The sequence below is a fragment of the Cheilinus undulatus genome, linkage group 21 (genome assembly GCF_018320785.1).
Source record: "Cheilinus undulatus linkage group 21, ASM1832078v1, whole genome shotgun sequence".
Lineage (NCBI taxonomy): Eukaryota > Metazoa > Chordata > Actinopteri > Labriformes > Labridae > Cheilinus > Cheilinus undulatus.
The window spans coordinates 35,290,345-35,432,738 of NC_054885.1; the positions used below are offsets into that span (position 1 = coordinate 35,290,345).

The 142,394-nt window shown below is 39.7% G+C and overlaps 3 protein-coding genes across 5 annotated transcripts; 2 read left to right on the top strand and 1 right to left on the bottom strand.

The window, feature by feature from the left end:
- The first annotated feature begins 35,190 nt into the window (after nt 1–35,190).
- Nucleotides 35,191–98,492, top strand: baiap2l1b (BAR/IMD domain containing adaptor protein 2 like 1b). Its single transcript, XM_041817554.1, has 14 exons — nt 35,191–35,573; nt 42,692–42,767; nt 44,102–44,188; nt 60,770–60,831; nt 64,611–64,682; nt 66,723–66,857; nt 74,504–74,656; nt 74,917–75,072; nt 75,390–75,504; nt 75,662–75,878; nt 80,412–80,474; nt 81,384–81,612; nt 95,556–95,602; nt 95,694–98,492. The coding sequence occupies exons 1-14, from the start codon at nt 35,523–35,525 to the stop codon at nt 95,764–95,766; spliced, it is 1,536 nt and encodes a 511-aa protein (XP_041673488.1). The 5' UTR covers nt 35,191–35,522; the 3' UTR covers nt 95,767–98,492.
- Nucleotides 98,493–98,808: 316 nt separating this feature from the next.
- On the bottom strand, nt 98,809–111,217 carry bri3 (brain protein I3). Its single transcript, XM_041817555.1, has 3 exons — nt 110,651–111,217; nt 104,746–104,854; nt 98,809–100,168 (listed from the first exon to the last, which is right to left on the bottom strand). The coding sequence occupies exons 1-3, from the start codon at nt 110,793–110,795 to the stop codon at nt 100,036–100,038; spliced, it is 387 nt and encodes a 128-aa protein (XP_041673489.1). The 5' UTR covers nt 110,796–111,217; the 3' UTR covers nt 98,809–100,035.
- Nucleotides 111,218–117,532: 6,315 nt separating this feature from the next.
- On the top strand, nt 117,533–135,885 carry tecpr1b (tectonin beta-propeller repeat containing 1b). Of its 3 annotated transcripts, none has more exons than XM_041778489.1 (26): nt 117,533–117,667; nt 117,855–117,964; nt 121,272–121,509; nt 121,593–121,775; nt 121,870–121,992; nt 122,105–122,227; nt 123,836–124,010; nt 124,285–124,385; nt 124,477–124,578; nt 127,186–127,313; nt 127,651–128,258; nt 128,421–128,536; nt 128,715–128,870; nt 128,951–129,100; nt 129,191–129,348; nt 129,595–129,722; nt 131,409–131,502; nt 131,641–131,737; nt 131,824–131,903; nt 131,978–132,034; nt 132,116–132,290; nt 132,693–132,828; nt 132,944–133,036; nt 133,577–133,683; nt 133,778–133,897; nt 134,840–135,885. In XM_041778489.1, exons 3-26 carry the CDS (start codon nt 121,285–121,287, stop codon nt 134,978–134,980), a joined length of 3,576 nt encoding a protein of 1,191 aa, XP_041634423.1. In that variant the 5' UTR covers nt 117,533–117,667; nt 117,855–117,964; nt 121,272–121,284; the 3' UTR covers nt 134,981–135,885. The 3 variants fall into 3 exon arrangements, with proteins under 3 accessions (XP_041634423.1, XP_041634420.1, XP_041634421.1); XM_041778486.1 differs by having other exon boundaries at nt 121,277–121,509; XM_041778487.1 differs by lacking the exon at nt 117,533–117,667 and having other exon boundaries at nt 117,683–117,964; nt 121,277–121,509.
- Nucleotides 135,886–142,394: the final 6,509 nt, after the last annotated feature.

Here is a 142,394-nt window from a genome sequence, read left to right on the forward strand (position 1 = left end):
CCAGAAGGATCAAGTACAGATCCATCTGCATTTCGGCTTCTTCAAGTTTCCGTTCATGAGCCCCCGAGGTGACTCAGCCCATCTACCAGTGTCACTGACATTTGTGGTCAATATCCTAATTCTTTCATGCTATTTTGTGTTCCTTTAATGGCTCCAAAATAAACCTCCAACGTCATTATTGACTGAAATGTATTACTTTACAGAGTGAGTCATGGGGACAGCAACAGGTCAAAAACTGTGACATAACCAGCAAGTTCTGTGGGATTTTTTCAAAGCCATGACAAGAGATAAGGTAGGAGAGACCTTAAAAGTTCATAAAGCCTCTCCAAACTTCAGTCTGGTGCATTCCTCCATGCTGCAACCATTAACAGAAAAATATGAACATCAACTCCAGGTATAAGAAGAATAAGAGGTTCTTGGAGGGAAAAAAGGAACAAGATGTGATCTGACAAGTGCAGGTCAGAAATAGAACTCACTGATGACGACACTGATTTTAAGTTTTCCATTAGCAGATCCACTGTTTTAGATGATAATGTCACCAATCACACCATGTCCCATCCCGCCCTGTGGTTGAAGTCGCCCCATTGCAGAGGTTTGCAACAGATTAGCCCAAAACGCCCCACTATAAAGGTCTGCAGCCAGATGCCTCTCGTTATTTGTGGAGTTCTTTATATTTTTAATATTGGTTTAGATTTAAAAGAACTTTTAGTGTGTGCCAGACTCAAGGGCCAGATACACAAAATGATCATACACATCAACTAAACCTGTGCAGATGAAAGAAAAAGATAGTGTGCAATCCACTCACACTACACAAACTGCTCCACCAAGCAGACAGCACATTTGGTGTGCCTGTTGTATTGAAATATTCTGAATTTGGTGTAAAAATTGTTCAATTTCATCTATGGATCAGGTGCTAAAATGGTGGAAATAGAAGGCACTTATGCTGCACTTATCATGCTACTATTAGCGGCACAGACCATTCTTTCTAGATCTGGCCTTAAGGGTGCATCTATTAATTACCAAACAATCACGCCATATTTTTATAAACATTTGCATCTTTTAAAATCCTGCCAATGTTTCTATGAATGAAGATCATTTTTAATACTCAGTGATAAAGTACTGTTAGATCACATGTTGTTTTAACTGAAGATTTCACTAATCTACATCACAGTGATTACTTGAAATTGGCTGTAGATTAACAGCTGGATCAAAAAAAGGATTGTGCTGCTTTTGCACCCACTAAACCTGTGCAAATGTGAGAAGGAAAGGTTGTGTGGGGAGCATGCAAACAGCACTCAGACTGATCTGCCAAGAAAACCATGTCCTTTGTGTGTCTGCCCCATTTGCAGTGATGTGTATTGGCAATTAGTGATGATTAGTGCATCATTAATGCAAATACATATACAAGTCAAGTGCTAAAATGGTGCAATTACCTGGCACTAATTCTGTGCAAATGGGGCAATTTATGGACATCACCTTTTCCTTGTGCATCTGGCATCACTAGCCTCATCTATAGATGCATTATGCTGCTTTTGCACCAACTAAACATGTGCAAATCACAATCGATAGCTTGCAATGCACAAACTGCACACAGATTGCTCTGATAGCATCCTGGTTGCACCATTTGCATGCATGTAATTCAGGTAATATCCAGAAATGTAACACAAAGTCGCTCCTTTGCTATGCAAATAAGCCTTGCTGCACATAGCATTTGATTCATAGAAGTCAGTGATTATTTCCACAGGCAGAAACAGAGGTGCTGTTGAGAGACACAGCATTAAATCTGCACAGTTTCTCTTTCTGTTTCCATATCAGTGTCATTAAAAGTTTATTAGCAGACTCAGCACTTTGATTAAAATCTTGAATGCTCTTGTTAACACTAGGAGTTGAACTGATTCCCTTTCTTATACTTTATAACTTTTGAAGAACTTGCTCGAGGTATTTCACTTTTACCATTTGCAGTAGTGTCACGGTCTTTTGCTTACTTTCTGACTTCATATGAATCATACATAAATTTATTCAGTGACGTGATCGATTATTTGAGTCCTGCAGGTAGGTAAAGAACACTCCTCCTTTCCAGCTCAGTTTTTCAAAATAAAATCCTAAGTGTTCTAAATAAATCAGAGCTTCTTGATGGGAGATTAAACGCAGAAAGTCATCATTTTATTATCTGATGTTGATCCATGGGAGAGACTCTCAAAGTCACCAAGTAATAAAGCAGACATGTGACTCCTCCTGATCCTTTTATCATCATTGAATCTAATCAGACGCTGGTGGCTCGCCTTCTCCCACAGGGGCCATGGATAAGTGCATTATCTGGATCATTCCACCACTGCTAACAAAATCATCACCAGCCAACACTTCCTACTCAGGAGAAGAGCCCGCCCTCCTCTCAACCGGCACATTAAGCCCCCGCTCTCACCGGCCATGTGACTGTTATCAGGAAGGAGAAGCAGAGACATTTATTTATTTGCGGACATAAATCCATGCAGGGTCTATTTATAGAGATGCTTTCTATTTATGAATATGAACTTCCTGTTCCCGGCAGCTCAAAGTAAGCTCATCCTGCTTTGGATCATGCAACAAACTTATTAATTTGCTCTGAACCAATGACAGACAAGAGGCTAAAGGTTGACACAGGGACAGATGGGGGAATATGTCCAGGCTTGTTTCAGTGAATGGTCTGGTGGAAAAAATCTGATACTTTCAGATTGATGTCTGAGATTTGGACGCAAAGGAAGCTAGCAGGATCAGCGGAGAATGTCTGAGAGAATGAAAAATAAACATCTGTGTGTGTGAGATTGGTTATTATATGATGAGAATGAAGCTGCACAGATCAGCAGCCTTGCCACCAAGGTCAGCATCATCGGGCCTCCCATATGCTCCTCCTGCTGGCTCCACCGGGCTGGGAGGATGCTGCATGATGTTAAAGCAGATGTGCAGTGTCTTATGTATGCTTAACAGAGGAAAATGTCATCCATATTTATCATCTTATTAGGGCCTGCATGATTGGAAGTCCTGTAGTTGTCATCTGTGTTGCACCAGCTCTACCACAGCTCAAATTTAGCCAAGTTTGAGCAAAATCTCGAATATAGGACAGAGTTTGCAGTCTGCTAAGATTTTTAAGGTATTGCACTGGCTGAGATAGTTCCAATGTGGGCGGAAGTTAAAACTTCAAACTTACACCTAGCAGGTGTGAAGTCTTCTGGAAAAACACCGTTGTCATAGTGATCGCTGGAAAGGTGGGATAACTTGGAGGATCAGGAGGAGTAGAGGGTTTTACTGTCTTTTTGGAGCCAGCGATGCATTCTCCGTGAGAGATTACATCTCTCAGAAATGTACCATGACTTTGATTTGAACTCCTGCTCACGATTTTTAGAGCAGAACTCATTTCAACTATGCACTACTGAAGTATTGCAGATGATTTTAGATTTAAAATAAAGATTTTACAAAAATATACCACAGTGATTATCTTATACTGGCTGTTGGTTGAAGGCCACATCGGAAAAAGGGTTGCACTGCTTTTGCAACTACTAAACCCGTGAAAATGAGAAAAAAGGAAAGATACGATGTATGCAAACTGCACACCTTTCCTAATTGCATGCATGTTAATTTGGAAATATACCAAAATTAGGCACATTACCCCCTGCATATGGAAATAAGGGCCTGTTTCTACAGTCAGTCCTTGCAGAATTGGTTCAAGTTTATCAGGGTCAGCTTCCTGAGTGACATCAACCCCTCTGCATCAGCTGATTTTGTCGTTGTGCTCTCAGGTTTTCACTTAAAAGAAAGTTCAAACCCATCAAAATCAAGAATGAATTTGACAAAGGTGATAGAGAAACGGATCCAGCTCGTCCTCTCAAGGGCAAACTTTCCAGGTCTGAATCTTGGACCTTGATAAAAAATAAATATTACGCACATAAAGCTACTTAAATACAATTTTACGGATAGGCTACTAATGAGGAAAGCGGTGGTTAATTTTAGTAACCCAGCATCACTAAACACAGGCAGGAAATTTAGGTTGTGAGAGCTGCCAGCACCAAAAGCACCAGGTGTGGGCACAGACCCTAAGCCTGTTAACCTGTGCAAATGACAGACAAAGATAGTCTGGAATCCACACAAAGTATACAAAACTACTCTGTCAAGCAGACAACACCCTTTATGTGCCTGTTCTACTTGCATGGGATAAATCAAAAATTGGTGGAAAATTGCTTTTCTTCCAATGCAAAAAAGGCCAATAGTCATGAATGCGTAATGCATGCATCTGTGGATGAGGTGCTAAAACAGCAGGCACTAATTCTGCACATATCACTGAGTTGTAAAAGGTGCAATCAAATCTTTGTGAATCTAGACATGAATTATCACCAAATCATGATGCTTTGCCACATTTCATTAACATTTATGCCTCTGTTTTCGCCTTAACAACAGTAATGTTGACTCAAAGACAGAGAGCCAACACTTTAACCAGCACTAAATCAACAAACATCCTTGTCATGTGAAGCTAACGTAATTTCTTCAAAGGGTTAGTTTGGATGTTTTGCTCTACTAGTTAAGATGAAACCTGTATCTTTATGATGCAAGCATAAAAACAAAACTTCTTAGCATGCTCTGAGTTTGCAATCTGTGCACATTTGACTCTCAGAGTCCAGTTTGTTTGACGAGTTTGAGTGCTTCACATCATGCGGTGCCTTGTTCCTGGACTGACTTGCATGGTATGATCGCTCATGGACAAGCAGAAGCTCAGGAACCCAACAGGGACAAGTTATATAAAGCCTTTCTCAACCAGGGCACCCCGGGGTGCCTTTTGGCATTGTCAGGGGAGCCTCAAAATGCAAAAAAATGACCAAGAATTATTGTGAATCTGCAGATTATTAAGTACCCCAGTGTCCGTCCATCCATCCATTCATCCATCTTCTCCCACTTATCTGGGGCTGTGTTGCAGTGGTAGCAAGCTGAGCAAGTCACCCCAGAAGACTCTCTCCCCAGCGACACTTTCCAACTCTCTCTGGTGGGGTCCCAAGGTGTTCCCACACCACACAGAACATAATCTCTTGGTTATGCTTTCTGCTCTTGCCGCACAGATAAAAACTAATGCGGAATTGTGATCTGGAAACATCTGGTGCATTTATACCTAGTGCCAGCTTCCTCTTCGCCGCAAACTGATATTCTCCCAAAAGCTAGGGGGCAGTGTCTTCAAGAATCACGTCTGTAGCGTGTTTAACGCCATTTTGACATCTGCCGCATCTGTAAAAATTTCGGGGATGTGCACGTCCAGACGAAAATTGGCCACATGGGACCTGCCGAGAAGGGGGGTGTCTTAATATTTGACATCACGTTCGACACGCGGACACTAATGACCTTGCAGATGCGTCAAACATAAAACAGGCTTTAAATCCCTCTGGATATCTGAACTTCTCATCCTGTCTCTAAGGTAGTCGAGCCAACTTCTGGAGAAAACTAATTTTTGCTGCTTGTAACCACAATCTCATGTTTTCAATAATTACCCAGAATTCATGACTGTAAGGTGAGGGTTAGGACATAGATCAACCGGCAAATCAAAAGCTTGCAAAAATTTGCTTTTTGACTCAGCTTCCTCTTCACCACAGCAGCTTGGCACAACGCCCACAGTCCTGCTGATGCTCAATCTCACGCTCCCTTTAACCTTCACTCGAAAACAAAACCCCGAGATACTTGAACTCCTTCACCCGAGGCAGAGACTCACTTCCCACCTGGAGGGAGCAATCCACAGTTTATTACATTTATCATGTTTTTTTATGATTTATTTTTAAGGTCACTACATATTTTTTTATCATGACTTTATACTTATTTTTTCACACATTTTCATGCATTTTTAATCGTTTCTGGGGTTTTTTCGATTCTCAGGTGGCAGGCGTAAACAAGGAGATGACATTTGATGCTAAAGAAGGCAGAATCAATTTACCTAAATTTTACATGGAGTTTGGTTTGACATTTAGCTTGAAGCTCTGATGCAGAATGACAACTGGACGGGGTGGTGAGGTGTGACACGCAAATTAAAAAAAACAAAAAGGATACCCAGATGCAGACTATAAAAATACATTAATAAAGAAAAAGGGCAGTGGCTTGCTTCAGCAAATAATGTGTGACAAAAAGAAAACAGACAAACAATCCACACAGGTATGAAGGTTATACAAAGAATCGCTACAGAGAGGAAGGAACAAGATGCAAGCAAGGTAATCAGGTACAAAAGAATGACAAAGGCAGGAAGTAAGGTCACATTTACACAACAATATCATGGTTATGGGTGTGTATTTACACAACAATGGCATTTTGGCTGCATGAAAATGAAGACAGTCAATGTTACTGTCATTATGCGAATTGAAATTCCAGTTCTTCTGAAAGCTGAGACGCTATGCTTTGCACAGGTTCTGTTTGTGCTGCTCACTCCGAGTCAATATTACCGTAAATGTTGTCGCTCTAATTAGGAAGCCATGCTTTTATGATTGCAGCTTTCAGCCCTGTGGGAGGAAGCACATGCATATACGTGTTCTCTACAAAGTCACACCTCTAACTACTGGCATGGCATCTCTATAGAAGTGTTTTTAGTCATACCGGCAGATCTGTGCACAAAGGGTTTATCATTGTCTGAATGCATAAATTCAAATAAAATGTTCAGCATTCAGAGGATTTTTCATCCAGTATGGCCAAAAGCACGGCTAACAAGTAGGTACCAAATATTATAGCACTGAGGCAAAAATCCTTATAAGAGACAGTTTGATTTCTGTATTTATGCTGCAGTTCAGAAGAAGTGAAGCAAAGCCAAAGGAGCTGATTTCACTTGCGGAAGTTTCAGCTTTCAGACAAAGAAAGTGCTTAGTGCACAGAAGTGTCAGCATGTCCTGATTTACAATAGTCTTGAAGGTCTTATTTTGCATAAGCCCCTTCCTTTACCGAGCCAAACATTCCCGTGTCCAGGCAGTCTTTTCTGCTGTCTGTTTGACCTTGGGTTCCCCACAGACCTGAAGGGCGCAATCTCGATGAATATTCTCGTATTAATTTTCACAGCTAAAACACAGATTTCAGAAAATACAGAATATGTTTTAGATTCAATGAGACGGAGAGAAATTCACCACAATAACAAACAAAAAATCAAAGTCAGGACTTAGGTGTTACTGTTCATATACCATAAAATAGAGTCTATAACCCCCATCTACGACAACAGTTCCAAAAAAGTTGGAGCGCCATGTGAAATGTAAATAAACACAATGCAATGTTTGTCAAATTCCATAAGCCCAGATTTTATTCACAATAGAACATAAACACCATATCAGACGTTTAAATATTTTACCATTTCATAAAAAATATTGGCTCATTATGAATTTGATGGCAGCTACACATATCAAAAAAGTTAGGACAGAGCCTCGTTTACCATTGTTCAGCATCTCCTCTTCTTTAAACCACAGTCAGTAAACGTCTGGGAAGCGAGAAGACGAGTTGCTGGAGCTTTGGGAAAGGAATGTTGTCCAATTCTTGTCTAATGAAGGATTCTAGCTGCTCAACAGTCCTAGGGTTTTGTTTTATAATGCATCAAATGTTTTCTGTCATTGAAAGGTCTGGTCTGCAGCTAGGCCAGTTCAGCACCCAGACTGTTCTGTGAAGCCATCTTGTTGTGATAGATGTGGTATGTGGTTCAGCATTGTTGCTGAAATAGTCAAGACCTTCCCTTGAAAGAGATGGGGGCATATGCCACTTTAAAACCTAAGAATCTACTGTTCAGCATTGATAGTTCCTTTCCAGATGTGTAAGCTGCCCACGCCATAGGCACTAACGTAACCCCATACCATCAGAGATGCAGGTGTTAGAACTGTGCCAGGATAACAAGCTGGTTGGCCCCTCTCCTCTTTAGTCCTCAGGACCTGGCATTTGTGGTTTCCAAAAAGAATTTCTAATTTTGATTCACTGGCCACAGAACAGTTTTCCGTTTGCCTCAGTCCATTTTAAATGAGTTTTGGTCCAGAGAAGATGGTGGTGGATCCTGTTCACATACGGCTTCTTCTTTGCATGATTCAGCTTTAATTTGTATTTGTGGATGGTACAGTGAGCTGTGTTGACAGACAGTGACTTCTGGAAGTGCTCCTGAGTCCATGCAGTGAGTTTGGGTACAGATTTTTAATGCAGTGCTGCCTGACATTAAGGACTGTAGATGGAGGGTTATTCAAAATCATCACCTTAAGGAACTTTTTTTTCTGAAATTGTTCAACAATTTTTAGAGACAGCTGTTTGCAGATTGATGAACCTCTGCCCATCTTGACTTCTGAGGGACTCTGCCTTCCTAAAATGGTCCATTCATACTCAGTCATGTTTTTTTGCAGAATTCTCCTGAAGCTGTTTTTCCATTAGTACCACTTACTTTTCCAGCTTTTTGCTACTCTGTCCCCACTATTTTTTGAGATGTGTTGCTGCCATCAAATTCAAAATGAGCATATAGTTTTAATGAAATCATAAAAAGTCTTAGTTTCAACATATATGTTGTCCATGTTCTATTGTTAATAAACTATGGGTTTATGAGATTTGGAAAACATTGCATTCTGTTTTATTCACATTTAAAGAAGTGACCCAACTTTTTTGGAACGGGGGTTTGTATCTTTAGGCTGTTTTTTGTTTGTTTGTTTTTGTTTTGTTTGTGTTTTTGTTAGTTTGGCTTGGTTGTGTTTTTTTTTATTTGTTATCCCTTTAAAAAGAAGTTATGCTTGTTTGCAATTCTACACTAGCTTCCTATGAAAAAAATCATTTATAAATTTTTTTTTTTTTTTTTTTTTTTTGAAGAGGCAAAAGTGAAAATGTGTGATTTTATGCTTTCAAAATGATAAAGATGATCTGAGACCTCGGTGTTGCATAGCTAAAAAGTAAAGAAGGAAGTTTTCAGCACTACCAGTTGAATTGAAGGTTAAAAAGCAGATCGCTGAGTGGGATATTTTTCACACAGGTCCATGGGTCATTTTTCTGAATTTAAGGTCAACAAAAACTGCATTTTTTTATGCATTCTAAACCTTTACAGCATTCTATCTTGTATATGCTGGCACCATTTATTCATCTAAAAGTTGTATATTCTGTAAAGAAGTCAGTGGAATGCTTTCCACATAGAGATTTAGATGCAGCAGGCTCTCAGCAGCAGGCTTGAATCGTGCCAAAAAAACAATCGTTCACCTGAGCTACACCGGCTGTGATTGATCGCAGCGAGATTTTGGGCTGACTCATTGTTCTCGTGCCAGATGAGAGTTTCAAGGTTGTTCTCATTAACAGTGGTAAATTCTGCATTATTGATGGCAGGCTTGACTTTAGACCAGTCATCCCTCACAAGGCCGCAGACATCGAAGCCATCTTTTTCCTCTTTAACAGCGATATCAGCACCGGTGAGATTCAGCTGGATAGGATGTGAACATGTGGTTAAGAGCGTAACAAGTTTGCACTGAAATTTGTTTGGGTGTATTTTATGGCTTTCACGTAGCCGCTGAAAGATTTCCATGGTGCATCTGTTTCTAAATATGTCTTTTTCAGCCAGTGGTTACATAAAACAAAGTCTGTGTTACAAAGCGGCGCATCCTGGTGACATCTCTCATATGCTCCAGAGGGATTTATGCAGCACAGCCACATGGCGAGCGGCTCAAAGGGCTGGGTGACATTGTGTTATATCCACAGTGCCCTTTGAGGAGTTTCAAAGCCTGAGTAAATATGTACCCACTCAAGGGTGAGTTACACTCCAGTGTTTGATCTGCTACAGGGAAATGCACAGGCACGCTCTCAAACATGCCTTTAATCATCCCATACCTTCTTTCCTCTCCTTGAATCTTTACTCCGTCTTTAGTATGATGAATCTGAAAAATGACGCACGTCTTTGATGAGATTATGCATGTTATCAGGCAGCAAAGGTTACACAAGACACACAACTTACTCTTTCTTTTATAAGGTGATATAAAAAAGTAAACTACCTTTAATAGTTGTGCTGTGTAATTTACAGAATTCGCCGGGCCAATGAAAAGTAAACAGGCCCTCCCCAGTTGTGATTTATTGATGATATCAGAGCACGTGTGTTGGATCAGTAGCATTGGTGCTAGCATCCTGGCTAACAGTTTCCTCATTTTGGAGCTTAAAAGTGTGTCCAGCTTTCATCAGGTTCTGATGTACATAGTACTCATCGATGCCACTTTTTAACCACTTTTCACTACTGTTTCTATTTTGCCACATTTGTTTCCACATTCAACCCATTTTTGCCACTTTTAGCCTATTTTTGCTACTTCTAACTCTGCACTACTTTAGCTGATTATTTTGCTACTTCTAACCACTTTTAACAATTTATACCACCAATTTTTGCAACTTCTAGAAATTCTTTTTCACTTTGAGTGCATTTTTGCTACCTTCAACCCATTTTTGTCACTATTTAAACTGCTTTTCACCATTTTTACCACCTATTTTTGCCACTTTCATACATTTTTTGCCACCTTAAGTACATTTTTCGTCACCTTAAGTACATTTTTTCCACTTTCAACCAAATTTTGCCACTTTTTAAACTGCTTTTCACAATTTTTATCACCCATTTTTTGCCACTTTTAGACTACACGCTTGCAACTGTCAACCAATTTTTTGCCACCTTTTCCTTTCTTAAACCATATTTTCTGCTTTATCCATTTTTCCAAAACAAATCAATAATCTCTCAAATTACATAATATGAATGTACTTAACAAGTCAGTGGCTGAAAATAGTTGAAAAGAGGTTTTTTCTGAGGGGTTTTGAGACGACTTTATCTGAGCCTCCTTGAGACTGCAAGAATGTAGGCGAGCCTTATTCAATATCCACAAATGTGATTGGTGCCAAACAAAAACTGACATATAATTAAGAAATTGTGTGATTGGACAAAATAATGTATAGCATTAGACAAGCTCCTCTTTATTTATTGACTTCAAAGTTGCAAGTGGGCTTAAATGGTGCCTGGGCTTAATGGGTACACTTACCATAAATGCCATTTAGTTGTTTCTATCCTTTAAAGTTTTTGTTTAATTTTAGTCAGTGAAAACTCAAAAACGTTTTAGTCTAGTTGTAGTTTAAAAAAGTCCTTACAGTCTTTATCGTTAGTCCAAGCATTTATTCTCTAGCCTGAATCTGCAACCAGTAGTTTTCAATGGTGCGTACATTTGAGCCAACATTGTTTTGTGGCTCATTTTTACCAAACACTCGTGAAATTCTCGGGTGAAACTGTACCCATTGGTTACACTGTATAGCTGTAAAGTCAGTCTTAGCTCCTATAGGTCAAAATTTGCTATGACTGACTCAAATGAACCCTTAGTGCACCAAGTGTAACTGAACACTGTAGCTGTACCAGGTCAGGCCAAGTTGAGTTCCCAAGTATCAAACTTCCCTCCCATTCTTACCTTTATCAGACTGTCGGCAGAAGAGTTTGATAACACAAACCAATAGAAAAGAAGCCATCATTTCTCTGTAGAGCCAAAAAAAAACATTCATTATAGCCCAGCGTGATGTTGTTTGATAAATATTACCATGTCTATTGTGCTGTTTAAAATGCATCGCGCAGCTCTCCTGCTCTTGAATTTAGGAGTCTTTTCAATCAAATCAGCACCCCACAAGGTTTCTTAACTAAATAATGTATCATCTTTTTATTAAAATGGATAATGATGGCATACAGAGAGAGAAAAGTCTAAAAAGTGGGCCCACACGCTCAGCAGCCATCACCTGCAGGGTGAGGAAAGAGCCGTGTTTCTGTCAGACACGTCTGATATTGAGAGGAAATTATTCTGATTTATTCTTGTCTGCTTGAGTTAGGCCTTTTGATTGGCTGGTAAAATTCCTAATTTGTCATCAGATCATGGATCATTCTCTGAGATAAATAAATCTGTAAACAAGCTGCACTGTTATTGTTTATCTACATTTTATGACAACTTCCCATTCATTTTACTCTGAATAAGTCCAGTTTTTAAATTCATGAGAACGGTTTTAACTCCTGCTTGGCGTTACTCAGCCCGTTGTCTGTCTAATGCTGAACTTCCTGTCCTTGCATCAAGAAGCATCCCATGTGGATGTGATTATTATTCACTATGACACACCACTCCAGCAACTTGAACCACACATATAAAGGCAAAGACTGTCATCATACACGGCGTTGGACTCGCTTACTTTGTACACGGCTCTGCGTCATTCCCTCTCCATCATATACGGCCTCCAGAGACCCCCTCTTCCTCCCGCCAGACTGGGAAAGTCTCCTGCTTTGATGTGCATGTGTGAACAAGCTCAGATTTCAGGTCTTGTGTACTTTCACGGCTGCCAAATCTCCTGATGTTTGGCTGTAATCCACATCTGCCTTCTTTCTACGTCTTTGTCTCACAATAGAAGGCTGCATTAGCCTCGCCTGTTAGCATACACCACTGCACAGCAGGAGATAACCATGGTTGAATATGAGATTACAGATTACAGAGGGGAATCTGTGGACATGAGTATTTATTTAGCACTGGCATCTTGTAAGCAGCGTGTCCCTTCTGTCGTCTAGTCTGGGACAGGACAGACACTGTGACGTAGGATGTAAAATAATCAATATGGGTCACTTTGGATCAATCTGGATTACGGGTGTAATAGTTCTCAGAGGTCACGGTTCAGTCCATACCTCACTTTTGGAGTCATGGTTCAGTACGTGTTCGGTTCATTGGGATATAAGCAGCATAAAGTCATGGATATATAATTCTAGGATTACCTCACTGATTTATACTTTTAACTGGCAGTAGTTTACAGTTAAATAGTGTTATTTAGAACTATTTGTGAAAGTTGGTGCAGCCTGTGGGCAATTAAACATGAAACAAAGAATGTGCCTTATATAGCAACATGGAAATTGCAAATTGAAATACATGCATTTTAGAGCAGTATATCTATGTTTGGCATATGAAATATTGCTGTTACATTGTCACATTGTTGTTAGTAATAAAGTGGTGCAGTCGTTACTCATGCAAAATCTCTCCTTGTCTACAGCAAGTCCATAGAAGTTCCCAGACTGCTTCAAACACAGCTTAGGATGTTGTAATGGAGCCTGAGCAGCGCACTTAAATACACATTTGCAGCCACTGTTTGCTACTTCTACATATTCACATGGCCTTTAAATGTATGAGCTTCAGGCGTGTCTTCCCCTCTCTCTGCTTTCATACCTAGAAGCTTTAAAAAATCAGTGCATGAAAGATGAGAGGGACAAAAAGACAGTGAATCTGGTAGCATATTCTTTAAGTGACTGTGCACCAAACCACGACCTCCAAACCATCATTAACACAAAAAATGTTACACCTTGTGTCAGTGTTAATTTTAACAGCTATTTCAAATTTACTCTTGGTTTTCAGAATGTAATGTGTTGTAGTTTTGGTCACACTATAGCATGTGATCATCAACTGGAGGCCCGGGGGCCATATCAGGCCCCCCAAAAGATTAAATTCTGAAAATATGAGGAGAAATAGATGTGGTTTTTACATTATCTTCAGTCTTTTAACCCTTACAGCTATAAAAATCAACCCTAAAACAATCAACACTAAAACAGTTTGATAAGGAATGATTTAACATTTTGTTTATTTATTCATCTTTTTAAAGAAATTGACTTATCAGCCATTATTAGTAAAAATGATGCATGATGATCACATACTTTTTTAGTCCAGTCCTGATTAAATCTGAACTTTTCTGTGTCAACTTTCCACTTAACGCTCTTGGAGAGTGCAGTTTTCCCTGCTGGAGAAGCAAAACAACACACCTGTTCCCTACACATGTTTTCACCGGTCAGGATGCACCAAATAAGCCTGAACGCAGTGACGGACAGCATGTCCAAACATTACTTACATTTTGAAAAGAAATACGAAATCTAATACAATAATATGTTAATAAGATCAAAACATCTGTTTTATTTTCATTTAGTTGGAAGTCCGGCCCCCACAGAGTCTGCCAAGAAAAAAGTTAATGACCTCGGCACTGTAGTCATTTCTACACTTTACAGTTTTAGTCTAGTTTCAGTCAATAAAAAGTTCTTATAACATCAGTCAAAACTTTTAGTCAACCATTTATTGTCTTAGTTTGACTCCAGATTGAATATTTCTTGTGTTCTGTGCAATCTGTAAAACCTAGGATCCCTGCTCTCTACAGCTAAGAGCAACAGATTCAACCAGTCTGCGTTTGTAAGGTACTGATTTATAACCAAAGTTATTTCAAGATACTTTACAAAGCGGGCAAATCTAGACCGTACTCTCTGATGTGGCCCATAATAATAGACCAGCGTTAATCAATAATATTACTATATCCTATTACAGGGGTGTCCAAACTATGGCCCAGGGGCCAAATACATACTTCCTGGTTTCAGCACTAGGCAGTACTACCATGCTATTTCTGTAAACAAACAGTTTGACAAGAAGAATTTATTGATTTGAGTGTTTTGGTACTAAATGAAGACAACACTGTAAATTGAAGACATATCTGAAACCAACATAATAACAATATTTTGATTTATAATTCCCTGATGGATTATGAAGGCTTATAGCATTACCAGTGGTGTTTTAAGGCCAGAACCAGTAGCCAGGGCCAACTAGGGCCTACTGAAATCTGACTGGCCTCCCTCGTCTCAAATTTCCCCACATTAAAAAAAAAGAAATATGATCTTATGACGTGCTAATCATGTTTTCACAATGACGAAAAAATGTTCCCTTGTCATTATTTTTTCTGAACAGGTTTGATTTTTTTTTCCAAGTCTTTTCAAGGTGTAGACCTTCTCCCTCACACTGAAACCTCACTTTAAACACTGTGTATTATGTGGTTTTTTCACCATCGTGTCTGGTCTGGACTTTTTTTCTTAAAAAGCTTATAAAACATCAACCCTGTCGTGCACAATCAAGCTCTAAACACCTTCTGTTTCAGGACAACCTGGGCTTTAAGAATATATCTACTACAGTCATTTCACTTGGATATTGAACAACTTATAGGACTCTAAAGACAAGAGAAAAAATAAATTGGAATTTGAAACTCAAAGATTTTTATTGAAAACACACAGTAAACAATAGTCACTTAGCATTTTCTTTGCTCAGACTTGTTCTCCATCTCCTGGGGACAAAACAGTGAAAAATCAACATTCTGTGGCAAACAGTTTTCAAAATATCTACATATATAGAAGAAAAGTCCAAGCGCTTTTTCGCTGTTAGATTCATTTGTGCCATTTCTTTAAGTAGTAGAGATGGAACATCTTACTGCTGGAGGACAGCCCCTCCCACAATGCATTGCATATAAACATTGCCCTCAACAAATATGGCGCTACCATCCGAAGACAGCCAAAACTAATGATCAAAAATGGATTAAAAAATGGACAAAAGGATGCTTATTATCTGATCTAACGCTGTGGATTTAATCCTTAAAGACCCCAAAAAGTCACCAAAGTTTCGGGCTCGCTAGAACGGCGTCCTTAAGGGCTATGGAGACATCGATGGTAGCAAACAAACGGCAAAATGGTCTGCTTTCAGAGGAAAAAAAGAGTGTCTATGACTTGTGGTTCAAAAGCATTCAAAAGCAAGCAAAAACATTTTTCAAAACAGTGCCACTTCTTGTTGTATACAAGAACACTGTCCTCAGAGACCCCGGGAAGTCAGCCAAGTTCCGGGCTCACTAGAAAATGTTCTGTAAGAGCTACAAATGCATGAAAGGCATATTTAGAATGGCACAACACAGAGCTTTCACAGGAAAAAAACAAGTTAGTGTCTACAACCTATGGTTCAAAAGTTACCAAGCACTTTACAAAGGGATGTGCCTGCGGCACGGATCTGTACCGGGTGAGCTCTAAGGGTTAAAGGCCAAAATTTGAACCCAAAGAAAGTGAATTTAAAAGTCCCCTATTTGGCACTGAAAAAGTTCACAATCCTAGCTAGAGTCCATGTCTCATCAGGCATATCCATCTTGCAAAGCTTCAAGCTGATACGCTTGTTCCTGGTTGGAGAATGACTGGACCAATCAGTCATTCAGAGAAAAAGAGGCAGTGATTTAGTTGAAGTGACTGCGAGCGTGTAAGCTATGGCAACTGGTAGAGATTAGTGTGGATGCAGCTACAGCGGCAGTTTGATCAGAACTGGACAACATTTAATCCATAAAAGAAGAGCCAAGAACCACACTATAGCTTTTCTTAGAGAATATGTTTCTGCTCTTCTTCTTAACGGATTTGGCAGGAGTTTGATTTCACAGGCTCCACTGGTAGTGAAGAACGGTGCACTGGCATGACGACTGCCTGCCTGTAAAGCCTGTAAATCCTGCAGCAGTGCATGCCTACTATATCATATGTTTTATGGCTCTGATTGTCCTGTAATGATGCCTGTCCCATTAACCTCCAAGTTTCTGAAAGGTTCTGCCCTTCCTATGAGGTCTATGAGGTGTCGCTACATGGATGTGCAGTATGTCCCATGCACTTAATATGAATCAATCTGGCATGTCAGGTAAGTTAGCTAAAATAGATAAGACTAAGTCTCAATGATTGTCCTTCAGGAAGGAGATACAAGCTAAATGTACTCCTTTCACAGTAAATAGTGGATGTATTATACGTCATATTGTTGTGTAAGCTGCCTCTTATCCATTTATAGGATATTAACAGAGGCAGACGCTCTTCATTTGGCTGTCTGATGTATTTGAAAATAAAAGAGGACACAAATTAATGCCTAGATGGTAATATTACACACGCTGTGCAAAGCTTTTAGTATCTGTCATAAGAAGGATTCAGACGGCACAGCTTAGATACAGTGGGATAAGGAAACGTGTAATTAACCCAGATTCAAACCTTGAATTTTTAGCAAAGGCATAGTGATGACAGAGACAGCAATTAGTGTACGTGCGTGTGCATCTCAGTGTGTATTTGTGCGAGAGCAGCCTTCAAAAGCAGTGAATCAAGGTCCCCGCGCACACGGCTTTGTAGCTAGAAAAAAAAAAAAAAAAGTGACAGCTCTTGTCTCATTCAGAAGGATTCGTGGGCGAGATGTCTCGGTGCAGCGTTTCGGCTGTTTCCAGCTTTGAGGTGTTTTTGGTGTGATCAAAAATGTCTGGAATCTGTAGGGAGTCGAGCCTAAACACAATGATTAGGCGATCAATGCTCGTGTTAATTCCTTCTGCCACGTGGCATGGAGGTGATCTTTAAAATAGCTGTTTTTGACTTTAAATGTGGATCTACACTCTGCATGAAGCCCCAGGCATCTCATTCAAGCTCACTCTTCATTTTTCATTCTTCTTTCCGCTGAAGACACAAGTTCATTTGTGATCTGTGAAACATCCAAAATGAGGCTGATTATCTCAAACAGGGAGCCACAGCTGCAGGTGGAGTAGAGATGCCAAACTGGGTTCTGATTCAAACGTTGAAAGCATCCGTCAGGATTCATGGCTTGTTTTCTGTCACATGATCAAAGATTATATAAATAATTTAAGGCAGCTAGCCTTAATGTAGGCTGATGGTTTGTCAACTGCCATTTGAAGCCTCGATTTTGAAATTTTGGCAGCTGCCATTTTGAATTCATGGGATTTTCTGGACCCTGAAGTGACTGGATTTGGGAGGAGAAGTTTCTCTGGTGAGAGGCGAGGGGATTGGCAAACACTACCATATCAATACTGTGGGTTTTTGGCTTATTTATGAGCTAGCAAATGAGCTAGGTGATCATTGATTCTGCCATGAGAGAGATTCTAATTGCAGTGCTAACTAACTATGGTCCAATAATTATGTGAAAGAAGATAAGATAGCTTTTGGAGCATGGTGGACAAGCTGAGCTGTAAGGAGACCTACACTAAGGACCAAGATCTGCCAATCAATGTGCCATGCCATCCCACCAACCATACAGTGTGATATCATTAGCTAAGTGCACACGATTCAAATAAAGAATGGAATAAATATCAGTTAGATGAAGCTTAGTAACAGTTCATGCAGGACATTGGAGTCATACACTCAGCCATGATCAGCTGATGGCCAGCTATTGCCTCCTAGCTCCTATAGCCAATCACAGCTCTGTGTCTCCACATGGCGGTTCATTTAAATATGACTCCTTCTACCAAATCCCTGTTTCATCAATGCTGATGCAACACACTGCTGTTGCTGGCAAAGCTTCACCTCCTCCACCCCAGCCTCCTCCTTTATAGACTAAAGCTTCACCTCCTCCACCTCAGCCTCCTCCTTTATAGACTAAAGCTTCACCTCCTCCACCCCAGCCTCCTCCTTTGAAGACTAAAGCTTCACCTCCTCCACCCCAGCCTCCTCCTTTGAAGACTAAAGTTTCACCTCCTCCACCCCAGCCTCCTCCTTTATAGACTAAAGCTTCACCTCCTCCACCCCAGCCTCCTCCTTTATAGACTAAAGCTTCACCTCCTCCACCCCAGCCTCCTCCTTTATAGACTAAAGCTTGTTGCACCCTCATATTTAGAATGATACTACTATAAGTTAATTATTTCTAAACTACTATCATTGTCTACAGTATGCATTGTCATAAATGTATCTACCCATATAGAGGTTTCTAGCCATGCGCTCCAGGCTTGACTAACCCAGGAAGCATCTTTTGAGCAGAGTCTTCTCCACCAGGTAAAACTGCCAGCATAGGGCCAAAACCTCAAATCTCCATTTTTGTATGATTTGATTTTTTTCATAAATCAGTGCTAATGGTCAGCCCTGACATCTGTCAGTAGGTGTTAACCAATTTTAAAGCAGTAAAAAGTGTCAAAAAGATGCTAACTATGACTATTCAGTTGTAAATGAATTGAAAAATAAAGCATTTTTTTTGTTTTCTTTTTATTTCCCTGAAAAGTGGTGATTTTGGAGATATAAAGTTTAATCTCAATGCAAGTGATATCCATTTTGCAATGAATGGTTAAAATTACGTCAATAGTGTTCCTGACTGATATACAACATATTATGCAAAATACACTTTTTAAGGCTTTTCCAACAAAAAAGTGCCTCAAGAATCAGACCCCCCCCCCCACCACCACCACCACCACCACCACCACCATTCCCCCTTTCTCCACCATTTAGAAAAAAGTGTGCTGAAACAAGCCATTCTCAGATTTCCCCAAGTTCCACCCTCCTCTCCAAAAAATAATTTTTTAAAGAAAAAGCTCCTAAGAAACAACAATGTGATACAAAGTCACTGCAGCCTCAAAATATGTAAGGTAGCAGTGACCTTTGACCCCCTAAATATTACCAGTTCACCCTCAAGTCCAAGTGAAAGTTTGTGCCAAATCTGACAACAATCCCTCAATGTATTCTTGAAATATTGTGCACAAGATCAGATATCACAGTACTTTTGATCTCATTAATGAAGACACAATAAAGATGTTTCATTTTGGGCATTTAGTCTCTATTTGATAGAACAGCTGAGTAGAGACAGGAAACATGGGGAGAGAGAGTGGGGGAAGACATGCACCAAACATGCGACCCTACAATCCAGTGCATTTAGGACTACAGCCTCTGGAAATGAGCGCCTGCTCCACCAACTGAGATAAACTGGCACCCATATTTGAGCAAAGTTTTGAAGAAAATCATTCAATGCAATCTTGAGGTATCATGTTCACAAGCAAGGGATGAATACTGGGCCCAATGATGTTGACTTTTGATCTAGGAACCCCAATCAGTTCATCCTTGAGTCAGAGTTGACATTTGTGCGAAGCATAAAGAAAATCCCTCCAAGCATTCTTGAGATATCATGTCCTCAAGCATGGGATGGATATGAGCTCCTGTCGCCTTGACCTTTGACCTATGAAGTCTAAAATCTATTTAGTGTATCTTTGCATCAGAGTGAACATTTGTGCAAAGTTTGAAGACAATCTCATAAAATAATATTGAGATATTGCATCTTACTTAAAGCAGCCAACCCCATTTTAAGATTTCGAGGAAGTTACAGAAACCATATCAGTAATATAACACAAGAATGTCACCTGTAATAAAAACTGGAGAATGCTTTTCTCTAGTAACTTGTTGGTACAAAAAGCCACATTGCAAGCATGTTATTTGTATGACATTTGCATTGAAAAAATCTCAAAAGGCACCAACGACACAAACCTCAAAGAGAGGTTAAGTTCAGTGACTGGACTGGCTGAAGGGCACTCAGCAGAAAGCCAGAATATTGCTGCACCAGGTTGTGTCTTACATGCTAAATTCTGCTGTAAAGTCGGGCATTTTAACATGGGGTTTAATAAGGATACACTCACTTTTGTAGCTGGCCCCAAGTGGTCACAAGAGGAACTGCATTTTTTTTCTTTTTTCTTTTGTTTTCAACCCTTGCTTGCATATTACTGCTGTTAATTTAAAATATCCTTATTTATTCAAACATGCTGCATCTATATTTCCATATCTCTGACCAGGATGACCCTCAGATCTGTCCAAATCCCAGCCCTGAGAAAATCAGAAATAAAAATACTCATTATCCTCTAACAGGAGCTCATATAACAAGCCCTCTGCTGGATAAAAACACCAGTTTTTATTGATTCTGGGATCACAGATGCTCTGTTTACTGCTGCTAAATGTTTCATGGTGTCACTGAAGCATGGAGAGCTCATACAGTTCATGGCAAGGGACTTGAGTTTTCTCAGACATCGGCTCACCCGGTGAAATGTGGCTCCTAACATCAAATATGTTATTAAATTTTCACACTCTGCTGACCGCAATATCATCAGGAGCAAACTCCGGCTGCTGTGTGTGCCCACAGGTGCTCCGGCCTGTTTACTTGGTGAGTAGCGAGTGTTTGCATGATTGTCAGGACAGACCCAGGAAACTATTTGGAGCTTTGATGATTTATTTTAGCGACCTGAAGGGACAAGACTGATTTTGCTCCTGGTGCCTGGAAAGATTAGCAGTTAGAAGCGACATATTATCAAAAAAATGAATTTCATGATTTCTGCATATATATTTGAGCATCTGGAGCATCCACTGACCCATAACACAGGAAATTAGTCAACTCAGTCCTTTGTTTGAAGTCTGCAAATTCTGAGAAAATAGTATCTGAAAACCTGCCCAGTTCTTGGCTTCAATGATCTCCATGTGTGTTGACACCACACTCCAGCCTCATAGGACCTGAGAGTGGCATGGTTGGACTTTATTTTCTAATAGAAATGTCCCATTAATAGCTGGGAAATCATGCTCATGTGTGCCAAACTTTTAAACCCAGCTGCTTCATCAGTCTCAGTAATGAGGAAGTCAGTGATGCAGGACTGGCGGACAGATTCTCCAGAAAGATGGATTGGTACCAGCTGTCCATGGCAAATCTACTGATGAGCAAAGTGTAATTGTGGTTGAGGTCAATTTTCCAATTAATCTTTGCAAAGTTGAAGGAGGTCCGTAGAACAGTAGCGTTCAGTAAGGCAAGAGACTCTGGATGGGGAGTGATGCAGGCTGCAGGGAGCCGCTACCCTCAGCTACTCAGAGCAGCAACAGTAGCTCTCCATGTTTGTTGGCTCAGTTCCCTCACCTACAGCCAGTGTTGTACTACTTGAGTCCATGACGCGGACTCGAGTCCGATTCAAGTCCTGATTTGGAGGGCTTGTGACTCAATTTGGACTTGAGCGCTGACATTGTGTAGTTAAAAACATGTCTAATTTTTCCACCCTAAATACACAAATAATCCTGTCAATATAACTAATATCATCGATGACGATTGTAACAGCTCCTCGACCCAGATTTTTCTTCGGTGACTTGGAGTTGACTCGGACCTTGAACACTAGGGACTTGGGACTCAACTCAGACTTGAGGTTTGGTGACTCGACTACAACACTGCCTACAGCACCAGGTAATTTGGATATCTCCTGCTAACAAGTCCACTGAGGTTCCTCTCCTCTGACTTGCTTCCTGCTGAGTCTCCATCTGCAGAAGTTGTTCCTCTGAGTACTCCAGGTCCCCTCGTATCCACAGTAAACGGCACATCATCGTCACTCAAGTTTAAGGTATGTTTAGTTTAGTCTTGATTGACGAAGTCTGTGGATCCAAACTGCTGTCGCGATACGCTGGGGCAGAAGAGCACACAGCGCACATAATGGTCACATTGCAAAATATTTCCAAACACAGAGGCTTTCTGGCAGAAAAAGAAAGTGCTTCAAAAATCTTTGAGATGATATACAATTGTTTTTTTAAGCCCATGTTTTCCTAAAACTTGCCTATCTATACCAAGCGCTTCCTGTTTGAAGGGGCAACCCTCAATGGAATCTCTGGAAGCTAATGGCACTACTGCAGCTACTTTGTACAACCCAACTTCAAAAATACAGAAATATCCCTTTAAAAATATTAAAATAAGTGTGGGGGTGACTATGTCTGAGATGAACCGCTCTCTTCTTATTGTTTATGAGACTTTAAAAGAGATTCATGAAGTCTGACGTGGTAGCCTCAAAACGAATGAGGCATGTCTATTGGTTGTAACCCAAAGTAAATCAATGTTCTCTGTTCTTTGATCGTTAGCTCTAACACATATTCGAGGTTAAGACAATCAAATTATTCGGAATAAATCACTCCTCCTTCCATTACAAACTTAACCCAATAACAGTGGTCTAAAGCTATTTCCTTTTTATAAGTTAAAACTCTGGGTTCTGTGTCCATAGCTGGCTTTTTTTAGCACTTGCAGTGCTTATTTCTAATTCATAACCAATGTAGTCCAGCGTCCTGAGCGCTCAGCGCCCTGAGCTGAAAAATGCCTGATGCCCAGGCATCAGGTGTTTTTCTCGAATTCCTTGTGTCAAGCCACTCCTGAACCCCAGATAACATCAGAGGCGTCTCACCTGGGCTGAGGAGAAAAAGAACTGGACCATCGCTCAGTGGTCCAAAGTTCTGTTTAGTGAAGTTCTGTTGAAAGTAAGTTTAGCATTTCATTCTGAAATAAAGGTCCAAGAGTCTGGGGGAGGATCAGAGAGGAACAGAATCCAAGATACTTGAAGTCCAAGTAAAGTTTCCACAGCCAGTGATGGTTTGGGGTGCTGTGTGATCTGCTGTTGTCGGTCTCACTGTGCTGTCAACACAGCCGTTAACCTGGAAATTCTAGAGCCCTTCATGCTCCCAGAAGCTTTATGGAGATTTCCTTTTCCAGCAGGACTTGGCATCTGCCCACAGTGAAGCCAAAACTACCAGAAACTGCTTAAATGACCCCAAAATATAACTGTGCTTGATGGGCCCGCGAACTCGCCGGCCCTGCACCTCAGCATCTCTTGGGTATTGTCAAGAAGAAGATGAAAAACCAGACCCAACAACACAGAAGGGCTGAAGGCTGCTCTCAAACCAACCTGGAGTTCACAACACCTCAGCAGTGCCACAGGCTGCATGCCACACTGATGCAGTGTGGCAAAAGGAGCCCTAATCAAGTACTAAGTGCATTTAAATTAACATACTTTTCATAGGGCCAACATTTCTGCATTAAAAATCCCTTTTTATTGGTCTTTTGCAATATTCTATTTTTTTAGATGATGAATTTTGGGTTTTCATCAGCTGTAGGCCATTATCATCCAAATTAAAAGAAATAAAGACTTTAAATTGTTCACTCTGTGTAACGAATCTATATAATATATGCATTTTACTTTTGAATCGAACCACTGAAACAAATTAATTTTCCCACCATATTCTAATGCATTGAGATGCATCTGATTATCATTTATATAAAGCATAGATGTTTCATTTAGACCACAGGGTACTTTGTTAAAGCTGTCACCTATGCCACCTTTTGAAGTCCAGCTCACATTTAGAGTCTGTGTAAATGGACGTGAGTTGGAAATTAAACTGCAAAACATGCACGTGCAACCTTTACAGGAACCTTCCTGTAACTCGCTCGCTCTTTGTGAGCATGTTGACTCAGTCTTGTCAGAAATGCATTAAAGGAATACGAAAACAAATGATTCAGCAGCTTCCCCTTGAAACAAAACAAACAAAAAACCACAAGCATCACTGTTCTTTTCATTAAAGAATCAGGATGATTTCAAAGGCATGCATCACCGGTAAGAAATGACTAAATGTACTTTCCTTCTGTCATGCAGCCCCTTTAGAAAATAAACTTTTGAATCAACGTGAAATCGATGTGACCCTGTTCATTTAAAGATCTATTTTCAAATATAAACTTTTCTCTCTCACTCAACTTCTTCCAGCCTCCTCCAGGCGCCAGCACATCATCTATTCAAGTTTTTTTCTGACTGAGATTCATGTCTGCCTCAACTCGGAAAAATGTTTCTGGGAATAATTTGGTGCCGAGCAACCCAAAAGCTGCTGAAATCCTAGTTTCTGTATCAGTCACGATGAGACTGTCAAGGCGGGGTGCCTGTTAACTGATGATTTGAACATGAAAACTGCAACAGTGAAGAGGAAAGCAGTAATGGATGTTTTGTAGCTATTAAGCTCTGCTATATGTTTTACTGATTAATGCACCGCTGCATTCACTTTCTGCCATCTCACGGTTGTTTTATTGAACCACATTACGGCACTACATGAGCCCATTGTGCTTTAACTTTGCGGTCAGGCTCTCACTTCAATAAAATGTTGTCGACAAGAATTAGTTGTTTATCTTGCGGACCTCTGTTTGCCCGGTAGATTAAGGCTGGATTTATGAGAGCTTGCTGAAACTAATGAGCTGCAGCAGCAGTGTGGAAAAAATAGTCCTTTTACCCACTGGACCTTGGTGTGGGTCAAAACTGATGAATGCACGAGGATTTTTGTGTCTTTTTTCTTGGTTTTATTCCATCAGTGCACTATTTTAGTAACAGCAGCATTGACGTCAATAAAGAAATAAATGAAATGAAGAGTTTCAGAAAATCAAGGTTAATGCCAATGGAAGCTTAAATCCACAATAGTCTTTTAAACGTGATTTTAGGGTCTGAAAATGAGTGTGCAGGTTCGGGAAGTGGTTAAAGCCTGTGCCCCCCATGTGCTGTGGCTGCAGTCTTAACAGCCTTGTTAGGTTCAAGTCCGTCTCGCAGCATTTGCTGCAGTTTTCTTCACATTCACTTCTCCCAACTTTCCCAGTCTCACTTCACTGTCCAATTTAATCAAGGGCACAAAAGGGCCAAAAGTGTCTGCTGAAAAGCAACATAAAAAGTTAGTGATAAGACTGCATACAAGAAGTTCAAACTTCATCCTTCAAGTGTCTAAAAGCCCTTCTGACAATGGGTTTAAATATCTAAATAAATTCTGCCACTGTTACGGGTCCCAGGCACGGTGATCACAATAACAAAGAGAACGAAATCTGTAGAATAAAGGTAGAGTCTCAGAGCAAGAAGAACAGGAGCACTCGTATCTTTCTCCAGATTGCATCTCTTTAATTTCTTCAACCTATATACAATTTACATTCAGTGCATTTCCTTGTCCTGTTTAACATAAAGCTCTAAAAGCCTAAATAAATTTCCTTTGCCACAATATGCACCTGTAACTACTCAAAACTGTCTGTCATCAATGCCTAAAACACCTTCAGGGGACTTACAAACTTGACTTACAGACTGCATATGGTACCTTTAAAAAAAAAAGCCTCGGTGATATAGAATGACTGAAATGATGCTGTTTGAATCAAAAGCAGGAAAGTGCATTCTGAAATCAGGCTCTAACTGAAGACATATTGCACATCACAGACTGTAACATTCACCACTGTTGTGCAGAAAGGAAGCTGTCAGTCAAATATGATCAGCCACACCACAGTCTGAAAACTGTTGACAGCAAAACAAGCTGTTTATTGATCTAGTTCCTCATACAGTTGTGAAAGTTTATATTCACTCAGATTTAAGGGAATAATTTATGAGTTTATAAACCCTGATGTATGCATATTTAAGCCACACGTTCTGAGACTTCAATACAAACATATCTGCAGATTATGCTCTCAAACAGCTCCTGCTGATTTAACCTACTCGGTTGTAAACAGCAAAAATGATGTACCTTCTTCAAGGGCGTAAAGCAAATTTTAAGCCATCTCCATTGTCTACCTTAACCGCTTCTGTGAAGCACTGCCAGGAAAAATATGGCTTGTCTGAAAAAGATGTGGCCTTGCTGGCAATAGAACAGAATAAGCAGGCAGTCTTGTGAATGCTTCAGTGGACTTGAGCTCTTTTGTCACTGAGGATGAGAGACCGTCCTTGAGAGAAAATGAACGAGAGGTCCAGCTCGGACAACGCTGTCACAGAGTGCACATCTTCACATGCCACTGTTCCTCGCGTTTACAGTGGGAATGAAACAGGATGGGTGAAATGCACCATTTCACATTCATCATATTAACCTGGAGGGAATAAACACACGTTCATTTTGTGCTAGTAAGATTTTTCTTTTCACTTTTTCTCTCCTTTGCTGCCAATAATACAATAATCTATATTAATGTGAAAAGCTAAATGGTGTACTGTGGCAGTGGTTGGCCTAGCAATAAAGCGGCCCCACATACAGAAGCTGTGGTCCTCAAAGAAGGCAGCCATGGTTCATCCTTGACCCGCAGCCCTTTTCCTGCATGCCATTCTCTACTGTCTTTACTTGATTTAATCGCTCTTCAGTGTCTAACCAACTACATGAGGGGTATCTCTGCACCAATCTTGAATGTTTTGGCTGTAGTTAGGACATAATATCCTGTGGGACTAAGACATTCATAGCTGCATGTGTACAGTGATTAAGGAAATACTGACTGAGATTTTCTTTTCTTGCATTGGCCATTGTTTGACAGCCTTAAGTAGGAAAAGAAAGATTATGATCTCATTGTTAGCTGCACTTTAATGCAGATGCATGCTTATAAAGATGGCCTCAGGAACTGTATTTAATCCTGATTAGTCCCTTCCTTTTGTTCTCCACCCAGATTATTTTCCTTCATACTATCAAAACCCACTCAAACACTACTGGACAGTACCTCTCTGAGTAACCCTGGCATCACAGTGTCTGCATTTTGCACAGAGATATCTTTCTTTTGTGCACAAGATGGAACAGTGATGACAATAAGATGGTATCAGGGCATTGGTACATAGACATAACCTGGCACACCAGATGGAATTGTTTCACATATCCATCTGGAAAACCTTCAATACTAAATGTTTGGGAAAGGGCAGAGGATTTGAAAAAAACTTGGAGTGTGATTGGATGAATGTTCTGTCTGTCACATCTTTACGGGCCAATCAGATCAACAAAACACGTGACGTAACCGCAACCTAGGTGCACGTGCATAGCTGCCAAGAAATAATGTGAATCATGGCGACCATGTCAGCACACGACTTTAGTTGTTTTTGAAAAGAAAATAAGTCACTGCTGTTCTTTGTTCTTCTTTAAACGAAGAAATAGCATCAAGTTCTGATAAAACTGGCACTTTAGCGCCATTCCCACTAAGCTCTTTTGCCATAATTGCACCGGCCTCTTGTTGCTGCTTGCTTACATCACGACTCCCCCGCGCCTGAAAGTACTGCCCCTCGTTGCTGATTGGTCCTGTCACTTTCTAACCTGGTCCAAATGGTTCAGATGGGAGCTTTGCAAGATGGATTCCTCAGTGAGAAATAAGGAAACAGGCGTACATTTATGTAACAACAACATCAAACATTTCTACCACAAGACAATTTTAAAAATGCTTGTTCAAACTCATAAGAACCATTCTGCATTGAAACAACATTAAATAATGCAATTGCAATACCTTTGGGTTGGAGTGTGGCTCCTAAAAATCTCCATTTGGGTAGCCTTTCCACCCTACTCCTCTACTCCAACAACAACCAGCACCCTAATTCTAGAGATGAAAACACAGGTGGTAAGGGCAAGGGGTGGATTGTGTTTGGATCTTTGTCTGTCATGTGTGCACTCCAGCAAATATCAAGAACTTTCTAGCTATTTTTCAAGAGTTATCCAGCCACTTGAAAACAGCTTCACCACACTGAGATACCAATAAGGTCAGGCTTTTACTGAATAATTATCCTTCATAAAATCAAAACAGGTGAGTTATAACTCCCCTCCTTCAAACTTTACTCAGCTCAAACTTATTGCAGTATTGACTAAAAGTTAGTCTGAGACAGAAATTCAAGTCAAACCCAAACATGTCTGTTTCTGTAGTCAGGGCTTCATTTCATGTAACTTTAATGTCATATTGACCTTATCCAAACAGTGTTAGACGGTGTCAGGGCTTCCCTCTGGTAGATGTGAATATCTTCAAGTCTCCACACTCTTCATTGACACATAGATGTATTACAACATATGCTGAAAAAAAACATCTCAAACAGGTAGGATGTGGTAAAAAGAAGTAGTTTGGCTTTCTCAAGAATACAAATAATCATACAGGTGAGGCCATGGGTAAGATATGACTTGTCATATTGTCTTTTCATTGTCTTAGTGGGCATGATATCTGCTGTAGATGTATTTAAGCCCTATTTCACGTGGAAGTCGTCTCACAATTTTCCATGTTTTGTTAGCAGTGCAAATGGTGCAAAATGTGAGTAATGATAACGTGTGACATTCAATTCATCATATCTGCAGAGACTGTGGTGTTGTCTGACCAGGCGATTTAACCGGGCAGTATAAGATGGCAATGACACATCGGACCATGTTGGGATGAGTTTATTTATGTATCATCCTCTGTTGACCGACGTCCTGAATGCCGTTTCGTATTGAAAAAGTTTTTCGTAAAAGACGGAATCGTTTCAGGAAATATCTGTGTAAGCACGGAACCACTGAAATGACTGAAAACACTGTAGTGCATAAGCAAAGCCTGTACATGGCGCTTTATTGCTGCCACAGAAATGCACCAAAAGAGAAAAGAAGATCACAGAAAAATGACACAAACTTTCTTCTAGTTGCCTTTCTGGTTGTTCTTCGCGTTGGATTTAAGAACATCTGGTGTGTGCGTTTCGCGGTGGTGGTAAAGGAGCATCAGATTTAGCTGTAAAAGCCATAACAAGCTCAGTAGCTTCTGCAGCACGAACACAACCCTGTAATCCAACATTGTTGTTTTTTCGCCACACCTGCGCAGGCGTCTTAAGGGAGGTACGTTATGTGTGACGTAATCATTTCAAGACAGATGCGGTTGGCCATCCACACGGAGATGAAACGGTAGTCAAGTATGGATTTGTTCACTCTGGGACCCGTTTTCAAAAAGTATCATTTACAGTCACCCAAAACACTGCTTCCGTGTGGATGAAATGCAGATACGACAAAAAACGTATGCGTATACTCCTGAATTCATCTCAGTGTCGACGGGCCATCAGTGGAGGGCCCTACAGATTGTTAATAGGTTAATAGGTTTAATAGGTTTAATTTATTTAACAGGACAGCGTGCAGTGTCATTCATTATTTACAAAAATAAAAAGATGGCTGCCCCAGATTTAGCGTAACACTAATTTCTATCAGCATCTGAGTTTAACTCTAGAAAGAAGACTGTTAAAGGTACAACTTGGCTTAATTAAAAGCTGCAGTGCTGACCTGACTTTTCCTAAAGGTTTCTGTATTTTGATTAAAAATTTCATTTCACCAAACTGCAAAAAAGTAAGGAATTTTCTCATCTTGGATATTGGCAACATTCATTGTTGATCACAGAGTAAGCTGCCCAGGAATCAATCTTAGATGCTGAAGGAGGTTTTAGGCGGTTCTTAGTCAGGATAAATGTGCTGCTCTATGGTGCTGATCAAGGGTTGGTTTGAATGACAATTTCAGGGGGAGATCCCCTCAATCTAGCTGTTATTCAGACTTATAACAAAAGACTGTTTAGGCTGTCATTAAACCATTTCATCATGGTCTCATTAAACAAATTACCTTAAAACTTTTAATAGAAACCTTTTTATTTAAGTACAATGAACATGCAAAATACATGATATGAACAAACGTATTTGGACACATCTGTTGATTATTGAATTCAGGTGTTTCAATCAGACCTGTTCCCACAGGTGTATAAAACCAAGCACCCACGCAGTCTCAATTTGCAAACATTTGTGATACTAAATCGGTCATTCTGCAGCTCAGTGACTTCAAGCGTGGTACTGTGATGGATGCCGTCTTTGCAATAAAACAGTTTGTGAAATTTCATCCCTGCTGGATATTCCACAGTCAGCTCTAAGTGATATGATTAGAAAGTGGAAGCATTTATGAACAACCATAGCTCAGCCACAAAGCAGCTGACCAACAGAGCAGGGTCAACGACTGCTAAGGTGCATGATGCATAAAAGCCGCCAAGGTTTTGCTGAAGAGTTCCAATCTTCCACTGGCATTAATGCTAGCACAGAGACTGCAGCAGGAGCTTCATGAATGGGTTTCCATGGACAAGCAGCTGCATGCAAACCTCGAAACACCAATCGAATGCCAAGCATCGAATGGAGTGGTGTAAAGCACACCAACACTGGACTGTGGAGCAGTGGAAACATCTTATGTGGAGTGATGAATCACACTTCTCTGTAAAGCAGTCAGATGGGCGAGTCTGAGTTTGGTGGATGTCAGGAGAATGTTACCTGTTTGCATTGTGCCAACTATGAAGTTTGGTGGAGGAGGGATGATGGTATGGGGCTGTTTTCAGGGTTTAGGCTAGGCCTCTTATCTCCAGTGAAGGCCAATCTTAATGCTTCAGCATACCAAGACATTTTGGTCAATGCTATGCTTCCAACTATGCAGCAACAGTTTGGGGAAGGCTCTTTTCTATTCCAACATGACTGTGCCCAAAGCAAGGACTACAAAAGACATGGTTTGATGAGTTTGGTGTGGAAGAACTTGACTGACCTCAACCCCATTGAGCACCTTTGGTGTGAACTGGAGTGAAGATTGTGAGCCAGGCCTGACCTCATAAATGCTCTTCTGAATTCCAACAGAGACACTGCAAAATCTTGTGGAAAGCTTTCCAAGAAGAGTGGAGACTGTTATAGCTGCAAAAGGGAGGAACTCCATATTAAAGTACATGCATTTGAATATATTGTCATTACAGTCCTTTTGGTGTAATGGTTGGGCGTCCAATTACTTATATACTATATAGTGTAAGCATTGACAAAAACAACATATTTGTTTGCTTGCAGGCTTGTACACAAGGTCAGGTATGGAGAGGACAGAGTAGGCCTCTATTCCATCATGGGCTCATAAAGAGGGTGTCTTAGGGGAGAAATCAGATATTAAACCTACACAATCAGATACTACACTTCATCTTCTTCGAAAGGCCTAGAAGTGTTGAAAATAAAAACTGCAACCTTTGAAAACAAGACTTAACTTCTCCAAAGTATGCAAGTCTTTATGTAAGAGCTTCATTCAATAGAAGGAACATTAGAAACCTAATATTAGCTCGCATCCGTCCTTGAGCAAAGAAAAGTTAGTGAAATGAAATGTCTCCTCAGCCTTTCAGAAAAGTGAGTGACTGCTTATAATTGACCCTCTTGCTGCTTTATTTAGCATCATATTCAGTCAGTATTGATTCCAGCCCACAGGAACAGAACTCAGTGGGAGGCTGTCAGAACGGCGTGCAGCAGGAGATAACAACAAGAGAGAGAATATCGCATACCAGTTACACGGCGGCTTTGGGGACTAATTGCTTTGTTTATGTCACCTTTACAGCAGTTTAAAGGCACAAAGCAGTGGTATGTGTACAGAGCCCGAGGGCACCAGCTCATTTTACATTCAGCTGCTTTTGTAGCTCCCTACGGCTGCAGGGAGCTTTCCATACTTTAATATGAAACGACATTTATGAAGCTAAGGTTAGACATATTTGCTCACATTGAATTCTCAGGATGTTTGCAGATGCTTTGTTTCGTTTGTTTGCAAGAAGTTTGACATGAAAGTATAAAGCCCGCAGGTGAGCTTTCAGGGATTGAATAATAAAATAGCATGCCAGATTGCCATAAAATATAAAAAGTAATTAAGAAACAGACTTTACTCAAATTATCATTGGATAATGAAACATAAATATGCCAAAAGAATACAGGGATTCAAATTTATTTAAACCTGCATGACTTTTTTTGGTCTGAAAGCATTTGTCATGTCTCTCTGACTTTAAAAAAAATCAGCTGATCGTGGAGGACATCTAGTGGTGAATCAGGTAATAACCATCCTGCCCTTTGTAAAAAATGGATTTCCCACTTGATTCTGCAAAAATCAGGAGTGCAACAAGTGTCTTTAGTGGGACTAGTGAGAAATACAACTGTAAAATAAATCATTTATCCAAATAATGATGATCTGTTACTTGTTTTATTTACTGCTGAAATGATTTCCTCTACTTTAGGCACTGATTTGATGTAACGTCTATTAATAATGGTTTATCTGGCACCTCATTAATAGTATTTAAGGGACAAAAATCCAGAAAGGTCAGCTGGAGATGACAAAAAAAGTAATGGGATCTAATGGGATCGTGCCAGGTAGTTATAACAATGATTTTTTCAGTATTCAAAGAGAGTCATAAAATTTTAAGAAGGCCTCTTACTCTAAAATGAGATGTTCATCATCTATTATTAGGATCTGTATATGGTAGATGACATGTTGCATATTTTCACTGTGTTGTGGATTACTGTACTTACCTCCAGGGAGCGCCACTCCTCCATATGAAGTCTTTTGTCCACATTTTCTACCTGCCTGCAGCCAGCGTCAAGCCAGACAGAAGATCCAGACGTCAAATACCAACGCCAGTCCTACAAAATAAAAGCACAGAGGACAGCAAAACAGTTTAGTGTCAAAAAAGATGTTAAAAATGTTAATCAAACTACAAATTTTAATACAAAAAAAGGAAATGCATTTAAACAAAATGTGTTTCGAACATGACTGAAAATGTTTTTGGAAAAGACAGAAAAGTCAATGTGTTATGTTGAGTGTATATTTAGGTATATATAGGCATAAACATACAAGTGACAATAAATTAAAAAAAAAAGAAAGAAAGAAAATTAACCAGTGAAAATCAGACATTGCTTTTGAATTGTGGTTTAACAAAATCCTTTTGAAAACTGAAAAAAATAATGAAACTGGCCAGGATTAAAATGATGCCACCCTTAACTGAATATTTTGTTAAACAATGTTTTGAGGCTATCACTGCAATCAAGTGATTTCTGTAACTCTCGGAGAGACTTCTGCACCTGTCCCAGGTATTCTGGCCCATTCCTCATGGGTAAACTGCTCCAACTGCCTCAGGTTTGAAGGGTGCCTTCTCCAGACTGCATGTTTCAGCTCCTTTCACAGATGTTCAGTAGGATTTAGATGAAGGCTCATATAAGGCCACTTCAGAGTAGTCCAGTGTTTTGTTCTTGGCTGTTTTTATGTGTTTGGGCTCATTATCCTGTTGGAGGACCCATAACCTTTGACTGAGAACAAGCTTTCTAACACTTGGTAGCACATTTGGCTCCAGAGTGCATTGACAGTCTTGAGATTTCATTGTAACCCCACTGATTCAAGTCACCCTGTGCCAGATGCAACAAAGCAGCCCCAGAACATAACAGAGCCTCTTTCATGTTTCACAGTAGCTACAGTCTACAGTAGAGCTGGTGTGACTTGCTTAAAAGCTCCTGTTTTGTCTCATCTGTCCTAAGGACATTCCCCCAGAAGCTTTGTGGCTTGTTAATATGCATTTTGGAAAATTCCAGTCTGGCTCTTTTATGATTAGCTTTCAGCAGTGGAATCTTTTTCGGTCGACTTCCATTAAGTCCACTTAGACTCAAACAGCGACGGATGGTGCGTTCTGGCACTGATTGATCTTGTATCAATCCTTGATCTTAGAGTTCACCTCTAATTTCATTGGAAGTTGTTTGGAGCTCTTTCGTTACCATTCGTATTATCCGCCTCTTTAATTTGTCATCAGCTTTCCTCTTGCAGGCGCGTTCAGAGAGGTTGGCTACAGTCCTGTGGACCTTAAACTTCTGAATAATATTGCAAACCGTAGTCACAGGAACATCGAGCTGCTTGGAGAGGGTTTTCTAGTCTTTACCTTTAACATGATTGTCTATCATTGTCTTTCTAATCTCCTGGGACAACTGCCTCCTTAGCTTTCTGTGGTCCATGTTCAGTGTAGTCACAGCACAGTGACTATTTTTCACCCTTTAAATAGGCAGACTTAGTTTAACATGTCTCTGTGGTCACATTATTTTACATCTCTAAGGGTTCCATCATTTTAGTGCAGGCCAGATCATTAGTTTGATTTTTAAATTGATTCTGTTTTAACACAGTTCAACATTAATGTCTGATTTTCATCAGTTAATTTTCAGTAAATTTTTATTTATTATTACTTTTGTCAGTTTAAAAAAAATTGTTGACCATTGAGGGTTTTTCTTTCTTTAACGGAAGGGTACCAAAAATTTTGTCCACGTGTGTATGTGTGCATATGAGAATTGAATGCTTTATGAATTCACAACACAGGAAAAGCATTATGGACAAAAACTCTACAACTTTTAGTGATTGCCTTACCCAATTCCCAACATGAAAGGATGGTTAAATAATGGATAAATAACTTACAGTGAACCTAGAACAGTTGGTAGTGTTAATAATCCTAAATGTAACCTAAAAGAAAAAGTAATATCTTACTTTTCCAAATAAAAAGAGAATTTAAAACATAGATATGGTGGTCCCTTAACTACTAATCTTTGTTTGGGTTTAGAGTGGCAAAAGGTAGTTTTGGGGCAGCATTTTTTTTAATATAGGGGAGTCTGAATTCCTCAGGACCCACCACCACCCCTGAATGAGAGCTCATAACTCAGATTTCATAAAGGCTCAACCATTCAAATGTAATGTAAAAAGTACATTATGAAAGAGGCCCTGGAAGGACATATATTTTAGGCAGTTATTTTTCCCCCATTGATGACATGTAAATTTGAGTTATAATGCTGTGATCTTGAGAAAGCAGCTAATTAGAATGAGAAATGCCGCTTTTGTTACGCAACGATAACTACATAAATAAGTTCAGATCACAGGAAAACAAACAAACTCTGCTTGATATCACATCAAAACAGAGTAAAATGAAATATGTGGATGTATGGCCTTTGAGGCTTCCGTACATCACAGACCTTGCCACTTTTTTCAACATGTTCATAACCAACTGAAAAAGCTTCACCCAGTGAGAATCACTGTAGACCAGTGCTTAGGCTGTTTCCTGCTGTGTTTTTAAGCGATATTTCTGATTTTAGTTTTATTTCTATTCATATTCCCGTATTTTCTGCAGTTACTTCGTGCATAAGAGCAACTTTAACTCCTGAACTCCCCCGTCATGATTACTCAAGTTTTAATTTGAAGGGGCTCAACCGGATGTGGACTCTACGCTCTCATTCCCGTTAGCTCAACACCCGTGTCCACCTTCTCTTACCTCCACAGGCCTCCTCCCTCCTCTGAACTCCAACCACCTACAACAAGTTTGACAGCTCCGCTTTTTCCTCACTCACTGACGGAGCGGCAGCAGCGACACACACAGCCGGACTCTCTTCACTTTCCTCTTCTTCTTTATCACAGTTTTTAACCATTTCTGTAGAAATGTGTGCGTCTTGCGTCTCCTGCTGGCTATGAGGAATTTCTTGTGTCCGTAGCTTTGGTCAACTTTGCCCCTCTGGGATATTTTTCAGTTTTTGGTGTCGGCATTTTTTGTTGCTTTTATTTATTTTTTCTTGGTCGGAAGTCTCGAAGGATATAATTCAACATGTCGAGGAGCACGGAGGAGGTGTACAAGCTCACCGAAAGTACATACAAGGTGGGTGCTGCTGGGAACACAACAGGTGCCACCACGAGAGGAACGCGAACCTCTCTGCATTCATGTGTTTGGTTTTTGGGCTGTGTTTCAACTTTCCGCCGCGAAAAGGGACATTTTTACCTGCGTAGTGTGTTACAGGTGTTCTTAATTAGCCTCATTTTATCATGTAATTTATTTAAATTTGCTTAACCTCTCGAAGACGAAGGCAAGCTTAACCTGACTGATGCATATGTTAATTTTAAGCCTAAACTTCAGATAACAAGTAGCTGTCATTACTTTTAATAGGGCTGGGCGATATATACACAAAAATTAGATTTCGATAAGTCTGTTTTTTAACTGATTGATACATGACACACCTAAATATTTTTTTTACTGTAAAAAGTAGACAAATAGTTGTCACAATATTAGGATTATTAACTTTTATATGATCTGAGTGAAAATTAAAAGATGTTGAAACCTTTCTCATACCACTGCAACAAAATTAGAAGTCCTAAACAACCAGTATTGAACTTTTTTCCATTTTAAATGGGCAAAAATTGCAGAAAAACTGCAAAAACTAAAGTCCAAATTGTTAAAGAAAAATTGCCAAAATTTTTATGGTAAGTCTGCCAAATTTTTCTGCACTGTTAAATTGCTTATGTTTCAAAATGATAAACTCTCCACTATTTTAATGATTACTGGCATTAAAAATTGCATACAAGCTGCCAAAAAAGTCTAATTTATACAAAATTATTGGCAACGTTTTTATATATTAAGGTGGTTAAAACTTTGTTTACACCTGCATACCTTGTGTTTCAAAAATTACAAAAATCTCAATTTTTTTGATGATGATTTGCATCAAAAAGTGCAGAAACACATCAATATTTAGTCATAATTTACCCAAAAGATTGAAAGCACTGTCTAATTGCATTAATATGCTGGAAACATTTGGAAAAGTTGATGGAAGTGGCGAGGAGTGAGGGATCAGCGCCATCAGTCGGATATTAAAACGACATCAATATTGGACCACTATTAGCTCACATCTGTCCCATTTCTACTTTTACTTCTTTTCTGAGCAAAATACCCAAGATATAAACTGACAAAACAGTTAATTATAACAACTTTTTACTTTTAGGATTGTAAGAGCCAGTAGGTGGCTTTGAAGGAGTTTTGGGTGACTTATTTTAAAGATAAAATCCCCACCCTACGGGGTGTCATTTCCCCTGTAAGTGCTGCTTTTGTCACTCGATATAAGCAGGTACTTTGACGTGTTGAGTTTGCGGCGAGTTTTCTTGCATTGTTGGCAGGTGTGAAAAGTTTCCTCAGAAGTTTAAACTTCAATATGTAGAGAACTATGTGGTATCAATGAGAACAGTGTTAGCATTAAAGCAACAACACGCTGGAATTCCATTAACATAAGTAACATAAGTGCTCATTAGGATGCTATCACCATGATCTGCAGCAAAATATCAGTCACATGTACAAATAAGTTTGTGGAGTTTTAGGCAGAAGCAACAGACTTGCATCAACTCAGTGAACCTTAAAGTGTGCTTTACAGGCTGACGTTGTAGATCTGAAATACATCTATTTATCCATACACAGTCATGGACGAAAGTATTGGCACCCCTGGAATTTTTCCAGAAAATACACCATTTCTCCCAGAAATTGTTGCAATTACAAATGATTTTGGTATACACACGTTCATTTCCTTTATGTGCATTGGAACAACACAAAAAAATCTGAAGAAAAAAGACAAAATGGACATAATTTTACACAAAACTCAAAAAAGGGGCCAGACAAAATCATTGGCACCCTCAACTTAATATTTGGTTTCACACCCTTGGAAAAAAAAATAACTGAAACCAATCACTTCCTATAACCATCAACAAGCTTCTTACACCTCTCAACTGGAATTTTAGACCACTCTTCTTTTGCAGACTGCTCCAGGTCTCTCAGATTTGAAGAGTGCTTCTTGCAACAGCAGTTTTAAGATCTCTTCATAGGTGTTCAATGGGATTTAGATCCAGACTCATGACTGGTCACTTTAGAACTCTCCAGCTTTGTCTCAAACCATTTCTTGGTGTTTTTTTGAGGTATGTTTGGGGTCATTGTCCATGACCTCTGATGCAGACCCAGCTTTCTGACACTAGGCCCTACATTGTGGCCCAAAATCTTTTGATAGTCTCCAGATTTCATGATTTCTTTCACACAGTCAAGGCACCCAGTGCCAGAGGCAAAAACCCCAAAACATCCTTGAACCTCCACCATGTTTGACTGTAGGTACTGTGTTCTTTTCTTTGTAGGCCTCATTCTGTTTTCTGTAAACAGTAGAATGTGCTTTTCCAAAAAGCTCTACCTTAGTCTCATCTGTCCACAAAATGTTCTCCCAGAAGGATTGAGTCTTACTCAGGTACATTTTTGTAAACTCCAGTCTGACTTTTTTATGTCTCTTTGTCAGCAGTGGGGTTCTCCTCGGTCTCCTGCCATAGCGCTTCATCTCATTCAGATGACCACGTATGGTCCCAGCTGACACTTTTGCACCCTGAGTCTGCAGGACAGCCTGAATCTGTGTGGAAGTTGACTGAGGATGTTTATCCACCATTCCAACTATCCTGCGTTGCATTCTTTTGTCATTCGTTCTCTTCTGTCCATGTCCAGGGAGATTAGCCACAGTGCCATGGTTGTAAACTTCTTGATTATATTACGCACAGTGGACAAAGGAATTTCAGGATCTCTGGAGATGGTTTTGAAACCTTGAGATTGTTCATATTTTTCCACAATTTTGCTTCTTGAGTCCTCAGACAATTCTGGGCTCTTCTTTCTCTTCTCCATGCTTGGTGTGACACACATAGGCACACAGCACAAAGATTGAAAATGGTGTATTTTCTGGAAAAATTCCAGGGGTGCCAATACTTTCGTCCATGACTGTAGGTATCAGCTCAGACTCAGTTGTAAATATCAGCATAAAGGATAATGAAAAAATCTAATATTGTGTTTAATAGCACATATCAACAGATTTTGTGCAACTCTGACTCTGCTGCATCTACAGCCCATTGCTTGCATGCTTCTAGACTGTTTGCACATGGAGTTAATGCAAATTACTCCCCCATCCAACAGTAACACAACCAGCTAAGCATTGCAGCCTTTTGTTTGCAGAGCTTTCACCAGCGTGTAAAAGCCTGACCATCATTTATTTTCGTCCAGCTTCTTCACTCTCTTTTCCTCTGGTTAAGTCCGTCTGGCATCATCCTATCCTAACTCTTAGGCTTCGCTATTACTAAGCAGCATAAAGACAGGCTAACTGGCTTCTTTTAGCCAAGGGCTGGTGTGTGAAGTGCAGTAAAGCTGCAAGTATGGCTGAACGATTTGCAAAAATAATCTGCATTTTTTTCCCCCAGTATTGTTATTGCGATTTGATATGCAATTGTTACTAGGTATCTCATCTTGTGTATTTTTCAACAATTTCAAGTAATAAATCATTCTATGTTATAACCTACACTTAGTCAAGGAGCATGTTTTGACTTTCCAGAGAATGCATGGCTAGCACATCCCATATGGATGGAAGTATTTATGACAATGTGCATTGAGTACAATGAAATTATTCAGAAGCAATTAATTCATAGTAGCAGAATCTGAATAGGAGGGAGCAACAAGCTTTAAGTTATAAAGGAGGAGCCTGGGGTGGAGGAGGTGAAACTTTGCCAGCAGCAGCATGGTGCATTAATTAAGAAAAACATACATAAAACATGAAATGGAAAAATTTTTCTAACCACTTTATAAAAAATGACAATTGAATGTTTGCAAAATATGCATAAATGTGCAAAATGTGCATCTGCAGCTGCAAAAATTAATGTATTAAACTCGTATTTTGACATATTTTATTGCGATTTGATCTCATTTGCGATTAATCGCCCCGCCCTAGCTGAAAGCCCCTTTTGTGAGAGGGATGCGGCCTTCTGCCCAAGTTACCTTCTTGTAGATACACAGTGCTGAAAGCAGGGACCCGGGGCACTCTGTGGAGATGGAACTGACACCATTCTCCTTGTTTAAAGATATTTCACTATTAAAATGACTTTGAAATCACTATTTTAAGGTGGAAAAGTTACATTTTGTTGCTTTAATAGCAATAAAAGTAGCATAAATGGATATGAGGCACACCTCCCTGGGAGTAATGCAACTTGCCACGCTGTGTGGCCAAATTTGCATGCACTGAAGTGTAAAGAGTTTGCATAATGAGGCTGGAGAGGTCATAAAAAGGTATTTAGTGTTCTTGAACAGCTTTTATACATCCGGCCTCCTCCTGGGGACAGCCCCTGCGGCTCCTTGGTGTGATGAAACGCAGGAAAAAGACTGCAGGTTTAATTATTTAGCTGCCTGTGTGTGCTTTGTGGTAAGATTATACAGCGGGCTCCTCCAGCAGCCATCACCTCACTATAATACAATATGTTTACATGAGTGGGGCAGCAAATTAGGGCCATGCTGAGCCGGCTTTGATGTGTGAAGATTATACTTGATGGGGCGTATTTGATAAATGCTAAGGGCTGTTTTAAGAGCTTTGTTTTTGCAGATGTGTCACAGATTGTTGACTGTGTCAGCAGTTTTTGGGCTGTTTTACTTAGCAGGAATAGCCTGGATGTAATGTTTTCTTGCAGGAGGTCATTTCCTGTCTCTTTTCAGCTGTCCTATCAAATTAAAGCAAAGCCTAAAAATAATCTTTTAAACATTAATAATAGGAATCCCATCCTATCAGGTAGGCAATAAGAGCCAGCTCTGTTGACTCCAAAATGCTCTCCATTTTTTATTTAAAAAGTATTTTATTTAGTAGGCCTGTGATTGATTCATTTGCATGTATTTTCTTTGGATTATGCTTTTTAAATTAATCATAATCTTATTTAATTATTCTGCAAAATGTCCTAGTCCAGCTGAAACTTGCTGACTGGCTTAGCTGCATGACAGCTCTGGTATAAACATTAATGTAACACCATTGAGCATGAGTCCTGAGTGAATGATGTGCCAGTGGTGGAGCAGTGGAGGAATCATCTCTTTATTCTATTTATTTAAATAACATCAAAAATGGACAGAAAATAAGGAAACCAGCTCTCTAACAGGACCTGGCTTCTATCGTTCTCATAAAAAAGCATGCTCTTAGAGAACTCCTAAACATCACTCTACTACTAAACACAGGCTAAGACCCCATTCAGACATTATGTAAAGAAGAACAAGCTCAATAATTTACCTAATTGCAGAGTTAAGCGCTGAGTCAAAGACATGTTAATATATGACAGCCTCACTCAGTTACATCAGTGAAGAGGTGGGAGGGTGCTGTCCCTTTGTCCATTACTTCTTGTTATCTAACAAGCTTTTTTTCCACCTTAGCAGTTTTGCATCACTATTCTACTTCTCTTTTTAATCCATTGACCTCTATAACCAGATATGCCAGATCACAGATTGCATGCATACATTTCACATTCATCTGGGAAAGCTCCCATTGAAAGCGTTTGGGAAGGGCAAGACTTTTGAAAAAATCTCCAAAGGTGATTGGAGGAACGTTCCATCAGTCACACTCATGATGGGCCAATCAGGGCGTAAAGACAAAATGATATTGTATGCATGTGCTACTGTTGAGCTGACAGGCTACTGCTGCTGTAGACTGTTAATGTCGGAGCTTCTCAGTGAATAAAATTGATGCCAAGGCCGGTTGGGGGACGTGCAAAAACATCTCTGCAAAGACAAGCTTTCAGTGTGACTCTATGCTCTTGTTTCAATAACATGGTCTAGTCTGGGTGTCATAAATGATTCCAAGAAATACACTGCTTTGCCAAAAGTATTCACTCACCCATCCGTATAGTTGAAATCAGGTGTTCCAATCACTTCCATGGCCACAGGTGTATAAAATCAAGCACCTAGGCATGCAGACTGTTTCTACAAACATTTGTGAAAGAATGGGTCTCTCTCAGGAGCTCAGTGAATTCCAGTGTGGTATTGTGATAGGATGCCACTGTACAACAAGTCCAGTCGTGAAATTTCCTTGCTGCTAAATATTCCACAGTCAACTGTCAGTGGTATTATAACAAAGTGGAAGCGATTGCTACTCATCCACAAAGTGGTAGGCAGGGAGCAGGGTCAGTGGATGCTGAGGCGCATAGTGCGCAGAGGTCGCTAACTTTCTGCAGAGTCAGTCGCTACAGACCTCCAAACTTCATGGGACCTTCAGATTAACTCAAGAACAGTGCGTAGAGACCTTCATGGAATGGGTTTCCATGGCTGAGCAGCTGCATCCAAGCCACACATCACCAAGTGCAATGCAAAGCGTCAGATGCAGTGGGGTAAAGCTCACCGCCACTGGACTCTAGAGCAGTGGAGACGCGTTCTCTGGAGGGATGAATCGCACTTCTCCATCTGGCAATCTGATGGACAAGTCTAGGTTTGATGGTTGCCAGGGGAACACTACTTGTCTAACTGCATTGTACCAAGTGTAAAGTTTGGTGGAGGGGTTATTATGGTGTGGGGTTGTTCTTCAGGAGCTGGGCTTGGCCCCTTAGGTCCAGTGGGAAGAACTCTGAATGCTTCAGCATACCAAGAGATTTTGGACAATTCCATGCTCTCACCTTTGTTGGAACAGTTCGGGGATGGACCCTTCCTGTTCCAACATGACTGTGCACCAGTGCACAAATCAGGGCATGGATGAGAGAGTTTAGTGTGGATGAACTTCACTGGCCTGCACAGAGTCCTGAACTCAACCCCATAGAACATCTTTGGGATGAATTAGAGTGGAGACTGAGAGCCAAGTCTTCTCGTCCAACGTCAGTGTGTGACCTCACAAATGCGCTTCTGGAAGAATGGTCAAAAGTTCCCATGAACACACTCCTAAACATTGTGGAAAGCCTTCCCAGGAGAGCTGACGCTGTTATGACTACTAGCTCAGCAAACAGGTTCACCTCTCCTGTTAATGAACAGTCCATGACGTTACTGAGTGTCTCTGTCTCCCTCCCTCTTACTCACCTGTGAAGTCACTCAGTCATGTTTGAGTCAGCCACCTGGATACTCACCAGTGTTTCTCACAACATTTCAACTGTTAAAAACATGAATGAGCACTGAATGACTAACTATCCCCTCCTTTTTTGTTTCCACCCACTCAGAGCGTGATGGATCAGTTCAACCCAGGACTGAGGAACCTGGTCAACCTGGGCAAGAACTATGAGAAATCAGTAGCAGGTTTGTATTTTTGCTACAGTTTACAAATTCACAGTAAGACAGTTAGGAACAGCAGGTTCTTTATTGATTCTGGAAGAAAAGTTTCTGTGCATTTTCAACCAGAGCTGATCTTCTTCTAGATACTTCTGATTAGAGAAGAGTATTGTATTTATTACATACTGCCACCTATAAACAACTGATGTCTTGCCAGTATAAGCAATGATATTGATAGTCATTAATTTCCTAAAATAGCACAAAATTTTGGATGCATTTGCACACAAATTTTATACCTAGTGAATCTCCCTTGATGCAAAGGAGTGCCAAGCTGGCAAAAGTTTCCTGTCTTTAAATAACATGCAGAATAAGGCTGTGAAAAAACCTTCCTGTTGATTTTTTTTTTTTTTTTTTTTGATACCACATGCTTCAAATGTTGTAATATCCATATGTTTTGTGTATAATTTGACCAAATGTACCAAAGTCAACTAAGAAAAACAGATAAACATTGTATTTTCAAACAAAGAGAGAGGGAGAAAGGAAGAGATATGCTGATTTAAATGGAGAGAGAGAGCGAGAGCTGGTAAGTTACAAACAAAGCAATGATACAGAGAAATAAGTAGGGATGTGCACCACTGGCAGTCTAAATGGTTGAATTTAAATCCTGTGTTAGTCAGCCCCAGAAATACATTAAAGGGGCTCAGCTAGCCTGCTAGCCTCTGCTTGAAAATAGATGCAAATAGTTTCTAATGTTCAGCTCAATTAAGCTCTGTAAACGTCAGATAAAAGGTGCAAGAAGTCCCCTACATTAGAAGCAATTAGGTTCTGTTAACACCAGGCAATAGGTGCAAAAAGTTCCTAACATTCAGTGCAATTTACCATTGTAAACACCAGGCAATATGTGGAAAAAGTTCTTAAACTTCAGTGCGATTGGCTACTGTAAACACCAGTCAATATCTGGAAAGTGTTCCTAACGCACAGTGCAATTGGTGGCTTTTAACACCAGTCAATATGTGCAAAAAGTTCCTAACATTCAGTGCAATTAACTACTGTAAACACCATGCAATATGTGCAAAAAGTTCCTAACATTCAGCCCAGTAAACTACTATAAACACCAGTCAATATGTGCAAAAAGTTTGTCTTTAGTTAGAGCAAATATTGTTATCAATTTTTTGAATATTACAATAAAATGTATTTGCCCACTCCACTGCAAGACAAATTATCTATGTTTTCCAAGTTAAATTTGCATGAAACTCAATGGTAAATCAGGGTAGTTTGAGTTGGCATCATCAGTCATTACTGAGCCTTTATTTCTCAACAGTGACTCTGACAAACATTAATAATCATTTTCATTTTCCCAGCAATGACCCTGGCGGGAAAGTTGTATTTTGATGCAGTGTCTAAGATTGGGGAGAATGCTGCCGTGTCTCCTGTCTCCAGAGAATTAGGTAAGTCTGACTGTCTGCTGTGCTCTGGTTTTCTTCTGGGAGATCTGCAGACTGTAGAGGTGATTCCTGCAGACTTTCTTTGGTTTCATCTGTTCTTGTTTCCATGGATGCAATGATACAGTTCATCAGTGCTTTTGGATGATTTCTTGTCCAGCCTCTTTATCAGGTAGTCTTTTGTTCTGTAAATAAATGCTGTCTGTTTTTATAGCAGTGCCTCCCAGTCAGTAAAACTGGCAAATTTATTTAAGCAAAAGATCAGGGAGATAAACGGTCATAAAAACAAGATAAAGAAGCATAAACACCCCCAGTTATTGATTTAAATCCCAAGCTCAGGTCGCAAGTAACGCTGTAAAAAGTCCTGTTGGTAAAATGTGGTCATATCTTCCTTCAGCATGCAGAGAAAAAAAAAACAATTTTCTATACAGAGTCATCTAGAACGAAACAAGCTTGTGTTTTCTTCTTGGTGTCACTGCTGCATTTAGAACAAGCTGTCATGCCTCTTTAAACGACAGAAAGTAAACAAGCAGAACAACTGCTCTCCGTCAGATCATCTCATTATCATCGAGGTTTGACAAACAACAGAGTCCTGTAGCTCGATCACAGCGGCAGTTATACTTTGATTAATGTCAGTGTGATGCATGTGATGGATTTACTGCTCTGTGTGCGAGCTCAGAAATACGCTGCCATAGACAGTTTGTTTGCTTCTCTGTTACTTTCTATCCAACTCCCCATACGCCGGCTCCCCCAGGCTCATTTACAGCCTGAAGACGTCTGGCGTCCTCACTCGGCGTCACCAGTGGCACGCTTTGATTTAACCGCTGTACGTCTCTCGGCTCCCCTGCTGATTAGCAGCAAAACTGCTAATTAAATTCAGCAGCACAATGGGAAGAGACACATGGTGTTGTGCTGCAGTCCAATTCCTGGCATGGATAAAATCAAATAAATGAAGTATTGAGCCAGGTAGATGCAGAGTGAAGCCCCATTAACATTGTGAGCTCCCAGATTAATTTTAGCAGCAATAAATCTGATCAATCACAGACTTTTATTGTGCAAATATTGTGATTATAAATCCACATCTCAGTTCTCCATGGCTCCATCTGTTCAGCATGTTGGAAACAGTCTCTGTGTTTGTTGCAAAGACTTGAGTGGTGGCAGCGAATGAGACTGTGAACTACCCAAATGATGCTGCTATGAGACACCATTTTAAGTGTAAGTGGATGTTTTTGCATCCATTTTAATTGGTTTTAATTATAATTGAAGAGGCATGAGGTCAGTTGGTTTGTGGATCCATATGTTAACAAAAAATGTGCATGCATTAATCAGGAAAAAATAAAACAACCAAAAACTTGAAAAAACAAGCCTTTTTTTCCATATCCATCACTTTGGCTTTCCAAACAACCCATCCTGGACCTTGGCAGCTCTATGAAGGATTTGCCTGAAGTATGCTGGCTTCTGTTGTGAATTTCTCAGGTAGAGACAATGAGACAGAAACTCACAGGGAGAGAACTTGTGGATCTGGAAGCCTTTAATGAGCTGAGACATCTGCAGACTTCTGAAACCTCACATGAAACTGTCCCTCCTCCTTAGGGATTTATCTCCAAGGTTAGGTTGATTCAAGTAATTATTTTTCGCTTAGACTGCATCAGGTTTCAGACTTTGGCGAATCATCAGCCCATGTCAAAATAAGATTCAATATAAAAAAACAATGTGTGGGAAAAGTTTTTCTGTCCTTTACGGTGTTGAACAGAACAGTAAGGTTTGTATCAGATGCCTTGTGATTTGCCTCATCAATGGGGTATTTTTTCTTCTCAAAGAATCCTGATTATCCTGCCCTCCTGTGCACAAGACTGTGGCCAGGAAGATTTGTTATATGAGGGAGCAGTCACATTTGGCAATCCATACCATCCTCAAGCACACTTGAGACCCAAAGTCCTGTCCAGAAGCACCCTGGTACAGGTGGATGATCTGGGCTTCAGCATCGTAAGATCCCTCATGTACATGCTCAAGCACAGGTGTGCAACACTCACATGATGTACAATTAATGGCACATGCTAATGGTAATGTTAGAGGGCGGTCCCAGGCTAAAACAACTTAAAATAAACTAGTTCAGTCAGTAATCTCACTTTGTAATTTGTTCAAGCTTTCATTATGGCAACAAAACATGTCTGACATCAGGCACCGACCTCATCACCCCTCACAGATTTATTTTACATCAAGGATTTGAGGAGTGATGAGATAACATCTAAAACCCCCCAGTCGGAGCCTTCAGGTGGATGGGGTGGAGGTGGGTTGAAGTGAGAGCACAGTGCTGATCCAGGGCAGAGCAGAGGAAGAGACCGGAAATCTTGCAGCTTAAGTAGACCACTGAAAGATGCAAGTCATGTAGTTTGATAAAGATGCATGTCAGGTGTGAATCATTAGGCTTGAGATGACAGTCAAAGTTACATGTTGTCTGTGTTTTTATCCATTGTACTGACTCTGGAAGACCACGTGTCTTGTAAACTGCATGTATCATATACCAGCATGATGAGGTATCAATTATCAGGCCTAGTTAGGCTTGGAGCAGTGTGAATGCAGGCCAGTGGGGGACTGGGGAGTTGGAACAAGCATGCTTTGGTATGGTGTGGGACAGCCGGCTCTATAAAGTCGAGTCAAGTTGCAAAATTTGGTGTCTCTGAATGTTTTAAATCTGCAGTGAAAACTTTTGAATCTAAATTGTCTGAATGTCACTTCATTTTTACTGTATTAGTCAGAGTGTTTGATGAAACTGTGTATTGCTGCCATTCTTGGTCAGGTCAAATGAAAAAGTAAAATTTAAAAGAAAAATTAAGTAAATAGAACATAAAAGGAATATGTCATCACTGTCTACAAACACAGAAAGGGTCTTACCAAAAAAAAGAAAGGAAAAAAAGGGAAACTTAAGAGAAATAATTATTCGCCATAACCAAGTGCAGCACAGAATCATGGTCATTTTTTTTTTTTTTTTTTTATATTCAACCTTTTTTTAACCAGGTGTGCTCCCACTGAAATCCAAAAATCTCCTGTACTGGGAGTCCTGTGCAAGACAGCAGTAAGAAAAGTTCAACAAAAAAACAGACCCTAATAAAGGATGCATCAGTGAACACGTCATCTGCTTTCAGCAGACAATCACATCTATCCAAAGGTCACATTTTCCTTAATTGGTTTAATTGGGGAAAATAAGTTATGTCTATGAAGTCCATATGTGGACAGACTGGTACCCAGTGCTCCCCTCAGAATGGTACTATACTTGTGTGTTAGTGGTGTAGGAGGCATCCCACAAACCCATTTTCATCTGTTTAATTCATACATGTTTCTGCCTTTTTTGACAGCAGTATATTTTATAAAAAGGCTCAAAAATAATTTGTCTGCTGTTGAATTTTTTTGCAACCATCATCCTAGGTGATGGAGTACAGGCTAGTGTCAGCAGCTGCAGAAAAATGCTAAAACATCGCTATCAGAAGCTGAATTTCTAACATCAAACAGCACTACTCAGAGAGTACATTGGAATGGACAATTCTCTTGTGCATGGATGCTCACACTATTGTTTTTGTTTATAAAGGAATGAATATTTAGCATACATACTTTAAATTGCTGTAAATAAACCTGGGCTACTATAAGATATGTGTGGGAAACACTGGGCACCAGTAGTGACAGTGGCAAGCCAGGAAATGTCCCTACTTTACAGAGTTTAACATGATATTTGTCTTAAATAGTTAACTTAATTTTTATTGCATTTTCAATCATGGCTTGAAAAATTGCCCATAAAATAGACAGCTCTGATTTAGTCTGCAGGTTAACGATAGTGCCGACAGTGTGCAAATGCAAAATCTTGGATATGAGTGCATCATCATTTCAGCAGAATGAAAACTGATTGATGACTTTATTCCTGCCTGCTGTATTTCAAGAGGGTGACAGATCTTCCATCATACTTTAAACTACACTTTCACATGGAAGTAACTCTCTAGTTTGTCATCTGTGGATTTTGAAACTAAAATTTATTGTGCAAGTGATACTTTTTATGTCTTATCCAAAACAAGTTGGCCTTTCATGAGCTTTAATCCCCTCAAAGATACTTTCAAAAACTTGCTATCCAATCTGCCTAACAAAGCACATTTGTTGAGCTGATTTTCCTCTTTTTTAAAAGTCCACATGCACGTGTCCACATGTGCTTTTTCCTGCTGTGGGAGGGAACATTTGCTGCAGCAGTAAATAAAGTGAGGTCAGCTTGGAATATGCTTCCTGTGATAGGAAATGAAGAGGAAATGAGGGGAGGGATGCAAACAAACTGCTGGTTATCATCATCAAAGTATTTAAAAACCTCAACAAATCATCCTTTGTGTTAAAATTCAAACAGACCTGTAGATAAATCCTCCTCTCTGCAGGAGAAACCAAGAGATGATGAGTTCTGGAGATGATGCTGGAATTACAAAAACGGTTTTTACGTAGGGCGAAGTTAAAATGTCAGAGCTGAGTCACACTCACCTCTGACCTGTGGACAAACTCCAGTTCCCACTAATCCCTGAAAAAGAGAGAGACAGACAGAGACAGATCAGTTCAGTCTGACTCATTATGGGGGATTATGTAAAGCAGGAGGCGATTAAACACCATACTCATAGTCATCTCGTCTAATGAAGCGGGGCTGTTAACCTAAATGCAGTGTAACTGGAGCCTTAACTGCGCATCTGACCTGTGCAGCTAAACTCTTCATGGATCTAAACAGATGTGGATCTTCTTATAGAATGATCCTGAAGCATAACATTTATCCAGAATATTAGGACAATTCTCCATGCGTGCTCTCTCAGCCCGCTTGTGGTCGTAGTGCAGCTTCCCCGTCAGAAACCTGAGCTCCGGTGACGCGTAGCCGACCAGAAACCAGATACTCTCGAGAGGCATTTGAGGACCAGTGCACCTCGTCCTCCTACCTGCTCTCTTTAATTCCTTCAGTCTCCCTCCTCCTCCTCCTCCTCCTCCTCCTCCTCCTCTGCCAGAGGTCAAATATCAACAGTTGTTTCATTCAAGCACTCAGGTTTCTGACCCGCTTCCCTCTCTGGTTGAACTGTCTCAAGAGTGAATGTCTAAAGAGCTAAGATGTGAATAACACTCAGAGTTTAGGCTATGCAGAGGTCAGCTTTTGTCTTTCACGTCATAATATATGGGACTTTTGCCCTAAAATATCTATATTAATTGAAAGATGACCACTCCTACTTTTAGATATTTCCAAAAGTTTTCAAAGCAGAGAAAGGCCACATTTCTCTAACTGTTATGTCTTGTTAAAGTAGCTGTTACAGTGCAACATAAAGACGTGGGAACTGCTACCAAAAGCTGCCGTCCTGGTCAAGTAAAGACTTAATATGCTACTCGGCTCCGCCCACTTCTGCAGCTCACTTTTGTGTGGACTTAAGGAATCTGTCTAGGGTTTATTTACTCAACAGTAAGGAGATGTTTTGGTTTCATTTATTAATTTTCCATAATGAGGGAGAAAATTTGTTAAAATTGCTGCAAGCACTCCAAAAATGCTTTGCGAGTTGCTTGCAGCATTAACCAATAAGGCCACTTTTAACAGCTTTTCTCCCTTTTTATGTGAAATCAACCAGTGAAACTAAAATATAACAAACTGTTTCGTAAAGACAGAATAGAGCGTCATTTAGTTTAGCAGAGTCCTCATTTCAAAATGGGAAGATGGGAGAATTGAGCAGCAATAGTCTCTGAAAGTACAACCCCAATTCCAAAAAAGTTGGGGCATGGAATGATTTGGAAATCTAATAAACTCATAATAGAGCAAAAACAACACATCAGATGTTGAAACTGAGAAATTTTACCATTTCATGAAAAATATTACCTCATTTTGAATTTGATGGCAGCAAAAAATCTCAAAAAAAGTCAGAACAGGGCAACAAAAGGCTGAAAATAAGTGGCACTAATATAATCAGCTTGAAGAGGATTTTGCAACTAATTGGGTTCATTGAAAACTGGTCAGTATCATTCCTGGGTATTAAAGGAGAATTTTTAAAAGGAAGAGTCCCTCAGAGGTAAAGATGCACAAAGGTTCACCAATCTGCAAAAACTGTGCCTTAAAAATAAGGAACAATTTTGGGAAAAAAAGAAAGCCATTTCTTAGCATGAAATTGCAATGACTTTGAATTTCCCAACATCTACAGTCCATAATATCATCAGAAGATTCAGAGAATCTGGAGAAATCTCTTAAACAAGGTTGTAAGTCAATATTGGATACTTTATTTATTTATTTTTTTTACCTTTGGGCCCTCAGCAGGCACTGCTTTTAATGAAGGCATGATTCTGTACTGGAAATCACTGCATGGGCCCAGGAACATTTGCAGACATCACTGAGTGCAAACACAGTTGGCTGTGCCATCCACAAATGCAAGTTAAAGCTGTATCATGCAAAAAAGAATCCATATGTGAACACTCTGGGACAAAGCTCATTTAAAATGGATTTAGGCAAAATGGAAAACTGTTCTGTGGTCAGATTAATCAAAATTGGAAATTCTTTGTGAAAACAACAGGTGCCATGCCCTGCAGACTAAAGAGGAGAGGGACCATCCAGCTTGTTATCCTGGCTCAGTTCTAAAGCCTGCATCTCTGATGGTATGGGGTTGCATTAGTGTCTATGGTGTGGGCAGCTTACACATCTGGGAAGACACTATCAATGCTGAAAAGTAGATAAGAGGTTTTAGAGCGACATGTGCTCCCAAAGAGCGACAAAGCTCCAGCAACTGGTTTCTCACTTACGGGCTGTTGTTAAAAGAAGAAGCGATGCTACACAATAGTAAACATTGTGCTGTCCCTACTTTTTTGAGATGGGTTGCTTCCGTCAAATTTAAAGTGAGCCAATATGTTTAATGAAATTGTAAACTGTCTTAGTTTCAACATCTGATATGTTGTTTATGTTCTATCGTGTATAAAATATGGGTTTATGGGATTTGACAATCATTGCATTCTGTTTCTATTGGCATTTTACACAGTATCCCAACTATTTTGGAATTGTGGTTGTAGTTTGAAACAAGCACAGGGCTTCATTTTTGTCAAAACCTTTATGACACAGCTGTGATTGGGATTTGAAATGTAGTGCCATGGCTCATCTTGCCTTATTGGAAGATTTGGCAAACCATGTCAGGGTGTTTTAACAGCTGATCCAAACACATCACTCCTGCAAGGCTGACATGAAAGCGGTTCTGTTAGCCGGATTATTGTGGCTCCTTGGAGAATTTTAAAAGTGATCCTACAACTTTAGAAGAGTGTGTCAGAGCCTGAGAGAAACCACAAACATGCAGTATGTTGTTTTCTCCGGGGAGCTTCATCTGAATCATGTTTTTTACAGCCGTCAGAGCTACACAGACTCTCCACAGACAGTGTCCTTTGACGGTCCTGCCTCATTCGAATGGCACCAGTCCCACTTTACATAATCCAAACATGTTTGCATGCTGTGTCAGGTGGCTCTCTGTGATGCCAGGATTATTTTGCCCACAGTCAAACACAGAGGAAGAACTGTGGGATGATTTGCGTGCTACCAGCAAAATGTTGTTTTCAAAATCAGCTCAGAGTAGGTTGTTGCTCTTATTTTCTTTTTCTATTTTTTGCACACATTCTGCTGTGTGTCCATTTATTTATTTTCTGGTTTATTTTATCTGTTGGACATCTCTGTTCCACGGTAGCCATGAAGCAGTTCAGGAATGAAGCCTCATAACATTTAGTAACCTCATCAGTTCATTATCAAGAGATTATTATTCCATAGAGCTCATTATTTTCAAGACACTCACATGCAGTGTGACATGTTTTACATGTATCCTATCATCACATCAGGTGATCCACATGTCTGGAGGTTTCTTAATGATGATGCAGATCATGATTATCCAGTGCTATCCAGTGCAGGATGGCCGATGTCTTGTGCTTGCAGTAGCGATTATGTCATTATCACAAAAAAAAAACGTATGACCATGCATATCCAGTGCCTATAAAAAGTATTAGCCCCTCTGGATGTTTTACCCTACTTTTTTGATTTTGTAAGTCAATCATGGTCAATATAAGACACCTGTATCTGAAATGTCCAGTCACTGGTTAATCAGTATCCCTGGCTACCATTGCACCATGAAGACAAAAGGACGCTTCAAGCAACTCAAAACAAAACAACCCAAGGCTCTGATCTTCCTTTGGAGTTCAGTTAAATCTATCATCAAGGAATATGTCACATGCATAAATCTGCCTAGATCAGGCCGTCCTCACAAATGGAGTAAATGAGTTAAAAGCTTCAGCAGCTGAGATGAGAGAGACTCTGCAGACAACTACCGTTGCCCAGTTTCTTCACCAGTCAAAGCTTTATAGAGAGTCAGAAAGAGAAAGACGCTGTTGAAGAAATCTCAGATTAAATCTAGGCTAGAGTTCACCAGAAGGCATGTGGGAGACTCCATGGTCATGTAGAAGAAAGTTCTTTGGTCTGATGAGACCAAAATTGAGCTTTTTGGCCATCAGACAAGACGCCAAACACTGACATCACCACAAACACACCATCCCTGCTGTGAATCACAGTGGTGGCAGCATCATGCTATGGGGATGCTTCTTGGCAGCCAGCCTTGAAAGGCTTGTAAAGGTAGAGGGTAAAATCCTGGAAGACAATCTTGTGCAGTCTGCAAGAGAACTACAGCTTGGTAGAAGATTTATTTTCCAGAAATACAATGACCTGAAGCATACAGAGAAAGCTACACAGAAATGGTTTAAAGACAACAAGGGGAATTTTCTGGAGTGGCCGAGTCAAAACCCAGACCTCAATCCAAGAGAGAATTTGTGGCTGGACTTGAACAGGGCCGTTTTTCAAAGAAAAATGTAGTAAAATTGCAGAGTCCAGATATACAAGCCTTACTGAGACCTATCCACAGAGACTCAGAGCTATGACTGCAGACAAAGGTGCATCTACTAAATACTGACTTGAAGGAGGTGAATATTTATGTAGTCACTTATTTTGCATTAAATATCTTTTATTTCACTTTGAAATTTAAGAATTTTTGGTCATTGTTTTGTCAAAAGCTAAATTATATTGACCATGATTGATTTATAGAACCAATAAAAGGGTTAAACATCCAAGGGGGTAAATATTTTTCATAGGCACTGTTCCTGAGTGGGATGCCCTTATATTTTTGGGAGACATTTGACCCCCAAAGTCCAGTTTGGCTGGGGTTAGTGCTCTATACTGTACCAAACATGGTTACACTTCCTTGGGCATGGAACAACTGCACATGCAAGTCCATAACATGTCATTAATGCAACCACTCCTCTTGATAACCAACCAAAATGATTGAAAATAGCCATAAAGTGAGTGATATCCCTGTCATGTTATCTGTGTTGTTATCCATTTTGCTGACTGTCCATAATATCAAGGTGAGTGCAGGCCAGTGGGGTCAGGGGAGCAGCCCTAGTGTGAGTGCGCCCTTGTCTCCAGAAGTGTGGGATCTTGACTATAAAGGGTAGAGCAGATGCTCTTCATGTGGAAGGTGTAATTTTAACAGACCATTTTGATGATATGTTGCACCCTGCTCTTGTCTCTATTTGTGGGATTACCGCAGTAGATGATAACAGCAAAGCTACAGCAGCCTCAAAATTCTACTCTAACCACTTAACCGTTCACTAAAGCCTGCTGAATTATGAGGTGTTTCCTTTTGTGTTTCAGCAGCAGTCGTGACACATGTACAAGTGTTTTCAGACATGACTCCATCCTGGACAAACAGCAGCCTGTCTCTATTGTGCGGCTTTGTCTCTGTTTCATTTTGTTAGCTAATGGCGGGTGATTGCTTCTGCTGCTCTTATCCACATCATGACACACTTTTGCCCTCACACCTTTCTCGAATGAGCACACCTGTTGCCCGGCAACGTGTCGCAAAGGCCGAGACAACAATAAACAAATGAGTGTGATCTGCTGGAAGGAGACGGCTGATACCTGTGACGCCACTGTAGCTCAGACATGTATGCACATAGGAGGAGGACACGTTTATACTTACTGAGTATTTAGATGTATTATATAATGCTTAACAACTTTTACGTCCTCCACAATCCAAATAAACCAGTCGGTTTGGTGTTAAGCTCTGCAGAATGCCTGCTGACGTTTCCAAGATTACCTTGTTCTTATTGTAGATAAGGAGCCCTTAAGGTCAGACAGTAATCACTGACTTTTTGCTTGTCTGAGTCTTTCCTAGCACTTATTTACCAGCCCTGTTTTCCTCAGTTTTAATTTTCTGATACATCCCTACTCTAATGCCACTATTCCTGAATACTTTTCCTGTTTTTCTCCTCCTCTTTCCCAGCTCTTATTACCCCCTTTATCTCTTCTTCCTCTACTCTTCCTTGGACGGTCATTTGTCCTTTATGTTTGAGCTGTTTGAACTCCTCGCAGTCAAAGAGAGAGTCTCGCCATGAGGGAAGGTGTGGTAGAAAAAGGTGTGGGAGACAGCCGGGAGTGGCTTTGTTTACATACTGATGAATGCACAGCATATTGTCATACATCAGACTGGCTGCCCATTGAACATCTGTCAGGGAGTCATGCAGTGCATTTTTTACAGTGTTTGCAGCAGAGGCGCCAGGCGGCAACCTCTGAGGTTGGAATATGGAGTCAGAGTGGAAAACTGCCGTTCCTCAAATCTCCATTTGAGGTTTGCTACAGAAGCTCTGGAGGTCTCATGCTCATTTTTCTGCAGATAGAGACATGTTTGCAGCCAAAAATTAAGAGTCTGCTTTAGAAACCAATGTGGGTAACAGAAAAACTACATCCATGCTTATGGTATATACAGTCTGTGGTTCTCTAATTTCCGCTCTGTTGCATTTAATCAACACACATCAACGCCATTGACAGAAAAGAAAATCTCAATGCAATGTAGGAAGGCGCTGTCCAAAAGGATGGATCTGCATTCATTCTTTGTAACAATCACTCTCTTTAGGTGCTTACAGACTGTCATTTGAAGATGCAAAACTGATAGATTGACCAGATTCTGTGTCTGCCATCAGGCAGATCCATCCTGCAACGTTTCACCCTGAAACTCTTTCCCCCTGGTCAGAGAACGACCGGAGTAATCTGCATCATTTTAGGAGAACATAGCAGTAGCTACTAGGGATGTTCCAATACCATCTTTTTCCTTCTGGATAAGTTACTGATATCAAGGTGTTGGGTATCGGCCGACACTGAGCACTGATCCGATACCAGTGTGAATTTTCTGGACTGACTGTGCAGACTAGCAAATTATTTTAGACCTATATCTGATTCAGAACATGGCTCAACAAATAGAATCATAATGTGTCGCATCTCTGTGACCCTAAAGTTGTTTTTCTGCTGATTATTGAGTTTGACTCTTTAATATTAAAATAATAATATAGGGGGCTGCATCACAGGCTCTCTCTATCTCTCTACTCTACTCAGGCAGCATGACGTGATTACAGAACAGCCTGCAGCTGGCTGACAGACCCAAACAAAAATGCATTAGCATTCAGGCTAGTGGTAATAAATGATCGTACTTCGATTAAAGTGGATAAAGGACTTTCAATATTAGATTTTCTTGTGTGAATTTAATCATTAAAGTCCCCAAAAGTCTCTTGAGTTCCAGGCTCGCTGAAAGTGCTGCTGCAAGGGATTCAAAGGTATCAGTGGTGTCAGTGGAATGACAGAACGGCTAGCTTCAAGAGGAAAAACAAGTAAGAGGCAGCGCTGTATGGTTCAAAAGTTATTGAACTTTTGATAAACTGTGTCACTTCTTGTTGTGTATGACAGTGCCGGTCTGGAAGGCATTTTAACGATCACGTTCAGAGTAAAACTGTCATGCAGCCATCATTCTTTGCTGCTGCAGTGGCTCCTCTGGTTCTTCTATTCTGCTCTGAAAACGGTAGCCCGTGCATGCAGTGTTTTCAGCAGCAAAGAGCTGATTTCTGGTTTGTAGCGCTAACATTTAGCATGGATAAAAGAAGCTAAATATAAAGCTTAATCAAACGGTATCAGATCCGGCATAAGATTGTGTACTTGCCGATGCCAATACCTGCATTGGGAAGCCCCCCTTAAGTATTTAGCTTAAGTTATCATACACTAAAATGTGCTTCATTTGTTGTTTTACTGCACATTATGGTGCAGAAGTAAAGCGCTTTTCATTAAGTTAAAATTTAATGCTGAAGTCAAAGTGAAGTAAGGACATCTAAACTGATGCCGCAGTTTTTATTTTTCAAGTACAACGATTTCTGAACTATGTATAAACTTTTCGAATTAAAAATCACTCAGCTGCAAGAAACTGACGAGAAAAAAAATTTGAATTCACGTCAACAGCTCGGCTTCACACTTTGTTTGAACTTTTAACTTCATCAGAAACAACTACAGCTTAAGAAGGCAGCTGTTTAAACCAACAAACAATTATCTGCAGTAGCCATATTACTTGAACATATTAGATTATTAAAAACAATGCTCTGCAGCCATGTGTCTGTATATTTCCTCACGCATTGTCGATACTTTCATCCTGTAACGTATCAGCTGCCCTTGTCCAGAACATCTAAACCTCCAAAAGAGAGGAAATATTAAAAGTCTTATGTGTTGTTTATTTACCAAGCTAACGCCTCCTCTCTGCGTTAATCCAGGTCATCTGTGTTTATCAGTCAGATTGAATATCCCTCTCCATCTGTACAGTAGAAAGTCTGTGTTTTCTCAAGGTTGCATCGCTGCCAACACCCCTGTGTACAGTGCAGCTGTACGCGTTGGCTGCTGATGAATATTTTTATTTACTCTCTGTGCATGGAAAATCAATGCCCATGGGGAAAGATCAGTGTGGGAAAAGTCTGGAGTTTAAGCACTGAGTTTCCATCCTGAAGACCTGCATGCATCCCTAAACAGACACATGACTGCATGATCTGTCATGTTTCCTCCAGCTGTGCTGCATGCATAAAGCTTATCTCATGTCTCTTAATTCATCCCTACAAACAGTCTAAACAGTAATAAAATTCATGGAATATTTCTTTATGAACTAGATCACCTTATTGATGAGCCTTAAAATAAATATTTGTTGAATTTTGGGCAAATAAAACTGTCCTAAGCCTGCCCTCTTTGCTCACTTGGACAGATAGATGATGTGTCATCATAGTTACCTTTAAAGGTCTCTAGTTAGATGAGCTTGAACTACAACTTGTGGCTATTTTTACTTGTGCAAGATGTGATCGAATGTCATTTTCCTAGACCTGAATTCACAAAAAACAGCAAACAACAACAAAAGAATGTTTAATTTTCCTGTAGTCAAATACAGCAGCAGTTGTGCCGTCCTGAAAAAGCCAAAGGGATGCATGAATCCATCTAACAACTGACGGCTGTTTCTTTGAGATTCCATGTGAAGTTCTGAATTAAAAACCTGAGCTTGCGTCCACTGCTGAGTTGCTCTAGTTTCACTGTTTTGCCATCATTCCCTCTGTTTTCCTTCTTGCAATAAATCAAGCCTCCATCTGTGCTAAAATAGTTCTCAGCATGCTTTGGCCCACACACATTTTGTTGCATATACACACACATTGTCCTTTCATGTCCACTAGGTGATAAAATGTGTGTTTTTAAGGAAACTCTCCATCCAAACATGGAAGTATAAGACATAAAAGCATGCAGAGGCTTTAACGGTCCGTCTGCAGCACAATCAAGGGGAAATAACTAGGGCTGTCAGCATTAATTGCAATGCAATCAATGTCGATAATTAACACATCAAATGTTTTTTAAAGCCTTAATCAGGTGCTATTTTTGCAGTTCAGTTCAGTGGCTGTGGCCATGCAGCTACTGGATACTACTCACCTTAGTGTCCTCCTGCTCTCACGGTGATGGAAGTAAAGGTCTCTTTTACTTTAAAAACACACAGACAGCTCAGTGGGCGAGTCAAAAGTCACCTACACTTGTGATATCAAACAGTTCATTTTGTTATTGTTCCTTTTTGCTCTTTCCAAATCCTTTTTTTTCCCAGATTAACATGCTTTTTCATGGTAAAGCTTATGTATATCTTTCAGTTTACCATAAGTTGCTTGGCGCTTATACTCAAAGAAAGACCGGGCCTGGAAGGTCGACCTGTAGAGTAAAGTCAAAAAAAGCTGTGTCATTTAAAATCTTCTTCCATTTGACAGCTGTGAAAGCTACTCTGTATTAAATGTACAAAAAATGGCATTCTAACACTTTATAATACCCTGGTCTATAAAGGAGATCTGCCCTTAATTGCTCTTGTGAACCATGACCTCTGCCATAAGATGAGGCCCAAACGCAGTTTGACTCCTCTTAATTGATGGAAATACACTGTTTTATTTAAAGTAAAAGTCATTTTTTTAAATCAAAACTTGAAGTAGACTAAAGTACCCTTATCTAAAGACAATACAAATTATAAAGTACAAGCATAACAATGAGCAGCTTGCTGGGACAATTTCTTAATGAGTACCACAACTCACATTTAGAGAGTAGAGGGTTTGTCTATAGCTGCTCTTGACAAAAATAGACAAGAAAATGACAGCTAGGACATATTTACCTTGCTGTAGAAGATATGTTTGTAAGTATTGGTAAAAATGTTTGCAATGATGACTCTGACGAAAGCCATAGCCTTAAATGTGTATGTTTAATAAAACTGTGCTTTAAGCTTCTACTACTTGTGAGGCTTTTTGTTTCCACACCAGTACTGTGTGTCACAGGCAAGATTAACACAAAATGAATATGCTTGGGCTTTTCAAAGTAAAAGCCCGGTTTTGCATTTCCTTGGAGAAACTAACTTGGTTATATGAAACGCTTTTATTCTGATTTTTCCCAGCTCAGTTCAGCTATGCAAAATATCAAGTCAGTCCTATGAGGATTATTGAGGTGAAACTTGTGAAGAAAGACTGGACTGAGACAGCAGGGAGCTGCAGCCAGCGTGCCGTAGCAGATCAGCAAAACACACTGCCAGTCTGAAACAGGGGCAAGTCATGGTTTCAGACCACAATGATGCTGCAGGACAGCACTCATTTAAATAATCTAAAAGTCAACATCATAAAGTAAATCACTTTGACTGCATTTGAATCACAAATCAAGCAACTAGTTCAATGAGTTGACTACTAAATGTGAAATGGCTTTGGCAGAGGGACTCCATCGTGATGTCTTTTGAACTTGAAGTGGTAGTGAGGCAGACAGCAGGATAGGATCCCCCCAGTGGAGTCTAGACTCTGATGGTGGTGAGGGAAGGAGTAGATTCAGATGAGAAGTGGACTTCTGAGAACCCTGACCAGGTGGAGGAAGGTTGCAGCGTTCTAACTGAAACAACAGACTGTGGAGAAGAGAACAGATATTTAAGTACGACACCCCCAGGAGTACAATCGAGAGAGGTCATGACAGAATGGGACTGGCTCAGGCCTGAGCCAAGATTGAACCCAACACTGTTTTCTCATAAATTGACTTTTCTAATCTAAGTTTTAAACTACAATTCTGAGTTGTTTTAATGCCTGACATCTGTTCGAATGAGATCATAATCGCAGCCCAGTTTCATGCATCACAGATGTCGCCCAATTATATTTATGATAAAGAGAGCAGTGAGGATGAGGAGCAGATGCGCAAATATCAATGTGCACTGAATATTCTGAACTTTCTGGAGAGCATCAGTCTGTGCTGCTTTTCAAGCACTTCTCTGGTGAACTGACTTGCATTAGAACAGACAATCAGTTGACGTTTTTGCTTCTTTTTCTTCTTCATGTGTGTAACTGTGCACTTTGTTCCCTCTTCTTCACTCATTCCCCTTTTCACTATGTCACTGCTGTGTGCCACTTTTTAACAGCTTTTCTTAATGTCTTCAGTGGGTCTAAACCAGATGAAGTTGTTCTAAATCTACTACAAGGAAACAGATGAAAACTCAAGGGTAAAACATAGTTATGCTGCTGTGTCTGGCTGGATTGCTTTGATTCCCCTTGGGCCCGACCAGGCCAGGGCCCAAGAGGAAGGATGGGGAATCCTGGCCCGACACGTTTCTGGATCATGGGTCATGTTGAACTGGTCTCAGGCTTGGGCAGAGAATCTAATCTCTAGTTAAAATACCCAAAGGCCATTGTGAAGGCCGTCTGGAGCAGTTTGAGAATATTTTTTGGCAGTTTTGAAGGTCAACAGGAAGTCTGATTAGTTTTCCTCGTAATAATTGTGCAGCATAATCCTAATTTTATTTGCTTTTCCTGGAAACCACTAGAGACAGAAGGTTATAATTTGTGGCTGTCTGCCATCAGAGTGTTTTTTGATTAGCAGAATGGCAGGTGGTCCAGTTTTTCCAGTCCTGGCACACGTGTTTGTTTCCCTTTCATCCCAGCACAGGAAATCCTTTGTAACATGATCTATAGTTGGTGACATCTGATAAATCTGAGCTCATTCATTTACGCTGCATACCTCAACATGCTCATTGTCATTTTATTGTTGAAACTGTTGCATAATGTCTTTAGATAGCATCATTTATGTGCTCAGGAAAGACTCAAAGAAAAAGTGAACAATAAATCCTTGTTGGCCTGTCGGTCTGATTCTCAGCTGAACGTTTATGTACTCCCTCTCTTCTTCTGTGTCTGTTTCAGGTGTAGTGCTGATGGAAATCTCAGAGGTCCACAGGAGGGTTCATCTGGAGCTAGAAGAAAATGTGAGTGCTACATAGGCTGGGGAATATGATGAGTTTTTAAGATATAGATCTGTTTATTGTCAGTCAAGATAAAGGGTAGGACTTTATCATTTGTATAGGTTTATGATGATTTAAAAAGAAAGGATGACAGGCCTTGAGCTCTGTAAAAAGATTGTGTACAGTTAAAACCCCTTACAGTAATATGTTAAAGATAATGTATTTGAAATGTTCAGTCTATGTAAGGAATTATTATTTAGTTTTTATCATTTATCATTAGCTGAGCTAGAGAAAAAAAAAATTCCTTTTGTTTGCCATCATTAAGATTCTGCATTTAATGCTAACAACTAATCATTAGAATAATTAAGATTTCAAGGCCTATATATACAAAAATGTAGACAATATTTTTGCTCATTTTAGACAGAATGCAGGATTTAGTCTGCAATTTTTGATCATTAACAACAAAAATTACTCCATATTTGGTGTTTTTTACTTGATATTTAAAGTTTATAATTCTGAAATTGTGACACAATTTGTTTTTTGTTTTTTTTTCATAAAAGACAAACTGAGATATGCATCTCATTCATTCATTCAGCTAACAAATATGTGGATATGATATCTGGTCCATGTGTTCTCTCGTGCCGCACGTGTTTTTGTGCTTAGATGACATGCTAGCAGAATATCATCATGTAACCTAACTGCTCTCCTAATTGCGTTGCATCACTCTTCAAACCTGTTGTTCAGTGAATTTCTCCACAACCGCGAGCCAAGCCTCAATTCACTAAACACCTCTTAGTGACACACACAGTCAGCATGCAGCTTTCTCTTTCCTCCTCCCACCTCTGACAGATAATCACTGCCTCCTCTCCCTCGTCCTCCTCACCTGCAGTGACTACAGCGGCTCACCAGATAAAAAACACACAAGGACAAAGGGAAACAACAGGTTGAGGCTGCAGGACTGTAGCTGCACCTGTTGGTTTATTTCCATGATGAGAACAGAAGGCAGGTCTCAACATGCCCAGAAAACACCAGCTGTAGCTGTTACACCTTGCCTTATTAATAAATTCAGAGCAATTAAAGCTGGAGGATGCTAGCAAATATCTTTTTTGTGACCTTAGATTAGTGTAACATGGTTAAAGTATGAACAAAACACAAGGCTTGGCTCATCACAACAAGAACAGTTGGTTATAATGAGCCCTCAAGAAAATTTAATGTTTTGAAGGCAAAATTCAAGTTTTACACTCTTTTATCGAACATGCTTAATAAACTCTGAAATAACATTAAAAAGGACAAAGAGGATCCTGTGGACATGCACCAAAGGAGAAATGTCAGAGTAAAGGCTGCTGCCCACGGAGTGATGGATGATGCCTTGCTTAAGGCCCTCTGCACCCAAGCCAAGCCCTCATGGCAATTAAAGACATGGTGCATGGCGGCTGCCTCTTAGTTGCATTTCCTTTCATGCACAGAGAATCTAGATAATCGATCGCTTTTGACTGGCAATAATGAACACAAATACTCATTGATGTTACAATCTCTGCATCACGGACATTTATCAAACTGAAACACTTTTAAATACATGCAAAATAAGTTAAATAAAAATCATCAGTATTTAAAATTGATTTATGATAAAAAAAAATTTGCATGGATGAAATATTACAACAAACTGTGAAATATTTACCACGTGATAAAACATATTGACAAAGCTTAACACAGCATGTGGCACCATAATTGCTCAATCATGATAAACTTGCAGGAAGCCAAAATTGTTAATGGAATTGAATTTTTAGTTTTTGCCACCAAAGATCTATCCTTAGCTGGTCCTGCGAGTGTTTCGGACTGGCAGCTGTTTGGAGAGTGGAGGTCTATTTTTTTTACCTTTGCATGGTTATCAGCTAAAATAGACAAGAATATGATAAATAGAGTCACATTTTGCTTGTTGTAGCAAATGTGTTCGTCCACATTGGTAGAATATGTTTGCAGTCTGTTCCTTGATGAACCTGATGAGGGCCACAAGCTAAAATGTGTCTGTTTGTAGTTGTTCTCTAAATTTCTGTTTCCACACCAGTATACTATGTCACAGGAAAGAGAAATACAGTATGAGTACACTTTAGGTTTGTGCTTTTAAAAATAAAAAACCTGGATTATCATTTTTTTGGAGTAACTTGGTTCAGTTTGACAGATTGCTTTTATTTTGAATAGTTGCACAGTTCCACGCTGAATAAAGTCACTTGTTGGGAGGTTTACTGAGGTAGAATTTATGAAGAATGACAGCAGGGAGATGCAACCAACATCACACCTGTTATCAAAGCTGTGACAGTGCCAGAGTGGACACGGAGCTAAATACACTTCCAGCTTTAAATGGACATTAGCTTCGTCTTCCTCGTAGAAAAAAAGGAAATAAAAGAATGCTGTATTCACAATTTGAGTTGACAACATTAACTCAGCTTGAGATGCATTTATGACACTGGCAGGAGAAATTCTTGCTGTAGAATTGTTTGTGTTGACATGGCTCAACCAGAAAAAAATTCAGCAAGTTTTCAGGAGTTTGTTAGCATTTGTACAGCATCTGTTCTGTAAAACATGTATGGTGTTTTTGAGCCATGCTGGTTGAAACAAACATGTATGACCTAAAGCTAACCATGCAAAGCAGATAGATGCACCAGATTTTTGTAAAGCTTTGAGCTGATGCCTGTGTTCCTAGTCAGAGAATGCACACACTAATCCAACATGAGAACATGTGGAAGTCTTTACTGTTTAATAAATAATTCATAGGTGCTCCTGCAGATAGTGCAACCAAAAAGTCATTTATTTGCAACGTTTTGTTACTAGACCTTTATCAGGGAAAACATCAAACATTGCAAGTGATGAAGGTCTGTACAGAAGCATTGCAAATAAATAACTTTTTCTGCAAGTTGGACTCTGCAAGAATTTCCCTTGATTTTATTTTTTAGGCATGTTGCACTCTGATGCACCTGTCTTAAGAAAAAGATGTGCCAAGGAAATTTTTCTTGGTTTTTGCTGTTAAAGAGGACGTTTTTATTCAACCAGAAACAAAAATAAAAACTTTGACATGCACAGGACAAGTTTGGCAAACAAACAAGGGTAACAGCTCCTCACCGGAGCTTCTGTTCTTTTTGTCCATTTTTTTGGTATATATTCAGTACACTTAAAATGTTAATGCATCCTAATTCATAAGATTGTAGATAAACCTACAACTCTTGTTATAATGAGATAAACAATGCCAGAGTTTAAAAATAATCTCTACAAGGTGGTTCCCAGGGGTCTCAAAGTTGCCCGGCACTCCTCTGAGACTGTGTTGCTAACAGGATGAGTGAGTGGGAGGACTGTTAATGGACACTGTGTGAGTCACAGCATCACTTCAGGTCAGAGAAAAAAGACTTCTACGAGGGTGTTACATGTTTGGAAAGTCCTCTGCAGTCTGTCTGGGTTCAGTATGAGGGTCTCTCCATTCACTGCTCCACCCCACGTGGGGTCTGAGGCTCCATTGCTAAAACACAGCGTTGACGTGAATGTTCGCCACCCTCGCGCTAATGAGAGAGCACTGCAGAGGAAAGGAGAAAGCCGTGGGCATTCCCACGCTTTGTTTCTGACTCATTCATAAGCACAGCTTCGGCCTTGGCTGTCGCCCCCACACATGCACCCGTACACTCAGAATCATCTCCCTCCATTTCTCTCTTTGAAGCTTACAGTGTTTGCTGACAGTTAACAGACAAACTGTTGCTCTCATCCATCCTCTCATCATGTTTATAATCATGAGTGTGTTTTCTTCTCCTCTCCTGAAGTTTAAGAGGTTCCACAGAGAGATAATAGCAGAGCTGGAGAAGAAGACTGAAATGGACGTCAAATATATGACAGTGAGTATTTTCTCTGTGTTTGAGTCACATATAAACACATGCGCTGCCTTGTATAGTCTTGTCTCCTTTTACAGTGTATTTTGCAGGTTTTTCAACCTAAGAAACCCTGTTACACCTTCATGCTTCTTTTCTGTGATTTGAAAGGTTCCCATATTTTTGTCTGTTCCACTAAGATATTAAAGACTTGGCAAATTATGTGAAAACTTGTGCAATACTGCAAGTCTCATTCCTAAAGTTCCTTTGGTGTCAGATGATCTATTCCTCCATGAATGGCCTTTTCCAATGGAAGTTCTTATGGTCTTATTTAGACCTTCATCTACGCTATGGAGTTGCAATTAGCAGCTTTATGACCTATCATGTGTAAATCTGACATTTCAACTTTTTATGGTGCATTCAGAAAGTATTCAGAGCTGGATCAGCCTGATGCCACAGTAACAATCTATTTTTTGCTCATTTATCTACACTCAGCATCCCATTCTGACACATTTTTTTTTCCAAATTTTTGAGAAATTAAAAACTAAAATATCATATTGACATACATATTCAGACCCTTTGCAACAACACTAGAAAATTATCTCAGGTTCCTCATGTTTGAGATGTTTCTACACCTTGATTGGAGCCCACCTGTGGCACACACCTCTCTATAGAAGACCTGACAGCTGACAATGCATACCAGAGCAAGCCATGAGGTCAAAGGAACAGAGAGAGACAAGATTGATACAAGGCACAGATCTGGGGAAGGCTACAACAACATTTCTGCTTCACTGAAGGTTCCCAAGAGCACAGTGGCCTCCATTATTCTCACATGGAAGAAGATTGGCACAACCAGGACTCTTCCAAGAAGCTGGTTGCCTGGCCAAACTGAGCAAGAGAAGTAGAGAGAGAAGGAGATGGTCACTCTGATTGAGCTCCAAGGATCCTGTGTTGAGATGGGACAAAGTTCCAGAAGGAAAACCATCACTGCAGCCCTCCACCACTGGGTTTTATCTCAGAGAGTCTCTCCTCAGTGCAAAACACATGAAAGCCTGCTTGGAGTTTGCAAAAATCGCAATGCATCCATGTTTTCCTGGGGCTCCTTTAAGGATTCTGTCTCTTTGCTTAGTTTTATTTATTGTTTCATCAGAGGTCTAAACTTGAACAGAGCCACAGGCCCAGAGTGATTAATACAAACAAGCTAAAGAAAATGAGCTGAGCTTATATCAATCTGTGTCATTGTCTGTCCATTTGAAACTGTCAAGTGTCTTTAGAGCTGCCATAACTTGTCTTTCTTTTACTTTAAAGATTTTTCTTGAAGTTAAAATTCATATAAGAGCATTTTCCTTGTGCATCAGATATTTTTATTCTTTTGTAAATGTCTCCATGTGAACACAGACTAAATTTGAGATCATTATGCAGCAATGAAGGCAATTATCCCTCTATTCAGACAAGAAAAAAAAAAAAAATAAAAATATAAAAACACCCTATAACAACTGAATGATAACCTCCTTCTGTGCAGTAATTCACTGCTATAATTTTCTCCTGTAACGTTTTCAATCATGGCAGTTCATTTCCATCCTAATGCAAGCTGTGGCTGCAGCACAGCACAGAGAAAACTATTATCTATAACCAGTATTACCTTGCACAAGATGTCACAGATGGAAAAATCTGCACAAAGGCAGCTGGGAATTCAATTTATTTCTACAAACTTGGATGTTTTATTTGAAAAAAATTACTAGAACAGATAATACATATACCTTTAATAAATTTGCAGACAGTAGATAGAGAAAAGTTTATACTAACATAACATTTTATTGATTAAAAAGGTCAATTAAAGGGGAAAAAGCACTGCTGTTGTTACAATAACTTGCAAAATTGTCTTGCATGAAAGCATATATAATTCATATTTTTTAGGAAACAGTTTTTGTTTTATCCACTGGATATATATCAAACTCGTGCATGAAGTAGATTGGGTTTTTACAGCACTGAGTTGTAACTGGACATGGCTCAAGCAAATGTTAAGTTGACCCTCCAGCACTGACTTGGATCTCTTTCCTGCTGCAGGCCACATTTAAAAGATATCAGATGGAGCACAAGATGAAGCAGGACTCTCTGGAGAGGTCACAGTCAGATCTGAAGAAGCTGAGGAGGAAAAGTCAGGGCAAGAACGCCAACAAGTATGAGAACAAGGAGAGCGAGGTGAGAAGTTTGACACATTTGTAGACACGTGGCGCTCACAGTCAATCATTTATGCACAGGCATGACTACATACATTAAAAAACCCTGAAACCAGATACAGAACATCTCAGAGCCAGTGTAACCATATTCTGCTGAAAGGCATGAAGTGTTAGCTCTGTGCATTCATGCAGATACAGATCTGTGTTGGTTGTTTTTCCCTTTTACAATCACACCTGCAGGCAACCCTCATTTTTACCAGCATTGCTCCAACTGATGGGCAGGAATAAATGCAGACACAATGCAGGATTGGGCGGCATCTAACTTTAAATACCGTCAAACCTTCCCCAACTTTTTCTGCGGTTTACAATAATGAGGAAATAAGTTTATCTAAGGCTGTCACAGTTTCCACCGTTGGTTTACTGAGTGTGCACAGTGAATCACTGTTAAACATTATGTCATTACACTTAGTCTAAGCTGTTCTTACAACACCTGAGCACACATGAACAGTGACTGTACAGGATGAAACTCAAAGAGCTACTGTGAAAGCATGGCATCCAGATAATTACATAACTTTTCTCACATCCATCCAGTCAGACAGCCTGTTCATCGGGGTGTGTTTTGTCTAAAAGTATTTAAAGGTTTGTGTATTCTGTTTTCATGTTAAACTCCAGACATAGGCTGATAGCCTAAGACGCTATAGAAATAAAGAATAAGAAATAAAAAGGAAATATATCAGTAAAGTAGGTTTATTTAGGCTTTTAGACATAATCAATTCTAAACTGAAAAAATAGGTGGCTTAAAGGTCTTGTTCTTAAGTTTTTATAGACTCTATGGGCAGCCACTTTTAGCGATACAAACAGTGGTGTATCAGTGTGTGTAGAAGTGGTTGTACTCGTAATTTACTTGACTAATAAGTGAGTATACTCATACTGGCATGGGGCGATGGGTTTGCTGGGCAAGACAGTGCAGCGTTCCCGGTAACTGAGCATGCGGACGAAAGCCAGAGTCTTTCAGTCCTAGGTCCTCCTGGTCTTGCTATACTCTTGTAAGGTCTGGACTGATGGCCAAATGTGCTGACTGGACTCCTTGGCGATAACTTTGGCACATCTTTGGGTGTCGTTGGCAAGACCATGTGTCAAATGCCAACATGTTCAGGAGAGCAGAGATGGGAAGGGTCAGCGATGACACAGGAGCAGTCACTGCGCTTTTACTGGACCTGGTGTGCTTTCTCAGGCTTGATCAAGCTCATCGCATACTGCAGGACCCAGGACCCAGTGGGCTGGTCAGGGTGGCCACGTCTGTCAGCTTGGAGGATACCTGAAGGTGGGGCCAGACCGGTACAGGACCAAGGTTGATTCGGCAAAGTGCCGAACAGGCATCCTAAATTTAAAATCAGTGTTGATTTTGGCAGCTGTTTTTAATTTTAGTCTTCAGATTAAAAGCTTTTTAGATTTAGTCACATTTCAGTCACTTCTACCCTGTATGGTTTTAGTCAACAAATAGTCCTCACATTTTAGTCTTTACTAACATTTATTCCCTTACCTAAATCTGGCACAAAATCATGGTAGTGTGTTCTCTGCACCCTGTAGAATATGGGATCCCTGCTTTCTACAGCTGAGAGGCAAAATAGCTACGGATTTATCTTGTTTTAATAGACTTACCCACATTGAAGAAATATCATGGATTTCTAATTCCCAACAAACACTAAATTACATTTTGGTCCTGTTTTAGTCGTCTTGACCAAAACTAAACTTACATTTCATTAGAGTTTAGGACATCAAAAATCTATTTTGTGCTAATCTTAGTCTCGTCTTTCTCTTGGAAAAAGGTAGTCGACAAATATTTTTAGTCAATGAAATAAACACTGTTTAAAACAAGATGGAAATGGTGGAGATGAGCAGAGCTGGGCAGCACTGGTCTGTACTCATCATCCTGCCTTATTGTTTTGGTTGAGAGCCCCCTGGTGGTGAAATTTAAAATGCTGTGTATTAGATGGGAAAATAATCTAATTGCTTTTTTATCCCCCAATATTGTAATTGTGATTTGATGTTCAATGATCTCTCCAGTTCCTCAACCCATTGTTTTTATGACTAAAAATGTTCATCTCTATTAGAAAGAGTCGAATAAACTAGCCAAAAAAGATCTTTGGGGACTAAAACTGACAGAAAGTAAGTTTATGTCAAGATTACTATAACTAGACAAAAATGTGAGGACTTGACTAAAGGACTGGACTAAAACTAGGCTAAAATGTTCTTGAGTTTTTATCGACTGAAACTATAAAGTGTAGAAATTACTAAAATGTGACTAAAACCAAAAGACATTTAATCTAAAGACTAATTCTGACACTAAAAAATTAAAAAGCTGCCAAAAAAACACTGACCGCAATATTAGATCAAACTAGGACTGAACAATTTAGAAAAAGTATCTAATTGTGATGATTTTAACGCGTATTGCAAATTGGATATGAATTATTGTATTGAATGGAGTGATAACCTTTATGTCATTCTCATGTTTAACAAAAAAATGTACAAAAATGTAGGATTGTTGTAGACTATTCTAAAACATGGCAATTGGATGATTACGTGATATGTAATGCATAACATCTCTGCTGCAAAAAAAGTTTTAAACTAGTATTTTGACACAAATTTCAGGATAAAGAAATATTGCTCCTTCTGTGATTTGAAAGTGTCAGTGATTTAATCTAGTTTTTGATTAATTACTCAGCCCTACTGTGTATTAGATATTTAGAGACAGTTTATTGACACAACCCAAGTAAGAGAGTTTTCAGCTCCCTTTCAACACCACAAGAAGTTCTTTTGAATTCTTACCCTTACAAAATAAATTTATATCATCTGTAAATTATATTACATATTCTACAAACTCATTAACTTTGCAGAGTATTGTTGATCCCTGGGGTCTCTCCACAGTTTATCTTCCTATATCAATACACAGTATTATGAACTAATGGTACATTTATTCTTTGCCTTCACCTTGATGTTCTGTCGCACACGTTTGTTTTGGCAGCTTCCGTTTGATGTCTTTTTCCTTTTAGGGTTAGGAGTAGAATAGCAGGGACATCATCTTTTGTCGCTGTTTTGTCGCTGTTTTGAGTCTGTGAATTCTTCCTAGCAGAAGAATTCACAGACTCAAATTTGACATTTAAGACAACTTGATAATAGAAAGTTGTTTGCAGCACTAATAAGTTCTTTGCTCTGTCCATATTTCATTGTTTTTTTTACATTAAAGATGGTTAAATCAGCCACTTTCTCAAGACTTTCTTATTACACAATCTCTCTCTCTCTCCTAGATTATATTTTTTAACTTCCCCATTCCTTGCACTCCTTTCCCACTATCTCTCCATCTCTCCTCCACCTTCCTTTGTTTCCTCCTTCCTCCCCTTCTCTGCCCTCCTCTGTCTCACCCTCCATCGAGCCATGAGTCAGAGTTTTTGCTCGCTGCTGCTCTCACTTATCTGATTCGAGGCCAGGTATTTGGAATTAGTCACAGAGACTAAAGAGAGGACAGACGGACAGACAGACGGGGTGTCACGGTGTTTACAGTAACAAATGATTCAGCAACTCAGCTAACTAAAGAGAGAAGGAAAAGAAAGTTAGTCTGTTGACAAAACTGTGAAACAATTGTTTCCAAGACTCTTCAAACAGACTCGGATTGATGGGAAGTTTTGCAGCATTTGCATACAAATGGAAATAAAAAGCATCAAGGCTCTTAAATACCAACAAGGAAGGATTTTGAAGGCGTGCGTCTGTGAAGCCTGTTGCCATCCTTCACTCTTTCTTACCCGTATTCCTTAAGATAAACGCCGTTTGTCTTTAGTTGTCCGTGGCAACAAGCCTGCTGCAGTGTTGACAGATGTACAGTGATTAAGACGGGGTGTGTGGCTGTGTACGTGTGCATGAAAAGATTTTCAAACTCCCTCTTTTTCTCCCTCTTCCACTTGTTAGGTGAAATTATTCCGCCCACATGTGCAGTTCTGGAAAGGTGATTGCTATTTTTCTCTTTCCATCACTCCAGTAATATCATTAGACTAAAATTATCATCATTGCAGTGTTCATGCTTAAAAAGAAGGATGTTATTTATTAAAAAAAGAATATAAAGCACTTTAAAAGTATGTTAGGGTGTTATAAATAATCCTGAGTGCATCTTAGTATAGCTGCTTGAAGCATGTAATAGATAAATTCAAGGCTAACTGAGGTCAGATTCATGAATGAGAGAAGAATCATGACAAACTGTGCAAAACACACATTTTCATCAGTTTATTGAAAGCCGTCTGCTTCTGTTTCATAAACCTTAATCATCCTGTAAGTGGGTGCAAATGCAGAAGCTTCATCTCCATCCCACAGAAATTGATCTCTTTGAAACAGACAATATGAGCAACGTCTCATTAGACCTGTCAATGAGACGAAATTTGTGCAATTTATCTGAGCGCGTGGCATCCGCGAGGTTCTCACACAGCACACGAGAAACTGTTGTTAAGCATGGCTGTGGCTATTTATAGCTGTCATACCGTTAATGCCTCAAATGCAGCTGGAAAGTGTCGCTGCAGAGATCAGCCTTCATGAACACCAGAGGAATCATCGTTGGTTACTGCATGGAGTTCATATGATGCGGACTAGGGCTGAATGATATGTCATTTTTTAGCTATGATGTATGTATGTGCAGTCAGCATGCAAAGTTAGTCATGTGACTTGAAGCATGTCATGTTCCAGCTGATGGAGCCAAAAGTACAAGTGTTTTCATTCCTTTATTTTAAGATTTACTTTTTGGACTTTCTATGCCTTTATTTATGAGGAGGACCTTAAAAATGTTGAAAAATATTTATTCTGGCCTTACACCAAACAAAATTTCAAGTTGTTTCAAAGTCACAGACAGAATTCCAAAGTCGGAGTAAAATCATGAGAGTCTTTCTAAAGTTACAGCGCTCACCTGTGGTCTCAGTTGTCTGGTAAGTTGGTCATAAAACTTGAACAAGCAGTTTTAAGGCTGTCTAAACGTGTTTGATATAGCTGCCTTAGAAAAACTGTAAATCTGCCTTTTAGTGGTAATGGAGAGAACTCTCTGTTGCCTGCAGTCTAATTAGACAATGTGCAAAACTTCCAGGCAGTCTAAACAATGCTTTACTTTAAGGTTTGGTCTTTCTTTATCGTGTCAGCCTCTGCCACAGTATTTTGTAAAAACTATATGCCTCTGAGGACTGTGTGGGGTGCACATTGCTGTTTTATAAATACCAGTTCATGTGGGGTAAATGGTATAAAAATGTCTTTGAATGCATGTATGATTCATCTGCACCCCAGTGTTTCTGCTGCATTTAATAGCAGCTAGTGCTTTTAATATGTGGTTTGACATATTTCTATAAATGCATTTAAAGCATACATCATTTCCTCTCTTAAAGAACCAAGGCAAAGCTTTATAATTTTTTTGATTATGGTACTAAAATTTGTAAGGAAATCCAAAGAAAATCTGCACTTTTCATGTTAATTCAAAATACAATAGCCCTAAACAGCCTTAACTCATAAAGTGACAAAGTTTTACATCTCAATACTGATTGTATACTGTTCATGGATTTGATTTGCATAACATCTTAACATTTTACAGAGTTAAATTTAATATGGATGTCTATAGAACAACAGTATACCACAGATTTGTTCTCAAATTTGAGGCAGAAAGAGGCACCACTGCAGCAGCAAATGAAATTCTGCACCTTCCTGCATGTTTGTGTGGAGGTGTCAGCATGTTTTCAGTTCAACATTCTGAAATTATTACTCACTCCTGCTGCGGTTCAGTACCAATGGACGTAAGAATAGCAAATATTTAAAGCATGTGGTACTGAGAAGCGTCTAAATATTTTGATAACCTTACAGTGCAGGCTGAGATCGTAGGATGTCCCAGGTAAATGCACATACATCATACAGAGGAGTAACTGTTCAATTAGAAGAAATACTAAAGGGAGGTAAGTATGACGGTCATTAAAAGCAGACTATTCCTGCTGTTATTTATCTTAGTGTTCCTGTTTGCTGCAGAATTTTGCATCTGCTTATCTGTTGACAAAGAGCCACAAAGGTGGGTCAGTTATCGAGATCTCATCCTCTTTGAATAGACCGGGTTATGTCAGGACTTCCTAGCATGAGACAGAGAGGCAGACAGATTCTCATTCTGTCTGAGGCAGATGGCACTGTTTGGACAAGATGGTATCACCTGCTTGGAGTCACTTAGCTTTTATTACTGGATTCAGGTGCAATAACACAGGTCTTTTTTTTAATATCTACAAGTATTACAGGAAAAATCTTTTTTAAATGAATTGATTGAAAAATTACAAACTAAGTCAATTATTTCAAACAGTTCTCAAAGCCAGAGAAATACTGAATTTTAGTAGTTTTATTATGACGTACCTTGTCATGACAACTGCCATGACAAACTAACAACAAACATGACGTGTTTATTGTTGACATGGTTACCCGAATGTTAATTTAAAGTCTGTGTCATAAGGAAGTATAAGCTGCTAATAGAATCTGCAATAATATTGCTTGTTTTTTTACATACTTGTGATGGACAACGACTATTCTCTGCCAGCAGCTTTGGAGTCTGTCACCCATGGTCCCTCTGTCATGTGACTCCATCCCCCACTGTCTGCAGCCAATGGCCTGCCTCTTGGACAAGAAACACATTCTCTTTCTCATTTCTCATTTTATTTCTCTTGTAGGTTTTTTCATGATGTCCATGACTATTTGAAGTCAACTGGACTTTTATTACAATTGTTGACTTTAAAAGTTCTCAAGTCATGCAACCCCTACTCCTGATACGTTCCCGGGTTTTGCTCAGGTTTATATGCAACTTCACACTAAACTTTTGCACACATGTGCATGTAACCTGACATAGTTTCCTGGTAGATAAAGCCTGGAGCTATCTCCAGCTTTATCAGAAGAAAACAGTCATAGAAGCTGAATAGAAAGGGTGTGTGTCATTGATTCAACAGCCGTTACAGGTGTGCCAATCCCTGCCAGCTGGATGAAGATGTGGATCTCACGTGACAAAGAACTTTACAAACAAAAGATGTACTATTTTTTGGAAGGGAGTGGCTCTGATTGTTCCCTGTCTCCTTCTTTATAAGAGGTTTTTGAGAGTTCCTGTGGTGAAAACACCTTTGGATTAGAAATAAGAGAAGTTTAAGAAGGAAAAAACATCCTTACTAAAGATAAATTGATCTGACTTAACTTCTACACCCAGACTGACTCAAATCAGTCTGTGATCCACTCAGAAGTCCCCTGACCTTTTTGTAATCCCTTTCTGTCCATGTTGATAAGACCTCCCCTCCCCAGAGCTGCTGTCCCCTCTTCCTTTTGTGGCTCTGTCCTTTAACTGAACTCTAAATCTGTCAATACAGTAAACTCTCCTTTTATTACTGCCACCCCTGCATGAAAGAGATTAGGATATTCAGAAAGAAAAACCCCTTGCCTTTTCTAGAATTCACCCTTGTTGGGTTTGTGTACAGATCTGAAATGAAAAGGATGAGATGTCTGCAAACATGTGGCTGAGCAGATAAGACACAATGAGGAATCTGAGATGCTTAGAAGACAGCAGAAACAGAGATCCAAGTTTTTTGTTAATTTAAAGCTTGAATTCAACGTTTTCTCCTCTGTTTTTGTCTTCAGTGCCTGGAAACCTTGACGAGCCGTCAGATGGACATGCAGCTATTCATCGCCGACGGCTGCAAAGAAGCTCTGCTGGAGGAAAAAAGACGTTTCTGTTTCCTGGTGGACAAACACTGCATGTTCTCCTACCAGTTCGCCTCCTTCCATGACAAGGTACTCTCCTGTCACTCTTTACGTAATAATTAAAAATTATGGCCACTTTCTCCAAGGCTTTTAAGAGCACAGCTCTGACCTGAAATGCATTACTTTATACTTTACAAGGAAAACCTTCAGCAACTTAAACTCTTAACAAAAAACACATCTAGGAGCGTGTATTTCAAACCCATATCTCAGGACATGGCAGCATGCACATGCACTGCCTTTCTACTGTCTATCTTTTAATGCCACTTCCTATGTCCGTTCCCTCTGGACAGGCGAGAGACATCCTGATGGAAAAGCTGGGCAGCTGGCAGGACCAGTGCAACGATGCCACCGACATGCCCGAGAGCGTTTTGACAATGATTGAAGGACTGCGTACACCTGTTACTATCACCCCGATGCCCTCGCCCTCTCCATCACGGCACAGCGTGGTATGACGGAGCTACAGTTGGACAAATTCACTCCAATTTTTGATGCTTTGCTCTGTTCTTTTCTTTATTCTTTTTCAAAATTCAACACCAGAGGATTTATTCATCCTGGATGATAATTGCACTAGCCTTGCACTTAAAGAATCTGTTAATAATTCAGAGCATTTTAAGTATCGATGAATCTCTCATTATCAAAATAATCTTTTAACACTGCAAAATGTTGTCAAGTTCAAGGGGGTTGAGTGCTTCTTCAAGGTCCAAAATACAGTGCCTTTAAGAGGTTTTCCAACTAACATTTCATTTGACTGTTTTTGTTGCAGAACATGTCCACTCCTCCAGCTCCCTCTCTGAAGGCTCAAACCAGCCCTCTAGCCAGCATGTTCACCCGGGACAACAACACATCCACTGTAACCACAACTAGCAACAATAGCACAGGTATTACAGCATCTTATGTGGCTTTGAGTTTCATTTTTCACCTTCCTCTGTGCCACTGTGGCTTCAAACTAAGCCGCTAGTGTAGCTGTAGATTCCTGGTTTTGGTTTTGTTGAATTCAGACACTTCATCTTCATTTTTTTTCTTTGTCTCCTTCAGACCACGCAAACAACGAGGACAGCAATCTGGCCAGGTCCGTGTCTGTTGCCACAGGCCTCAACAATATTGTGAAGAGGCCACGTGTGCGAACCATCTTCCCCCACAATGCAGGCAACAATAACACGCTGCTCAGCTTTGACGAGGGAGACGTCATTATCCTGCTGATTCCTGAAGAGAGGGATGGCTGGATGTACGGGGAAATGGAGAAGAATGGAAAGTGAGTAGGGGCAGGACCATGTTTACCATTGTGTAGCATCACCTCGTCTGTGTGTAAACATCTGGAAAGTGAGGAGACCAGTTGTTGGAGATTAGGCAGAGGAATGTTGTACCATTACTGTCTGATGTAGGATTCTTGCTGCTCAACAGTCCTGGGTCTTTTTAACAGATTATTCTTTTATGGTTCCAAATGTTTTCCATTGATGAAAGGTCTGGACTGCAGGCAGGCCAGTTCAGGACCCGGACTCTTCTTCTGTGAAGCCGTGCTGTTGTGATGGATGTGGTATGTGGTTTGGCATTGTCCTGCTGAAATAGTCAAGGCCTTTCCTGAAAGAGGCGTTGTCAGGATTGGAGCATATGTTGCTCTAAAACCTTTATTTACTTTTCAGCATTGATAGTGCCTTTCCAGATGTGTAAATTGTCCACGCCATAGACACTACTGCAACCCCATACCATCAGAGATGCAGGTTTTAGAACTGTGATATCAAGCTGGATGGTCTCGCTTCTCTTGAGCCCAAAGGGCATTGCGTCTGTGGTTTCCAGAGCAAATTTCACATTTTGATTCCTCTGACCACAGAACAGTTTTCCATTTTGCCTCAGTCCACTTTAAATGAGCTTTAGCCCAGAAGAGATGGTGACATTTCTGGATGGTGCTCACTTATGGCTTCTTCTTTGCATTTGTGGATGGTAATGCCAACTGTGTTGACAGACAGGGATTTCTGGAGGTGTTCTTGACTCCATGCAGGGATTTCCAGTATAGAAGCATGCCTGTTTTTAATACAGTGCCACCTGAGGGCCTGAAAATCTTAAGCATCCATTACTGGCCTTCAGCCTTGTCCTTTTATTACAGATATTTCTCTAGATCTCTGAACCTTTTGATGATATGGACTGGAGATGGTGGGAGTTTCAGTCTTTGCAATTTTATGTTGAGGGACATTTTTTGAAGATGTTCCACAAATTTTGGGCCAATTATTTTGCAGATTGGTGAACCTCTGCCCAACCTTACTTCTGGCAGACTCTTCCTGTCAGAAGTGAAAGTGAAAGTAAAGGAAAGAAGTAGATTTTAAAGCAAGAAAAAAGGCCAAAAGACTTGATCCTCATTTTAGAAATATTGCAGAAAGGGTACATATTGATTCTTGAGTGATCAGAGAGCATAAAAGGAGCTTAAAATGTTTGATGTCTGAAAAGGAATTATATTTTTCACAATACTTTCATTCTGTCAGTGCATGACATTTGTGCTTAAGATCTGATATCAGTTTAATTGATTTGAGTTTAATTGAATTGAATGGAAATAGATTTATGGGATATTGGAAAGTACCATATCAAAGAATCAGTTTCTCATTGCAACACATCAAAACACATTGCAACAAAATGTGTTACATCGCAACACATTGCTTGCAACACATATCATATAGCAATGCAACTCATTTAAAAGGCATCACATTGCAACACATTGCAGCTTATTGCAGTGCATCGGAACACATCACAACACATCCCAATGCATTGTAAGGCATCACAATGCAATGCAAGACATTGCATTGAAATGCCTTGCAATGCATCCCCATGCACCAAAATATATTGCACAAAAACATCACATTGCAACGCATGCTACTAAATGCATCACATTGCAACATATCACTAACATCGCATTGTATAGCAATGCAACACATTGAAATGCATCACATGGCAAGCAATGCATTGCAGCACATTGCAACACATTGTAACATATTGCAACATATCACAATGCATCACAACACTAACTTCACATCGCAGCACATCACAACGCATTGCAATGCATCGCAACTGAATGCATCACATTGTATAGAAATGCAAAGCGCTGAGATGCATCCCAACACAATGCAACACATTGCATCAGATCAGAACCTATCATGATGAAAACTGGTGATTTCCACCCTACTGAACAGTGTTAAAGCTAGCTATAGGTAGTTTTGGGACCCCCTTGAAAATGAGATGATTCATCTCAAGGGGCTTATCCCTTCAATAAAGTTCCTTCATATCTGAAACAGTGCTTTGCCTGGGTGGAGCCTGAGCCATACATGATGATGTCATCAGCAAAAAGATGAAGTTTTTCATAAATCAGCTTTATGAAATGAAAAGGTGTGACCCCAGGACTGATCCCTGAGGCACTCCTTTTGCTACTGTAAGACAAGACAGAAGCTTACCCTTCTGCCTTCAGAATGTTAAAGATGCTCCTTCAGCCTTAAAGCTGTCAGGTGATTAATGTTAAGTTTTTCTGCTCTGTCTTACTAGAAAGTTGCCCCTCGCTTGTTTGTCAAGCTGAAAATGTAGACACACGAACATGCACTCTCAGACGTACACCAGGCAGGTCGAGTGCTGCCAGAGCTGGAACAGTGAGTGACGCGGAAATCAGAGTAAAGCAAAGCCTGGGGGTGGGATGTAGGATAGCCTACTGAAGTGAGGCAGAGAGAGACAGAAAGGTTCAGAGCACCACCTGCTCTCCCACACAGACAGACAGACATCCACCAGTGGAGCCGGCTCACCTCAAGTCTCTGATGTCTGACTGCTTAAACAGGATTTGATCTAAAGCCCTTGGAAATGTGTTTTTGAATTTTAATCATTCATCAGGTTTGATCTTTGTCAGTATCAAGGGAAATTACCTGGCAAATAAAGCCTAAAAAACACCAATCAAGCCCAGGCAGCAATCATTTCTGAGTTTGTTTTCAAAAATGAGGCTGCAGTTAACTAAAACTTTGTTCTGCCTTCTGTTCTGGTTGCAGAAAGAGGCTGAGTGCCTGAAGGCTTTAAAAGTGTGAATCATCATGTTTATCAGAGCACAGCTTCTGAAAAGATAGTCTCTGTGTCCCGCAGGAGGACTGGCTTTGATGCATTTGGGTCTCTAACCAAGTTTTCTGTTTGTCGTTTATCAGCTTTCAGAGTGTTTCCCTGCGACACGCCTGGCAACACCGGGGCTTACTCAGATGCCCACACTCAGTAGTGATGGACAGAGGGATGAATATCAGCAGGGCAAAGATACATGTGACTCACTGTGAGGGAAAGCAAGCTGCTAATAAATAAAACTATCAACATTTAACGACAACATGACATCTGATGTGACAGTGTTTACCATGATCATGCTCTCTGTTCTTACATTAACCTCATAGAGGAGTCTGATCAGTCAGGCTGGCTGTAGGAGGATTTCAGCAGTCTTGGCTACCAGGGAGATGTCCTTGAACAGGATTGTTCCTCATGAAAAAATAACCCATATCAGCGGTCAGTAGTCACATCCCTGCAAGAAGCAAACAGCTGCTCTCTTTTTATACAGAGAGGGTGTGCATATTCTCCAGAACAAGTGTGCAAATATAAACCGTGCCAATATTTATAGAGGATGGCCGGCCTTTACAGCAGATAAAATACAATCCTTTGGACTGATTTTATGATGCTCACCTGTTGCAGAGAAGGCAAAAAAGACCCTCTTTAAGGTCGACATAATGAATATTACTTTAATGCCATTAAAATCATTACTGGCATCAGAGCCATATCCAAGAAAATAAGGTTAAGATTTATGACAGCTATAATTCAATCATATTTTATCACATTCTTTCTTTCTACATTTCCCTCTTCTTTCTCTCTTTGTCCCTCTCTTCTTTCTGTCTGCATGCTCATCTTTTTAGTGCGCTTTATCTTCTCTTCTCTATATCTTCCTCTGCTCTCTGTCTGCATCTCCTTCTTCTCTTTTCTCTGTCTACCTCTTCTTTCTTTTTCTATTTCTTTCTCCATCCCTTCTCTTCTTGCTTTTTGCATCTCATTCATCTCATGTTCTACATTTCTCTTCATTTTCTACACCTCCTTCTGCTCTCTCTGAATCTATCACTCTCCTTGCATCTCCCTTTTCTCTTTCATTCTGTCTCCATCCTCATCTTCTTTCTTAATGCATCTTTCTCTTCTCCTTTTCTGTCTTCCCTTCTTTCTCTCTGCATCCTTTCCTTCTCTGTTTCTGCCTGCATTTCCTTCTTTCTCTTATTCTGCTTCTCTATTTTTTTAATATCTCTTGCCTCATCCTTCATGCATCTTTTTCTTTTACTGAATTATCCTTTTCCCTCTCTCTGCATCCTTCCCCTCTCTTTTTCTGCATCTCCCTCCTCTCTTTTTCTGCATCTGCCTCTTTCTCTTTTTTGCATTTCTTGTCCCACCTCCTGCATCCTGTTGTCTCTACATCTCCCTGTACCTCTTATCAACCCCAACATAGCTCCGGCAGATTGCTGTTCAACATAAGTCAGGTTCTGTTTGAGGTTTTTGTTCTCTTTCTGTAACTTTTCTGACTGTTGCATTGTGCTGAGCTCATGGTGGATTAATATTTGGCCTTTATTAATAGTACAACTAAGAATATGGACCTACCCTCTATGTAAAGTGTCTTGAGATGACTCTGGTGATGGATCGGTGCTAGACAAATAAAAAACTGTCTCATCAGTCAACTGATCCAACAGACAATGAACGCAGTCGTCCCTAAATTTGCCTCTCTCTCTCTCTCTCTCTCTTTTTCTCTGTCTTTCAGGAGGGGCTGGTTCCCTTCGTCTTACTGCCGTGCACTTTCTGAGCCACTCGTGAATAACAACAGGTAAGGAGACTCCTCACCCACACAGCAGGAGGTTTCATGTTGCAGGCAGCTGTATTGTTGGCAGTGTTTCCTCTGGTTACTCCCGTTAGCGTGATAACCTCTCTAATCCCACGGGGGACTCTCCCATTCCTCAACCTTTGATTCCTCTTGGGCTTCAGTCACATTTTCCTCCCAATCTCCTCCATCATATGAAACTGTCATGTATGAGTGCTGTGTTACATGACTAATGCACGTCATCTAATGAGTGCCGCTTTTGTTTTCAGGATTGATAAATCCCTTAAAGACATTTTCAATATCTTCTCCTCCTATTAATATTAAATATCCCTCAAATCTGTGTAATCGAAATGGATCCAGATTTAGACTTCTCAGGCAAGTTCAGCAGGAAAATATCAGGAGCCAGGATGTTGTGTGCTGACGAATAGATTTTAGTGCTGATTAGAAGGAGGGAGAGAGTTCAGAGAGTCGGCTGCAGCCTGTTCTTCAAAGAGACTAATCCCTGTTGGATTAATTTATTAGATCTTAATGTGCTGAACCTCCCACAGAGACACTGCCTGCTGAATGCATTCAGGGAAACATAAAGTTTAAACTATAACCAGCGCTGGGGGACACAGCTACACACATACATCCTAAATTTTTAGTTTGATACCATAGCATTAGTGTCGACATTGAACCTTAAAACCTTGCAGCCGTTTGAGCAATAATCTTTGTCTAATCTTGTAGTTGTTAAACCTAGAAACAGCAGAGAAAGTTGGAGGTGCAGGAGCATGCAGAGCACCAGGAGACTCATGCTAAATAATTAGGAGCCTTGTTCTCCCCTCTTCTCTCCTGGTAATCCTCTAATTTTTCTGTTTCTCTGTGTGCCTTTGTTCCATTTTTGTCCTCTTAAACCTTGTATTCTCTCTTCTTCAGCGTGTCCTCTGCTCCGTACCGAAGCAGAAGCGTGGTAAACCTTCACCACCAGGACACAGAGACAGACGAGGCCACCATGGTTCTCCCCCCAGCAGACTACAGCGATGGCTCGCAGCGAAATGCCATCAAGAACAACGTCACATCCAGCAGCATCATCACCGAACACAACAACCACCGAAACTCTCCCACGCCCTCGGCGGCCTCATCGGCCTCGTCCGATCAGAACACGGTCAGTCAGTGGCTCGTTTTTGTGCATTCACGTCACATTTTCACAGACTTTATACCTCCTGTTGAATTACCCAGGAAGCTTCGTTCTTAGAAATTCAATCATCCCAGAATAATTTGACCTGCAGTCTTCTGCCAGACCTTTGTGTGCTGCTGGCACAGACATGTCGTTGTGACGTGAAAGGACTGGCAGTGTGAGGCTGCGTCTCACCTGATACCTGCTGCAGCACAGCTACTGTACGCTCAGAGTGTATTCCTGGTGTCAGATGAGCTTTTCATGTCTGCTTTGGACGGCTGGTCACATTTTGATGCTATTGCTGTGTTAGCTCGCTGACCGATGCATAAATCAACTATCAGAAACCAGGAATAGGTTTACAATGAGTTCGCCTCAGGCCAGCCTCAGAGTATGAAGTTTTAAATCCCAGCTGATTTAATAACTGGCTGTACAACTCACATAAAGAGTGATAATCATCCCTCTAGTCTCATCTCAACTTTATTTATAAAGCACCTTTCATACATGAAAGCATGCAGACCAACGGCTTCACAGAGAAATGACAGATGGGAAATAAAATCAGAAATTGACAGTTGAAAAATAGAAAAGACTAAAACAGGAAAGAAGAAGAAGAAGTAATGTACTTTTTTAAAGAAGTTGATTTAAAATGCATAAAACAAAAAAGGTATTACATTAATAATAAATGCACAGTTTTGTAAATGCACTTCTTAACCTGTTTTGGTTTTTACAGGGTTATCTTGAAGTGGTCATCATGTGCTTTCTTTTTTTTTTTTTTTTTTTTATTTCAGGCATATTGCGATCATGCACAATGGGTATGTGCAATATACAGTATTTAATCCACTTACCACAATGAGGTTGGTACAATATTACAGGGCAGGTGCAATATAAACTTCTACCCATAACTCGCTTCTTTATCTTGTGACACTGTGGAGAGATGTTTGTCTCTGTGTATTGTATTTCTAATGCAACAGATTCTTCTATTTTTTTAGAAGAATCTGTTGCACTTTTGTCAGTGACAAATTTCACTTAGGGGACAATAAAGTTTATCCTTATCCTTAAAGTATTAGCAAATACTTAACTCATCATCTATTTAAAAAACTACTTGTTTATATGTTATGAAAAGGGCTGGGTATCGTTTGGGTTTTTCAGAAGCCGGTGCTTAATTGATTCAGCGAGGCCTGAATCAATACTTTTAAGAAAAAACAAATAGGAGAAAAAAGGAAAGTAAATAGGCATGTAAAAAACTAAAACTCCACTTGCCTGTTTTTTTTTCATACAGCCAATATTTACAGCTGATATAGGCAGATTTTTATAGCAAAAATATTAGTTCTAAATATCATCTGAAATTTTCATACCTGCCAATATGATCATTCCTTTTTTAGCTAATACCTTCCAAATCCAATATTATACCAAAAATTGTAAATCCCTAAAAATAAAACCAAGATAACAGTCAACAACATTAAAAATACTTTTATTAGTTTTAAAACAACTTTGAACTTTAAACTGAGAGACTCATTAGCTCTTTAAAACACCTCACTAATTTACTCATTAATAAACCCTTATGGTGCTTATCACTTTAAAACTTTTTCACATATATTTATGTAACTATTTATTTTTTATGTATTTGTAATTATTAGTAAAGCATTTGTTATCTTACTGTTTATAAAACACTTATGCTCATGTTGTCTTTTGTAAACTCTGGTTAACAGTATGTATAGGACCCATAAAGGAAACGTCACCTGCAGAACACAATGTGCATGACATTGCATTTTTCTTGTATGAGCTATGGAAACAAAAAATCACTGTGCATTTTCATTGCTGCAGCCATGCAGTACCCCCATGTTTTTCTTTAGAAATGTCAGTGAATTCAGGTACATCACAGACTTCGCTTATCCAGTGCAAATGTACCACACCAAACACTGACATCAGGGGGTCAATTAATCAATCAGTCAGTCTTCGTTTGTATAGCGCCAAATCATATCCAAAGTTACCTCAAGGGCAGGTTTAGACCGTACTCTCTGTTTTGGCCTATTATAACACACCAGCATTAATCATTGATATTATAATAAAGTCCAGCATTAATCCCCCGTGGCGACATAAACCTTCCTTAACTAAAAGGCAGGACTGTCGAGCAGACCAGGCTCATGTTGACAGCTCTCTGCAGAAGCTGCGCTCGGGTTGGAAAGTACTAGAAGGAGGGGTAGTGGGAGAAAAGCAGCAAGAGGAGAGGGACAAGAGAAACAACAAAACAACTAATGAAAAACCCACTAATAGCAAGTCAAATTACACAAGGTGCACAGGTAATACTTATCCTGTGCGAATAGGGCAAAAGAAAGCTTTAGTTTGTATACTACAACAACAAATACTATCTCCATTTTTCTGACTACTTTGTCATGTTTTTATCTTACAATCTGCAAAAATATGCACATAACTATGTCTCCAACATAACTGGTTAGAAATTGAAGGTGCAATGGGGTCCTAAAATTTATTGAGAGAGTCTTGAAAAAGGTCTTAAAAGTCTTAAATTCCATGTCATATGTAAACACCGACTGACTGTCGCTTGCTGTAGTAAAGCGTCACTGTGAGCAAAGCCAAAACCATTAAGCTGAAGAAGTCAACGAGATAAAACATTTAGAGCAACATTGTTGACATGAATAGCTCGTTCTTCAGTAAGAACTGGAGGTGAGATTCCTGTTTGTCACTTTCAGCATTAGCATGCTAGCTACTGTTAGCCTCAGGGCAGGAATGTTAAAGTGCTTGAAAGCAATGCCAACATGTCTGTCTTTTCTGTTTTCTTTGCTGCTGTGGTCCCAGAAATCACTGACGTAATAATGCATGCTTTAAACTCTAATTATGAAGCATGTTTGATATTATCAGGGTGACTCTGCTGATTCTAGAACTGTTTGGAGTTTTACTCAACTGGATCTGTTATACCAGATTACTAGACAATATTTTCCAAACATCAGTACAACCAAAAGCACAACCCAGATTCGTCCTGTGTTTGTCAAGAGGGAAAATCAGGTGTAATTCAGCTAGATTCTCCTGTATTCCCAGTCTGACTTCATGTACAACTTGTAAGACTTAAAAAAATTCAAGTGAAGCACAGACAGGAGCCTATCCTGGGTTGTTTTCATTATTGATGGTACAAACAGTGCTGTGTTTGGAGTCTCCCATGATCCTTAAGAGGATGAGTGTTTCTACAAATAAGAAACATTGTCTCTCAACTCAGCATTGACTTTCCAGTGAAAATCCAGCTGTGCACAGAACTGCTGGGCTGCATATATGAATGCATAGTCAGATAATTAAGTCCAGTTCACCAGTTCAGCTTCTGTCATAACTTTTCAAATGTTCCTCTGTTTGCATGGCATGCAAAGCGTCAGCCAAAGTAGTGGTTTTCTCCCTCTGAAAGCTTCTGCAGTTCCTCTGAAATGGATGTATGTAAATGTGTTGTGGCATATGCTCCTGCCCTGTCTGCACGATCACTCCCACAATGCTTTTCTAGTCCATCTGCAGACGTCTGATTAGATCTCACACTTTCCAACCAATGTGGGGTGTTGGATGCTACATAGATATCTTTGTATCAATGCAAATATTTATTCAAAATGTGTAAAAACAGCCCACACTTATCAACGAAAGCATCTGTAGGCTTACTTTCTGCACGCACTGGAATTTAGACACTGAATGACATGTTCAAATATGCTTTGCATGTCAAAATATGTCAAAATTTACCCTCAAGCTATTAAAAGAAAGGCTTATTACTGCACCTTTTCACCAGATTAGAGGGCCAAAAGAGACACAGAGATGACAGAATTAGTGCCAGGCAATTAAACAGGCCTGATAAGAAAACCCAGATAAAAATTAAATCGTTAGATGAAAGTAGCATTAGTTCATGTAGGACATGGTTGCCATACGCCCAGCTGGGATCAGCTGACGGCCAGCTGATCACAATAATCACCTCCCTGCTCCCATAGCCAATCACAGCTCTTTCTCTCAACACAGCGATGTGTTTAGATATGAAATACCTCTCACTAATCCCTGCTTGCATTAATGCTGATGCATCATACTGCTGCTGCTGGCAAAGCCTAACCTCCTCCACCCCAGCCTCCTCCTTTATAGCATAAAGCTTGTTGCACCCTGTATAATGATGTATAGTGAATGGGTAAGTGTGACCTCTGCTTTAAAAAGAACTTTTAGCAGTCAGACAGACGAAAATAGCACTATGCAAGCTCAAGTTTGTTTACCGTTTACCTGCCTGTGGAGAAAGTTAACATCTGTAAAAGAGGCAAAATGTATGACGGAAAAATGCTTGACAGCAACAGTGTAGTTGAGCTTGTGCTGTTTACCGAAGTAGGGAACATTGTTATATGAAATATTAATTTGAATTCAGAGGGTTTTGAAGTCTGGAGTGCTCTGAAGTTCAAACAGAATGTAGTGAAGGTGCTCTTTGGTGGAGAACACAAAAATTCAAAAAGGAAAAACAAAAAGCCTTTATCTGGGGGTTGTTGAGGTTGTTTTTACATCGTTTGGACAAAGAGATGTTTAAAAGCACAAGTATACCATCAGAAAAGCTCTTTTTGATTATTTCTAGGCCAAGCATTTCAAAAGATTACAAAACAGCAATCCAGACAGTTTGATGCAAAGGAGTCCAAATGTTTTTTTTACTAAGCGCTACATAATGAAAAATATCAGGCTGATAGGGACAGATGTACACTATATTGCCAAAAGTATTCACTCACCCATCCAAATAATTGAAATCAGGTCTGTCAACCAGGTAAACCCAATGAAGAAACTGGAGCACACGAATCACTTGAGGACGTTTAATAAGGTGCAGAGGACTAACGTTTCGACGCGCACTGCGTCTTCATCAGAGTCAAACAGTACTGGTGCAGTTTGAAAACCTTAAATCCCCTCCTGAATAGAGTTACTACACTGATTGGTTGTTTGAGGTGGGACGTCAGCCCGCAGTGGACCAATACTGTGACAGCACTCATGTCAAACTATCTATTCCAAACAGGAATATGTGAACATATTTCACAACAAATATATACAAGTATACAATATTTACAAAATACATAGACCGACAATTTTGGACGGTAAAATGTAACATACTAAGTGTAACAAATCCACATATTACAAAAAACATGAGAGGCTAAGTTCTTCATTCAGTCCAACAGGTTCAACTGTGTTAAGGGTGTATATCCAAAATGCCTCCCTCCTGAGGAGCTTGTTGACCATGTCACCACCCCTCAGGGAGGGAGAGATTTTCTCAATGCCCCAGAAGCGGAGGGTTGCAGCGGAGCCGTGATTTACCTGTTTGTAATGTCGTGCTATTGCATAGTCCATATTGTTGTTGCGGATGGCTGCTTTGTGTTCTGCTATGCGTGCTTTGAGGGGACGTTAAGTCTGACCGATATAAACCATACTGCAGGGACATTTGAGCATGTAGATGACGTGTGTGGTACTGCAGTTTATGAAAGAGTTTATGGGAAATCTTTTACCCGTCCAGGGGTGACAGAAGTGTTTGGTATCAGAGGAGTTTGAGCAGTGAGCGCAGTGACCACACCTGTAAAAACCAGAGGGAGGAGCAGGCAGCCAGGTGACATTGTCGGTCTATGTATTTTGTAAATATTGTATACTTGTATATATTTGTTGTGAAATATGTTCACATACTCCTGTTTGGAATAGATAGTTTGACATGAGTGCTGTCACAGTATTGGTCCACTGCGGGCTGACGTCCCACCTCAAACAACCAATCAGTGTAGTAACTCTTTATTCAGGAGGGGATTTAAGGTTTTCAAACTGCACCAGTACTGTTTGACTCTGATGAAGACGCAGTGCGCGTCGAAACGTTAGTCCTCTGCACCTTATTAAACGTCCTCAAGTGATTCGTGTGCTCCAGTTTCTTCATTGGGTTTACCTGGTTTACCCACTGAAACACCTCTGATTGTTGCTGGTCCTTTTGTGAGCACCGACCTCCACGAGTGGAGGGGCTGAAGTGCAAGAGACTCTCACAATTGAAATCAGGTGTTCCAGTCACTTCCATGGCCACAGGTGTATAAAATCAAGCACCTCGGCATGCAGACTGTTTCTACAAACATTTGTGAAAGAATGGGTCGCTCTCAGGAGCTCAGTGAATTCCAGTGTGGTACTCTGATAGGATGCCACCTGTGCAACAAGTCCAGCCGTGAAATTTCCTCACTCCTAAATATTCCACAGTCAACTGTCAGTGGTATTATAACAAAGTGGAAGCAATTGGGAACGACAGCAACTCAGCCACGTAAAATGATGGAGTAGGGTCAGCGGATGCTGAGGCACATAGTGCACAGAGGTCACCAACTTTCTGCAGAGTCAATCGCTACAGACCTCCACATTCATGTGGCCTTCAGATTAACTCAAGAACAATGCGTAGAGAGCTTCATAGAATGGGTTTCCATGGCCGAGCAGCTGCACCCAAGCCATACATCACCAAGTGCAATGCAAAGTGTCGGATGCAGTGGTGTAAAGCACGCTGCCACTGGACTCTAGAGCAGAGGGGACACGTTCTCTGGAGTGACGAGTCGCGCTTCTCCATCTGGCAATCTGATGGACGAGTCTGGGTTTGGCAGTTGTCTGACTGCATTGTGCCCAGTCTAAAGTTTGGTGGAGGGGGGATTATGGTGTGGGTTTGTTTTTCGGGAGCTGGGCTTGGCCTCTTAGTTCCAGTGAAAGGAACTCTGAATGCTTCAGCATACCAAGAGATTTTGGACAATTCTATGCTCTCAACTTTGTGGGAGCAGTTTGGGGATGGCCACTTCCTTCTCCAACATGACTGTGCACCAGTCCACAAAGAAAGGTCCAGAAAGACATGAATGAGAGGGTTTGGTGTGGATGAACTTGACTGGCCTGCACAGAGTCCTGATCTTAACCCGATAGAACACCTTTGGGGTGAATTAGAGCGGAGACTGAGAGCCAGACCTTCTCGTCCAACATCAGTGTGTGACCTCACAAATGCGCTTCTGGAAGAATGGTCAAAAATTCCCATAAACACACTCCTAAACCTTGTGGAAAGCCATCCCAGAAGAGTTGAAACTGTTGTAGCTGCAAAGGGTGGGCTGACGTCATATTAAACCCTATGGATTAAGAATGGGATGTCACTTAAGTTCAGATGTGAGTCAAGGCAGGTGAGCAAATACTTTTGGCATTATAGTGTGTTTAGCTCACCTTTAGTATGTTTAAGTTAGTGAGACCAGTCTCAATGTAGGTTAACATTAGAATATGTTTACAAGACCTTATTGATCAGTTCGTACCCGTGTCATCTTCTGTGCTACACGGCAGATGTTGAAGTTGGAAGAGGGTGGTTGTTGGCAGCTTCAAAATAATTGAAATATTTATGGTTGCCTGCAGGATGGACTCTAATGTCTGCACATAATATAAACAAATATAGACCCAAGTGGTTGCATTTCTCTCTTTTTCTCCTTCTACTTTGCTAAATTTCAAACTACCTGCATGCATACCGACACCTATTGTGCTCGAGCATGGAATGATATTATTACCATAAAAGAAGATCGAATGGGGTGCAATCATGTCTGGGCACAGTACGAAACACTCACACCTGATGCGAAAAAGCCCTGAAACCGGAAGCAGAGTGGAAGATAAGGATTTTTTCTGGTGAAAGATTTGGTCTTGATGGGTCACAGCCCTCAGTCAGAGGGTAGATTTAGAGAGACTGAGTTAAGGGTAGGGCTGAATGATTTCCAAACAACACTGACCCGTGATTATTTTGGCTTAAACTGCTAATTTGATATGGTTTGTGGCATTAAAGATTGCCAATTTTTACATCATTATTCTCTTTTTAAGAAAATCATATTAAATGATTTTGAAAATGCATAAATATGATTGCTGATGAGAATGATTTTTTGCAATTTCTGCACAAAAAAGGAATTTATTCCAACATGTGTTTCTCTGCTGGGTAGACTGGTTTAGCTCAGGTGGTGGAGAAAGCACCATTACAATCAAGCTATAGTCTCAACGCACTGGTAACAGGGTCGATTCCCGGTCCCATACCCTGTTTAGTGCCTGTCTTCCCCCAGTCTCTCTACTGGTATTTCCTGTCTCTCTTTGGCTGTCTTATCAAAATAATAGAGAGAACCCCCACAAAAAATATTTAAGAACATATCTACTGCAAAATTTTTGAATTAATTGATACTTAAATCGATCCCTGACACGCATTTCACCTTAAAGACACATTGAACCTCTGCAGATGGAAAATTGCAGAAAGGCCGAACTGTAATCTCAATGAACTTTTGTTTAATTGTTCAGCTTTTGTCCAGAATGAGACGGGTCAGAAAAAAACACATTTGCACACTAAACAAGACAAAGCAATGCTGATCAGCACACTGAAGTGACCGTCCAGAGTGCTATCTGGACATTCAGGAGTATAGATAAACATTTAAAAGATATGATTCTACTTTTTCAGCTGTATCACTAATCCCTTGTCACAACAAGCACACAGTCAGCTGGTGGTGTTACTCAGGTAGTTTGTGATGTTTGACCCAGATCTCTGCTCAGTGCTCACATGGCACTTTGAGATACTTTTCCCCTCATTACCTCCACAGTATTTATTATTTACCATCACTTGGTCCACAGCCACAGGAAGGCAAGAAGGAAGAGCCTAAGGTCATCGAAATGTTCTCCGCTTTTCCAATGCTACATGTTTTAATACAAAAGAAACTCATTTATTTTAAAGATCAATAGTATTAAAAAGTACCAGTGGTTAAAAAGCTACATCTATTTCAGAAGGCTGTAGAATTGGCGAGGAATAAATCCATAAAAACAAGCAGTCAAACTCCTACACACTTTCTAAATTGCACAAAAACATTGGCATCGTTTTGGTTCCTGAAACACTGCCAATGATGTTGAATAAATAAGGCAGTGTGCAGGAGTTGGCCTGCAGTTTTTGAATTCAAAAACAAGAAATTACTAAATATTGGGTGACTAGGACTTCTATTTGTCTTGCTGTTGTATCAAAACAGGTGCCAGAACCATTTGATTTTTGCTTTAATCACATTAAACCTTCAAATTCTGCTATTATAACACCTCCACTACTGCTTTCTATTTGTCTTCTTGTTTGCGAATGTGTCACAGTCGAGCCAGCATTGCCCCACCTCTGACTCTGCATTATGGTTGAAATCCCTCTTTGTGTGAACCCAATACCCACCTTCCTTCTCTTCTCTTCATTCTTTTGGTTAGTCTGTTTATCTCCACATCTTCTCATCTTCCTCACATACTTCTTTATCTCTTTCACCCTTATTTCATCCCTCCCTCCACTTCCAGGGTAAATAAGGGTCCTAAGTCTATCCTGCAGTCATTTCTGACAACTCACAAAGCTTTAACTCTGCAAAACACAACCCAGAATAGAGATATGTGTGGGAAAAAGTTCTCCACTTCTGCATTAGGCTGTAATACTTTGGTTTATGTTCAGCTCAGCCTGTGAGTGGGAGGCTGAGGTTGGTGTGTGCGCATGTTTTTTCATGAGTATTGTGATAGCAACTTTTGGCTGCAGAGGTCATGGACAGTATTTCAAATATGCATTTGAGTTCATGCTGCAAACTTCTTCTGTAATGATTTATGTAAGAGAAGAAACCAGCATCACATTTTGCCCTGCAGCAGGCTTGTTTTGCTGCACTTATTGGTGTTTTTGTTTTCTCATTTTCTTTATAGAGTTCAGCCCTGAAGGAGTAGAACCCTGCTGTTTGTGTTAGATTCTTATTATTATTTTGCTGCTGGAAATGCTCAAATTTCCATTTGGATGGTGTGTGCTAGAAACATGAAATTTGCCAGTATAACTGGGCATCCTGTGCATTACTTTCACAGGAAATATGAACCCAATCAGCCAGATGGTGGCGCTGTAATTAGGAGAAGAAAAGCGGTCATAGGAAGGCCACATCCCCCACAGCTAAAGTTGGACTGCCTTAAATTTGGCACACAAGTGCTGCACAAAAAAGGCTTCTGTTCTTGCTATTTTGAGGGTTTTTTATAGTCATTTTTGACATCTTCTCTTCAGTCATTGGTCCAATTTAGGGATGCACAGGTGTAACTTCTGTCATCAGCAGATAATGTAGGCATTTATTTGTTGATGTGTTTTTCCAACAGATTATTTCTCCATGCCCCTGGTAGTGTGCAAGGACATCCAGAGCAGGACTGGGGGTGTGTCAGTCCTCCCTCTAGTCCAGTGATGCCCTCAGGCAGCTTTCACACCAAATCTGCGCCTTATTTCAGCCCCAATTTTTGTCTCAAAGATGTCTTAAAGTTCTGCACAGTACTGAAGATCAAATCATGGTTCAGTAAACTGTAGACTTTTTTTGCACATTGTTTCTTTTCCCTGCACACATTCATGACCCTCTGTAAATTCTGTGACCCACTTTTGGTTCCCAACCCACCAGCTGAGATCCACTGTATTACATCATTTTGATCCTGACCCATAGGGGGTGCCAAGAAAAAACAAAAATGCTACGTTTGGTGGACAAAAGTTTACCTAAGTATATACTGTATGCATGCTCATAAGGTATTTGTCAAAATCTAAAGTGCTTTCTTAGTTGGCTCATTATTCAAAGTATACTGGATCAGTCCTGATGACACTCACTGGAGACATCCTAAGCTGTCTTTTAAAAATTCACAACAAATTTCATCCAGATCCGATGAAGTAAAAACAAATAGTCAAACTTTAAGCACACTGTGATTGAAAAGCATCAGGCTCTGTGATCATGACATGAAATCAGCTGAAAGTGACCTTCAGATGAGTGAATTCTGACATCTGTGTTTAGTGACTTGAAGAGTGTAAACCCACAGGCTGTTGCTTGCAGCTGTGTTGTTATAGTTCTGTTTGTGCTCTACATAGAAGACACCATCCAGAACTTTAAAATCTCCCAGTGCATTTCCCACATATTTCTGCTTCCCTGCTGTCATCAAACTGCAACAAAACCATTTTTCATTTCAGCCTGGCAGGTTGGTCTGGAGGAAGGGAAGGTGAGAGAAGGGGAGGAAGGGGAGATTAGAGAGCTGAGCGCTGTGGGAGGTGGGGTTACCCTGGAATGCACTGTCACTATGAGAAAAAATGCACCCTCACTGGTTTGTTGAGGGAAAGATAATGACAGAGGAATGAATCTATTTAGAGGAAGGACAGAAAGAGAGAGAGAGAGTGATGTGAGAAAGTTAAAGGGGCAGATGAAGCTGTGACGTCCGAGCTGAGTATCAGTTAAAGGAAGAAAACACAATACTTAAAGTTTAACAGAGTGGAAAAGATGGAGGGGAAAACGATCTTTGCTCCCTGGGTGAGAAAGTCAGAGTTGGACTGTTAAATAACTTCAACATAAAAAGGAGAGACAATAAACACTATAGATTAGACGATAAATGAGATAAAATGATGGCTCTAATGAGTGCTGATACGTGACTTTTGATCTAAACATCTGTAAAAGAAGTGCAGATGTGAAACTCTGCCTGTGGGAAAAAAGGTTAATCACAGTGAGAGTGACAGTCGGCTGAATCTAAACTAGACAGGAACATCAGTGACTCGGTGCACTGCTGCCCTCTTGTGGTAGCTCAACAGTACTGCAGGGTGACAACATAGAATAAAGGAATAGATTTAATTTGAATTTGAAGATTTTACTTCTTGGACAAGCATTTGAGTCCCCATTTCTACTGCTGGTAAACAGAGTGAATGTCTGCATCCAGATTAACTTCCTTAATTCACGGCTCATTTTAAGACAGACTCTATTAGACTTGCCATTTCACCTTGCATTAGTTCAGCTGCTCCATAACTGTAACTGTAAATACACATGCCTATACATCATGCAATACTGGAGGACTCCTCTAGAGGGCACTCCAGAGAGGTCAGGCTGAAAAATCTACTCACCTCTGTTAAAATGCCACAAATTTGTGGCATAAAAAAGATGAGGCAAAGCTATACCAGTAGCACTTTATTTATTTAAGTGGGCCAAATAATGAAAATTTAGATTAAATTTAAAAAATACCCTACAGTAATGAATGTCAAACTAACAGTTTGGTATTTTTTTGCAGCAGAGATGCATCAAGTATCATTTTTTTTCTAGAATTATTTACCAAAAAATCCTCCTTTCTTATTTAAGTAAATGTTTCTCTTATTAAAAATGAGAATAACATAGAAATGATCATTCCCTTCTATACAGCAATTCATATTGAATTTGGAATGAGTCAAAATAATTGCCATGAAATGTTTCAAAATCATTCAGCCTTAATTCAATCATTGTAATATAGTGCTGAATATAACATAGAATGATAAATTGCTTGTGTTTGCCAAAAAATACACAAGATTTGTAACTTAAAAAATAATCACACGTTATTATAATCAAATTGCATTATTGGAGGAAAAAATAGTTTTTACTTTTTTCTCCTAAATCGTTCAGTCCTAAAATTAATTATCAATTAATTTCTTGTAATACTGTGGCAATTCTCTGGTAATTAGGTGGTATTTAACCCTAACACTCAAACCCTACTTTTACCCTAACCCTAAAAAGTACTTGAAAATTATTCAGGAGGGGTTATTTTTGGGCCAAAATAGAGAAATTAGCCATGATTAACCATAATTCCAAGTTCTTACTTTGGTAAAATGCAAACATATAACAAGGTAATTACCACCTTTTTCTTGAGGAAATTACAAGATAATTACCACTTAAAATTACTAGGTAATGAGGGCCCTCTTAAATAAAGTGCCACTGATATATCATATACACGATTCACTGTATCAAGATATTTAATTTCTGAACCTTTTCCACCCTTAATATTACCTGTTACATAAATGTTTGTTTTCAATTAACTTTCAGGAGGGGTTATTATAAAATGAAAATAGCAAATCACAAAAACCTGGTTGCAGAAATATTAGGGCAGTCAAATTATATGATTTGCATTCAGGACTGTTCTTGTTGCATTTGGATCAGGTCTCCCAAAGTGTGTTTTGGTCTGGTGAGTCCAAAGTTGAATATTTTACACATCAAAAAGGGCGTCATACACATACTGAAGCATGGTCCTTCTTGAATATCTCAGCGGGCTGTGGCGCCCTCAGGTGGTCATGTGGAGAGTTCTGTGGCTGTCGAGCATGGCAACCTCAGAAATAAGGAGCTAAAACATTTTAGTTGGAGGTTGGGGCTGATCTCATTGTTAATGCCTGAAAATTAAAGGCAATACAATATGTTAATCAGACCAAAATATTAATTTAATCTACTTCATTTGAAGTCTGGCCCCAACAACTTCAGCAAAATCAAACTCTGTCCCATGTACAGATGTAGTGGATAACCCCTGGTTTAAACTGTGCCAGACTGTGCTGAACTACACTGAACCCCTTGGTAGAATGCACCATAAGATGGGCAGCAACTTTGGTTCAGTTTATGAAAAACAGGAGGATGGTTGATGTTCTTTTAGTGATTGCAGAAATGTTTGGTTCTGCATGTTTTTAATATTTGCACAGTACAGGTGCAGGCTGTTCTGTTCAGTTTTCCCACCATAAGTAAACTATTGTTGTGTAATCATGAATCTAATCTGTCTTTAATCATCCTGCAGACATTTAAAGTTGCATAAAAACGTGAAACATCTCGTAGTGTTTTCTAAGACTGTTGTTGTTTTTCATAGTAAAAACTCATCAGCTGTGAACCCTGTACAGTACGACTGACTCTCTTCAGAAGAAAACTTAATGTGGCTGATTGTCAGGCAGACTTGAATTTCTAGAAGGTTGAGATTCCTCTGACTGCCTCGTGATGTGACACAGCACGTCGTCGTTCCCTCCCCATTCATTCATCCAGTGTGTCTAATCCATCAGCAGCTGAAACTATGTGCATGTGTTTGTTTTTACAGCCCTAAAAACAGATTCCACTAAACACAGAAGTAAAACTGAGGCATTAATACATGAATCTGTGATTTCTCCTCAGGCGGCTCAGACTAACGGTGTCTCCAGACCTCCGCCTGCTTACCTTGCGTAAGTCACATAAAAATAAAAAAACAAACACCATCTGCATATCCCTCACTCAGATTTGCTCTTATCTCACATTTCTTCTGCATTTCCACAGGGGAGGGAACCCGTTTGCCACAGTCAGACTACGTCCAACCATCACTAACGACCGCTCCGCACCAATTATCTGATCGCCCCACATTTCCAAACATCCTCCATCTCCACGGCCGCTTTTCTTCTTCCTAGGACGAGCTCAGACTTTCCTCTCCTGCAGCTTCTCCTCACTGATGGAGAAAAACTGAGAAAAATGCCATTCGAATGTTGGGATCCCCTTCACTGCTGCAGATGCTTCTGGAAGTATTTTAGGACCGTTTTATTACCAGAGGAGACACTCTGATATTTCAGATAAATGTATATTCCATGTCTATTTTTGTCCCTTTGTTTGTGGTGATATTTAAAGACACCATTCTTACCTGCACTCAGAAATGGACAGCTACCAAAGGTCAAAGGAAATACTTCAATATGTTAAAACTAGGGCTGCCAATGGGAACACATTAAAAAAACAATACATTCTGTTTATTTTTTTTTTTTAATTGAATTAATCATACTTTTTTTTTTAATTTTCAAACCTTATCGAAGGGACCATAATGAGGAAGCTGTTGTATACTACTCACATGTCAGCTCAGTGGACAAGTCAAAAGTTATCTGCACATTGTGCATTAAAATATTTCACATTTTTATCATTCCCTCCAGATATTTTCCTACTTGTAGAGTTATTTTTTTCCATGGATAGGCTACTATTGTTTCTTGCATCAGTCAGGAGATTCTTAACTTCTCTCAAAATAAAAGCTTTTTTTATCTGAATAGGAAGTAAAGTACATTTAGCTAAAGCCAGGACAGATTTCAAAGTAAAAGCATAAGAAAAAAAGGTTTGTCAAAAGATCAGAGGGGGATTAGCGCCACTGAAAAAGAAAAAAAAGTTTTTGAGGTGCAATTTTTTTTTTTACTTGTGAGAAAAAAGACAAGATTTCTGATATTTTTTCAGGAGTCAGAATTCTGACTTTTTTTCTCACAAGTAAAAAAATTGTGTCTAAAAATTTTGTTTTCAGTGTCCCTAATTCTCTTCCGTATTTTAACCTTAATTGGGTTACCTACATAAAAAGGAAAGTAGCTAAATGTGAGGTGAAACGTTTAAGTGCAGCCAAGTTAATTTAGAATCATTGGATATCAATGAGTCATTTTGTACATGCACTCCTCCATACTTCTTTATGTATAGCAGTGCTAGGTTGGCAGGTAGGTTCCTTTATTGTCATTGCATATTTCTACACTACACTGTAGTTTGGAAAAAAATTGCCTACTTAGTTGCATGACTCATCATTTCTAAAGTGCATTTGACAGAAATGGCATATTTGAATTAGCACTCTATATCTTTCTCAGTCCTCTAAAGCTGGGCATATACTGTACGATTTGAAGCCAGGTCTAAAACAGTCATGGTAGAAAATCAGATCACAATGTACGACTTAACTGTTTACCACACGATCAATGCCCAGTGATTTTTTGCTTTGTCCTGTCCAGTGTTCAGCCATGACCTGAATGCTTACCCTGTACCAGTGAAGTCAGGACAGACAGTAAAAAAATGTCAGTGAAGTTTCTTTTGAAAAGTCTCACAGAGGTAGGCTCCAGCTAAATCTGTTGTCCTATTTGCATGGCTCAAATAGCTTCAACCAGCAATAGAAACGCTTGCAAACACAACTAGCAGCTAAATAATAACAAATATTCCATCAGATAGTGATGGGAATCCCAGCTTTTTATAGTGGTCTGGAACGTTTGCAAAAAGAGCCAATTGTTGTGACATTATTCATCATAATTAAACTAAACTGCAGGTTTCTGATAACAAAACTTGTTCTGCATGTTTGGTATAAAACATCAGTGTTTTACCACTGAACAGAAGGTTCTGCTCTCACTGTGCGAGTGTGTGCAAAAACGACAAATGCATCAAACATGTCAGAAATCCATCCAACCACTGAGGAGCAACTGATCGTGCCATGGTCGGCCATCAGGTCTTTCTGTACGCTGCACGACAAATGAAGCACATTCAGGCTAAAATCTGGCCCGACTTCAAAGTTATGACTCAAAATTTGTGTCTGAATCAGCTTGAAATCTCGCAATGTACGGCTGCCTCAAGTTGTCAGACCACTCTAGCAGTGCAACACATTTAAATCACGTGGGAAAAAAATGCTTCACATTATGAGTATGAACTTAAAGATTTGTGTTTCAAATGTAAATATCTGAATTTTAAACATGCCAGTAAGTGTGATTTACTGTGATTAACTTTCAAATTGTGTTTAAAAAGGTCACCATTTGGCAGCCCCAGTTTAAGCAGTTGAAGTTCGTCATTAAATTGACTGTTTAAATCTTTTCTGTTGCCATAGGACGTTAAAAGAATGTACTGTGGAGGACCTCCATGTTGCACCTTCAGGTCCTTGAGACGGCATTTAATCTCAGCGTCGATCCTGACACCATGTTGAGAGAAAACTACAAACATTTAAAGAGATGCATCCAAATGAACGCACACAAACTCTCTATCTTTCCCCTCCAGTCCCTTTTGTGTATATATTTGTACATCAGACGTTACAATTATTGTTCTCTGCCATCTTTTGTAGAGCTAGGCGATCATGGAGATGGACGTTTGCCTTAATGACAAAGACATAACTACTGTAAAAAAAAAGAAATCACGTTCCTGTTGCATTCTTCAAACTGCAAAGTTGTGACAGTTGCCTCGTCTTTGCATCAACAGTGCTTTAATCGTAACAAACGGCATTTTTGGGACCAAAGTGTGTTCACTGGTTCTGGTCTTTGGCCAACATTACACTCTGAACAGAATTTGCTGTATGAAAATAAAGATTTATTTCTTCAATTTGCTGTTTTCTTACCATGCACAAGAAATCTGAACAATAGTTGTGTTTTTTTCACACACGCACGCTAGGTTGAAATTTCAGGACTTCTTGGTTGTTCATATATGCATCTCACAGCAGACAATTGTCCCTGTCAGACAGGACTGAGGGCAGGAAGTCCAAGCGAGCGTTGAGGTTGATTGGACCAGGGTTGAAAGACCACTGTCCGATGCTTTGACCAGACTTTGGAAAACTTAAGAGGCTGATTTTGATCCAGCAAGCCGTCTATGGTCTTGCACCAGCTGCATGAAAAAGACATCATCAATGAAGGACAGACACTTCTGTAGCATTGTTTTTAATTACAGTAACTCATATATAAAAAGTAAGAACCTCAATCATAAGAGCGTGCGTAGTGTGTTTTCTAAAGCAGAAAGTTTCTTTTTTTTTTTTTTTAACCCTTCCCACCCTTTTATATCTGTTTTTTACTGCCATGGACAGTTACATAACATCTGGCTGAAGGGAAGACGTAGACACAGAGATACGGTAGATACATGGACATAGACATTCTCGATTGATTGTCTGCTCAGGAGGAATGGGGCAGGGTGACTTGTCATAGAGTACTAAGATAAAAATCCACATTAGTGAGAGGTTTCTTCAGCGTTTACTCTCAGCATGCTTCCTTGCAGTGAGACTCCACCTACTAGAGGTGAAGTCAGACGTAGTAGTCCTCTTAAAGAGAAGGTAGAAGTCCCAGTAAAACAGTGAGTGAGGTTGTGAAGTTGAGGGCATTTCAGATTGTATGTACCTGAGTTCTGCATTGGCCCTGGAAAAGCACAACCCAGCAGAATAATCATCGAACAAATGATCAGTGCAAATATGGCCCCGAGAAATTATATCAACAAAAACAGAGCGACAGTTGCAGGCTTTCTGCAAAAGGAAGTCCTGTTGTTTCAGCCTGGACAGTCCTTTAAACATCGTCTTTCTTTAGAGACGTATATCAGTTATTCCTTGCAGCAAAGAGCCAAAAAAGATTATATTTCAACAAAAAAGTTTCCTTTTACAGAAAAGCTAATACAACAGCAATCTACATGGATGCTGTAATGAGTACAATGTTCCTAATTTTACCTAAAAAAAATATGCATGAATCATGCCAGCAAAGACAAGTAAGGATAAAATAAAACATGGCACAAATGTAGCATGTACCTCGATTATTTCTGGCAACAAAACATAAAGGAATCTGCTCAGATCCTGTGAAAACTGAGCTAAATCTACAGAAAGTCAAAACTGATGGAATCTCCGATGATCACTCAGCATGAAGTGAAGGCACTGACAACAGATGGACACAAACATATGCTAGAATATATTCTCTTAACTAGATGAAAATAGATTTCTACACGTTCCTCTAGTAAAAACTCACATCATAATCCAAGGTCATTTCTTGATCATTTGCAGTACATAACATAATGGCGACAGCAATGTGCAATATAAAGAAAAATAAAAGATGCTGGATGATGCGTGTCTATGCATGGGAGCACAAGCAGATGCATGAGCTGTGGTTTGGTCCCTCTAGCCGAAGGTGGCGCCACAGTTGGGACACCTTCTCTGACGCAGGGCGAAGCAGAAGAGGAGACCCAGGGGGAAGAAGAAGATGGCACACAGGATCCCCAGACAGGTGAAGTCGTCCTCCAGGACACCGACTCTGCAACACAACCAGACAAAAAAAGAATGAGAGAGGATTAAAAACAAAGAGGAGATTTCAGTCATGTATCTACCCTGTTTGGAACCAAGGTCACTATCAGAGAATCAAACAACCATAAATATAGTTATAGAAGGTACCTAAAAGGGTTGCAGAAAAATGAAAAAGAATGCAAATTTACTACAGGGTCCAAAATGACAGCTACACAGTTGCAGAATGTCTACTACAGAATACAAAATGTTAAAAGAGGTGAAGAAAAACAAACAGAAATGCATGCAAAACTATTAAAAAAGTCTGAGAAAGAACTGACAAGAAACCTGATGCTGCAACATGATTATTACAAAAAAAACTAAGGGCTCAAGACACTAGAAAGGGATGCAAAATGGCCATACATAGCAGAAATAATGAACAGCAAAACAAATGGAAAGGGATTCAAAATGGTCTCATAGACCAAAAGTAAAATAAATCAATACCATAGACTTGTGAAACAAAAAAAAGGAAGCAAAATTGCAGCAAAGACTTTCAAAACTATAACGGGATGCAAAACAGGGCGCAGATGACCCAGTGGTTAGGTTGCACCCCATGTATGTAGGCGGCACAGGTTCAAGTCTGGCCTGTGGCTATTTCATCACCCTTTCATCCCTGTATTCATCCCAATAACTTACTGTCTTAAAAAGCTTCAATCCTGTGGTGCACAGTCAAGCTCTAAACATCCTTTTTTCCAGGACAACCTGGGCTTTAAGAATATGTGTGCTGCAGATTTTTGTGTATGACACACAGTAAACAATAACTTGTTACCCCACCTACCTTATTTACCCTACCTTGTTTACTTATTTACTCTACTTGTTACCTCATGACCCCCATCTTTTGGGGACCAAAAAGTGAAAAAATAATTATTATGTCATGTCAATCATTAAGTCTTTTAAATTTTCACATATTTACTAAAACAGTCCTTGCACTTCTTTGTATTGGCTCTATTTGTGCCATTATCCAAAGCAGTTCCTGTCTGCAGTGACACAGAGGGCCACATCACAGCCTCTCTGTCTCATTATGAGACTGCCTCCGTGCAGTTAGAGTTGTGTAGTTTAACAAAGTATCATGTGATGACAGAACAGCCTGCAACTGGTTGCCTAGCCCTGTCACAAAGCACTGTGGTATATAAAATGCAGATATCATTGAAAGACATTCAGTGTCAACATAATTGGTATGGATTTTATCTTCAAAGACCCCTTAAAGTCACCCAAGTCCAGGCTTGCTAGAAAAGCTCCCATAAGGGCTATGAAGGCGTGGATAGTGTCATTAGAGAGGCACAATGCTTGGCTGTGAGAGAAAAAAAAGTGCAAGGCTAGGATTTATGGTTCATACGTTTTTTCATTTTTTGTAACCTACTGTCTTATATAACAATGTTGGTCTCAGAAGGTTAATGTTATGGCACACTGAAAGCTTTTCTTGGTGAAAAAGATGTAAAAAGATGGTGAAAAATGTAGTTTAATCCCCGGCGCTGTGGATTCCCACTATGTCATATATTCTGTCACTCTGATTGGCTCATAATGGGTGAGACTGACATAACGTTTGTACAATCACCCTCCTAGATTTCCCTAAATGTTCTGCCCTTCCTGAACAACATCTATGATTGTTGCCCAGATAGGTGTGAAGCATATCCCATGCCATGGATATTTGAAACAGTCTATCTGGTGTCAGGTCAAAACAGGCACAAAAAGAAGAACATAAAGAGTTGCAAAACAAGAGTCATGGGATGGACAACAACCTCAGAGACACAAGCACATTCCTAAAGGTACAATAATTTCTGTAAAAGAATGCAAAAGAACTGAAAACAGATTCAATTATAATCCAAAACCCTCAAAGATATCAGATATGACTATGAAGGGCGTCATTCTTTTATATAGAGGGGTGGGGATTAATGCTACGTGTGTCAAAGGGCCTGTTTGTCAGCTGATGAGTGTTAATGAATAACATGGCAGAGATATAAAATCAATGCAGTCGTTCACTACATACAGTAAAAAAAAAAAAAAAGGCTGTTAATGATTTACACTCTGAATATGAGTCTTGAAACATTTTTATACACATTTTTAACATTTTTCAATCACATCTGAGCTCCAAAAAAGGCAATCAATCAAAACTGTCTCTATCCTTCAGGTCACGTCAACTAGAAGGAATTTTAAAAGTCTCGCGGTCTTATTATTATCACAAGTGATGGCATTATCCTGACAAATGCTTACTAAACTCTTATCTGATGTCTCTCTTTATTATCTACAATCTGAGTGACATCCTGACATCTTCAAGTGGAGAACTTTTAAATAGTATGCTGCTGAGTTTTAGCCTGACCTTGTTTTAACGAAAAGAGTTTAGGAAATCTTTGAAAATGAGATGTTTTGCTGTAACAAGAGCGCTACGAGGAGAATTTAGATGGAATAATTTGGCTAATTTAAATGGAGGTTTCCCCTCTTCAAAGACTGTTTTGACCAATTACAGAGTTTGCCTCATAAGGCAAATTCGTCAACAAATAATGAAATATTTTCCTGAAAATGAAGTCCTGAAATCTGTGTCTAAGGTCAGACGTAGTCCAGCTTCATGGTAAATAAAGAGCTAACCCCAGTCTCATGACTGCAGTGAGCTGAGCGGCATGGAGAGTAAATCTGCTGGAGGCCCTGAGGAGGATTTAAAACATCCAACTTATCAACCTCGATCCTCCAGAGATGAAAATAAATAAAAAGCTTCTTTAGCTCCCTCTTCCTACTAATGCTATTACACCGTAACACAGTGCTGTGGATTTAGAATCATTAGAAAGAAGAATAATCTTCAAAAACACTAAAAATATCAGCTTCTGCTGCTTGATGAACTGGGTTAAACCTTATTAACATGTTTTTAGCCTCTTAAGCAGGGCTTGCTAACACGGCATTGTAATCAATAGGGTGTGACCACATAGTGTTGTCCTATAATTGCACCAAACCACACTACATGCTGTTGTGTTATAGCCGTGCGGATTAACACAACTTGTTTGTGCACTTGTGCCAGGAACCGTGGCTCTCATAGACCGTGGAAACATAGCAGTGACATAAATCATGACTTAGAAGTCTCTTTCAACACTTAGAGAAGTTTATACACCGAGCACACAGCATAGTGGTGTGTATGTCTACTGTGTGAGACAGTCCTTCTCAACAAGTGGATGGGACCTAAAAGTGGGCAGCCAATGTGAAACAAGTGCCACAAAGTCCATGAAACTCTTAAATCATGCTTGTTTTCTACTGTCTGAGGTCCAGACTGAAATAAATGTGATTGGTCAAAATGTATGAGAAATGAGGGTTACAAGTTCTCAGTGAGGAGTTGATGAATGAGTTGACCAGTTGAGAACCGTACATCTGTCCGGCCCCCTGTAAACGTGGTATCTCAGGAATGCTTTGAGAGATTTTCTCCAAACCTTACACTAAAGTTCACCCTCACACAAGAATAAAGTGATTAGATTTTAGAGGTCAGAGGTCAAGGTCATGGGGCCTCATGTTCCTCCAAAAGGGCTGCCTCCATGGTTGAATAATGAAGCCAATGCAGAGGTGAATAAAACTAGAGTTCTTCTACTACAGGCACTGTAAGTCATATCACAGCCCATGTTAAAATACCCCATATCTTTGGAGTTTTGTGCAAACCAAGCAGGCTTTCATGTGTTTGCACTGAGGAGAGGCTTAAGTTCTATCTATGCTATCTGCCATAAAGCCCAGATCGATGGAGGGCTGCAGTCATGTTTGTACTTCTGAAACTGCACTATAGTATATGCCACATATGCAATGTGGATAGCGAGCTAGTGATGCTGCAATATGCAACCCAATCATGTTTGCATGTAGGTAGGACTAGACTGCTACAATTTCTGAACAATTTCTTCCATGTTTGACTCCAAAGCAGATCAGAGTTTGTCCAAGAGATAACTTACTCTACCCATCAAAAACTCTGAATCAGCAGTTGGGTGATTCATCTGTGCACCAATCATCTTATTCCATTTCTGCCCAAAAAAATTCCTTAAAATTGAAAAAGCAATCCTTTATACCTCCAGGGTAGTTAAAGAATTTATTACATTATTCAGTTTGAATCAGTTGGAGGGAGAACGTCTGACTTCAGTTTGATTTTTATGAGTCGTGTCCTGTGGTCACCTTTTGCCCCCGTCACATGTTTGAGGCTGAAATCATCTGACTGACAGGATGTTGACTCAAGCAGAGAGAAACCGTTTAAAAAAAACTCTTGGTCACATCGTCTTATCAGCAGTCTGTCAGTGTGACACACAGAAATGATTAATGTATAAAAACAGAAAGTAAAAATGTAGTAACATAAGCAAAGACAGACACATACTGATGGTTTTAGCCTGAAAGAAGCCAGCTTTAGTCACGCTGAACATGAGACTCTCACATATGATCACATGACCTCACTGTCAGTGAATGCTCTCATGTGCATTAGTGGTTTATCAGTACTTTACTGACTCTACCCAGCACACTTAGACATCATGTGATCACATTAACTCTGCATTATCTACTGTAATAGACACCCTGTAGGTCTGTTAATGAGTGAAGCCTCACCTGCAGGCAGGACAGCCCCCCACCACCACTACAGAGGGCTGGATGATGGTGTAGGTCCCAGCATACGGCTGCTGGGAGACAGCTGGGGCCATGGGGGCCGCAGGGTATCCTGTGGATGACAAATGAAGATGTCACATGATAATGTCCATTATATATACATTATATACTGTATATCTGTTTATAGTTTTCAAAAAAAACAAGATTTTGAAGCAAGCCCTACACGGACACACATCCTTCAGTTTCATGTTACTCAATTATGCTTTTTTTTTTTTTTATTTCATTATCTTAAAATAAGACACTGGTTTTCCCAGCAGATTTCTTGGGATCTCAAAGACATTTTATTTTATATTTTGTTTCCTAGTATCTTGGGATGTACCTCATTATCCTAGGATAGCAACATTGTTATTTCCCCACAATAATGAGATTTCAAAGACAGTTTCTTTTATTCCATTTTTGCACAATAAAAGCAAACACTAGGGTTTCCTTTCTCCCAAGAATTTGAATTATTTACCTCAATATCTTGGGACAAAACCACTGATTTTCCTTAATAATGAGTTGATTTCTTGAGAGCTTGAAAACTGTGGTTATTCCCTAATAATTAGATAATCAAAACCCCTGGACACCCACACAGGTCTTGGTGATCTGCCCTCTAATAGGATCATGCAGGGTGGACTAGGGCTGGACGATTTGCAAAAATAATCTAATTGTAATTTTTTCCCCCAAATATTGCGATTGCAATTTAATGTGTGATTATTCTTGGGTTAATCACGTGTATTTTTTGACAAATTCAAGCTATGAATAATTCCATAAATTAGACCATGTGTATTGAAAACAATAAAATTATTGCAGACGCAATTAATCCATAGTAGCATGAATCTGAATATGTGGGCGTAACAAGATTTAAGCTATAAAGGAGGCAGCTGGGGTGGGGGAGGTGAGGCTGGCTACCAGCTGATCGCAGCTGGGGTATGACTTAGGTGAAGTAACGCTAGGCTTCATCAGTTTTAGACAGAACGAGCTAACTATTTTGGCTCGTATTGCAAATGTAATGTCATTTGCTTTATTTAAGGACATTATCATTTTTATGTCACTCATTTTGATTAAGAAAAACATACATAAAACACAAAAAGGAGGATTTTTGTAAATCATCATTAAAAAAAATTGACACTTGAATGTTTGCATAATGAGCATAAAATCTCTGCTGCTGCAAAAATTTTATTTATTAAACTGGTATTTTGACACATTTCATGTTGAAGAAATATTGCAACTCTGTGACTTGAAAATTGCAGCAGGCCATATTGCGATTTAATCTAATTTATGATTAATTGCCCAGCCCCAGGGTGGACACATTTGCTTAACAGACAGCTCCACTACCCTTTTAATTGTGCAGAACCTGTTTAGGTAGAAGGACTTGTTAACCTGTTTTCAGTTCTGTTGGCACTAGGAATTCATTAAATTGTAAATTCCCAGCAAAGCTCTGCCTGTTTCCAACCTCTCCTGGCATCATCAGCCAGGGTGATAGAAAACAGAAGCTTCCAGAGGCTTAAAAAGTCTAAATCTGAAAAAGATTTACTTGCTATCACACAAGAATGGAGTTAAATAGAATGAGCAGACGTGGGCCACTGTAGTTTTCAATCGAAAAAATTATTCTTAAAAAAGTTATTTGCCATTCTGAGAGATAAAAGGGACTTTTAAACTTCTTCTTGTAGCTAACATTTCAAAAAAGCCACAAACTCTCCATTTTTTAGCTGCTTGAACCAGTAAATATTTGACATCTCTCTTTTAAAACTGACTATAAAACTCAAATGATTCTCAGAAAGGCTGTCAGTCTATTCTTTTATGAGTGAATTTTTATGGTAACTTCAGCTTTATCAAAACCAGACCTTTTTGATACCTAGATTTTTAAATATTTTTTATTTCATGCATTTTTAAAGTATTTCACACTTCGATTGTACAAGTTTATAACAAACATCAGCTTTTTGCTTGTGCACTAGAGAGACTGATATGCCAATATATCATCACAGTCCTTGGTTCTCTGAAGACCTAAATTTAAGTGTTTTTGGTCATAGGATCTTTTAAATTACCACCTTTGCTGTTATAAGCTAAAATAGAAAAAAAAGCTGCAGTAGTGAATTCTGAGTTTATTAACCAAAATATGCATCACATTGTCATGCTGAGGAAACACTCATCCCTATTAATCCAGTTTAATGAGCCATGTTGTATTAAATGTATTCATAAATATTTCTCTGATTGTGAGTCTGCACAAACAGCTGTGCCACATTAATAAACACAGCTGGAGTTTATATCTGTGGTTGGATGAAAAAAGCTCAACAGTTAGATACCAGCAGACCGCAGGGTTCAAAGTCGAGTTGTTTCAGTGGAGAATGAAGTCACGTGAAATGGATCTATCTGTGTGGAAGCATGTAGGAACAGGCAAATGTCCCGCTACAGAGAGCTACAGGCAGCGTGAGAGTTTATTGAGTTTGTTCAGCTGACAGACAGTCAGGATCCTTTGATTTAGAGTGAAACTGTAAGAATGATTAATAATACTAACCATCAGTTAACAGGCAGTAAAAATATCAGAGTTATCAAGCTGAGGCAGGAGCAGGTTAGAGCAGGTTATGACAAAATCAGACTTCCTCTGTTTAGGTGTACATGTCTGTGGAAGATTTTAGGATCCACTTCTGTGGTGTGGTTACCAAAACTCACCTTACTTTTTAAATCAACTGAATTAAATTTAATTTTTATTTAGCACTTGTAAAAAGAGAGCAATATAGGGATACAGGAAATAAAATGTTACACAAGAGAGAAAGTCTGAAACAGCACAAGGCTGTCAAATGTTTGATGGTTCAGCTTACATCTCTGAAAATAAGCACAAGGAAGAACTTACTTCCATGAATCATTTAACCTTTAACTATGCAACTTCCTTATAGGTACAAACGTTTAAATTAAACTTTAAGTAAATAATTAAACTTTATCATCTTCATCTAGCTATCTCTTACAGTAATAAAACAATAGCACTTTAACAAAACCTAACTATTTAAAATGGTAAAATCTCAGTTGTTTTCATGATCAACAGCATCTAAAACTATCAAAACCTTTAAAAAAATCACATCTGCAACCATATTTTATCTCAGTGCTACCTGAAACTGTGTAAGATGTACAACAGCCAAGTGTTGCCAGTGTATTTAGTGCAATTAAACAGTGTAGATGAGTTTCCCTGCAACTTGTGGTCCTTAAAACAAGAAATTACCTGGTATTAGGTGCATAGACTTGTATTTCCACTACCTTGGTATTTAGACCAGTATAAGCATCCTGTTATTTTTACTAGATCATAGAAAAGATTAGCTAAATCTGATATCATGACAAAGCTTTTGTTTACTCCATTCACTTCTGCAGTCATATTGATTTTTTGATGACATGTGCAAACAGGAAACTGTGATAAACAAACTCCACTGTTTAACTAAAGCCTCGTCTTCCTTCATCTGAGAAACTGCACATCCATGACTCTCTCTGTTAGACTACTATCTAGAGTGAAGACTGAAAACATCTGCCTCTGCAGAAAAAGAAAGGAAATAACACGCGATTACAGGAAGTGTGACCTCATGTCAAGAAAACTTGACCTCCTTACTGGTTTTGCTCTCTGCAGCTCTTACACAGCTACAATAATATGACTGATGCATCCTCTATTAAAGCAGACATGTTCAGTCGAAAAATAAGGGACAGTAATAAACTCATTCAATGCTCTAAATATGCTGCAAAGCTCTCTATACATTGCAGACTTCTTCATTATTAACACAAGACTTTGTTACCTTCTGTTAGATGAGTTTTGGTGACATGGGACACTTCTTAAATTAGGACAGTTTAGTTATACATTTTCAAGGAATGCATAAAATAAGCCAAGTGCAATGCTGCTGAGTTGCAAGGAAACTTAGGATTTTGACTTTTTATTTCAGATTTTGACCTTTGAATTCAAAACTTTAACTTTTTCTCTCATATTTTAACCCTTTTTAACCACAATTTTAAACATTATCTCATATTTTGACCTTTGAAACTCATAATTTGGAGTTTTATCTAACATTTTGACCTTTTCAAAACTCAATTTTGACTTTTAACCCCATATTTTGACCTTAAGACTCTAAGTTTAAAGTTTTAACATATATTTTGATCTTTAAAACTCATGATTTTGAATTTTTCTTAAATTTTGACCTTTTTTTCAAAGGTTTTATTTTGGGCATTTCTGTGCCTTTATTTGATAGAGGAGGATAGTGGATTGAGTCAGAAACAGGGATGAGAGCAGGGGAGAGACACGCGGCAAAGGGCCCCAGGCTGGGCTCGAACCCGGGCCGCCCGCGCACATGGGGCACGCCCAACCACTTGGCCACCTGCGCCCCAAATTTTGACCTTTTGAACTAATGATTTTGTATTTCATCTCAATTTTTGACTTTTTAAACCCATGCTTTTTAATTTTATCTCATACACTTGCATTTTAAAAACTGTATTTTGACTTTTAATTTCATGTTTTGACCTTTTCAACTAAAAAGTTTGAATTTTATCTCAGATTTTGAGCCTTTAAACTTCATTTTGACATTTGTTTTTTTATATCTCAAAACCATTAACATCAGTACTAAGTTTGTTTTGTTTGTGGTTTATTTTTACCCATAATTCATTACAGGTGAAAATGAGGTTGACAGTTTATGGTAAATGTTGACCCCATTAGGCTCTCAGGTGAGACCTAAATTCAGAATCTGGCCCCTGCTGTGGTTGAGTCTGACACCCCTTGACTATTCTATGGCTACAGATGCTGGAAAATGTTTAATCTTAGTTATTTTAGATTTATCTGCTTCATTTGACACTGCTGACCACCTGTTTTTATAACAATGTCTAAAACGGGTTCTGCTTTTAATTAGTTTTATTCTGATATAACTGGGAGTTTATTTTAGCATTGCCATTGGAAACTTACTACCTTCAGGTGTAAATTTATCATGTGGGGTCAGTTCTGTGACTACTTCTGTTTTACATTTATGTGCTACCACAGACACAATATTAAATTCCCGTTTTATGCTGACGACACTCAGCTTTATGTTTCTTTTGGTTGTCATAACCCTGATCACATTTCCTCACTTATAAACTGAATCACAGACATCAAAAACAGGATGTCCCACAACTTTTTACAGCTTAACATCAAATAAACAGAAATGATCATTATCCAGACACATTACATGCCCATATAAACCAGAACATAGGTTCTCTATCCTCTAACATTAAGCATAGATGCAAAAATTATATTAAAAATTAAAATTATAATAAGTAATGTTAATCCTTAACGTTTGATATTTCTCTGTGCTTGTCAATACCCGAATATCAGGTGAATGATTTCGACAACGAAGGTGTTTAATTCACTTGAAGCTACTGTTAAAAATGCTCTTCTTCTATTAAAGGAAAGGAGATAAAATTCATAAAAATGTTTGAAGTTTGAGGCTTTGGCTTTGAAATGATTTAACAGTTTGTTCCAGAAAGAAATCTGTCCGACTTCCTCTCTCTAACATCCTTTAAAACAAAAGATTACTTAGTCGACTATCACATGCGACCATAAAAGAGCATAGTTTTTAATCTATGCAAAATCTGCAAATCTAGTTTGCCTGCTCTGCGCATGCGCTGCACTAAGGCAACCGATAAACGAAACTAATGACTGGTTGAGATAATTTTTAAATTTGTCACAGACTCTGTGGTTTATCTCCGCTCCTTTATGAGTCAAAAGTATTTCCAGACTCTGAGCCATCACGGAGAAACCTTTAGAGCTGAAACGAACACGGAAGTGAGCAGAAGTGAACCCTCTTCACTCTGAGGAAAACGTGGGAACCGTGCGTGTTTGTGTAGTCGAAGCAGAAATGGGGTTACTTGCCTTGTCCATCGGGGTAGGGGTACGGCGGCGGGGCCGCAGGGGGGATGGCCCCGTAGTTGTGTTGCTGTGGCCCGTATTCATAAGCCCCGGGGACCGTGGCGTAGGCGGGAGGTCTGTCCTGGAGGAGAGGTTTGCTGTCCACCATCTCACCCGACGTAACACCGTGTCCTCAAGTTGTCTCGTTCTCTTCTCAACTTAATGAATTCAAAAACACTCACAACTGAACTCTGGCTTCTTGACTTCTGTTGCACCAAAAGCCGTGATTGACGCACAGATGCCACAAAAACAAAGAAAACAAAGAAAAGATGCTGCGCAAAAATGAAACTTCGTCCCTCTCCATGCGCCAACTTTGTCCCCGTCGGCGCAACAACCCCAAATATTCACCAAATGTACACACAGGAATGCGCCGAGTCGGTGTGGTAATGGTTAACTTAACTCCATTTTCCCTCTTGAAGTTGGTCCTTTGGCACAAAAACAACAGTGATCTGTCATCGCAGCGCCTTCTAACTCAGCTGAAGTCAGAAAGGCTTTTCCTTTCTGTCTGGATTGTCACAAGAGAAGAATCATGTGATGCGCTGCTGTAGCGCCTCTGCGCAGCCAAAGGCTTCTTAAAGCGACAGATCATGAAAACAAAAGGCTGGAGTGCGTCATGAAGCGCACTGCAGAGACACAGACGGACAGCTTCATCTCCATTTAGAAACGCACAGTTTCCTTCCAGGACAGTCTGGTTTCATATATAACACAGTTATTCATATATCTCACAGTTTATAATGAGTCCACAGCCTCAGAGTTTGAACAGACTCCGTTGTGTGGAGGGCAGACGTGTTTCCTTTGACTTACATAATATTTGTCCTGATTATGAGTGGGCTCCCCTTAGTGTTGCATAATATTAGATTCACAGCCTCACATTTAATCAGAGGAGGATGCTGCAAGTTTTGGGGGCATTATAATCTGTGACAATGAATAAAATATTATATTTGTCTTCACATTTTTAAGGTGATAGGAGCTGTTATTTCCTCCTGCACTCTATTAGAGTAAGGTTATGACACCTGAACTACAGTATCAGCAGCTTCTCTACATCACTGTAGTCATTTAGGGTTGACTACATCAGTGATTCTCAGTGTTTGGCTCTTCTGTGATGATTTGTGGCTCTTTGATGTCTTAATTTGAAATATCATTCCCCAGAAAACCTGAGAAACTTTAACTCAGATATTAATCACATTAATCAGTTTGTTTCCCAGACTTATATAGAAGGCTTTACTTGCCAAACTTAATTGTCCCATTTGTCCCATTTTTGCCACATTTATCCAATTTTTGCCCATTTTCAACATTTTTTGATAAAAATTAAGCAGTCTTTGCCATTAAATATCACTTTTTCCCTACTTTTTTGCCTATTTTTGCAACTTCTTTTTCACACTTTTCCCAATTTTTGCCCTCTTTCACCATTTTTTGCCACTTTTAACCCATATAAGCTGCCTTTTGCCATTAAGTACGTTTTTTCCTATTTTGCCTATTTTTGCCACTTTTCACCATTTTCTCACCACTTTTCACCCGTATAAGCTGCCTTTTGCCATTAAGTGCACCTTTTTTCCTATTTTTTGCCAATTTTTGCCCCATTTCACCATTTTCTCGCCAGTTTTGGCCCATTTTAGCTTCCTTTTGTTATTAGATACCACTTGTTTCCTTTTCTTTTGCCTATTTTGCCCCTTTTCACCATTTTCTCACCACTTTTCGCCCATATAAGTGACCTTTTGCTATTAAGTACACCCTTATTCCTTTTTTTTGCCTATTTTTGCCCCTTTTCACTATTTTCTCACCACTTTTCACCCATATAAGCTGTCTTTTCCCATTGAGTACACCCTTTATCCTATTTTTTCCCCAATTTTGCCCCTTTTTTACAATTTTTTCACTACTTTTCATCCATTGAAGCTACCTTTTGCCATCAAATACCACTTTTTTCCTCTTTTTTCCCCATTTTTGCAACTTCTGTAATCCACTTTTATCCCATTTAAGCTGCCCTTTTCACCAGTTTTGGCCCATTCAAGCTTCCTTTTGTCATTAAATACCACTTGTTTCCTCTTATTTTGCCAACTTTTGCAGCTCTTGACTGCTTTTTGTCCATTTTTTTCTCAGATTTTCTTTGCCAGGTTTTTGCAACTTTTGGACCGTTTTTTCACCACTCTAACTCATTATTATTGCTGCTTCAAGCCGTTTTTGCCACTTTTCACCACAACACTCAGGTTGTGGCTCTTGCAAAGGTATTTTTCAACAATTTGGCTCTTTGGCTGAGCAGGGTTGAGTAACACTGGACTAGATGCACAGATGCATTGGTTTCACATCAGTATGCACCGATATATACCCAAATATTGGCCAAATAGTGTGCACATATCAGTAACCAGTGTTGCTCTTTTATTAGTTTTATAAAGCAATCATGGTCAGTAAGATGTAGCTTCTTTAACAAAAAAACAACAACATTATTTTCTGTCCAATACAAAACAGGTTGCTACAAAGTGATGTCAATTAAACAAAAATATGTCGTGCAAAATAAGAAAATAAGTGGCTGCATAAATATTTATCTCCTTTAAAGTGACTGACCTAATTCAACAGACTACTGGAGCTAGTAGTCTCACAGTTAGTGAAATGGAAATCACCTGAGTGCAGTGAATGTGTCTCAAGTGATTCTAGTATAAAGACATCTCTGTCTGGAAGGCCCTGTCACTGGTTAATCAGTATTCCTGGCCACCATTACACCATGAAGACAAAAGAACACTCCAAGCAACTCAGAGAAAAGATTATTGAAACATGTAAGCCAGGAGATGAAAACAAAAAAAATCCAAGGTTTCGAACATCCCCCGAAGTTCAGTTAAATCCATCATCAAGAAATGGAAGGAATATGGCACATGTGTAAACCTGCCTAGATCAGACTGTCCTCACAGACTGACTGTGCAAAAAGGAGACTAGTGAGAGAAACCACCAAGTCAAAGCCTCATCGGAGAGCGGCAAAAGCAGAGCCACTGTTGAAGAAAGCTCAGAGTAAATCTGGACTAGAGTTCTCCAAAAGGGATATGGGAGACTCCATGGTCAAGTCTAAGAAAGTTCTTTGGTCTGATGAGACCAAAATGGAGATTTTTGGCCGTCACTGCACAACCAAACACTACACATCACCACAGACACACCAGCCCCACTGTAAAGTGTGGTGGTGGCAGCATCATGGCTGTGGGGATGCTCCTTGGCAGCCGGCCCTAGAAGGATTGTAAAGGTAGAGGGTAGAATGAATGCAGCATGGAGCATATCTAACTCAGTCTGCAAGAGAACTATGGGTTGAATATTTATATTCCAGGATACGATGAAAGCTACACAGAAATGGTTTAAAGACAACAAGGTGAATGTTCTAGAGTGGACAAGTCAAAGCCCAGCCCTCAATCCAATAGAGAATTTGTGGCTGGACTTGAAAAGGGCTGTGCCTGATCCCTGTACAACCTGACAGAGCTTGAGCAGTTTAAAATTGTAAAATTGCAGTGTCCAGATGTGCAGGTTTGACTAAGACCTATCCACACAGACTCAGCGCTGTGATTGCAGCCAAAGGTGACTCTACCAAATTCTGACTAGAAGGGGGTGAATATTTATGCACCCGCTTATTTTACATACATGTCAGAAAAAGGTGATGTTGCCTGTGTATTTATTTCTGACAATACAGGATGGGACAGTGGTAAGGACTTTTGGCAACTGTGCCAATTAGATTTACCAGTATCTCTATCCAGGCATTGAAGGCCTTTAATCCATAAAAAAAACAATAAGAACTTGGTTTTAAAAGATAATGTGGCCATTTGAACTTAAAAAAAAACATAAAAGGCAAAAAACTATATAAATGTATACATTCTTGAATATTGAAACCACAAAGTATTTATTTTATAACATTTCACATACAAAAAAAGAGTTAAACAGTGAAGATTGAAGTTTGTTTTTCTTCAAGTTGCATCTGTTCTTGTTTGGTGTTGCAACTATCCTCATGTTTGAGGTCATTTGCATTGTCGGACCTCTTCCATTCAAATAAACCTTCATGGGTCAGGCAGTGTTTTGACACACTTCAGTCCCACGCTGGTTTTGAATTCATCTCTGCAAATGCAAATGCTTTGAGGCCTACCCAAACCACCAAGGACAGCTCGAACATCATTGGATCTTCATTTCAGGACTTTGGACAGAGATTATTTACAGTTAGGTAAGCAAAATCAACTCAGTTTCCAGGTTGTAGTGGTACTAGCAGTTCTATTGGTTTATTTCATAAGCATTACAACCAATCCCCATAAAAGCAAATAAAATAAATGAGGAATCCTCAGCTGACAAAAGATTCAGATTAAGACAATTTATCCAAAAGGGCGATTCAGTTTACAGTCTACCCATGACTATAGAAGGATTTTCATCCTATAGCAGATAGGAGTATGAAGACAAGAAATAAATCAATGTGCAGCAGTGTTAGTGATCACACTTGCCATCATTAGCATTTTTTGCTATTTTGCTTGTGTCAATACTGTTTATAATATTGGTTTCCACTTAAACAAGTGCTTTGCTTGCGAAAGGCTCCCTCTGCTGGGGCATCTGCAGACCTGCACATTGAACCCCTTATCTGGTGGTCAGTCTGTGGTATGCTACAGATCACTGATTATCAACTGGTGGCCCAGGGGCCATAACAGGCCCCCCAGTGCTTCCTATCCAGCCCTCAGAAGATCATTAAATTCAGACCATGTTGTGGTTTTAAGGGTATTTTTTTGGCTTTAAATGTCTGCAGCTGATAAACCCACCCCAAAATTAATAAAATAACAATTATTATTGAAAAAGTTTTAGAATTACTAAACATTTGATCTATTTTTTTTCACTTGTCAGCCATTATAAGCAAATTTTGTTTAAATATATTTCATAAAGTGGATTAAGACTGGTGGAAATGTTGCAAAAATGGCCAGATAAAGTAGTGAAAAGGGATTGGACAGCAGCGAAATGGGTTGCGGGATGGCCCAAAGGGACAAAAATTGGCTGGAAAAGTAGTGAAAAGAGGTTGAATGGGGCAAAAAATGGTAAAAGAGGTAAAAGGGGCAAAAAATATCAAAACTAGGTTAAAACTGGCAAAAATGGTGCACTGTAATGAAAAGGGTTAAAAAGTTGCAAAAATAGATCCAAAATTAAAGATTAAAGAATGGCAAAAATTGGCAAAAGTATCCAAAGTGAACTCAAAGTGGCAAAAAATTACCAAAAATAACCTGGCAAAGTGATGAAAAGGGAATAAAAGTGTCACAGAGGGGCAATAATCAGCAGGCAAGTGGCTAATAGGGGTTAAAGAGTGGAAAAATGGGCAAAAAGTGTCAAAAACTATTAAAATGGGTTAAAAGTGGCAAAAAATGCTGCAGAAAGGGTTAAATGAAGTGGTGAAAAGGTATTAAAAAATCTCAAAAATGGGTTAATAAAGGTGCTAAATCACAACTGGGGAGGTCCATTCTCTTGGATTTGAAAGAAAATACTAAAACTAATACAATAATATGTTAATTAGCCCAAAGTCTGGCCCCCAGAGTCTCTGTTAAAACTGAATCTGGCCCTTGTGCAAAATTACTTGATGAGCCCTGCTATAAATCACTATCTTTATGTACCGTAGCTTAACCCTTTAATGATTTCTTTTCATGTCTAAGGAGACAGGAAATGAGGAGAGAGTGGGCGAAGACATGCTCCTAACAGTGCTGGGAGCAGCAAATGATGCATGACCAGTGTACTGAGAATGTCAGCCCTTGTCCATTGGTGCCCGCTCCACCAGTTTAGCCATCACAGTAAATGGCATGCTGTTGCCAACAATGAAAGATATACCAGATCCATTACACAACACAGATGTGGGTAGGCTGCAAAACTGCTACAAGTGCATGCATCAAGGTGCACACTGAAGAAAACACACAAAGGCTGGAGAAAGATAAAATACATATTTTAAGTTTAAAGAAATAATGAATGAATGAAAAAGTATTTAGTTAGATAGATAAGGCCATTGAAGATGCGCTGCACAATGTGTTTCATGACAGTATGCATGTATGTACAAATATAAATCATTATGCCTGATAGCAGAATGAATAAAAGGTTTGAACCTTTTTTTAAAAAAACTTTATTTGAAGGTGTGTTTTAACCTAAACAACCAGGTTTGGGATCCATGTTGTCATGTTGTTATTGCAAGCTGAGGAAAGATCATATTTTACTGTGTAAATCTTCAGTAGCTACTCGATACACAGTGCTTTACCTGTAAACGCAATGCGTTTTGTTTTCACTTGCCTAGATTTATAGACCAGTACAAGTTTATAATTCTACTTGAGAAAAATTTTCCCCAATGAAAGTGTACTTTTAAATGAGTGCAAAAGCCTTGCACTCTTCCCACCTCTGGTGGTAACTACATTAAAGGTGTCTGATCTTTCTGGTAGGTTATTTGTTAAATCGGATAAATAAGACTGGTTCAAATCGTCCTGTTGCAAGTGGACCCCCCCCCCCAATAGGCCTACAGTACATTAAGAAAGCTGAAGGGAGGCGTTTGGTAAACAACTAGGCCTACCAGACATATATATTTAGTTTTATAAAACTGGCAGCAAGTTAAGTTTTTAAATATTTCGACATTTTTCATTTTTTTCTCATTAAATTTCATACATAAGATATAGAATATTGTCTGCATTAAATATAATGTTGCCCAAAGAGTAACGGCAGCCTCGCGCTTCAATAATTAACTCGCCGCTGAATAAATTATTAAATATGCGCGTCAATCTGAAACGCTGCGTCGAAAAAACAGGTGCTCCCCTGTTAAACCAATAGGAAGACGAGGTCCCGCCTTCTTGCAGAGTCTCAACCAATCAGAGCAGCACTTCCTCCATTTCCTGTTGTGGACTCGGAGTTGGATAGAGCATTCCTCTGGTCCAGAATGAGAATTAAACACCACTGCAGGAATGTTCACGAATGACTTAACTTTTCCTTTTTACAGGTGTTGCTCATGACACGGCCTCACAGGTAAGTAGAGGTGACGTATGTGTAATCCTGTGAGTGCTAGCTTAATGCTAACCGCAGCTTGTAATGTAAACAGCTTATAGGCGACTTTGCGGCAAACGGCTCCATATCATCCTTCTGTGTTTTTATTCTGCATGGCGGGCTCTAACTCTCTCTGTTGTTATTAATCTGAGGGTTTAATGTGTCCTAGCATGGGCCTCGGACACGGCAGGTATCGGCTGTTACACCTGATGCCATGACACGTCTGTTGATATTCCCTTGACAACCGCGGATCGGATCGGATATCCCACCTATATTCAGGTAGGCTGCTGTCTGACTCCACCTTGTTTCTGATCCTGGATTTACCGAAGAATATGCACGAGCAGATCCCTGTAGGTTTATTTAGTTTATACTGGAAAACTGCACAGAATTAAATCTCTGACAGGTTAGATTTATTACTCCTTCTTTACCCATATTAGTTCCCGTTATTTATAATAGAAGATAAAGTTAAAATGACTGGTTTTTATCACATAACTCTATATTTAATTCAAATAAACCGACTAAGGCCTGTTTGAATGTGTAGCAGTGACAGTCAATACTGTAGAGGATTAGTATCAGTCGATAAAGCAAGAGCTTTGGACTTCCGGTAGGATACTTCAAAGTAAAACCCAACAGCAACAGTAAGGGGGTCACTTGAAAGGGAAAATCAAATCGTAAAGATTTGAAACAGGTAAAAAAAATACTTTAAATAATGGGATACATAAAAGAGGGGCAAGAAATGGCTAAAGAAGTTAAAAGTTATAGATTAAACTAGAAATGGAGAATATATCCTTTCTATAAATAAGTAGGAATTAACCCCATGGTTTCTGATAATCTATCACCATCAATCATTTTAATCAATGCAGTGCAATTCATGCTGCAGGATATGTTGATAATGTGCAGTTATACTGGACAATATTGCAATTTCTGATTGTGGTTATGACATACATAAATGATACCATGAGGATTAGAAAAACACTAAGTCTGTAGCTTTTACAGTACTGTTTACTGTTATTATTGTTAACGTAAAAGCTATCCTGCATTCATTTTGTAACCATTTACAGTACTTAATTCAAAATAAGTGCAGCCTTTTATGCAGTTATGTAATAGCACAGTCTGATGTTGCCATCGCAAAGTAAAAACATAAGTTATCTCAAGACAATCATAGTTGTAGACCTGTTGTTCTTGACTGATGGGTAAGGACTCAGAAGGTTGTGGAGCCCTTTCCAGTTGTTCGCAGATGTGTTCCTGGAAATAAAAATACCACCAAAAGCACAGCAACAGTGGTAAGGAAAAGCCTCCTTTTACTAGGCAGAAAAAGGACTCATTTTGAACAAGACATCTGCTGTGACTGTGTTGGTGGTGTGAAGGGATAGAGGGAGAAGCAGAAAGAGAGAAACAAAAGGCACATAGAGTAACAACAGGGAGTAAAGGATTTTTTGAATATTGCACCTTTCGCAGAGCAAGTCACAAAATGCTTTATAAAAAGCACAATAACTGTAGTGTTAACAGCAGCAGCAGCAAAAATCCTCAAAGTAGAATTAAACACAGAAAAGTGCAAGTGTGCAAAATTACATTAAAGACATGTTTTTTAGGTTACTTTAGGCTGTTCCACAGCAACAAACAGTCCATACTAGCGATATGGTGGAAACAATAATAATACTTTTTTATGATTAACAGTTTATTTATTTTTGTATGAACAAAACCAACAGGTGTTTCAGACAGTAATGACAGACTTAAGTAGACAATAACAACAAAAAAAGAAAAGTTTAACCTTGAGACCAGCAACATACAGAAAAACAAACAAATAAAAATACATAAATGTATATGTAATATACATACCATTTATAGAAAGACAGGGGATACGTCAAATACAACTTCAACCATGATGCAGCTTAAATACTGTTTTTTTCCTTTAAAATGGCTATTTTACAGTTATTCATAATTTTATGTGGTTTGTAAGTGTTTCTTTACTTCATAAGCTGGTAACATTAATGGACATTAAAAATGAGTGGTAGTGCCTCCATTCATCCAACAGCCTGTATGATAATTGATCAAAGGCAGCCAGGTGGCTGTGGAGTGTTTACCAGTTGGACAGAGCAGGTGCACAGGAAGTTTCCCATTCCCTTACAAGAAGTTTCCTCCCCAGCATAAGAGCGGTCTGGGTCCAGTCTGCAAGTGGTGGAGTTACCGTCCTTAAAGCAGAGGGGTCTACCATAATAATGACAATAGTAACTATAAGAGGCAGAATACATACAGTATAATCTCGATGCATAGACTGCAGCACTGAATGGATAGATATACTTTAATATCAGACAAGTGATGTTGATATCTTCAAAAGGAGCAGATTTCTATAATAGTGCAACCATATACAAACTTGGGCCTGCATTTGAAGGACTTTTTATTTGTTGCTTTCATTTCAGCGCCAGTCTCACCCTAAAATGATTGATCAAATTTGACTTGGTTTTATGTTGGTGTAAATTTTATTTACTTAAACTATAACTAACAGTCTTCCATGAGGAAAATGAGACTAAGTCTAGCTACAAATAGATATTTAAGGATAAAACTGACGAAAAACTCAGACATTTAACCTAGTTTTCATCAAGGAGAAAAAATGTTAGTGCTGGATGTTGATGACTAAAACTAAAATATACTTTAATCTAGAGACAAAGACTAAATGTAAAATAGCTGCCAAAATTAACAGTCTTATCCCTTTATTTCTACAATATAATTTAAAATTTTCATAAAAATTTTTTACATCTTGAAAGTCATCTCTCAATCCCTTCTTCAGTGACCCCTAAAGGGATCCTGAACCCACTTTAGGATTCATGACAGCAGAGAGTTTCAAACTTTTTTTCTCAAGGCACACCTAAGACCAGGCCAAAATTTTAAGGCACACCACGCTTAAATCCATCTGAAATTTCCTCTTTAACAGGTCATCTTTACTTAATGTTTGGTTGTAGTAATAGGCTAATGCATGGACCATCTAATTCACAATGCACAACCGCTTTGAACAAATGCTAAAATGTATGTGTTTTTTTTAGCATTCATTTAAGCTGTCAGCTTTATTCATAGTTGTTAATTAAAGTAATTGTTAATTAAACTTTATATACCTGTTATTTGTCATTTTAACAATAAAATATCTGAAACATGTACCCATGAAACAAAAGCACAGTTAGAAAATACCAGAAATCATGCAGAAAAAATGTTTTCATAGAGGTTGTTAGGCTGTGATATTCACAGTATTAAATCACATCTTACAACTTATTTTATTTTTTGGCTTTAAAATCAGCATGAGCTTTGTGTGATAAATGTCCTTTTATGTCTTTTAGTTTCTTAATCCTTGTGTTTTTATTGCTTCTTTATATTTTTATTATGTGTTTTTTTTTTTTTTTATTCCTTGTGTTAATTTTATGTTGTTCCTACTTGCTTCCTCCTTGTGTTTTATTTCTGTGTGCTGCTGTTATTTTTGATCTATTTCTGTGTTGTAGTCACTGTGCCGCACTTTGGTGAACATTAATGTTTTTAAAAGGTCTTTATAAATAAAGTGGATTGGATTGTTACAGTAAGTTTCCTGTTTCTGTCTGAGTCCAGGGGTCACCATGCCCATCACGCTGCTGTGGGCCGTGGACGTGTACGGCCGGGTGTACAGCCTCTCCACAGCCGGCCAGCGCTGGGAGCGAGCCGACGACATGCTGCTGGAGCTGAAGAGGGCCACTGCAGGGAAGGGCCGCTGCTGGGGCATCGGCTGTGACCACCATGTTTACCTCAACATGATGCCCAGTGAGACCCCCATCCGCTACCGGGAGGAGACCTATGAGAACCAGGTCCGTCCCATGTTTGTGTTGTCACCTTACCATGCAGCAGTGAGAGTTTTAAAGCTAAAGGTAGTCTGTGTGTCTGTTTTCAGAGGTGGAACCCGGTCGACAGCTTCACCGACACACTGCTGCCCACCGACCGCTGGCCGTGGAGCGACGTGACCGGGATGAATCCTCAGCCGCTGCACAGCTTTCAGCTTCCCTCACGCAGCTGGGAGTGGGAGGGAGACTGGTACGTGGACCAGAGCTGTGGAGGAGAACCCAGCCAGACCGGGGTGAGGAACTGCTCATATCCTCTTTTCTCTACTTTTATAAAGATTTGATCTATTTTTGATTTGAAGAGGCTCTACGGTGTTTGTCTTTTCTCAGGGTTGGGAGTATGCAGTTGACTTTCCAGCAAACTTCTCTCCTGATAAGAAATGGAACTCATGTGTCCGTCGCAGACGCTGGATCCGCTACAGGAGATACATAGCACAGGGAACCTGGGCCAAGGTCTGGACGGCCTTCTTATATACTCTCTTGTGATAAATACAGAGAACTTCATCAGTGTAGAAAAGTTTATTAAAGGTCAGATGACTCATGCAAAGTCACTGTCTCTCTTCAGATCCCTCTGGATAATCCCAGGAAGGCCCCACTTCCACTCTGTGACATCAGCTGTGGTGGGTGGGAGATGAGTGACCAGTCTGGGAGGTATCCCTACCTGTGGGGAGTGTCTCAACAAGGACAGGTGAGACTACTGGACACATGTTAATTACGTAGACAATGTTTGAAGGCATGTGAAGACAAAGACCTTTGTCCCAGTGCAGAGAAGAATTGTTCTTCCTAGCTTCTAGGACATAAATAATCTAATTGCATTTTTTCCCTCCAATGTTGCAATTGCGATTTGATATGCAATTATTTCTTTAATTCCTCCTTTTATGTATTTTCCAACAAACACAAGCAATAACTCATTCTTTGTTACAATCAATACAATATTAGATTAAACTAAGGATGAACAATTTAGAAAAATATGTAAATTGTGAGGATTTTGACAAGGGCAAATGAGATTAAATCGCTATATGGCCTGCTGCAATTTTCAAATCGCAGAAGGAAGGTGCCATATTTCTTTGACCTGAAATTGTGTTAAAATAGCAGTTTAATTTTTTTTTCTGCAGCAGAGATGCTATGCGTGACATATCATGCAATAGTTTAAGTGCCATTATTTCAGGTCTTGCACCACTTCTGTACAAACAACATCCAGAACTTTTCAGCGCATTTATGTTGAGTTGTGGATGTCCTCTAAGACCCCCACTTTGATCAACACCTCTATAGAGAACATCAGCACTGTGCTGTCAGTGCTTGAATTAGGGAGCTGGTATCTTAACCAAGCCCAAAACTGTAGCAGAAATATTAAGATAGAAAAATCACTCTCTTTAACAAATGAAATGTATTTATTTTAAACAGCATTACCATGCAGACTTTAAAAAACACACAAAAGGCAACTTTTTGCCATCTTTTTCTATGACAGCTGATATTCCTTGCCTTAGAGCACTGCATACAAACAGTTATTTAAATCCAGGAAGTGATCCCTTCTATATTTCTCATAGATATTTAAGGGTATGACATAAAAAAATGCCAATTTTATTCCAGTCTGCAACAGGCTGGTTTATACTGTAGGTGCAGGTAGCTCTTATTTTTAGCCGCTAGAGGGCAGCATGGCTTCATGATATTTATTTAGTCAAACTTAAAGCACATTTAAATGTTGTCACAGCCTTTCTTCAGGACCCACCACTACCTTCTGAATCAGAAATCATAAAATAAGTATATTTTTTTTATTTTGTCATTTAAATATATTTAATGAAAAATGTTGCAGTTTGGACCCTAGGTGGAATGAAACAGAGTTGAAGGATGTACAAAATAACCAAACTGAATAGCAGATTATTACAGAAGCTCTAAGATATGCTTACATTTTATTTTACTCCATTTCCTGTGATAAAATGTACATTTTTTGTCATATTCAAGAGATCTCAACACATTTTCACGAGGAAACCAGCTTTGATATCCTAAGATGTGTAGATAAATGAGTCAAGATTTCAGGAAAACAACAAAAATCTATTTGTTATCAAGGAAAAATTGAGTAAAAATTTGGTCTTGACCCTCCAGTTGAGAAGTCCCAACAAAGAGCACCAAGTTTGAATTGTCTTGAGTACAACTAACAATTCATAAACTCTGCTAATGGTTCATAAAATGTATTGGCACCTCATCACTATGCACGTACATATTTTATTTCAGTTAAATTGGATTGCTCATTTCAGGCTGAGAAGTCCACTGTTACAGCTTTCTCTTCACCCTGCAGGTTTGGTTCAGGGAGGGCATCCACCCTCGGGTCCCAGAAGGTACCCACTGGGAGGAAGTCGAAGTACCCAAAGAGGTGGCTCAGCTATCAGCTGGCCCTGGAGATCTGCTGTGGGCTGTACTATGGGACGGGAACCTGCTGGTCCGTACGGGCCTCACCCTGGACAGCCCCACTGGTCAGCACTCATTTGATTTTACACACATGGCTCTCGAATGATATTCTTTCTCTCACGAATAGTTTATTTATTCAATGATATACGGTCATGTGCATTCATTTAAGCATGTAGGGCACTAGGGATTCATCATTGGGCCCTACATGCGTAAACGTATGCACTTTACAATGTCAAAGATCACTTAGTGTTGGCTTTATGGTGCTAAATATGATTTAAACTGTCAGATAAAGAGATTACAGCTAGGTCAGTGTCAGTATTGTTTCCTTGTTTCTATCAGGGACGTCGTGGGTGGAGGTGGAGTCTCCAGTAAAAGAGGTTGAAGCTCTCCATGTGGCTGTGGGCGTCAGCGTGGTCTGGGTGGTCACTAAAGACTACAAGGTGGTCAATACTCCTCACATGTGTGTTTAAATCTCTGTAGAGTAAACAGACATTATGGCTCTAACGTCTCTGTATCTGTTTGTGTTTAAAGGTGTGGTTCAGGCGCGGCGTAAACTCCCACAATCCCTGCGGCTCGGGCTGGATCAGCATTGGAGGGGAGATGATGATGGTGGATGTCGGGCTTAACGACCAGGTTTAAAGATTTCTGCTAATGATTGAATGATTTATTTTCTATATGAAACATTTTCTGAACACTCTCTGCTGCACATTGGATGATTCAGGCCTCCATGTCGTCCATTAATCCCTGATATCTGGACAACTTGTCGGGCATTAACCCTGACGGACAGGAGGGAGAAAAGGAAACTGACACTCAAACAGGAGTTAGCTACAGTTGCTCACATTAAGGAGCTGTTTCGTAGCACAGGCTCGTTCATGAGTGGCACGTCATAACTTGATCACTTACCCCACAAGGTTTTTTCCCCTGATAACTTATATCCATTTACATTCAAAGCATGTGTGTGGAAAAGTTAGGATTTTTTTTTTTCAAGATTTATTTTTGGGCCTTTTCATGCCTTTATTTGATAGAGGAAGGACAGTGGATAGACTTGGAAACAAGGAACAGAGTGGGGAGAGACATGGGGCAAAGGGCCACTGGCCAGATTCAAACCTGGGCTGCCCGCGTACATGGGTAGCGCCTTAAACCACTCGACCAGCTGTGCTCCCCGAAGTTAGGATATTTTTTGTATTTTAGGTAAACTCAGCTAGACTCTTAGGTCAGTACAAGACTCCTCAAGACTCTCGCCGCCCTTTATCCAGCCAGACGAGGCTAGAAGGTCTGCAGGACTCAGTAATTAAGGATATTGATCACCTCCACGCCAGGTAAATGTGTTAAACTGTAGGGAAACCTCTGTTCCCATTCTTTTCTTATGGCTGACCCCTGACACGTGGCTGCAAAGAACCTCTCTGACTAGAATTTGACCTCACAGTGGGAGCAGACTCTGAAAAGACTGTCAGATTTTTTGTTTTCAGACATGCATGGATCACAAACAATAAACTAGGTTTTTTTTTTTTTTTTTTTTCCTCATTTGATACTCTGGATACACAAGTATACATCCCTACTGTCAGGCCATAACTTCTGATGTCTAAAATCACCACTTTTCAGGGAAGAGGAAAAACTATTTTTAATCAATTTAATGATACTTATGCTATTCACAACTTTATTTATACAGCACCTTTAGAAACAGATGTTTACAAAGTGCTTTAACAGACATAGTAAAGGCAGAACCTCAGATAAAATACGCTATTAATTGATCTGAATGGAGAAGGTTAAACAAAGAGTCTGCATGACCTGTAGCACAAAGAACATTTTTGATTAAAATCATTATTTCTAACTCTGACCATGTCAGCATGACCAATTCATTTGCTGTATTTCCTATTCAGACCAATTTCATGAGTTTTTCCATGGAAAACAGGAAAAATTCCAAGTGATCCCTAACTTTTGAGTGGTAGTGTAAATTAACACAATTTAAAGGAATGGAAATTTAGCAATGAATAGTCAAAATCAGCATCTTTTTGGCACTTTTTATCAGTTTAAACTTTGTCAAACTCACTGACAGATTTAAAGCGTTACTAAAGGTTACCCCTTTGTAATAATCACAGCTGTAGTCACTTTATCATGCAGAAAAATACAGATAATAGTTATTGTTATTGTTTATGGTACTGTAACACCTAGTAAATTGCAAAATACTTCAACGGCAGCCATTATTTAATCTTGAGTATTAATATCTGTGTTGAATCTTATTGATCTTTGTATATAATTTGGGTTTAACAGTGTATTTATAACTTCCAAAGAGGGATTATAAGTGATTAATATTTTTGAATACGAGTTGGCAGAGCAGACGCCCAGGTCTTCCTCCACTCTCCCCACACATTTCCTGTCTCTTTTCAGCTGTCTTCTCTAAAATAATGTCAAAAAGCCAAAAAGAAACAGATAACCCATAAAACATATCTAAGGATAATCCAGACTCTTTGTTTATTAGCTTTTATCACTAAGAATATTTCTCATCAGGTCTCAGCCTTCCTGTGACCCCTTTAGCCCTTCCTGCTGCCTCTGTCTATCCCAGTTTGCCTCTCGCTGCTTCCCCTCTGATTGACTCGCTATAGCCTGGGCGTTGGATCTGGTTTCAGCATGAGCCAGATCTGGGCCTCTCCATTCTGTATCTCACTGCTGAAGACTTTGCTAGCACTGCAAACTCCCATCTCACACCTCCTCCCCTTCTGTCTCTCACCCCGCTCCCCCCTCCTACCACCTCGAATCCCGTCTTGTAACTCGAGCGCAGCCAGACGATCCAGCCAATGTCCCAGCAGCAGCAGCACCTCGGCCCAGCCTTATATATCCCCAGACTATATCCCCACTGGCCTGACATATGGGAGACTCCCTAATTAGAAGCTGGCCAAGGCGTCGTCATCATATCCCATATTTCATATTGCTGGGCTGTAATTCTGGGTATGGCTTGCATGAGGTGGCAGGCGCCAGTGTTACAGTATATGGCCTTATAAAGTCACAGTGGCCTGTGTCCTAATAGTGACTCTGGTGCATCCATGACGGCTAAATACAAGTTTTATTTTGTCATTAATTAAGATTCTGCCACATTTATTCCATTATTTTCCTTATATTATAACTCATATTTTAATTATTGCTGTTATAAATAGAGCAAAAATGTTACAGCGTGTATTTTGAAGACTAGGATGGTTCTTTCAGCTTCGTTCGTCCTCATCTTCTTCTCCGTTTCTTCATCAGGTGTGGGCAGTGGGTGAGGACCGCGGCCTATATTTCAGGATGGGCGTGACCCCGTCTGAACCAAGTGGGAGCGGCTGGATCCCTGTTTCTGCCCAGTGGGGGAACAGTAAAGAGGTCGTCCCTCCCAGGTTTGTATTAGTAAACATGTCCGATCTTTTGAGTGCTGATTTAGATGGTGCTTTGTGGTGTCCCAGTTATTTAAATAGCTTCTGCACTGGCAAATGGTCATAGTACGAGGATCTGAGATGTCAGCCTTTCAGCACTTTTTTCTTTGTAATGTATTTTTGATTTTGACAGACTTAAACAGATGTCTATCAGCCAAGAAGGTATCCTGACAATTCATACTTGCAAATAAATCCAAGTGTAAATACAATATAGTCCTGCCTCCTGAAACTCTGTAGGAAATCCACATTTAGTGCTTAAAACAAGCACATTTATACATCTTTATTTCCCTTCTTCTTTTAGGAACGAGGTTGAGTTTAGTGCCCAGCTGACTGAAGCCTCACAGGGCTCTGTGTTGAGCTGCACTGACTCAGACTCAGAGTTAGGCCCTGCTGACCCACCAAACAGCACAAATGACACACCGGTCCTAGAGGCAGCGGCCCCCTCTGTTGTCCCTTTAGGTGCCGCTGACAGTCCTTCACCTCCTCTGAACACAGAGAACACTCCCTCAACCTCCCACCAGGACATGCCTAAACCTTTCATCCCTGCTAGCGACAGCTTCATCAACAGTCTGGTGTCCGACCGCGACAAGCCCCCCACACCGCAGCCATCCATCACAGAGGCACCACAGGAGGATGGAGAGGCCATGCCCCCGGCCCCTGTGCTCCTCACTCCGGAGACTGTGGGACAAGATGTGCCGTGGATGAACGTAGATCTGGAGGGAGCAGAAGCAGCTCGCAGCGCAGCTGGGCTCTCATCAGGGGATGGCGGTGCTGCTGCCACGTATGCCCTAACATCTCTGGAGAGCTCACAGGGTGTAGGTGAAGAGGATGGGCCAGTGTGGGCTTGGATCTCTGGAGGAGGCTGCGATGTGGATGCAGAGTCGCAGATCAGCTGGCTCAGCCCTACAGGTAAATTTGCACAAGATGCAATGATTTTAAAAACTCATATTTATTCAGTAACACTTAGATTTTAATCTTAAACAGAGGTCACTTTGGTCGTTGATCTCTGTCTGTGTTGTTTGGATGTTCTGTACCATCTTAGGCCTATCTGTCTGTCCATCTCTTCATCAGGTCCTCTCACCAGCTCTTTGTCACTGACTCCGGTTCAGTCAGCAGCCTGGAGTGAGCAGCAGCAGCCGCAGGAGCACAAAGAGGAGATCAGCAAGAAACCACTGGAAAGGAGCAACGTAAGGCTGCTATAATAAGACTGTGGGCCTTCAGAATCAATCATGATTAACCACAGAAATTCTGAGATCAATCACTGGACGGTTCTAATATGCACTGATTTTTTTCTATCAATAAATAAAAATAAAGTCAGTTCAACATCAACGTAAAGGAAATATGTATTTCTGTCTTTCTCTTCAGTCGGTGTGGGTGCGTAAAGGCTCGCTGCGCTGGTGGAGAGACTGGAAGCCTCAGCGCTGGGTGGATGTGGGTGTTGCTCTGGAACAGTCCACCAAACCTGATGGCAAAAAGGACAGCATCTTCTTCGTCTACTACACACAGTATGATGAGAAAAAGGTTAGCTCTACTGTAAAGGTGTTACATTTTAATCTGATGAGCACATGTGTCCACTCACAGCGGTCTTCCTTCTCCTTCAGTACCTCCATGTGTTCATAAACGAAGTGACGGCGCTGGTTCCAGTGCTCAGGGACTCCCACTATGCCTTTGCTGTGTACACGGCCCAAAGGACCAAACAGAGGTGGCCTCTGGTCCTGGCAGCACATACAGAGAGAGACATGAACGACTGGGTAACAAAGACAGACACACAGAAAAAAGACTCCATATTTTATGTTTTTATGTGAATATTTGATGTCTCTTGGTCTGTTTTGTATGTGTAGCTCAGCCTGTTGTCTGACTGTTGCTGTGAGTGTCGGGGGATCACAGGACCTCCATCTAGACATGCCCTTTGGTCTACAACTTCAAAAGGAGACATCATGGTCCATGAGCCATCCTTCTCCCTGGAGGCTCCTGCACAGACACCAGCCTGTGACCTCATGTGAGACTGGTTCTGAAGAGAAATTAGTCTATTTTCTATTTCTGGCAGTCTTTAATCTGCTGTCTGCCCTCTCTAAATTCTGTATTTTTCAGCTAACACATCTCTAGTAGGCTGACATACTGCTCTGCATGGTAGAAGTTGGTGTTACTACTGCTGCTAATGTGCCAATCTCATGCATACTAATTGTTTCTGTGATCTAACGCTGATGTTTCTATCGCTGGGTGCTTTCGCTGTGTGGTGCTGCAGGTTCTGGCGGCAGGTCCCAGGTCACCTGCGCTGTGTAGAGTCTAACAGTCTGGGGCTGGTGTGGGGCATCGGGTGGGATGGCACTGCCTGGGTCTACAGCGGGCAGTTTTGGCAACAACCCACTTCTGGTAAACACTGGGCCCCTGTTGACATTCTCATACACAGATCTTATCTTGATTTCTGAACTCTTAAAGGTGACATATTATATCCCTATCTCACCTTTTAACACAGCCCCTTGTGGTCTAAATTAAATCTTTGTGCCATGCTTTCAGACCAGCTCCCAACAGCCTTTCTATATCTAAGAAAACTTGCTATTGTTGTGCATGTTTTTGAATGCAAATTAGCTCCTGCTCAAACAGTGGCCTCTGTTTAGTGGTGTGGCTGTTCTGGGATCCCCTACCCTTTCACAAGCCTACATAGAAAGCATCAAGCAGGAACAGCACAGTTTCCTGCTCTCCCTGTGTCTACAAGGAAAGCCTGAGGCAGGGAAAGAAGCAGCAAAACCCAAGAGCAGAGCAGGCATCAGTGACAACAGAATGACACTGATTAAGGCAGATGTAGCATAAAGGAGGAGCTGGGGTGGAGGAGGATTGCAAGAAGCAGCATGCAGAGGGTGCCGCAAAGTGCAGCCAGGCTAGAGAAGTTTAAAAATGGCAGCCTGAGTGTGATTAGCCAATAACATGCTTAGAGCGAACCAGGGTTGTGTGGGATCAGCTGATCTCAATTATGTGGCAGCGCTTGACTGCCTGAACCACCAATATTCTTGATTTGTGTATTTGGTATATACTTTTGCAACTGATCAGTTGTGAATATAAGCAGAAATGTTCATATTTGCCTATACTGATAATTGACATAGTAAGCTAATGTCTGCCAGTACAGATGGACATGCATGCACACATTTTATTTTGCTTTGTCCCCAATGGAGAAACTGTACCCATATGTTGCGCTCTATAGCCTAGCTTTCTGGCTGATACAACCAGTGAGTCCTTCCTAAAGGGGCAGTTTTCACTGAAATCACTGGTGGCTAATGCAATTACTACTGCTAGGTACCTCATACCAATTTCAAACTTCAAAAACACTGAGGTGTCCCTTGAATGAGATAAATAAGCCAAGGTCCCGAGAACCAAAATTTGCTGTTTTCATGGCCAAATAGAGTAAAACAAACTATATGGATGCATCTCTGCTTGGGGCTTCCATACACCATAGACTCCTCCCTAGACACATTTTTCCCAAGGCAGATTTTGCAACCCACTGAAATTAGCTTTTTGACCCACTTTTGGGTCCTGATCCCTCAGTTGAGAACTAACGCTCTAGGGCTCTTATAATTGTGAGATAATATCAAGGTGAGCAGGTAGACCACAAAGAAAGGACTGGGTTGGCTTATGTCAAATAATACCAATTTGGATTTATATATTTATACAATTTATGCAAACATATCTCTAAATTTATGTGCAAAAATACTGAAAATGTGGAATTTATTTTAATATGTCCCTTTAAGACTCCAGACTCTTGACTTTTTGGAGGCTAGAGCAAATTTAGTAATTGTAAATGATCTTTATATTTGTACCTAAGGAGCTTTTTGCATGCAGTGTAACATATTTAATTAATCTACCCTAGAAAGTCGATTGCTTCTTGTATGTTTTGTATGAAAACAAACTTTAATCAATGCTTTCTCTTCTTGCTAACAGCTTTTAGTTTTGTATACGATTGCCTGAGTACAGCCCAAAACTCTATCATCTGTTGTAGCTGGAGAGATATTCATGTATGCACAAATGTAAAGCTGTCTCTTAACTATCGTGATAAATTTACTGCAGGAGATGCAGCTGAGATGCACCAGCAGACCGATGTAAGGAGTGTTCATGTGTACGAGAATCAAAGATGGAACCCTATGACAGGATACACTGACAAGTAAGATCATCGTATGATTTGCATCTGCAGGAAGTGTTTGCAAATGCAGTTGACCTTAAAGGCTTTACTTTTATGAAGACAGTTTACACATCTCTTTGACTTTTCTCAAACCATAGTCTTTTAATTTTCCATCTCCAGAGGACTTCCTACAGACCGCCCTATGTGGAGCGATGAGAGTGGACTGAAGGAGTGCACCAAAGGAAGCACGCACCCGCCCTCCCCTCAGTGGTCATGGGTAAGTCTGGGATCCTTCCAAGTTACTCCTGTTCACTTTATTTGTTTTATGATAAACTAATTGCCATTATTGATTTGTGTAATTAGGTGTCGGAGTGGGTGGTGGACTACAACGTTCCTGGAGGGACGGACAAAGAGGGCTGGCAGTACGCTGCTGACTTCCCTGTGTATGTTAATTCTGTTTTTGGAGGAAAATGTAAGAAATAGAGGCAAGAAAATGATGACTTTCTCTCCTCTGCAGGACATTTCATGGCCACAAAACCATGAAGGACTTTGTAAGGCGGAGAAGATGGTCCAGGTGACGCAATACTCAAATATGTGCTGATTCGTCACAAGTTCTTGAATTTAGTGTGTAAATAAAGTCATATTTTTGTTACAGGAAGTGTAAGATCACACTGAGAGGTCCGTGGCTGCAGGTTCCTCCCATCCCTCTGAGTGATATCTCCGTGATGCCGTGTCTGGCTCAGAGCCGGATGGAGCACGTCCCCGTCTGGGCCCTCAGTGATAAAGGAGACGTTCTGTGTCGACTGGGAGTCAGCCCCCAAAACCCAGCAGTGAGGAACAAATACTTCTACTGCAGATTTACCCAGAATCTTTAAAAATAGACATCATTGAAATGGTTGCATTGCACATTAATCAACAGTGAAGATATGTAAATACACAAGAGGTTTTCTCTTTATCTTTGCTGTAACTTTTGGATAAACTCCGCCAATTTTTAAGCATTCATTTAATACACTGACAACCTCCATTAACTTAGGATATGACCTTTAATGCAGCATCAGTTAGCTTTTTGTCCTCTTATGAAGTTTGTTTTTGTTTTTTTTTGAGAAACTGGTGTGGCCTTTCCATCGAATGTAACATACAAATAATGTTTGAATCTCCAAAATAAAAGGCGCATCATTAACATCATATAAGAGAAATTACTTTGTTTAACTATACTGTGTTTAATCTGACAGGGCAGCTCCTGGCTGCACGTGGGCACAGACCAGCCCTTCAAGTCCATCTCCATCGGTGGAGCCAACCAGGTGTGGGCAATCGCTAAAGATGGAGCTGTGTTCTACAGAGGATCTGTCTCTCCACAAAACCCTGCAGGTCTGCCCAAGATGGGGCCCTTCTTTCATGTTTGATATGGAATATCTGCAAGATAAAATGTCTATATAAGTAAATTGAAACCTCTCATGTTTCTGCATCAAACGTCTCTTTGCAGGAGAATGCTGGTACCACATCCCGTCACCACCCAGACAGACTCTCAGACAGCTTTCTGTTGGGAGGACGTCAGTCTTTGCTGTGGATGAAAACAGTGAGTAGAGGAAACAGCATTTTTAGGCCTCTTTGTCAGAGGCATTATTTTGTGGTTGGTCATTACTCTGTTCATTCAGACCATTCTTATGAGCATGGTACCTCAAGCATGCTTTGAGAGATCTTCTTGTGCACAAACACTCACCCTGAATCAGGGATGAACTGCCTAGATTATGGAGTTCATATGTCACAAGTCAAGGTCATGGAGCTTATGTGCATCCCTTGCTTGTGAACTGAATATCTCATTAATGCTTGGAGGGATTTTCTACAAACTTTGCATACATGTTTGCTCTCACTCAGAGATTAATTGGTTGGAATTTAAAGGTTGAAAGTCAGGATCATTAGGCCTCATAGTCAGCCCGTGCAACTGAAATCACTCTAACCCTTGTTCCTGACTCACCACTTAACTTTTTACTGCCTTGCCATTGGGAACATCATAGAAGCGCCGAACCGCAAGGCGGTAGTTCAAGTTTTATACTTCACTGGAACCACAGACTATTTTAATTTGATCTGACTAAAATCCAACTCTTTCTACTTTGAGGTAACCTGTGGTACAGACAGGGCCTCACCCCCAGCTACCCTCAAGGCTCGGCCTGGGAGCTCATCTCCAACAACGTCACCAAGGTGTCTGTGGGGCCGCTGGACCAGGTCAGTAGCACCACAGACTGGTCCTGTAGAGGAAACTGGATCTGTTTTAATGTGATGATGAATTAAAGGTGTTTTTATTCTGCCTTCTCTCTAGGTGTGGATCATAGCAGACGGAGTTCCAGGTTTCACATCTGAGACTCCTGGAGCTGTCTGCCACAGACTAGGGGTCGGACCGATGCAACCCAAGGGCCACAGCTGGGACTTTGGAATAGGGGTGAGTCCTTTATTACATACAATACAGCCATAAAATAATTTAATTGCAGCAGCTCTTATCCATTTTTTAAAAGCATAATATTCTAAAATATGTTTAACAATAACAGTCTAATTTATTCATTCTGATTTATTCTATCCTTTTATTAATTGTCAACAAGCCTGAAATAAAAGCTTTAAAATTTGCTTTCTTTAACCAGACATTTATAAATAAACATCTTAAGCCTGTTTCAGACTGGCCGTGTGTTCCCCTGCATGCAGCTGCCATCTGTCAGCTCCTGCATGAATCTGAAGCTTTTAGAATAAAAATGTGAATTCTGATGTTGTGAATACCATATGCCTTCTCTTAAACACGTAGTAAACACAACTCGGGCTGAATGATTTTGAAAAATAATCTAAATGCGATTTTTTCCCCCCAATATGCGATTCTTCCTTAACTTTCTTTTATTCCTAAACAAGGGCTGAACAATTCTTTAAAAGTGTCTAATTCTGATGATTTTGACTCATATTGCAAATTGGATATTAATTGTTTTATTGAAGGTTTTTTGTCATTCTTACATTTACTCAGAAAAAAGTACAAAAATTAGGTTATTTTGTTGACAGTTCTAAAAAAGAAAATGGCACCTGAATGATTGCATGAGATGTCATGCATAACATATCTTCTGCAAAAAAAGAAGAAGAAAGAAATATTGCACCTTTTGCTATTTGAAAATTGCAGCTGGCCATATTGCAATTTATTTCAATTTTCAATTAATTAATTGCCCCACCCTAAACACAACCCATTTAAAGGCACCATAATACACAATTGCACTGATGGGGTGTTTTAGTAGTATTGGAGTATAACAAGATAAGCTATGTAAAGCTTTGACTGCAGAAGGAGTACTTTGCATTCTCTGTGCTTTACTTTATAAGTACTAACAGTCCTCTATTTGTGTTTTACCCACAGGGAGGCTGGGAGCACATCAGTGTGAGAGGAAACTCAGCAGAGGCTCCTCGTGTGCCTCATCTTCCTCCCGCTGGATCTCCACGCAGCCCGCTCCCCCCACGGCCTCCTGCACAAGTCAACGGGAACGCTGTGGGAGTGTAGCACCCCTAACCTTCTTCTCCTCCTCTTCCTTCCTCTCTTCCTCTTCCTCCAACCCTGTTTGTGCCTGGATCAAACATTTGTGATGCTCCCACAGGCCCTTATCCCTTCTCGTGAAGGGAATGCACAATCACACAAACCACTGAGTTTAGACTGAATTTGTGGGTCGGATCTTATCGGTGGATGAATGTTTCTCGCTGGTGTGGTTCCCAGGTGGGTATGCAGTGAAGGCTTAAAGAAAAGTGAGCACAAGAGCATTTAAGTGAAACTATGGCGATTTAACATTGAACTGGAGTGCATGTGTTTGCTCTAACCAGGCTTTGGCTACCGGGTGTTTTTGGACCTAGCAATAGCTTTTATTAAAATGAACAATATCCTGTGAAAACCTGAGCGGGCAGGACTCTGAAAAAGGGCTAAGGCTCGGGTACCAAACTGACTTTAAACTCACAATCCCACTGTAGCCTCAACTGTCTGTTTCTAGAAACTTGTTTTGTTTGTTGTTGCCTGTCAGACATTTGCATGTGGGTTTATTTATTTATTTATGATGCATTTGTTGAATTTTCCTTCTCCATATGTTTTGGCCTGTTATATGTTTGCAATGGAGTGTTTTTTCGCCCATATTGCTACAACAAGCCTTCCTAGTACTGAAAGCTTTTTCAAAAAAACAACCGGCACAATACAAGATCTCAATAAAATGCTCTTCAATCACAAGCAATGGGAGTGACAAAGATGGAAAACTGCGTCTACATTTCCAGATAATACCTCTCTGTCCGCCTGCAATAATGAAAGTTCTTCCTGTTAGTCTCTTGTCCTTCCTCTGTGAAATGACCGTGACTGTTGGAGCATCACAGCAGGTCTGAGTCTCTCCAGAGCTCGGCGTCCATCCTGAAAGGGCATTGAAATGTGAATTAAAAGACTGAAAAAATATCTGATTTTGACTTGTTTTTATAGACTGAATGAAATTTAATTGCTAGTCAAATGTGATTTTACTTTTTGTTTAATTGCATTTTGTTATAATCACACAATGGAAATTTACTTTTAGGCATTGTTTCTTTTCTGTCATTAAAAAATCCAAGCACATGAAGTGCAGCTTCATGCTAATAAGCTGCAAAAGTGTAGAATTTTCAGAGATTTAAACCTTGCATTTATTTTGCAAAGCTAACAGGTGTGCAACTAAAGCTGTCACTGTCAATGCCTGATCCACCATTGAGCAGGAAGTAGTTTTACTGAAGTGCTTTAAACACTTGTGGTGCCATAATTTTTAAGTCATGACCCTGGTAAAGAAATTTTATTTTGATCACATTAGCAGGCATGGCAAAATGGCTCAGTGGCGCCACCTACAAATGTTTAAACTAATCTTGTTGATGAGGGAAAAAGAGAGAGCATGTGTTTCATCTGATACCAGAGGTGCATATGATAAATAACACATAGTTTCCTAACAGCAGAATTGTGGCTAGTGGAAACACAAAGCAGCTAGTAGCCATTAACCACAGTGGATGGTGTGTGCAAAAAAGTTAATGTCATGCCCTAATCATATGTAAGCATGCACATGCATCACACAAAACACACATAAAGAAACAATTGCTCAACTTCCATATTAGACTGAATGCAGCATCACAGATTCTCACTGGGGCATTTCTTACCTGCATGTAAGAAATGATGTTTTTAGAAGAGGTACAGAGGAAAGTATCCTAAATATAATGCTGGGAAACTTTGAAAAGTAGGGACACTCAGAAAGATGTTTTTATGTATCAATGCAGAAAGTAGGCATAAGGTGGCATGAACTAGCCGAATGCTTTTAGCAGCTGTCAAAGTTGTGTTCATCTCAACTTTCAGTCTTCAGTTGTCAAAGTTGTCATTGATAATATCTGTTTTTGCTAGCATGTGGACTATAACTCAACAATGGCTGTGGCTGCATAAACTCTGATTTTAACCAGCTCTCAATTCCACAATCCAGCATGTGAGGTGTTGGTCCACTCCAGGCAGCTCCAGCTTGTCCCTCAGAAGTCCAGCCTGATGGTGTTGAAAGCATTGCTGAGGTCCAGGAAGAGGACCCAAACAGAGCTCCCAGGTGACTCCAGGTGGAAAAGAGCTCGATGGAGTAGGAAGATGATGGCGTTATCCACTCCAATGCCAGGCTGGTACACAAACTGTAGCAGGTCCATGGATGAGCTCACCAGGGGGCACAGGTGGTCAAGGATCAGACGCTACAGGGCCTTCATGAGGTGGGCTGTTAAGGCCACCAACCTGTAGCAGCTAGGGTCCTTGGGATGCAGGGACTTTGGCACGGGTATCACGCAGGATGTCTTCCAGAGGCGTGGCACCCTTCCCAGTTTCAGGCTCAGGTTGAACAGATGTCCAATGATCCCACTCAGCTGGTCTGAGCAGGACCTGAGGAGCCTGGAAGTGAGGCCGTCCGGTCCTGCAGCCTTCCTGGTCTTTATCCTCCACAGCTGGATCCTCACCTGGAGAGGTGTGAGGGACAGGTTGGAGCAGGGTTACTCTGATGACCAATCAACAGTCACAGAGTTACTCTGATGACCATATAACAGTCAGAGTTACTCTGATGACCACTTAACAGTCACAGAGTTACTCTGATGACCAATCAACAGTCACAGAGTTACTCTGATGACCACTCAACAGTCACAGAGTTACTCTGATGACCAATTAACAGTCAGAGTTACTCTGATGACCACCTAACAGTCACAGAGTTACGCTGATGACCAATTAACAGAGTTACTCTGATGACCACTCAACAGTCACAGAATTACTCTGATGACCACTCAACAGTCACAGAGTTACTCTGATGACCAATTAACAGTCACAGAGTTACTCTGATGACCAATTAACAGTCACAGAGTTACTCTGATGACCAATTAACAGTCACAGTTACATTTATGACAATTCAACAGTCACAGAGTTACTCTGATGACCATACAACAGTCATAGAATTCCTGTTCGCACTGTTCATACTTTTTTGCCAGTATTTACTGTACATATTTTTAATGAAAATAAAAACGTGATAACAGCTGGTGGTAGTTTAATTCAGTATCTTTCCTCTTCCTATTCGTGAGTTGCAGTCTGTGCGGCGTCCTCTCACAAATGTCATGACGCTGCCAGCGAGTGTGTGTAAAAATAAAATTGTGTCCGTTTTCTACTGTGTAGAGTAGTAATGACTGTGTGATTGTATGTTGCAGCCTATGGATAGACAGGTTAAACAAACAAGCGCCTATCACATCCTGACTTGTGTGCAAAAGCATCATATCTTTAAACACCCCACCAATCACAGACAATCAAGCGCTAATTTCAAAGTTAACATTAGCAGCAAAAGTTCATTTTAGCTAATAAAATGGACAAACAAACATTTTTGAAGGCTTTAACCCAGAAGTCATCAGCAGAAGTCGCCACACTGAAACAACAGCTGATGCACCTGCCAACACTGAGTTACCGGTCACCTGTACAGGCAGCTGAGAGCTGAGATGAAGAGTTAGCAACATCTGGAAGCAGGCTGCTGTCACTGTGTACCTGAATTACAGAAGAACTAATGGGACAGATCTGAGAGGAACAGACATCCATGTCAAGTTTCACATATTGCTATAATGTAAGATGATGTTTCAATTATAAATTTGGCTGCTGTGCCTAACATGAGCACCTTGTTTACACTACCTGTCATTTTCTTAATGCATTTATAGCTTTATTATGAGACAAAAACAAGCTGTCAGCTCATCAGTTAGTGACACCTGAAGTGCATGCATTCTGCCATGTGAGCTTTGCAGGCTCTGGCTTCAGCCTTTCTGCTGTCTTTTTTGGTATAGATGTGATTATGTGAAAGTCCCACAGCTACTAATGTGGGCATGTGTGCTGTGAACTTTGTAAGCAGACTACATCATTTAGTTGTGTGTGTGTTTGTGGGCCCATTTGCGTATAAATTAATAATAAAGTTATTCTCGCTTTTGGCTCTCAGATATTTATTTTATCTCACCCTGATGTGATCCATGTGTGCCCTCTTGATTCTTTGTAGATAAAACTTCAATGACAAAAAATCATAACTCCAACAAAAGAAGAAAGTAATGAACAACAACAATCAAGTGGAAGCAGTTTTTGAGTCAATATGAGCACTATAACATAAAAATGGAATACCTGCTGTTTTCTAAAATGGACAGTGAAATGACATCAATCCATCTCAAAATCGTTTTTCTTCATACATGCATTTAATTATTTAATTAATTATTACCAATTTTAAGTAATTAATGACACATTTAATTATTTAATTAATTATATATTTATATATTTCATTTTGGCACTCTCAGTCCTCCATATAAAACATCCAAATCACTATTTGTTGATAAAATTTCAAATGAAAAGTAAGATATATGAGACAGACGACAAGTTATAAATAATCGTCGTTTCAGAAGTAATTATTATAAATATAAGTAGTATAATTTTCTTCTTTATATTTATTTATTATTGTTACAGTTTCAAACCTGTTTTCTGGTATCCCTACAAATTACTGCCTCATTTTCCTCCTGGTGTGCATAAATGCACAAGGAGGTTATTACTGTAAATAAAAAAAGATATATTCATTTATTTTTTATTACTTTATTTTTTCCTTGTTTTGTCTATTTGTGCCATTAACAAAAATACCAGATACTCAATAACTGTCATATCCTTTAACTCTTTAAATGCCATGTTTTTCATGTAAACAAACGAGTTTTTGGATGAAAAAACACACAAATTATTATTATTATTATTATTAAGATACTACACTGTAAGTGAATAACTTATTTGTGAATGATTGCAGCCCACTGATTAGTAGCAGCATTGATTAAAACGCATTATTAGTTTTTTGTGAGGTCAGTTATTCTAAAATACTCACATTTTTCACCTTTCTGTGCATAAATGTACACCTTTAAATCATGCTATGAAATATACATTTCAAAATTGTTTTACTCTTATTGAATTATATTTTTCTCATTTAGGGTCAGCACTAATCATAAATGTCAAATACTCATTCATTTCAATTTTTTAACCCTTTAAATGTCATGATTTATTGTTAATGTGACTGCATTCTTAGATGCAAAATACACATAAAATGATTTTTTTGCAGGTTACTACATGAAAATTAGATAACTTATTTTTTCATTATTGCAGCCTGGCATATGTCATTGATCTGCACATAAACAAAACCTCAGAGAGTTAGTGAGAAGTGGAGCAGTGGGCAGTATAACACTGACATCTGGTGGAAAAAAACATGTATTTCCTGCCCTCGGCCATATATGGTAAAAGTGACGCTACAGAGTAAATAAATGCTCCAGGTACAAATGTAAAGCCCAAACTTTCAAATGCAGCCCAGACGCTAGAAAATGCATAATTCATACCGTAATGGCGTATGGATTAAAAAAAGTGGTTTGAATGGGTTTCAATGGAGACTTTTTTCACACCAGGGATATTAACGCTATAAAAGAGGTTTACTTTATTTATGCTGGGCTGATTGTTGTGGCTGGGACAGAGTTTTGATAATTGTGCAAAAATGAACAAAAAATACAATACATGATAATATTTATTGTGAAAGAGGGCAGAGCTATTTCAAAAAATAACAGAGTGTGCATTTTAGGCTTAAGGGGTACCAGAGGGTTAAATATCTTGATGTTTTTCTGTACTGTAATCCCCAGTAAATTGACTAGGATAAAAATCTAGCCAATTTCCACAAGTCAAAGACAGACCTAATGACTGCATAAAAAAAATATGATCTTAAGACATGTCCGACTATAGGCTACTCTTTGATATTAGATTTGCACAGACCTTAAATTAATCTATGATGAGCACACACTTTAAGTGTTACAAAAAAGTCAAAAATATGTTTCTTATCTGTTTTTAGGATTTGATTGATCCACTTTCCCCACATTTTTAATCTATGAATGTAGGAACAGTGCACACTGGTTCTAATTTATTGGGTGCAGATGGCATTCAATTCAGCTCACTTCTTTGTATGTGACACACCTACACTGACACGCACGCTAACATGCTGGTAGAGCAGACTTCAGGCTTCCTTTGAGGGCAAAAGTTTCAGAATACCTGCTGAACTTTTTACTCTTGCCTTAAAGCTCCTCTCTGACCACGGGGGATCAGTCAGGGCTGTTTCTGTGTGCGCCTCTGTGTTGCCCACGTGAGCCGGGGATGTCAACATATAAGAGGCTGTAACTGATCATTTAGCAACATAGGAATCTAGGAGATTTCAGCAGAATAAAGTCAAATTCAGCTTCATTTTACCCATATAAAGACATTTACTCCATGAATAATGACAGAGAATGGAAGGGGGGATGATTTTCAACATTCTCTGTTGAAGATCTGAGTGACAATTAGTATATCCCTAGAGTTTTGGTTTCATTTCAGAATAGAGTTCATTAACAGTTTGTGTTTTACACTATAAACTTACTACCATTAAGCAGGGGTGCCAAACTCAATCACAGCAGGGGCCAGATTCTGGATTCAGGACTAACCTGAGGGCCTAACAGGGTCACCTTTTTAACCAGAAACTGTCAACCTTGTTACACCAGTAATAACATATGAAAAAAAAAAAAAACTTAGCACTGATGATAAATGATTTTGACATTTAAAAAGTTAAAAAGATAAGGTTAAAGGTTCACAATCTGAGAAAACAAAACTTATTAGTTTAAAAAGGTCATAACATGAAGTTTTTTTTATGGCAAATATATTCGAAAAGTCAAAATCATGAGTTTAAAAGGTCAAAATATGAAATAAAATTTGTAATCATGAAATTGAAAGTCAAAATGTGATTCAAAATTTACAATTGTGAGTCTAAAAGGTCAAACTATGGGGTTATGAAGTCAAAGTTTGGAGTTGAAAATATGAGGTACAATACAAAATATCACTTAAAAATGTAAATTATGAATGTGGAAGCTCAAAATATAATATGAGAAGTCAAAATGATGAGTTGAAATGCTCAAAGTATGAAATAAAAAGTCAAAATCCTAATTTTGAGTCCTAATTGTGAGATGCTAAATTGAAAATATGAAATGAAAACATAAATTAATTTCTTTTCCCACATTCCCGACTTCTTGTCAAATTATTTTTACTTCTTACTTTTTCAGATTTTATGACTTAACAAGGATATCTTAAATCATCAAGGATACGTTCACATTTTTATACTTGAGGAAATTTGCAGACCTCAGACTGATGGACCAGTTATAACAGAAATATGAGATCATCTTGCGGGACGGATTAAACTGTTCCATGGGCCGGATTTGGCCCCCGGGCCTTGAGTTTGACACCTGTGCATTAAAGAGATATATTTGTCAATAGCAGAAACATTTAATCTCCAGTGTCTCAGTGTCTGTCAGTGAAGTATGACACACGTCTCTGTAGTGTTTCATATGTACACAAACAAGTGCTTTAT

What these genes read in the sequence shown, in the direction of transcription:
- baiap2l1b (XM_041817554.1), top strand. Translation starts at nt 35,523, where the DNA reads ATGTCGAGGAGCACGGAGGAGGTGTACAAGCTCACCGAAAGTACATAC. An exon ending in ATCTGGAGCTAGAAGAAAAT is followed by an intron (nt 60,832 to 64,610) that starts GTGAGTGCTACA and finishes CCTCTCCTGAAG; the next exon opens with TTTAAGAGGTTCCACAGAGA. An exon ending in CCTCGTCCGATCAGAACACG is followed by an intron (nt 81,613 to 95,555) that starts GTCAGTCAGTGG and finishes ATTTCTCCTCAG; the next exon opens with GCGGCTCAGACTAACGGTGT.
- bri3 (XM_041817555.1), bottom strand. Translation starts at nt 110,795, where the DNA reads ATGGTGGACAGCAAACCTCTCCTCCAGGACAGACCTCCCGCCTACGCC. An exon ending in CCCCTACCCCGATGGACAAG is followed by an intron (nt 104,855 to 110,650) that starts GCAAGTAACCCC and finishes TGTCATCCACAG; the next exon opens with GATACCCTGCGGCCCCCATG. An exon ending in GGGGGCTGTCCTGCCTGCAG is followed by an intron (nt 100,169 to 104,745) that starts GTGAGGCTTCAC and finishes GTTGTGTTGCAG; the next exon opens with AGTCGGTGTCCTGGAGGACG.
- tecpr1b (XM_041778489.1), top strand. Translation starts at nt 121,285, where the DNA reads ATGCCCATCACGCTGCTGTGGGCCGTGGACGTGTACGGCCGGGTGTAC. An exon ending in CACCCTGGACAGCCCCACTG is followed by an intron (nt 124,011 to 124,284) that starts GTCAGCACTCAT and finishes TGTTTCTATCAG; the next exon opens with GGACGTCGTGGGTGGAGGTG. An exon ending in CTTTGCTGTGGATGAAAACA is followed by an intron (nt 133,037 to 133,576) that starts GTGAGTAGAGGA and finishes TTCTACTTTGAG; the next exon opens with GTAACCTGTGGTACAGACAG.